This window comes from Mchenga conophoros, linkage group LG11 (genome assembly GCF_057382185.1).
Source record: "Mchenga conophoros isolate Kocher_MC1m ecotype Shallow Benthic linkage group LG11, M_conophoros_male_GT1.1, whole genome shotgun sequence".
Lineage (NCBI taxonomy): Eukaryota > Metazoa > Chordata > Actinopteri > Cichliformes > Cichlidae > Mchenga > Mchenga conophoros.
The window spans coordinates 31,405,151-31,549,329 of NC_140536.1; the positions used below are offsets into that span (position 1 = coordinate 31,405,151).

Here is a 144,179-nt window from a genome sequence, read left to right on the forward strand (position 1 = left end):
GAGTCCCACAAGGCAGGATTCTGGATCATTTTCTTTTTGTCTAATACATGCTGGTGTCATGTATTCAAAACTTGCTTTTGCAATGACCTATTTTCATAAGTGGTTAGAATAATATCACTTGATAATTAATTCAAACAAAACAGAATACAGCTCTGAACCTACTCATGAAAAAAATATGCTAAACATCGCAGAAATTTACAAAAATCTTGGAGAATTCATTTATTTAAACCAAAAGTCATATTTTAAATCTATCAAGAAAGATTAAAATATAAAAGTATATCACCATCAGGCCAAATAATGTAAAAAAAAAATGTGCACTGTGGACTTGCAATCCACTATCAGCAGCTTTTAGCTAGATATCTAACAATGACATGTAACTTTAACAAGAGTAATAACAATAGTAATAACAAGGTAATTCATGTCTATTTTTTTAATTGTCCCACCTTGTTTTGCCATTTAGTATATTTTTGTGTATTTGTAGTGGCTTAATTATGGCTTCATCTACCGCTATCAATAAAATTAGTTCTACAGGCCTAACTCGCCATCAAATTTGATGTTTTCATCTCAGAGTGGCAATCGGAATTACAGAGAACTTCATTTACTTCCAGTATTCAATGAGTTTAGATTAGATTTTAATACTATTGAGTTTAAAAAGGTGTTTTAGTTAGATATTGATGGAAAAATCATTGTCATTGTCCATCTTATAAATGGATTCATGGCCACTCGTAGTTTTTTTAGCACCTGAAGATATCCCTCAGTAATGCAATGGCAAGATAAATTATGGGGAGCAAAATCCACACTCGTGGTTCTACATACAAATTGTCTCTTTTCAGCAACACATCAAGCTCAAGCTAACATGAGACAACAGGAGTCTGACTTAAACAACTCAAACTGGTATCTTAATTTCCTTTGTTTCCTTGCAGTGCTGCAGGAAAGCATAATACATGCTTGTCTGATTTACTTCAAATTGCTGAAACTTCATGTTGTGCTGGATCAATGTTTTGTATTGAGCAAGGACATGCATAAAATAGCCACTACTGATTAGGGAATTAAGGAGCCAATAAAGATTTAAATTTACATAAATACAAGACAAGGTATAGTCCTGTCATTTATTGTTCATAGCTGTGCACCAAAATATCATGTTAGCATCTTAAAGTTTCATTGCCTGCAAAACCTTGGTATGTTTCAAGTTCAAGGTGGCATAAATATATATTTGTCCAGATCACAAACACATGATAGACTGATATGTAATGATATGCATGAATAATCTTGTAATAGCAGTTGTGATAATGGTAGTGCAAGCACTTGTGTTAGCAAGGCCTCTCCATTGAACAATGTGTTATTGTTCATGGAGACATGATTATACGTCTGATTAACTTGTAGCAACATGGACATGTATCACTGGACATCTCAGCTGCACGGGATGCTCCTATATTTAATTCACTGTCTAGATATGTGCTAGACAACAGTATGAGTATAGGAGTCATAAGACACATTCATGTATATACACACATGACTAACAGCAAGAGGAAGTACCACCAAACAGACAGAAATTGGAGCAAATACAAATATGGCAAAGACCTATTTGGATTCTGCCGTGGGAATGTTTTTTTATCAAACTGCCACTCATGATCAAGTTTCACATGCTGTGTTCTTGTATAATTAATCTAAAATCTAAAATAAGCACGTTTGGTTTTTATTCTTCAAGTAGAGAAATTGTTTTCCAGTTACACACAATGAACATAAAAAAATACATATAGTAGCCTTAATAGCCTTTCCACACCAAGTGTCAGAACGTTCTGAGAAAATGTTCTGCTGAGAAAAATTTCAGCATAACAAGAGACAAAAGAAATTGCGCTGGAAGAGTCTCTGGAAATCTTCAGCCGACAGGCCTGAAAAAAAACTTTGCAAATATTTTGACTTATCGTGTTGGTTTGGTTCCAGTGATACTCATAATGACCACACTAAATGCTAAATAAATAATAGCAGTACTAAATTTGCAGTGCAGGAGATGACATGTTTTCTTGTAACAGCCGCTGCTGGTGCCCACCGTCAAATTATTTTTAGTGCAAACTGAGTAACCCAGTTTATTGGCTGACAACTATTACATTGTACACACTTGTACCATACTGTTTTTTTCCATGTGCCTTTTTTGCTGCATCCTTCCTTCCTTCCTTCCTTCCTTTTGGAATAAAAATATCTTTGCTCAATAATTAATCACTCAGAGACCCATCCATTCATCTATGTTAACCTAGCATTATTCTTCTTCTTCATGATTTAGAGTAAACTTGAAAGCAGACTAAAAGGTCACTTTGATTCTTGAACAAAATACAAAGCATGATCATGTATATAAATCAATGTTCTGCTATAAAAGATAATCAGTGTTAGACTTGTAAAGAAAGGCCAAGTTCCAGGTCTTTTTTTTTTCAAAGCACCTTTGTTGTTCTTCAAGCACTAACCCAGACTGCAGCAGTGCCACATCCTCTGTGGAGTTTTCAGACATGTCTCTGTAACCTGACACCTGACATCATCCGGTTTATTCAGTGAAACCAGATGTAATTTCCCTCCATGTTAGAAGAAAACTCCTCCCCAGGCCTGGAGCTCCCATTGTACTTCCTCAAAATTCAGCCGATATAAACTCGCCCACTGACCTACTTCAGCAGCAGAGGAAGACCAAGTCAAACTCGGAAGAATTCCCTGAGCTTTTTGACTTTTGGACTTCAGGTAAGTTTGTTTACTGCTGATCTCCTAACACTCCTAACACACAAAATCTTTTTTGCTCTTTTGTGCGTGTTGTAACTTTATTGTTTTAAACTTTAAATCAGTTTGAAAGAACTGCTGCTTTCTGATATTTTAGTATTTAAGTAAAAACAACTCAGCTGAACTGAACTTAGACATGGCTCTTACTTAATTACATGAACTGATTTTCAAGACCTTGAAAGAGATTTTTCCATAAATGTTGGTTCAAATATATGCATAGCTTTTCTGCAGCTAAGAAAGTAATCAGCCTTAAAAAAGATTACAGAACAATTTTGACCCAACTGCACATTAATAGAGTCATTCTTGGAAGAGGGGGGCAGGGAGACGTAACATTTACTGGCAGCCAGTTTGAGTTCTGGAAAGTTTGACATACCAATGCAAAAAAAAAAAAAAAAAAAACCACATCTGGGAATGTGAAAAAAGTCATGAATGCTAATGTTTTATGCAAAATATAAATTTATTTTCAAAACATAAGCTACCACAGGGAGAAGTCTTGTGACTCATACTCAGCATTGTGCACATATGCTGAATTACTGGCATGTATCATGGGATTGCTCTATTTAAAACATAGATTTTCACCCAAAGGTGAAGCCATGCTGTGTATAATCCATGAGTGTAGGAAGCAGGAATCAAAAAGAAAAAGAAAAGAAAACAAAAGGAAATATTGTTTTCTGCTCTTAGTTAAGAGAAACTCCAAGGTCAGCGACCTTTACTGGAAACAAAGCCCACAAATGCAGATTAGAAGCACAATGTATTAAAATACAAGATGGACTCAGAAAGCCCAAGAAACAAAGGCAGAGAAAAAATTTCACACTGCCTGGACTTAAAAAACCCACAGTTAAAATGTTTGAATCACTGATGAGAGCGAGAGTGAAAACATTTTCTCAGTGGAGTTCAGTTGTGTTTGAGACTTCATCCTGTAGCTGTCATTCACGTTTGCTGTCAAACTATATCCAGCATTGTCCGGTCTGACCCTGAAAACGAAAGTGAAATTCGTTGAAAATCATATAAGAATTATCCTGAGAGTTTCCTGTCTCAAACCAAAACATGGAATAGAGGTTTGTTTCCCAAGAAGTGCAACTTAGCATTTTGTTTTTGTCACTGTGGCATGATTGAGATAATGAAACCAACCACATGAGAGTAAACCCCTGCAGAAACACAATGCTCTCACTGGATTATAGGAAAGCATATATAGATATCGATAGATATATATATTAGCTTTTATCCTTATGACAGTCGAGTGCAGACAGGAAGGTTATAAATGAAGAAGTGACCTGATTCAAACCTAAGCTTCTCCAGCAAGTTCATATGGTAAACTGTTTCTGTTTCTGAATGGGAATTTTGACAGTAACTCCTCTCTTGGACACCCATAAGATAACACTGAGATATTTTATATGCGTACACATACCCTAATTATAATGTTGTGACACTTTTGAAATATGAAAACTCTATTGTAAAAAATAAAACTTTGTTAATAAAAAAAACTTTTGGGTTTGGTATAAATAAAAACATGAAGGTGTTTTTTGTTCTTTTAGGATGTTGCCACTTGTGTGTGTGCTGTTGCTGGCTACCTCTGCGCTGGGCCGTTTTGATGAATACTCTTTGGATGCCCAGTGGGAAGAGTGGAAGAGCACACATAGGAAAGAATACAATGGCTTGGTGAGTGTGTGTTACTATTGTTTTAGAGTTAAAATAATGATAAAATTAAGAGATATAAATAGCACAAAGAAAACTTAAATATAAGGTAGGAAATATAAAGATTTTGTTTTTAAAAAGCAGATGCTTCTTTTTAAATCTGATTTTCCTGAAAGAGGACTTCTACAAATAAAACACTAAACCTGAAAACAAAACTGAGAGCAGTATTGGTGAAGCCTTTGGTGAATTAATTCTAAAATGAAATAATGAAATAAAAAAATATGCACATTATGTGCTTTCCCATCAAATGTGCATATCACAGTTTCAAAACATCATTGGTTTTCCTTATCTGATGCAACTTGCTCCTTGAAAAGGAATAGACATGACTGCACAATGCTATGTTTGACTTAAAAAAAACCTCATCCAGTCTCAGCAACATGTAGTTATTTATAATTTACATGGTTTAATACATTTGCATACACATGTGGCAAAGACTCATATTTTATTTATACACAGCATGTTCCACATCTTAGCCCAAGACAGGCTTCTGTAAGTCTGCAGGCTAAGCTGCCCTTTTTAAGGAAGCTCCACCAGTTTCAGTTATTTTGGCAGAAACGCTAACAGCAGATCAGGTAAAGCCAGAGAGTCACAGAAGGAAGCATCAGCAACATTAACAGGGAACAAATATGCTTCCCCAGTCACATTTTGTTTTATATGATCGAATCAGTTATGTTTAAACTGTTGATAATTTTACCTCCTTACTTGATGGCAGCACTGGTTGATCTTCTTCTTTGTTTTGGCTGAAAATTAAACAGACAGAAGCTTACCTGAAGCAGGACATGCAATTTTCTGTCAGTCCAACTTTCTCATCCATAACCAGTAGATGTTTGGATCCTCCTTTAAACTTTAAATTTTTGTTTTTTTGTTTAGTATAATTCAACACTTTTCAGTTTAAAAGACTAATTCAACAACTATGGGTATTTAAATCATTATTTAATGATATTATGAAACAAGAGGAGAAAAAAATCCTAGCATATTTTGTAATTTAGTTTTATCATTAGCTTTTTATGTGTCATATCACCAGAGCCAGAAATTTCTAACAGAGGAAAGTCCTCCACTCCTCTTTCTCGGTTTCTCTGCGGCAAAAAAATCCCTATACTCTGTTTCTCTTCCTGGCTGTGAAGAAGGGGTTGTTTGCAGTTTGCTCTTAAACCATAGCGGACTGTGATTTACTCCATGAATGCTCACTGAGCATCTGTTATCCCTCTGCTCTTCACCTCAAGCTAGAGGTCAGCACTCCACAGCTGGGGCATGTGTGTGTGTGTTTATGTCTAGTTTTCATGAGTGTGTATAGTTACATGTGCTTTGATTCATGAACTGAATGTGCGTATATAGTTTTTATAACATGTGTTTCTGTAGTGTGCAGAAAAGACATCTCTCTCTCCCCCTCATGGTGATTTTAATCAGTATTTATGCACAGGAGAGCTTTTCAACCTTCTTTGAATTGGCATCACTGATCTAATATAATCAAAGTCCCCTTACCATATTTACATTTTCCATTACTGGAATGAATATCAAGATGGAAATAATGCTTATAGTTATGCTAATCATTGGTGAGATTACCTAGACTACTAAGTAGAGCATATTTGATTTTCTCAATACCAAACACTTGGCTCTATCTCACTTCCATATTATAATATTACTCTTTCGTGGATGACACATAGTGGTGGAATTTGAATAAAGGCAAACTAATGTTTTAACCCACATATGTATAATCTGTAGGGAAGATTGTTGTGTGAATGTGCACTGGTTTAATTGACCTAATTAATGAAATGGGGCTGTAACACAGACAAGCTTTTTTTTAATCTGCTAATTATAATGCAAATTTGTCCTGTTTGCCTAGATTAGTTTCTTTCAGCTGTCAGGTGTTCGTGCATGAGTGTAGAAACAAGGAAAGCAAACTTTAAGACTGGAAAAAGTGTTTCTTTTATTTTTTATAAAGATTTTTTTATAAGAAAACCATTCACACCAGTTCAAAAGTGAGGCTGCATCATCATCCTAGAAAGTAAAAGTCCTCTTGTTGTTCATATTAGGAGGGTCACCGTTGTTTCTAATAATAATGGAAGCAACGAAATGATAATGACTTCTTTATAACATCTGCTATAATATTTATTTGTGATACTTTTAAAGCTTCTAAAAATGTGGATTGTTTTGTAAGTGTAAGCCAGGGAGCTCTTTTTTAACTTAAGTACAGTGACGTGTACTTTTGTTCCCCTCAGGGTGAGGAGGGGATCCGCAGGGCCATTTGGGAGAAGAATATGCGCATGATTGAGGCTCACAACGAGGAGGCCGCGCTGGGCATTCACTCCTTTGAGATGGGGATGAACCATCTGGGAGACATGGTGAGTTCAATCTTGTCAAATACCAGATAAAACTTTTTATTCCATGAAGTGCATCATAATTACCGTATTTCCCGGACTACAGAGCGCACCTGAATATTAGCCGCACAAGCTAAAAGCAGGGGAAAATCCTGTTTTGTACATACATTAGCCGCACCTGACTAAAAGCCGCAGGTGTTTCAATGTTGACTTATCATATGTAAGAGAATATGCACAAATCGAATTGTCAGGAAAGAGATGGCTGTTTGGAGACACACCACTTTTATTAATATTTTGAAAAACAAGTTATGGGTACATATTTGCATAACCTTTTAGGGTATGTGTACAAGTAGTGGTAATTACAAGTACAAAACATGTACTGTGCTTCATAAATGAGTAACAAATGTAGTACATAACAATAACCTACAGCACACCAGAAAAATAGATTCGGACTACCTTTTAGGCTCAGATGCAGTGACACGGCTTTAACAAGAAGAAAAGTCAGTCATTCACCACCATCTTTCTCTTCTTCCTGCGCACTAAAACCACCAAAGTCCTCTCCTCCAGTGTCGGAAACGAACAGGCTCAGGGTGGCTTCATCATCCACTCTCAGCTCCTTTCTTTCGTTGTCACTTTCAAAACCAAAGAAATCCTCATTGTCAGTGTCAGAGTCGAACACCTTCTGAAGAGCCTCCTCTCCATCATCAGTCCAGCCCTTCAAAATCCGTTGGTGATCGTGGATGTTTTCACACTTTCCCACGCTGTCAGAATCCAGTGGTGGAGTTGGGCATAACTTGCTTTTTGCAAGTTTATCGCCGCTCATCATCCACGCCTCCAGCTGAACGCGTAGTGCTACTTTGAAGTTTGTTTTTCGCGCTACTTCGTACGGCACTACGTTGCCTGGCGGATGGACATGTGACTAACATACCACTCTTGAACTCCGATCCTTCCGCCAGGCAACGTAGTGCCGTACAACAGCGGAACAAACAAAACAAATCCGCTCATGGACAATCCATAGAAAAGCCGCACCTGACTAAAAGCCGCAGGGTTCAAAGCTTGTGCAAAAAGTAGCGGCTTATAGCCCGACAATTACGGTAAGGACACTGGTTTAGACTTTGTCTAAAACCTGACAAAAAGAAGAGTCAGTGGACATACCATAGCTCACACTGCTCGTCCCAGAAGCCTGTTTCTGAAAAACCAGACGCTCTTATTGGTTGTGGATCGTCATGCAGTCTGGCACATCTCTGTCCTAATCACGACTCCATGTTCACTTTTTTTACATCTTGTTTTTGACATGTATGTGATCCCAGCACATTACATCTCTATAAGACCATCTGTCCCTATTTTTTATACATGTCACTTGCAGTGTGTAACACACCAACATAGATTTGAATATACTAAAGTACAAAATATTTTGTTTCTTCTGGTACATCTTTCATGTATGACGCTAGACACAATCAAATCCACCTTTTTGAGAAACTGGAACAGCAAATATTTTGCTTGTTTGAGTAAGATCTGGGTAATTTTGACAGTAAAAAATAGCTCCTGCATGTCACATTCATGTTTTCTTCAGCAGTTTTGGCTTTTTGCAGCTGCAGTCGGTTTGTCATCTCTGCTTTTTTTATTCACTAATGCATGCTGCAGCCCCTTGATGTGAAACTGGGTTTGGTGTCCTTAAATCAGCCGGTGTCAGTGACATGCCAGCATGGGTTGTGACTGATGGTGGCTTTTTTTCATCAACACGGAGAGGCTTTAAAAGGCTGCTCCAGAAATGAAGCACAACATGGCAGGGCTCAAGCTCATTTATTAGTGATAGAACAAGTATGCGCATCTGAATTCTTGACAAATGGCCAATTTCATGTTTATGAAATAACAGGTGGTGGGAAATGAAGGATGCTTTTCCATTTTGATTGAAAGCACTTAAATTAAATAAACGAAATTAACAGATGGCCTGTATTTCTTCCATTAATGATCTTTCTACTTTTAGACTCAGCTGTAATAAAAGCCCCAGGGAATCCAGACAATAACAAAGTGGGGATTTTTTTTATTTTATATAGCAAAAAGTTCCATTGTGGCAGCCAGTAAAAAGTACAAATGTATCACAAATTTGAATTCCCTTTGACCTCTTTATATCCCTCTCTCCTTTACTCCTTTGCCTGCAGTTTCTTGAAGTCTGCAGTTTGTCATATGCACATTTGAAAATCTTTTTGTATTCCAGCTCCCCCCGGCACTCTGGTTCTTTTTCAAGAACACTTTCTCTCATTCAATTATTCAAAAATCCCATTGCCTGGATGTTATGACCTATGACCCCGACTACAACTTTGTTCAAATGTTCATTCAGTAACATCCCTACGATGTGAAACACAATTTAAAATACCTTAACTGTGTTTCTGTTCATGCAGACCTCAGAGGAGGTGGTTGAGAAGATGACTGGCCTGCAAATCCCAGTGAACCAGGAGCGCAGTTTCACACTGGCTATGGATGACATGCCCTCCAAAATTCCCAAATCTGTTGACTACCGCAAGAAGGGCATGGTGACTTCAGTTAAGAACCAGGTGAGAACTGAATAATATTTGACTAGTTTCTGTCAGTGTGGATTAATATCATCAGCTGAAATGTTGTTGTTTGGTATCATTAGCTGCATGTGTTGGTTTTCAGAAAGCAGCTCTTTAACTGTCAAAGTGCGGCTTTAACTTCTTTTTTTTTTCACAACCACAATTCACTGACCAAGTGAGCATAAAAAAACATGTGTGGCTGCTGCTTTTAATAAAGAAAGAAATAGGCACTTAACAAAAAAAAAGCATGAATCAGAAATGTGTGAATAAATAGATTCAGTACAAGTGTTTTAGAGATAGCATTCAAATGAAATGTGTCAGTCAACACACAATTGATAGCAGCACAAGGGCACAGCTTGTGTAATGGAAACATTTAACGTGATCAAGTACAGTGTAGCATATCGCAACACGGGGCAGACCAAACAGGACAGAGGACAGAGACAATCTGCTCTGTCACAGTTCTTGGAAATCAAATCTGAAACAGCAGGTTTCTTACTGGAGGAAGTTTTTGTAGATTTTAGCAGAGTAATCTACAGTTAGGATTCCTGTGGGCTCTGGCATATGATTGTTTGTCTAAAAGTTTGTGGAGAACTAAGAAAAAGTTCCTAGGGCTATTTTCAGGAAAAGTTTTAAGAGTGAAACTCAAAACCTCTGTGATTTCTGTGGGGAACTGTTACTGTTGAAGGCAGAGGCAAGAATAATGACATCAACTGGGATTTCAGTTACACATTTTATGTTGTGTTCAGTGGCAATATCTGACATTGTTTTACACAAAGTCAAAGTACATGTTTATGAAACCATCTGAAATCAGAAATGAATAGTTTTAAAAAGTTTTATGTAAGTGTAGGTGAACACCTTTATATTCATCTCTAGTATAAATGAAAACATTCAGCAGCCTGTTGCCTTGAAAAAATTGAATGTAATTCACAATTTGTGAAGATTTTTTTTTTTTTACTGTAACCTCGAAAAAAGAAAAAGGATTCAGAAAAATACTTTGCAGCGTTTATTTAAACATTTAAAGACGTAACCAGTCCCACTTAATGCTCAGATCAACACTAAAAGTAACAGGCTGTTCTCATGGTTAATTGACTTGGTAACAAAGGCCTTCATTATTAGATGTAATTGGTCGTTAAGAGCAAATTAAACAACCATTTATGTAAACAACATTCATCTGGTGGAATTGGTGAATATACTTGTAGGAAATGTTTTACATTGTTCAACAGTTTCTTTATTGTGATAACAAATTATGATAGAAATCATTGTTATATGAGTGTCAAAAATAGGTAACTGTGATAGATAATATAAATTAGTAAAACATAAATTTGAGGGCTTGTGTGTTACGTTGTCTCCCCCTGGCGGATGTATTTGAACACACAGCCATAAACAGGATTTTTTTTTTTTTTTTTTTTTAGCTCTTGCTTTGGTGCTTGTGGTTCATGAATTATGCAGCAGACTGGTTGCAGTCTCTGCATACTAACAGCTCTGCTGCTTCATCCTGAGCTCCTTTTATGATGACTGAATTCTGTTTCTGATGTTTTCTTCATTTCAGGCAAATTTCTGTTATCGCTGAGCTCAAAGCCACAAACAACATTCAGCGATCTGATTTCAGATTTACAACGTTTTTAATTGGGGCATCTCTAAGCAGCAGAGTGAGGTGGAGCATTAGAGGTGTGAAGACTCAGATATTTCAAAATGAAGGCCAAAAAAAGAAAATAATAAGCTATTATTTGTTCGTCTGAATAGGGAATAAGATTGAAATGGGTCCTTCTACTTCTAGACGCACTTTAAAGCCAAATGTATGTGGACATGTAAGCGTTTCAGAGCTGTAAGCATTAACCTAGTGTTATTACATCATGCACTCCTCCAGGGAGGTTGTTCATAACATGCAGGGAAAGGGATCTGTTCCTTTTCAGGCACAGAAGCATTAGTTACACCCAACACATGTTAACAAGAATAACCTTTTCATTTAAATTCAACATAAACGTTCATCTATATTACAGCAAGTCCCTGTTTCCTGGGTGAAAGCCAAACACGATGGCGGTGTCAGTGATTCATTAGCGCTGGATGTGTCAGTCCAGACCTGTAAAAAAGACCATTTCTCACCGTGTGTCATTAACACTGTTTCAACATTACTGAACACCACAAACTGCCCAGCAGCTGATTCTATTTACAACCCAAATTCACAGCAGTTACAGAATTTCGATCAGCAAACAGAAATGGCTTTCTTTCATTGTCAATGTGGTCACAGTCTGCCTCCCGGTGGACAGACAGGAGAAGACACAGCATTTGCTGTGATGTTGATTTAATCTGTTTAAATGATTCTCTTTAATATGATAAATATGGTTTAAATATGCTGTTATTCCTTGATGACTGATTATTTTATAGGAAAAAAACAGGCTCTCTGCAAATGGTTTGCTTAACAAATAATGCCTATCAGAACAGCTGGGTTTATATTTCCTTACAATGTGCACATTTATTCCTGTTTCCTACCAACTCTGGTCTGGTCTGGGTTTCTTACATTTCTGCTGATTATAGCTTCCATGTCGGCTTAGTTTCCTCTTACTGTTGTCAGCAACAGTCCAGTCACAGTGGTATGTACATATCAAACTAAACCTCTTACTCACCAGTCTTTCTTTGACCCCTGACAGGGCTCCTGTGGCTCCTGCTGGGCCTTTAGCTCTGCCGGGGCCCTTGAGGGGCAGTTGGCCAAGCAGACCGGGCAGCTCGTTGACCTCAGTCCTCAGAACCTGGTGGACTGTGTTACAGAGAACGACGGCTGTGGAGGAGGCTACATGACCAATGCCTTCCAGTATGTGAATGAAAATGGAGGTATTGACTCTGAAGCGGCCTACCCATATGTTGGACAGGTGAGCAACCCACTCTGCCAAACACACAACTAAACTTGAAGTAGCTTATTAATCTGAGCCTTTCACTTGAGTTCGTTTCATGTAGTGAGTGCCACATCCTCTATAAACTAAGCACTTATATTTTAATATCACTGGGTGCTTGAACACATAAAAGCAAGATGGTCCAAAGCAGTCAAGCGGGGGTTTTTAAAGTAATAAACAAGTATAATTTAGTTGGTGTTTGTTGTTTTTTAAATGAGTGATTGCCCCACCTCTTCCAGTACTTAAGATAAGCTCGAAGTTGTTCTGGTAAGGCACTCTTACAAAGAAGCTTTGCACAAAAAGTCTTTTAACCTAGTTGTTATAAATAATACCCAGTAATCAGCTGTTAGCTGCAGATGCATAGATGGTGAAGAGGTTCTCACTTGGCTGTGAGGGTGTCACGTTTGTCCCCTTCACACGCTTCACCAACAACATGCAACGAGGAAGAAAATATTTCATTTTGACAGTAAAGTAGCTGCAAACATCTTACCAGAGGGAGGTGATTCAGCAGAAATGATGAAGTGGAAACTCTCCCACAGAGTGAGCATAGTTTCCTCTTTAGTCATTTGGTAATATGAGAAGGAAGTACATCTGCTCGGTAATGATAAAAATCTGCCGTCTCTCTATTGTTTGGCTAGTTGGAATTGCACCAAACACATCATGTGATATAACATGTGACAGAAGAGTCACAAGGTACTAAAACCTTGCATAGCAAGTATTTTGACTATTGATTTTATACAGCAATTATTAACTTTCTTTTATTGTCGGTTAATCAGTAATAACCATTGGATTAAAATTCGATATTCTACCTAAATATGATTATACTGTGAGGTAAGGACATGAAAAGTAGCATCTTAAATATCAAGAATTGACACTTTTAAAATCGGCAACAAACGCTTTTAGCATTTTCTCCTCCTTTGTCTTGCCTGCAGGATCAGACCTGCCGCTACAATGCATCAGGCATGGCAGCCCAGTGCAAAGGCTACAAGGAGATCCCAGTGGGTAATGAGCGCGCGCTGGCTGTTGCACTCTACAAAGTTGGTCCAGTGTCTGTGGGCATCGATGCACAACAGAGCAGCTTCCAGTTCTACAAGCATGGTCAGTGAACTTCTCATATGTCTGGTCAGATGAAATTATTATCTGCACCTACTTCATATAAGGGAAGGAAAGTGTGTGGAATAAAATCCTAGAATTTAAGGGCCTGTTTAGTCAGGATTTCTTCATTAAATATGAATTAAATAAACTAAACATGGAGTTCACACCTAGTAAAACTAGTAAAACAATTAAACATAACACATCAACAGCTTTCTGGTTATATTCAACATTAAAAAGTGTGCGAGGTACATCGTTTATGCACTGTTCACTAATGCAGCTCACTCTTTTTTTCTCTCTCTCTCTCTGTTGTGAACCCAGGTGTTTACTACGATCCCAACTGTAACAAAGATGACGTCAATCATGCCGTACTGGCAGTAGGCTATGGAGTGAACACCAAGGGGAAGAAGTACTGGATTGTCAAGAACAGGTGGGACATGTCACTTGTCTGAATGGCATCAGGTGGCTCAAATGTCCACTAAAATTAAGTGTTGGTTGTTTGTTGATTTGTTTTCATGTCATCTGTCAAAATGATAAGCTGAAATGCTGTTTGACTCCTGGCGATATTTCATTGTCTCCATCGTTCCATCTTAACTCCGTCTTTTGGCTTTTCTTCACAGCTGGGGTGAGGAATGGGGCAACAAGGGATACATCCTGATGGCACGTAACCGTGGCAACCTCTGCGGCATCACCAACCTCGCTAGCTACCCCATCTTGTGAAGAGATTAGGGAAAATGAACGGGCTTTGCTTAGACTACTATAAGACGAATATACACTTGGAAATGTTCAGAGTAAATGTTCATTTCAACACATCCGCAACCACTACAGTACAATATGTTTGTTTACAGTCTTTTCTAACAGGAAATGGAATTTGGAGATAACGAACAGGTTCACTGAAAACAGGCATTAAATGTTTCTGAGTCTTGGATTCCAAAAAACACTTTTAAACCATGAGTTATCTCATGCCTGCAGACCTCTGCTGTGCTCTGGTTAATAAAGAAACACATACAGTTTATTGTAACTTCAGAGCATGCTGTTGAATAAACCTAAGCCAGAACACAGGCTTGTTTTATGCTGAAGTCGCAAGTTAAATCTACATATCTACATGGCACAACATACTTTTTCTTTTTACAGTATTTGACTGGTAGTCAGTGATAGTTTCAGTCCCTACTTTTACTTGCTTTCTGTGTGAAAAAAGACAGGAAACATTGCTGTGCAATGGGAGCTACTCCTTTCCTGCTGGTAGTGTGAGTTCCTATAACTATTTTCTCTTGTGATCACAAGGACTTGTCGTTCTGTTCTGCACTTTTCCAATGATTACATTGTAAACAGATGTTTTCTATGAAATTGAATAAAGGGTTAATTTTGACTTTGAATGCCTCATTTGGAATTTTTTTATGTTTTTGTAAAAAACATTTTATGGAATTTTTACAAAAACACAAACAAATATGGGAATAAGTTATGTAAGGATCAGGATATGCACTCAAAAATACTTTCCAATGGTTCTACTCCATGTGGGCACTTAAGTAAGTCAGATGAAAGGATTTAACTGTACAATAATTCAATGATACACCACAACATCATAAACTATAATCATATGATATGCGCAAACCCTGTGTGTTACATTTACAGATTTTCTAAACAGCCTCACATTCCATAAAACTGTAAATGAGCTGCTGTCAGATCATGTTGGATAATACTGGCAGCTTACACTGAAATCATGTCCTTTGCTTCTATCACCCCAACCGGTTGAAGCAGATGGGCGCCCCTCCCTGAGCCTGGTTCTGCTGGAGGTTTCTTCCTGTTAAAAGGGAGTTTTTTCCTTCCCACTGTCGCAAACATACTTGCTCATAGGGGGTCATGTGATTGTTGGTTTTTTCTCTGTATGTATTATTGTAGGGTCTACCTTACAATATAAAGCACCTTAAGGCGACTGTTGTTGTGATTTGGCGCTAATATTCTAATAAGAAGATCATTTGTAACCTTCAGTAAAGCTGTTTCTGTGCTGTGATGATCTCTGAAACCTGACTGAAACTCTTCAAATAAGCCATTCCTCTGCAGATGATCTGTTAGCTGTTTGACAACTACTCTTTCAAGAATTTTTGATATGAAAGGAAAGTTGGAGATTGGCCTATAATTAGCTAAGACAGCAGCTGGGTCTAGGGATGGCTTTTTAAGTAAAGGTTTAACTACACACTGAAAAAAATATGTTGTTGGATTTACTTAATTCAATGGTGGACATTTGTTGCACACAGATGTTTTGCTTTGGCAGCAACTTAAACAATTGAGTTAAATTAACACAATTTATTCATGTTCAATAAACTTGTGCAATTTGTGTTGATAAAATGTGACTTAAACATGTTTTGATGAAGTAATTTGAGTTCTTGGAATATTTTAATCCTTCACAATTTTCTCACGTTATCCCAACACGATTCAATAACTTTTACCCAATACTACTTGGTCACTTAAATACTACATGTTATCTTCAAATTACATTTTGCTATTATATTCTAGTATCAAATACACAATTTTCAAATGGAGGCCTTATAACAGATTGTATTGTTCTCTTCCAAGATGGTTGCTGGCATCCACCAGTAACCTTTCAAAACAAAATGTCTAATTTCACTGCAGTAGGTAAAGAATTAAACTGACATTACTCCTCTACTGAATCTATATAAATCAACAGTTAAATAATGTCAGTTCTTCCGTGTTCTCTGGAATCAATCACAGCAAAGAAATTGGACTGTTTCTTTTGAAAAATGTTGGGAAAGAACAAATCAAAACATTCTATTTAAGGCCTCTAACGTCAAGATTCAGTTAAACAACAATTATGACTAAACAATTTGAGGTAATGTTAGTTTCCATTAACATTAAATTAGGTTACTGAATTGGCAAACACCTTCCTATTAACACTACCCATTTTACCCCAATAACTAAAGAAATTAGCACTTGCAGGTCAAAACCTTTATTCAAGAGACGCAAAAATAACATTGATACAGTGACTGTCAAAAATTACAGCACTGATCATACTGTGACATCTTGGTTCAAAACAGCACACTTAGAAATATTCAACGTTCTTTACTTCAACTGAATGAAACTGAAAATACCATTTCACACGACCCATATGGGATATTTAGACTGTATAACTGTTCACGCTACATCTCTTCACTAGTAAAAGAAAGAAAAAATACAAAGAGAAATTTAAAAATGCTGCCAAACAGACAAACAGAACTTGTACAGAGCAAAAGGAAAAACAAACAACAACAAAAAACGGCTCGTCCTCATGGCAGTTGCAGAGTATATAAAAATGAACCCTGCGATCCGTTCCTGGAATTGAGCTTCAAAAATGCAGCAGAACAAGTGTGAGATTTAAATGTCTTCTCACCTAGAGCTGGTCACCTCACATGCATAACAGTGAGCTTCGTTGCAGGAGCAGTTTTGTCTTAGTTGTGAGCTTTTCTTGAGAGCTGAGTTGCATCCAACTCCATTACCACCCATTGAATCACCTCAAAAGTGTAGCAGAGTTGTGATGGGTAACTCATGTTGAAGGAATAAAAAAGGTCCAAACAGCATGGCTACTGCAAAGGTCACGTTATCCAGATCTTGAAGAACAACATCAGAAAAGTCATTGCCTGGTGCATCCTCTGGAGACAGATGTTCATTGTGGTTTTCTCAATCTGTGCAGTGGCCTCAGTCAAGTCCTGGTTAAACACAAAACATTTCTTTAAGATTCCTTTTTAAACTCATCTCTTTTGAATCTACCAGTTCTAATGTTAGAGTAATTTAAACCAATGCAAGCAACATAGTAAATAGCTATAGCCAAAGAGTGGCCTGCCATGCTGCCATTCATGGTCTAACAGAGTTTCTAAGAGAGGGTGAAAAACATAATAATTTCAAATGCTTTACATTAGTTTTTGTTAGAAAGACACCGGCCCATCAGAAATCCAGGTTATGTCACTCAGAAGATGTTAGAATTTAGACTTTCAGCCCCACAATTTGGTTAGCTGTTGGTCATTTTTTCAAACAAAAGCTAATATAAATATTGGTGGGATTTTCCTTTGTTCATTAGAATGACAAATTTAAAGTTTTTTCACACTGATGTGACCCCTAATACAGGGGTGGGGATGGGGCCTCAAGGGCCGGCGGCCGAGTTCACTACCAGGCCTCATGTGAACTTCAAATTATTAAAGAGGACTACTGGTCCTAACCAGTCCAATGAGGATCAAGTGGATAACTAAATGCATTTTTAAATGTTGCAAAGCCACAATCTACTCATAAAACACTCACCATGAACTCCTGCACCAAGATGTTGCAATTGTCTTTCACACAGATGCGGAGCACTTTGATGAGGGACTCCGAGCATTAATGTCATCCTTGACTATTATAACAAAGAAAACAGAGATTTGTGAACTTTTCAGTAGCACAGAAGAAAATGATCCCAGACAAAAACTCTTGACTTTTTAAACCAGTCAACATGCAACACCAGCATCTACAAAGCAATATCAAAAGTTCCTGTTTGACATCAACTTTATGGATATATAGTTTCCAGAACATTTATTTTTAAAAAAAGATAATTTTTTCTCAGTGGGCCAGTAAATGCATGACGAAAATTATGGCATCCTTTTAGTGGAATCATTACTCACAGGTAATAGTTGACTGTTTCAATGGATGTAGCATAAAAATCTTTTACTGACCTAATGCAATACATATACACTTTGTAGTTAAAGAATTTTAAAGTTCTTACTGTCATTATGGCAGCTACATCCTTTAGCTTTGTGCCCTGTTCCCCCGATCACTTTGCAAACACTTTCAGCAGACTGTCAGAGAAAAACTCAGCTCCGTCAGAAACCTTGACTGTAAAGGCATGGTTGGGATGCACTGGAATGCTGCATTTTATCTGAAATGACATAAAATTATTTTGAAATAACAGCAGGCACTGTGCTTGGTTAATCAGTAATGTTTTGTTGAATAAAAACTGTGTTTCCAGATCTTATGGGATTAAAAAAAATCCAAAGATGTTTGTTTCTGATTTGCAACCCAACAACCCACAAGTTACAACCTCATTTCAGTTCAAGTGTGCATTAATGCGAGTCCAGTAATCACCTTTCTGGCAATACATACAGGTATAAGTTAAACCTATGGCAGATTTTGTGTAAATAATCATTCTGTACATTCGATAATCTTTAATCCTACAACTGTTTACAACTTGCATAGTTCCCATTTCTGTATAGCTGTATATCCCAGATTCTGTAAAGTTATTTATTTCATATTCTGTATAGTTTTTCATATTTATATCCTGTTCATATCCTGTACATAGCTTGTACTCACTACAGCCTGTACATACTTATAGTTATAGAATATTCACAACATACTTCATACCGTGTACATTATAACATACCATAATAGACCCATTTCTGTAATATACTCACATATCTATATTATTGCTAATATATATTGTAATATATCTATATCACTAAAGCACTTCTGGATGGATGCAAACTGCATTTCGTTGCCCTGTACCTGTGCATGTGCAATGACAATAAAGTTGAATTCTATTCTATTCTATTCTATTTTGGATCTCTCAGTTGTATTAATAGGGTGAGTATGCATGCACCTAATAATTATAAAAACCTATTATAATTAAGTTACAGAAACGAAAATAGAATATACTTTCTTACCATAACACCTTGAACCCACAATCCATCAGCTGACTCCTGGTGAAATGCAGAATAGAGGTCATCTCTCAATGTGCAGCAAAAAAAACAAAAACAAAAACAAAAGGACAGCAGGTGAGGGCAGGAGGGGTAGGGATGTAAGCTAGCATAATGCCGCTGATGATATTAGCTAAAGCTGTTCAATGTCCAAAATCTCACTAACACCACGGTGCAGTAAATACACAATGTAACTGAAGAGTCAGTTGACAAATCTATTCACACAGAAAACCAAATTATGTTATGAGTGCCTCGTAATTAGGTTTAATGTGATATTACGGCTCTTGTGCCAAAGACAAATTCAAATGAAAAAGCGCCAATTCTTTGACAACAGATAAAACAGCAAATAAGCTAACGGCTCTTTTTTAGCATGTTACATGGCGACACTCTAGACGTTTAACTACATTTGGCTGAAATATGGTAAAAATGAATTCAAAAAATCAAGACATACCAAAAACGTAGAGTTGGCTGCTCGACTTGACTGAGATGGATGCCTTTTTTAAACCACGATCCAAAGCCCGCGAGATGAAATCACGCGTGGTTTCACGAGATTTAACGTTGCTATCTTATTGACTTACTTCACCTGAACATGATATGAACAATTTAATACACCCTTTCTGCATATCATGTAGTTTTTACACTATATAGTTACATTTAACTTTAAAACATGAGGCAATTGTGTTAAATGCATGCAAGATGCTTACATAAATCCAAGAGATGGCCAGTCCCTTTTTTTCAGTGCAGCCAGCTTGAAGGCTTGTGGTACATAGCCAATTATTAGAGATAGGTTGATCATATTTAAGATTGAAGCATTAATTAATGGCAGGAATGGGGTCTAAAAGACACGTTGATGGTTTGGAGGAAGTAATTATTGAAGTTAACTCAGAAAGATCGATTGGAGAAAGAGTTGTAATTACAACACCACTAGGCTGAAGCGTTGATAGAAGGCAGATTGAATCCATTATTTCATGTTGTTTAGATCAAATTCTGACCCAACCATCTGAATGCGGCAGCAGAAACTGCACTGTAAAAAAAATTGTAATATAAAAGTATTTCACTGTGTATTTTACAGTTTTGTACTGTTTTCCAAGAATATCATTAAATTTACATAAATAGACTGCGATTTTACATGTCAAATGTAAAATAACATGACATCACTGTAAATGTAATAAAACATAATTTTCTTGTTTTTCAAATATATTTGTCTGTACATATGCATATTTAGATTGTTAAAATACATTCACAAATGTATCATAATTTCACAAATATTTGTCCGTTATTTGAAAGATTGAACTCTTAAATTCAAATGTAATGCTATGGAAAAATATATAAAATGATTCTTATAAACTTTTTTTGCATCAAATAATGTTATTTAGGGCGATCGTGGCTCAAGAGTTGGCAGTTTGTCTTGTAATCAGAAGGTTGCCGGTTCGAGTCCCAGCTCGGACAGTCTCGGTTGTTGTGTCCTTGAGCAAGACACTTCACCTGCACCTACTGGTGATGGCCAGAGGGGCCGATGGTGCGATATGGCAGCCTCCCTTCTGTCAGTATGTCCCAGGGCAGCTGTGGCTACAACTGTATCTTGCCTCCTCCAGTGTGTGAGAGTGAATGGATAGTGAAATTGTAAAGCGCTTTGAGGGTCTCGAAAAGCGCTATATAAATGCAATCCATTATTATTATTATTTAAACCAACTGTTAACAGTATATTTCTGTACATTTACGTATTATGATTCATATTGCCGCATCCATTGACCTTGTTTATAGGTAATTTCATTGTTTGATCACGTTAAAATGTTCCTAATTTATGTTTAAAAGCACTTGAAAAAGGCAAAATCCCATATAAAATTAGGGCAACAAACTGCATTGTCATTAATGAAAATAACCGTATTTTTATGAGAAAGTTATTTTCTGTTATTGTATGGTATTATTTTGGCACCCCAGCTGCTGGAATATCACTGTTTTTTTGGATTTTTTTCTTACAGTGTGAGATCCATCACACCGAACAATATTTTTTGTTTGATGATAGTTTTCTCCTGTTTTTCGTAGTTAGGGAGGCAAGTTGCTGTCATTTGGTTTGATTAGGTAAGTTTGGTGAATACTCGAGATAGGCTCCTTTGGTTTGTTGTTTTGTTTTGTTGTTGTTTAGGTCCACCCCAAAGCTATAATCAGCTCCTCGTTTGTGTCAAATAACCTAACGAATCAATATATTGTAAATAAATCATTATCAAACTTTACCAATTGCGTGATGTGGCTGCTTGGCTCTGATGAAGATGGCTCACCCTTACGTTGTGGTCTGGCCACCCCTAGACAGGCCATAACAGCTGCGTCAAGGTTTGACACGTTGTGCATCCAAAGATTTGGAAGACTTTTCCACACACCTTGGTTATAATTACTGATTTTTTTGAGTTACTTTTCCTTCCTATAATATCAATGGATATTTTCAAATTTTGAACAGCAGGTTATCTTGACCTGTCTATGTGCCTAAATGCAGTGAGTGGCTGCCATGGCACTGGTTGATAATCAGTCATTGTTTTAATGAGTGGTTTAACAGGTATATAAAGTGGCTGTTGTGTTTATATTTATAATTTAATTATTCTACTAAATGTGCAATATTTCTATATTTTTTGAAGTAAGGAACACCATCACCCCAACATTAACCCCCATGACTGTTTTCATGTAGGAAAATGAGTGACGTTTGTATTTTTTCGGCCATAGTTGGCACCACAAGGAGTTTGCATTAATGATTATTATTTATATGGTGCTGAATTACTCTATAAAAGCATGTAGTGCCATGAAACCATTGCTTGAACTTATATGTTCATGACTGAAATGCATGATTTGGTTTGTTCCTCTTTCAGTTTTCTGTGTTCATCCAACAGCAGACAACGTACTGACCTCATGATCTTTCATTTACAGCTGACAGGTCGAATATTTATTTTGACCTTCACTTCTTTCCAGAACCACTTATTCCTGTAACTGCAGAATTAACTTCCAAGATTTTTAATGACCTTCCTGACCTTTCTGATTAGTTTCAATGAATTAAATATAAAATTCTAATAAGTGGATTGCCATAATATCATTTCCATTCTCCAAGTTTCCATTTCCATATTTCTAACCCTCAGAGAAAACTGTCATTTGCACACAGGATAGTCTTATAGTAAGGTTAATATGGGTAGCTACAGCTAAAATTATGATTTTATGCCATTCTGAGGCAATAGAATAGAATAGAATATTAGAATATTAGTCACTGAGATCAAATGAAAACTCAAAGGAAATATTGTTGGAAATAACTTTGTCAGCTTGGTCGAATTTGTAATTTCAAGAAAGGAATTCTGGCATATGAAACATGACTGTGAGATACCTTCTTTGACAAAGCGATGTGCTTCTGTTGTGTTTATTCTGAACTTTAATCTTGCCTCTGCCATACTAATATAAAACAGAAACACAACTCTCAGTCTAATAAGAAGCTAAACTAAAACATAAAATAATAACGAGGAAACCCCAATCTGGAAATAAACCCAACTACACTGAACTAAAGATAAATAACTTAATAAATTAAAACTAAAAAACTTGATTGCTCATAGGGTGTAATGAAAATGCTAAATGTGGGAAGTAAGACACTTTTAATGTGCATAAAATGCTGAGTGTGTACTTGTCATACTTTCCGAAAATGTGCAATTGTGTGGTTCAAGTTTTTGGGAAAACCTCTGAATAAGTGGTTTTTGTTTACCTTCTGTTTCATGTCTTATGCGTTCAACTATTCCTTTCCTGCACTGTGAGGAAAACGGTGTAGCTTTTACTTTCGAAAGAGGAAGAACTGCGAGAGAACATGTGACACTTCGTTCTTAAATAATAGCAACAAGGAAACGCAGTCAGACTGAATTTCCGCGCAGCAAAGATGAGTCCGACTAATCAAGGCAAGTGAAACACTTTCCAGTAATACTTTAACAGCTTTAGTAGAAATATTAATGGCTGGTAAAACAAAAAGGCGGACATCGCCCCATAAAAAGCTTCATAATTTAGTTTACTTTCGTTTTTGTAGCTTTCAAAGACTTTTCTTTGTTCAGGCCGCAGGTGTGTTCAACGATAGAAATACATTGTAACCTTGTTATAATGTCATCACAGTGAAGTAAAGTGTTTCTATAATGTTAAATAAATGCAGAAAAAGAAATTGTCCAAACACACTCGGTGTATTTTTAGTATATCCTTATGTAATTACACCATTGACAGGAAGGCTGTGCTGTACAACTACGCTGTAGCATTTGTTTAGTAAAACAATTTGAAAGTAATATAAAACCGGAATTCTTCGTTTTTGTATTTGTATTTATGAAACTGACAACAAAACGAAGCGGAAAAAAGAGCCAGTCAAAGTGCTTTTGGGGTAAAAGTCCAAGTAAAAATTGAATAGATGGCTTACTTAAATCGCATACATTAGTATGAGAAGCCTGATGAGTTATAAATTCTGGTTAAAAAAATTATATATATCATATTACATTTAGGTTCTACACTGAGGATATTGTGTGTGTTGTTTGAAGAGGGTCCTTTCCCCAGCTGGGAACTGTACCAGGTGGAGCTTCATATTCATGGATGTACTTCTTGCTTGTTCATAAGTTTCACTTCAGGCCTTGTGACTGTGGCGTCATTTTGAAAATTTTGCACAGCCTTAAATATGTGGAAGTTATACTTGAGACTTCTCTTAACACTCAGAGACTAAAGACACAGTGGTCAGTGCAAAAAGCTGTTTTTTAAAAAGTGACTTTTGCTATGTAGATAAGGCCAATGAGCCACCTCAGTATAAAACCCCTGGAGACAACATCAGCACCAATTATAATCTGGTAACATGCTTGAACACTCAGTTCAAACAGAAGTGTTCAGTGGAATCACTTCACTGTCTTTAGTTTTGTATATTTGCTCTTAGTCATTGTAAGAAAACTGAGCAAACACTCTCCCTTTTTGTATTTTGAGGCCTGTTTGTTGATTCTTGTATGCCTTTTTCAGCTTGTTGCCAGCCCTTCTGATAACAAGTGACGTAAACCAATATTTACAATCATGTTTTTCCGCGTTCTGACTGAGAAGCAGATCAAGACAGTGAAATTGTGAAAAAAAGGCCTTTTAATTTGGGAAAAATTACCATGTATGAATCTAGGAAAATAGTTGTGGCTTCTGTTAACCTTTTAGAGTAAATGTTGGATTTTAATAAGAAGAATTAAATATCAGGGGCTCTCATAAACAAGTTCAGTTGTGCTCATATTTCACTAAACGCCTGTTCTTTGTTTTGATTTCCATCTTTTTGTTGTTTTCTTTTTGTCAACATGTAACACAACTCTGAAAATATTTTGGCCTGTGTCGTGCCAGAGTCTCTATGTGTGGTTTTTATGAAACTAAGGTCTGTTTCTGACTGGAAACTTGAGCTCTTTGCCAGGCAGGTTGTTTTCTCAGTGTGTTAGTGAGCATCAGTCTCATCAAAGGTCAGGTGACATCCTGTCTTCTCGTGTCATCGTCTATGTTTGTGTGTTTGCAGGCCTGCTGTTGCTGCTCATCTCCCTGTGTGCCGGGGCAGCAGCCATGTTTGAATCCACACTGGACGCACACTGGGAGCTGTGGAAGAAGACACATGGGAAGAGCTACAAAAATGATGTATGTGACAAAAAGTAGTAATAAATATTTTTTTAAAGTGTTATATTTGTATGGACAAACTCTGCACAAGGCTTATAATTAACTTATATGGCATTTTCACCTCATCTGCTCTTTCTTTATGTGAGGTGGAGAATGCTCACCGCCGGGAGCTGTGGGAGAATAACCTGAAGATGATTACCGTGCACAACCTGGAGGCCTCAATGGGACTTCACACCTATGAACTGGGCATGAATCACATGGGAGACCTGGTGAGACACTCTCTTGCTTCATTAATGTTTTTGACTTATGATATTTTTTATTCAATAATGGTGATTGTATTAATGATGTTGAAAAGGTCAACAGGATCAAAGCTGATCCGTATTGAAGAGTAGCTGGGTGTGTGATGGATGATAGATTACTGGCAGAAAACTGAGGCTACAAGTGGCTCAAAAGTCTTTGTGTTCAGGCCCAACAGAGTTATGTCAAAACACTTGACCATCATTTTCCACATAAAACCTCCACAGTGATGCTGGCTCAAAACCTCATGCCACAGTTATATGATCAGTTTCCACCTGCCCCTCAAAATACTTTTTTTCACTTCCTGCGTTTACATCTACACTTCTGCAGCTCACATTTTTAGCTTCTGTAGAAGCACCCTTTCTTCCCTTGTTGCCTTCTCTCATGTTTAAGCTAATGAATGAGAAACTAGAAGTTTACATCAAGAAATATCTCGAGCTTTATGACCCAAAAATTAAGTCTGGTGAGATGGAGCTCTGGAAAATTATTCTTGAGGTGAAAAGTCTACACTGTTAAAAAAAAAAAAAATCCTAGAAAAACAGTAATATTCCTGCAGCTGGGGCGCCAAAGTAATAACATACAATAACAGAAAATAACTTTCTCATAAAAATACAGTTATTTTCAGTAATGATAATACAGTTTGTTGCCCTAATTTTACATGGGATTTTGCCTTTCTCAAGTGCTTTTAAACATTAAATTAGGAACATTTTAATGTGATCAAACAATGAAATCACCTATAAACAAGGTCAATGAATGTGGCAATATGAATAATAATACTTAAATGTACAGAAACATACTGTTAACAGTTGGTTTAAATAATAAAGGATTGCATACCCTGGGACAGACTGAGAGAGGCGAGGCTGCCATATCGCACCATCTGGCCATCACCAGTAGGTGAAGAGTCTTGACCAAGGACACAATGACCAAGAGTGTCCGAGCCGGGGCTTGAACCAGCAACCTTGTGATTACAAGGCGAACTGCCAACGCTTGAGCCACGATGGCCCTAAGTAGCAATAATAGTAATAATTATTTTATGTAAACAACGTTTATAGGAATCATGTTATATATTTTGCCATAGCATTACATTTGAATTCAACAGTTCAATCCTTCAAATAACGGACAAATATCTGTGCAATCATGATACATTTGTGAATGTATTTTAACAATCATATTTAGATTGTACAGACAAAAAACAAGAAAGTTCTGTTTTATTACATTACAGTGATTTTACGTTAATTTACATTTGAAATGTGAAATCACAGTCTTTTTATGTAAATTTAATGATATTCTAGAAGAACAGAACGAAACTGTAAAATACAAGTAAAATACTTTTATATTAGGACTTGTTCTTACAGTGTAGCTTAAATCAAAAAGACAGCCACCATGGCCTTTTGTTGTCTTGCAACATGTTTGGTCTTCCTGTTGACACATCCTGTTAGTGCTTGGAGCGGCACTTGATGCACCACAATGTTTTTACAGCTCCAGTTGCCTGCAGCTTGGTTAGTAGTTGGATTAGATGCAAAGTTTGATTATGAAATTAAACATTAAAATGGCTCTAATGAAGTCAGGGAGCTTATAACATATAAATATTGCATAGGGGAGATTTATATGAAAAATTAAAGCTTTTAGAAAGTTTATAAAGCACATTGAAGTTGAAAACTTTGATAACTGTCTGCCAGCTGTGACTGGCTTTTGTTTCTTATTTCATCATTGCCATTTTCTTTCTCATAGACAGAAGAAGAGATCATGCAGTTTTTTGCCAGTCTCACTCCTCCCACTGACATCCAGAGGGCGCCGTCTCCCTTTGCAGGGGCATCAGGTTCTGGCATACCAGACACCATGGACTGGAGAGAGAAGGGTTGTGTCACCAAAGTCAAGATGCAGGTAAAAAAAAAAAAAGAAGAGGGCATTTAAATCAATGTATATGTATTAGTGCTGCTGAGAAGAGCAAAAACATTTGATGTCTCATAGCCACACAGGCAGTAGTGTCAACATATCCCCCATTCATCCTGTTCCTTATTCTTTGAAAAGGTTCATCTTTACACAGGATGTCATTACCACAGTTGCTAGTTTAGCAATTATTTGGTCACATCCATTTGTCTTGGTGCAAAGAAGGTGGGTAGCACGGTCTTACAGGGTTTTTTTTAACCTAGATACTTTCAAAACTGTCTCGTTATCTTAGTTTTTGGATGATTAATATACAAAAATTAAGGTGAAATAAGGAAATATATGTCTTAATGTTCTGCCTTTTCTTTCTGTATGTAAATAGTCCATTCCAAAGCTTCACTTTATTTGTCTCTAAACGTTTAGTGCTAAAATATGCATTACTTTAGGGTATTTTAAATCCATATGACTTTTTGTGCTGAAATTGCTTTGCGTGGAGTCTAAGGGGAAAAATCATAAAGATAAAAATAATAATTTTAAAAGAAAGAAACAGATTTTGATGCCCAATTTATTATTAACTTGTGTTGTGCAGATGAATATCATTTAACCAGAGACACACACATATTGATTTTGGCATTGCTTCTGTTCTGTGCAACAGGGTAAATGTAACTGACCAAAAAACATTCTCATTTAATCACTTGAGTTCTTTAACCTCCTACACCCTGCTGGACCCTTGCTTCACCAACACCTCTACAAACGCCTGTTGAGCTGCCAAACACAGAAATGTGTGAAATGATGCACAAGGAATTTATTCTATTTCTGTCTGATGTAGTGACAAGCTACAGGAACATTGTTGAAGGGGGATTTTTCACTCTGTCTTTATTTATTATTATATCAATGAATTGTATATATTAAATCAAAATCAAGATGGATTTCTTTATGGATTTCTAAGAAGTGTGGAAAGAGACCAGAAAGGAAAACTCAAGCAACAGAACTAATATAAAGAACACCTTTGTTGCCAGACCAGTGTGTTTCAGCTTGTTTATTTTGTCACAGCTACAAGTGCAGTCAGATGTGTAATTTGGGGTCAAAGTTTTACAACCATAATTCCAAGGGTGTTGGGATGCTGTGTAAAATACCTTTTGCTAGTCATGAAATTGTAAAGTGTCTCAGTTTCAACATTTATGGGATTTGCAAATCACTGCAGGACTTTTTTTTTTGTAGTTGGTATTGTAAAAAAGTGCATCAGTGCTATTAAGATGGACATTTAGAGGAATACTGAGAATATAAGCATATTTGTATTTTAGATCCTATGGGTTTGTTTTTTTTTATCTTAGGGTGCTTGTGGGTCTTGCTGGGCCTTCAGTGCTGCAGGGGCCCTGGAAGGCCAGTTAGCCAAGAGTACAGGAAAGCTGGTGGATCTCAGTCCTCAAAACCTGGTGGATTGTTCCGGCAAATATGGCAACCACGGCTGCAACGGAGGCTTCATGACCCGAGCTTTCCAGTATGTCATCGACAACCACGGAATCGACTCTGATGCTTCATACCCATATACAGGACGTGTAAGTAAACACACAACCTTTTTGTGGCCCTATAAGCACACTTTTGTGCTAAAAGAACATACCTACGTACTTAACTGATGTTTTCAGCTATAATATTAGTGATAGGTGAATGTTCATAAGGTAAAACCAAAACATCTGACTCCATTATTTACAGTAAAAATTGAGTAGACAGGAGCAAAGCTACTTTATTTTTTATTTAATCTAAGGAATGTTACTATTTTTTAATATGTTTATATAATGTTAGTTTATGTTGTCTTTGTCTAATTTTCAATTTTCAATTTAAATATTGTGTTTAAATGATTTTCAGTCATCATATTCTGTTTTATTTTTGTTGTTCATACAATGTGAACAAAGTTTTGCAAAAAAAATAATAAACACAGGACTCTAACACAAGCTTTACAAAACCCTGTATGAGACACCTAGGTGGGTGTATAAAAACCAGCAAGAAGTTGAGTCTGATCCTTCAGGCTGTAGACAGCAACACTCACACTGTGGTCAGCTGTTAACGTCTCTTTGGAGCAACAATAAATTAATCGGAGCGGACAACATGTTTGTCCTCCAGGCTTTATGTAGTTCGCTGTTGTTTGTGTGGAGGAGGCCAGTTCTGAGACGATTCAGCAGACTGTTCCAGCCTCACGGGGGTGGCGATGTTTTTAATTTTAGAAAAAGATATTTGAAAAAGCAACTTTTTGATGTTAAATATTCTATAAGCATAGTGACCAAAAATATTCAATATGGACATGACAATATGTGTGTATTTTGAAAAAATCTTTAGGTTTAGTTTTGTCCTGAAGTACAAATTATGAAACCACTGACTTTCTCTTTTATGAGTGAGGTGCAGTTCAGTCAAGGGAGAGCCTGTTTTCCAGTGTCTGGTGACTAAAGGGGTGGTTTAAAAAAAAAAACTGCAGCTCATAATCCAAAATAATCCACAACTTTGCCAAAGTATCATTCATATGTAAAATGTCACATTAGAATGGGCAAGTAGAGCAAGCTCAAGGACTGCTCTGATGGTTGGTGTCACTTCTAGTAGTATGAGGTCCCATCTCCCAGTTTGTTCAGTTCTGTCTAAGGCCTGCCTTGTATGTTTTTAATAAACAAGAATAATTTAAGATTTTTATTTTTTAATTTTTTTTCCTGACTGCATCAGATCCTTTAACATTTTGTCCTTTAACTTCAGGATGATCAGTGCCACTACAACCCAGCAACCCGTGCTGCCAACTGCTCCAGTTACCAGTTTCTGCCTGAAGGGGACGAGAACGCTCTGAAGCAGGGTCTTGCTACCATTGGACCCATTTCAGTGGCAATTGATGCTAGGCGGCCCAGATTTAGTTTCTATAGAAGTGGTAAGATACACTTCGTCAGGTGTCAAGTGTACTCTTGTTTATTAATATGGAAAAATAGTTTTGAGAAGTTTGGAGGAATGAAGATGTTTCGAGAAAAGCTTGAATTAATAAAACTTTCTTGGAAATTATTGTTTTTAGCTTTTTGGAATGTTACAATGAGATTGGTAATTCTTCTTATCATTTCAGGAGTGTATAATGACCCATCATGCACACAAGAGGTGAATCACGGTGTGTTGGCAGTGGGCTACGGCACTCTGAATGGACAAGACTACTGGCTCGTAAAGAACAGGTGAGACATTTTCACTCCACTGATTTCTTTGGAATCTGGGTTATATATACAAAGTGATTTTATAGACAGGGCTTCTATTGTCTTCCACTATCTGTTCACTTATGTGGTGCATTCTGGGAGGACTCTACAAGACAAACAGGAAATGAAAGAGAGAAGTCAGCGCTTTTTAGGAAAGTACATATCATTAACATGCAAAGACTGATTGTTACATTCTGTTCAGACTTTCAGTTTTTGCTGACAGGACTAAAGTGGATTTCTTTAAATTATATATATTTTTAAACTTAAGCAATAACTCTCCAGACTGTTGGGCTGCGATATACCAGTTGGCCTCCATCATTAAATTAAAGTTTAATCAAACATTAGTTATTCCATGGAAACATCAAGACTTCAAAAGAATACAGCCAATCAAAAGTTTGAACATACCCATGTATATAAGTTTCCTATCCGTATTAATAATTAACCATGCACTGCACCTAGTTAAATGTAAAGAAGAAGAAGAAGAAGAAGAAAGACAGCTTTGTTAATGTTTATTCATAGATTAAAACAAAGCAACCAGCTGCTGAATGACATGTGGAGTTTTAAAAACAGTTCAATTTCACCGATGAGCTATTATTTCATAATGATTTTTTTTTTTTTTTTTTTTACTCTCCAGCTGGGGAACAACCTTCGGAGATCAGGGATACATCCGGATGGCACGCAACACAGGCAACCAGTGTGGCATCGCTTTGTATCCCTGCTACCCCGTCATGTAACTACAGTGTGCACTGAAATTAAATTCTTGCAAAAAAAAAATAAAAAATTCATATATGATGACCCTTTTTTATATGATCACCTCGAAGCTGTAGTTTTTTTTAATCTTCAAAAACTACAGCTTCAAACTAATGCCTTTTGGTACTTCTCTTGAGAAATGATATCTTGAGGAGGAAGCATTATATTTTCTTTGGCTTGTGACATTGTGGAAATGCTAATGTTTCTATCTCTGTGTGTGAGTGCTTGTTTAAGAGTCTTTTTTGTATGTTTTTTTTCTTCTGACCCTCTTCTCAAAGCTCAAGCTGCTTTCCGAAAAAGTCTCCTTAAAAGTCAAGATTCAGCAATTTCATTAAAAGATTTCATTTTTATAAGTTAGGGAGAAATATTTATCCCCAATGTTTACTGTGGTTATCCAGTGTTGGGAAGGTTACTTTTAAAATGTATTCCACTACGAATTACAGAATACATGAAAATGTATTTTGTAACGTATTCTTTTACGTTACTCAATGAGAGTAACGTATTTTGAATACTTTGGATTACTTAATATATTATCATGCTTTTTACAACTACATGAATGTACTATTGCTAGTGATTTATTACTATTACTGAAGGTTATTCACCATACCAAAACCAACAGGATTTTTACATTTTAATATAAAATGAGTATCAGTAGGATGGACATGTATGTCGTATAGAAAACAATTCTGCGCGTATATAAAACAGCTCTGTGGCTCCGAACCGTAAAAAAGGGTCCTCTGGCTAATACGGTGGGTTCCGTGTCGGCTCATAGCTGAAAACTAGCTTTACTTTGTTGTCTGGGTCAACTTTGCTAGCGAGAGACAGAGAGAGGCGTTGAAAGACTGCTCCAATGGAACTTACTGTTTCGGAGGAAAACACAAACACAGTGTACAGTCGAGTCTTAATAGCGTACTTACAAATGGGCTCCTCAGGCATTCTTTTTGGCTGCAATGGTTATTATTATATTTAGATGCTTCCAGCTCCCGTTTCTGGTCGGTGAATCTCGTACTTTTCACCTCTTTTTCTCCCTCCTCGCGCTCACAGACACATTCCACCAGCGTGGAATTCCCAAAAATAGAGATGGCATAGCCTAACATATGAAACAGAAAAATACCGCAGTGTAATCCATTCATTTCAACAAAGTAACTGTATTCTGAATACTACCTTTTTAAATGGTAATTGTAACGGAATACAGTTACTCGTATTTTGTATTTTAAATACGTAACGGCGGTACATGTATTCCATTACACTCCAACACTGTGGCTATTATTAACTACTAAATCAGGGGTAACCAGAAGTACAGACGTCTGTCCAAGGCTACAAGGTTTCATTAAAAATATGTTTATATCTATTGTAAAAAGCTGTGACTTTACCGGATGTTTAGCGCCTGACAATTGTATATTTTTTGACTGCTGCTTTGTTGTTGATACTGATATTATGTAACCTGACTCAATATAAAAATAAAACATTGTCCGAAAATCTGGTTCCTTATTCACAAAATAATGGACACGGAATTATAATATGTAAATTTATAGATGTTATGGTGATAGGTCTGTTACTGAGCATTTATGTTTTTGGACTTCTGGCCTTGTTTTCTTACGATGGTAGCGATTTATGTTTCTTAGTCCTTTTCTGGTATTATTTAGTTTCCCGGTTTAATCATTTAGATTTCTGGTTCTTAATTACTTTGAGTTAGTTCCCTTTTGTTCCCTCTCGTTTGCCTTTGTGTATCTTTATTATGTGAGTCTCCCTTTGTCCCTCGTCAGATCCTTGTCATGTTCATCATCCGTCATGTTTCAGGTCTCAGGTTTCCTTGTTCCAGGTACCTTGTGTTTAGTTTTCGTTGGTTTAATCTTAGTCTCCCTTTTGCTTTGGTTGTATTTTGTGCAGTCAAAAATAAAAAGCTCACTTTCATTTTTGACTGCAGTCCAGTACCGTGTCTTTAGTCTGCATTTGGGTCCACACTCTGTCCACTCTCCACACAGTCTGCCATCACAGACCTGACAAAGGGGGTGATATGTATTTATGTAAATATGCCTGGGAGGTTGAGGGTTTTAACTGATCAGGTACTGAATTGTGCATGTTATACAGCATTTTTGTTAAACAAAAAGGACGTTTAAAAAGAAGAGTTGGTTTCGTGAGGGTGTTTTCTTGTTTTTTGATCAAATAAAAAATAAATCAGATTTCAGAGCAGCTACTGGTGCTGGAGTTGGTCCTTAAAACCCACATATCTTTCCTGCTAACACCTTGAACAAGGTCAGAATAAAGTCAACAGACTGCAGTGTTGGGTTACAAATGAGTCATTTTTAATTTTTTTAGTGCAACATCACAACAAACAATTTTCACATGAGGTATTCAAAGGGATTTTCTTTAGTTGTTGATACAAAATGTCCCATCATGATTGACGTTTAAAGTTTTGTATATCTTTTTTTAAAGCCTTTGGTTGGTTAGCCACATTCATTAGCAAGGCAAGTTTATTTATATAGCACAATTCAACCACAAGGTGATTCAAAGTGGTTTACAGAGACATTAAAAAACAAAAACGAATAAAAAGCATGATTTAAAATTGATTTAAAAAAAACAGTAGATAAAATCAGAACAGCAGATGAAATCAGTAGTTAAAATGTAAGCTTTGAAATTTAAGCTTAAAAGTGTGGATTTGGTGTTTTACTCAAATGCAGCTGAGAATAGGTGAGTCTTCAACCTGGATTTAAGTAAACTAAGCAAATTTCAGCTGATCTGAGGCTTTCTGGGAGTTTGTTCCACATATATGGAGCATAAAAGCTGAATGCAGCTTCTCCGTGGCTGGTTCTGACTCTGGGAACTGATAAAAAAAACAACGATCCAGATGACCTGAGGGATCCGGAAGGTTCATAGTGGGTCAGGAGGTCACTGATGTATTTTGGTACTAAACCATTCAGAGCTTTATAGACCAGCATCAGAACTTTAAAGTCTATCCTCTGACGGACAGGCAGGCAGTGTAAAGACCTCAGAGCTGGACTGTAGTAAGTCTAACACATGGACAAGAATGGCACAATAAAGCATGGTGGGTCGAGTCAAGCTGGGGAAAGTTAGACTCAGTCAGATATTTCCCACAGCCTTTCCAGTTTAAAGCTTTTTGTATGGATCTTATTAATTTCTACTTACAACAGTGGGATTGAACAGTATTTCAGCTACACTAAACATTTTGAAAAGAACAGGTGGGAGGGACACAACAGTTCCCCTGTTTGTCACGGTGCTGGGTCGGTGACCCAGTGTTTTGAGTTTCTCGTGTCTCTAAATTTTTGTATTTTTATCTTACTTCTCTTTGTTGCCCCAGTTTATTCTTTAGTCTAGTGTCTTAGTTTGGCTTTCTTGTATTCTCTTTAGTTTTCTAAGTATTTAGTAGCTGCCCTCCATGTCTCCTTGTTGTTGTTTTCTGTGTTTCTTAGTGCTGTCTCCCCTAGTCAAGTCTGTGTCTGTTACATTTCCTGTTTTACTTTGAAGGTCTGTGTCCTACGTGAATGTACTGAGTTTCGCTTCCTTTGGGTCTGGTTATGTCCAATTTCTCTCAGCTGTGCTCCCCTTCTGTGTCTCATTCCCCTCGTTATTTCCCAGTGTATTTAAGCCCTGTGTTTCTCTGTGTTAGTGTTGAGATCTCTCATATGCTGTGTGTGGTTCTCCTTGTGTTTCCTGGTGTACCTTACATTTAGATTTTCCCAGTTTAATATTGTATTATTTGTGATCTGTTTTCCAGCAATAAAGCTGTGCTTTTTGAGTTTATTCCCCGTGTGCCCGTGAGCAGGGGCGGATCTAGAGAAATTTTCTTAGGGTGGCAAAGAAATCAACCCCCCACATATGCAGGTGGTTACATATGGTTAAAATGATTCAAATGCACTAAGTATACACGTTTTTCATATAAATATAGTCTATAACTTAATTATTGTCTGTAGCCCACATAATTACACACTTTAGTTACATAAAACATGTGAGTTTTGATGTTATGTACTGTATAGCCTGTATATTAAATAATATGTAGCCCAATCCAGAAAGCTACACAACATGGGGCGGTTCATTTACAAACACAAGTCTAATTTAAGTTTCACACTGTTTTTTGTTAGAAAACAATCACATTGTTAGATGCTTAAATTACACAAAATGTCAGAAATGCACTGTCATGAACAAAAATTTAAACCTAATTTTTCATCATTTGTTGGATTAACCCACTGAGGCCTGAAATACAACCGGCCATTTTTGACTCCTTTTGAGTTTACGTTTGTTTCATTTTATTTTTTTCCCCTTGCCTTGTTTGGTATCATTCTTTTCAGCTCAACTGAATTTTGTTGTTTTTTTCACTGACATACTGCATTTGTACTACAATTACTATTAATAGTACTATTACTGATCTGAAATCACACAAAGAACTTAAAATCCTAGTAGTATTTTTTACTGTAAAAAAAAACCAGACATTTTGAGTAAATTTTTATAACTTGAAATGCAAATATAAAATGTACATTTTCTAAACATATACAACTATTTATCTAAAAATGCAGACAATACACCTGCTGTTTGTTTTGTTTTTTCATTTTCTACAACCATTTAAAAATATTACTAAAACTAAAATGAGAGAACAATCAGGTTTCGCAATAAGATGCCCCACAAATGATGTGTGCCAGTAAAAAAAAAGTTTGTCCACCAAAAGACAGAGGAGAACGGCACAGGGATAAACCTGCAGGCCTGACAACAGGAGGTGTATCACTCCGCTGGTTTTCTACTTAGTGACAGTGTTTACCTTTCAAATGTGCCTTTGTGACATTCATTAGTGCCCTCACTGACACACAAAACAAAACGACTACACAACAGAACAGCTACACAAGTCAACACAACACACTAAGTATACACTCCACACGTCACAAATCTCCCACATCTAAAAACTCTCTCTCTCGCTCTCTCTCTCACTCGCTCTGTCTCGCTGCCATTACTGTCACTGTCACTCCCAAAACTTTTCCCTCTTCCTAAACAACCAAATCCCACATGTTGACTTTTTTTTTAATTCGTCCACATGGTACATTTTTCTACCGATAGGAAAGAGGTGGCTTTTTTTCCTTTCTTTACTGTTTTCACGCTGTCCTTAGAAAACGCTTAAAACACACACACAAAAACGTGACGACAGTATTTAGAAAAAGCATGGCTTATATATATTATCAAAACTCAGGATTTACTGGCCTGTAATTAAAATTTAAAAACTTTGAAGTCCGAACTTTCAGTGTGGGCTGAAATAGAGACTCAGCGTGGCTGCAGCTTTTTGCTATGTCAGCTTAAAATTGTCATGGAGGTGGAGGTGCAGCGTGTCCGTGGACCACATGGTTAATAACACTCACCTTCCTTCCATTTCCAGAGTGTAACATCCAACCACCTGTGTAAAATTGAAAAGACTGACTTCACAATTTGTGAAGATTTTTTTTTTTTTTTTACTGTAAACTCAAAAAAAAGATTCAGAAAAACTTGGAAAAAAGCTTGAATCTTTGCAGCATTTATTTAAACATTTAAAGACGTAACCAGTCCCACTTAATGCTCAGATCAACACTAAAAGTAACAGGCTGTTCTCATGGTTAATTGACTTGGTAACAAAGGCCTTCATTATTAGATGTAATTGGTTGTTAAGAGCAAATTAAAAAAAACATTTATGTAAACAACATTCATCTGGTGGAATTGGTGACTATATTTGTATGAATGTATTTCAACAGTTTGGATGACTGAATGTGTAAAGCGCTTTAGGGTCCTTAGGAACTAGTAAAGCGCTATACAAATACAGGCCATTCACAGGCCAGATAATATAAATTAGTAAAACATACATTCTTTGAGGGCTTGTGTGTTACGTTGTCTCCCCCTGGCGGATGTATTTGAACACACAGCCATAAACAGGATTTTTTTTTTTTTTTTTAGCTCTTGCTTTGGTTCCTTTGGTTCATGAATTATGCAGCAGACTGGTTGCAGTCTCTGCATAGTAACAGCTCTGCTGCTTCATCCTGAGCTCCTTTTATGATGACTGAATTCTGTTTCTGATGTTTTCTTCAGTTCAGGCAAATTTCTGTTATCGCAGAGCTCAAAGCCACAAACAACATTCAGCGATCTGATTTAAGATTTACAAAGTTTTTAATTGGGGCATCTGCATCTCTAAGCAGCAGAGTGAGGTGGAGCATTAGAGGTGTGAAGACTCAGATATTTCAAAATGAAGGCCAAAAAAAGAAAATAATAAGCTAATAAATGTTCGTCTGATTAGGGAATGAGACGCACTTTAAAACCAAATGTATGTTTACATGTAAGTGTTTCAGAGCTATAAGCATTAATCTAGTTTATTACATCATGCACTCCTCCAGGGAGGTTGTTCATAACATACAGGGAAGGGATCTGCACCTTTTCAGGCACAGAAGCATTAGTTACACCCAACACATGTTAACAAGAATAACCTTTTCATTTAAATTCAACATAAACGTTCATCTATATTACAGCAAGTCCCTATTTCCTGGGTGAAAGCCAAACACGATGGCGGTGTCAGTGATTCATTAGCGCTGGATGTGTCAGTCCAGACCTGTAAAAAAGCCCATTTCTCACTGTGTGTCATGAACACTGTTTCGACATTACTGAACACCACAAACTGCCCAGCAGCTGATTCTATTTACAACCCAAATTCACAGCAGTTACAGAATTTCGATCAGCAAACAGAAATGGCTTTCTTTCATTGTCAATGTGGTCACAGTCTGCCTCCCGGTGGACAGACAGGAGAAGACACAGCATTTGCTGTGATGTTGATTTAATCTGTTTAACTTGATTCTCTTTAATATGATAAATCTTGATGAAAAAAACAGGCTCTCTGCAAATGGTTTGCTTAAACAATAATGCCTATCAGAACAGCTGGGTATTTATTTCCTTACAATGTGCACATTTATTCCTGTTTCCTACCAACTCTGGTCTGGGTTTCTTACATTTCTGCTGATTATAGCTTCCATGTCGGCTTAGTTTCCTCTTACTGTTGTCAGCAACAGTCCAGTCATAGTGGTATGTACATATCAAACTAAACCTCTTACTCACCAGTCTTTCTTTGACCCCTGACAGGGCTCCTGTGGCTCCTGCTGGGCCTTTAGCTCTGCCGGGGCCCTTGAGGGGCAGTTGGCCAAGCAGACCGGGCAGCTCGTTGACCTCAGTCCTCAGAACCTGGTGGACTGTGTTACAGAGAACGACGGCTGTGGAGGAGGCTACATGACCAATGCCTTCCAGTATGTGAAGGAAAATGGAGGTATTGACTCTGAAGTGGCCTACCCATATGTTGGACAGGTGAGCAACCCACTCTGCCAAACACACAACTAAACTTGAAGTAGCTTATTAATCTGAGCCTTTCACTTCAGTTCATTTCATGTCGTGAGTGCCACATTCTCTATAAACTAAGCACTTATATTTTAATATCACTGGGTGCTTGGACACATAAAGGCAAGATGGACCAAAACAGTCAGGCAAGTTTTTTTTTCCAAGTAATAAATAAGTATAATTTAGTTGGTGTTTGTTCTTTTTTAAATTATCTTCCAGTACTTCCAGTACTTAAGATAAGCTAGAAGTGTGTTCTGTGAAGGCACTCTTACAAAGAAGCTTTGCAGACTTTTCACAAAAACCTAGTTGTTATAAATAATACCCAGTAATCAGTGGTACCTTGTGAATCTTGTGACAGAAGAGTCACAAGGTACCAAAACTTGCATAGCAAGTATTTTGATTATTAATTTATACTACAATTATTAATTTGTTTTTATTGTTAATCAGTAATAACCATTGGATTAAAATCAGTGTCGGGCAAGTTACTTTGAAAAAGTAATTAATTATAGTTACTAGTTACTTCTTCAAAAGAGTAACTGAGTTAGTAACTGAGTTACAAGATTCTAAAAGTAATTAATTACTTGAAAAATAACTATTGCGTTACTTTAAAAAAAAATGTTTAACCCTCTGGGCTCCAGTGTATAATTGGCCTTTTTTAACCACTTTTGATTTTACCTCTACATTTAACCTTTAAAAACTATGTACTTTGCCTTGTTTGGTATCATTCTTTTCAGCACAACCTCACGTTTCTGAATTTACAGTTATGCTTTCATTTTGACATAAAAATGATCTAAATCAGACAAAAAACATAAAATCCGAGTAGAAAAAGTTATATTTTTTAACAATCGCAAACATGTTTATTGAATCATATTTCATAACTTTAAATGCAAATATAAATTGTCAATTTTAATGTTATATGCACAAATCTTTTCAAACAACAAAGTTATTTGCAGCTATTTACATTTTACCCTCTTTTTTTATAACAATTTCAAACTATTTATATAACAATCAGGTGTTCTGCATTCAATATGTATGTACTCACTCTCTCTGTTTTTCTGCTGTCTCTCCCTCTCTCCCCCCCCCCCTCCCCCCCCCCTCTCCCTCTCTCAAAACTTCTCCTAAACAACCAAATGTCATGTTGCCATATCATTTTTTGATTGGTCGACATGGCACATTTTTCCACCAACACAAAAGGGCGTTTTTGTTTTTGTTTTGTTTTTTGTTTTGTTTTTAAATTTTTTGCTCAAAAGCATGTCCCGGCTTCCTCCGGTCAGATGCGTGGAGGCAAGCCAGTTGACAGAGCTGTTACTGGAGGTTCGTATTGGCAAACACTTGCTTTCCCGTTCTAATGCATTATTTTAACAACCACTATAACTTTATGTGACTTAGACACCGACTACTGTGAGCAAGAGCCGCATAGTGTTGTCATACACCGAACAGAACGGAATTGGTGAGTTTGAACTTTGGACTGTTGTGGTGCTAGCAGCTGACGCTAATTGGATTGTTTTGAGTTGACTAATATTTGTTGGATAACAAATGTTTTGAAGCTATACAATCTGTATATAGCAGTTGAACTATTTTTTGTTAAATTCTTATTGATAAAATATACTGTTTATTTAATTATTTATCTATCTATAAATTGTGTACACAGGAACAAGAATAACTTAATGTATTTAGCTCAACTGGCTGATATTTTCATATTCTTGTGATTTCTTATTGGCCATGTTTATTTGATGCAGGCCAGGTGACCCTTTTTGGGTTTAAAAAAGGATGAAAAAAAAAAAAAAGGATGGCCAGCCAATGAACGGCAAGGAGCAGAAGTCGTTCTGCATTGAAGCTTCCACTTCCACTGGTCTGGTAGGAAGTTATCAAAGATTATCCAATCACACTGATTTCCACATTCATACACACCATTCCCCCGTTTATGGACAATAGTGCTTGGATATCTCTAATGCACACTGCATAAATAAAATTCATAGATAAAATCCATGGACTTTCTCCCTTTCAGAGTGGATCAGTGTTTTTGATGTTGATGTGTGTTATTTATAGGGGAACATTTTTTGTTGATTTGAGAATCTATATTGCTTGATAAAAGGTATAGGATTATTTAATTGTCTTTATACACCCCAATTGGGTATGTTTGATTAATTGCACCGCTGCAGCTGGAGTGCTTATTGAAGTTTTCCCTTTTCTTTCCTTGTTATTTTCCTTTGGTTTTGGTTAAATACATGGTACCTGCAAAAGCATTTTGTGTTGTGTGTGTGTGTATTTATTAGTTACTGCCCATGAGCTCCAGTAGCAATTCCTAAATCTTTTGACTAATAATAACCCAATATTTCACTTAATACCTAGCATGTATTCATTCATTAGCGCCACTGTGTGTCAGTGTACTGACACACAGTAGAAATTGAAAATCTTTAATATCAAGAATTGACACTTTTAAAATCGGCAACAAACGGTTTTAGCAGCTCGTTGACCTCAGTCCTCAGAACCTGGTGGACTGTGTTACAGAGAACGACGGCTGTGGAGGAGGCTACATGACCAATGCCTTCCAGTATGTGAATGAAAATGGAGGTATTGACTCTGAAGCGGCCTACCCATATGTTGGACAGGTGAGCAACCCACTCTGCCAAACACACAACTAAACTTGAAGTAGCTTATTAATCTGAGCCTTTCACTTCAGTTCGTTTCATGTAGTGAGTGCCACATCCTCTATAAACTAAGCACTTATATTTTAATATCACTGGGTGCTTGAACACATAAAAGCAAGATGGTCCAAAGCAGTCAAGCGGGGGTTTTTAAAGTAATAAACAAGTATAATTTAGTTGGTGTTTGTTGTTTTTTAAATGAGTGATTGCCCCACCTCTTCCAGTACTTAAGATAAGCTCGAAGTTGTTCTGGTAACGCACTCTTACAAAGAAGCTTTGCACAAAAAGTCTTTTAACCTAGTTGTTATAAATAATACCCAGTAATCAGCTGTTAGCTGCAGATGCATAGATGGTGAAGAGGTTCTCACTTGGCTGTGAGGGTGTCACGTTTGTCCCCTTCACACGCTTCACCAACAACATGCAACGAGGAAGAAAATATTTCATTTTGACAGTAAAGTAGCTGCAAACATCTTACCAGAGGGAGGTGATTCAGCAGAAATGATGAAGTGGAAACTCTCCCACAGAGTGAGCATAGTTTCCTCTTTAGTCATTTGGTAATATGAGAAGGAAGTACATCTGCTCGGTAATGATAAAAATCTGCCGTCTCTCTATTGTTTGGCTAGTTGGAATTGCACCAAACACATCATGTGATATAACATGTGACAGAAGAGTCACAAGGTACTAAAACCTTGCATAGCAAGTATTTTGACTATTGATTTTATACAGCAATTATTAACTTTCTTTTATTGTCGGTTAATCAGTAATAACCATTGGATTAAAATTCGATATTCTACCTAAATATGATTATACTGTGAGGTAAGGACATGAAAAGTAGCATCTTAAATATCAAGAATTGACACTTTTAAAATCGGCAACAAACGGTTTTAGCATTTTCTCCTCCTTTGTCTTGCCTGCAGGATCAGACCTGCCGCTACAATGCATCAGGCATGGCAGCCCAGTGCAAAGGCTACAAGGAGATCCCAGTGGGTAATGAGCGCGCACTGGCTGTTGCACTCTACAAAGTTGGTCCAGTGTCTGTGGGCATCGATGCACAACAGAGCAGCTTCCAGTTCTACAAGCATGGTATATGAACATATGAACTTCTCATATGTCTGGTCAAATGAAATTGTTACCTGCACCTACTTCATATAAGGGAAGGAAAGTGTGTGGAATAAAATCCTAGAATTTAAGGGCCTGTTTAGTCAGGGTTTCTTCATTAAATATGAATTAAATAAACTAAACATGGAGTTCACACCTTCATTTTGAGCAATAAACTTTAAATTAGGCAGCAGTAAAATTTAGTTATAATGGTCTGTATAAGCTAGTAAAACAATTAAACATAATAACACATCAACAACTTTCTGGTTATATTCAACATTAAAAAGTGTGCGAGGTACATCGTTTATGCACTGTTCACTAATGCAGCTCACTCTTTTTTTCTCTCTCTCTCTGTTGTGAACCTAGGTGTTTACTACGATCCCAACTGTAACAAAGATGACGTCAATCATGCCGTACTGGCAGTAGGCTATGGAGTGAACACCAAGGGGAAGAAGTACTGGATTGTAAAGAACAGGTGGGACATGTCACTTGTCTGAATGGCATCAGGTGGCTCAAATGTCCACTAAAATTAAGTGTTGGTTGGTTGTTGTTTTCATGTCATCTGTCAAAATGATAAGCTGAAATGCTGTTTGACTCCTGGTGATATTTCATTTTCTCCGTCATTTCCAAGTCCATCTTTTGTCTTTTCTTCACAGCTGGGGTGAGGAATGGGGCAACAAGGGATACATCTTGATGGCACATAACCGTGGCAATGTCTGCGGCATCACCAACCTCGCTAGCTACCCCATCGTGTGAACAGACTAGGGAATGGGCTTTGCTTAGACTACTATAAGACGAATATACACTTAAGCATTTACTCTGAACACCCCACCCCTAGACCGGCCATAACAGCTGCTTGACATGTTGTGCATTCAAAGATTTGGAATACTTTTCTACACACCTTGGTTATAATTACTGATTTTTTTGAGTTACTGTTTCCTTCCTATAATATCAATGGATATTTTCACATTTTGAACTTCAGCAGGTTGTTTTGACCTGTCTATGTGCCTAAATGTAATGAGTGGCTGCCATTGGATTGGCTGATAATCAGTCATTGTTTTAATGAGTGGTTTAACAGGTATATAAAGTGGCTGTTGTGTTTATATTTATAATTTAATTATTCTACTAAGTGTGCAATATTTCTATATTTTTTGAAGTAAGGAACACCATCACTCCAACACTAACTCCATGACTATTTTCATGTAGGAAAATGAGTGACGTTTGTATTTTTTCAGCCATAGTTGGCACCACAAGGAGTTTGCATTAATGATTATTATTTATATGGTGCTGAATTACTCTATAAAAGCATGTAGTGCCATGAAACCATTGCTTGAACTTATATGTTCATGACTGAAATGCATGATTTGGTTTGTTCCTCTTTCAGTGTTCTGTGTTCATCCAACAGCAGACAATGTACTGACCTCATGATCTTTCATTTACAGCTGACAGGTCAAATATTTATTTTGACCTTCACTTCTTTCCAGAACCACTTATTCCTGTAACTGCAGAATTAACTTCCAAGATTTTTAATGACCTTCCTGACCTTTCTGATTAGTTTCAATGAATTAAATATAAAATTCTAATAAGTAAATTGCCATAATATAATTTTCCATTCTCCAAGTTTTCCATTTCCATATTTCTAACCCTCAGAGAAAACTGTCATTTGCACACATGATAGTCTCATAGTTAATATGGGTAGCTACAGCTAAAATTATGATTTTATGCCATTCTGTACAAAACTCACAAGATCAAATGAAAACTCAAAGGAAATATTGTTGGAAATAACTTTGTCAGCTTGGTCGAATTTGTAATTTCAAGAAAGGAATTCTGGCATATGAAACATGACTGTGAGATACCTTCTTTGACAAAACGATGTGCTTCTGTTGTGTTTATTCTGAACTTTAATCTTGCCTCTGCCATACTAATATAAAACAGAAACACAACTCTCAGTCTAATAAGAAGCTAAACTAAAACATAAAATAATAACGAGGAAACCCCAATCTGGAAATAAACCCAACTACACTGAACTAAAGATAAATAAATTAATAAATTAAAACTAAAAAAAACTTGATTGCTCATAAAGTGTAATGAAAATGCTAAATGTGGGAAGTAAGACACTTTTAATGTGCATAAAATGCTGAGTGTGTGTACTTGTCATACTTTCCGAAAGTGTGCAATTGTGTGGTTCAATTTTTGAGAAAACCTCTGAATAAGTGTTTTTTGTTTACCTTCTGTTTCATATCTTATGCGTTCAACTATTCCTTTCCTGCACTGTGAGGAAAACGGTGTAGCTTTTACTTTCGAAAGAGGAAGAACTGCGAGAGAACATGTGACACTTCGTTCTTAAATAATAGCAACAAGGAAACGCAGTCAGACTGAATTTCCGCGCAGCAAAGATGAGTCCGACTAATCAAGGCAAGTGAAACACTTTCCAGTAATACTTTAACAGCTTTAGTAGAAATATTAATGGCTGGTAAAACAAAAAGGCGGACATCGCCCCATAAAAAGCTTCATAATTTAGTTTACTTTCGTTTTTGTAGCTTTCAAAGACTTTTCTTTGTTCAGGCTGCAGGTGTGTTCAACGATAGAAATACATTGTAACCTTGTTATAATGTCATGACAGTGAAGTAAAGTGTTTCTATAATGTTTAATAATTGTAAAAATAAAAAAGAAAGAAAGAAAGAAATTGTCCAAACACACTCGGTGTATGTTTAGTATATTCTTATGTAATTACACCATAGAAATGAAGGCTGTGTTGTACAACTACGCTGTAGCATTTGTTTAGTAAAACAATTTAAAAGTAATATAAAACCGGAATTCTTCGTTTTTGTATTTGTATTTATGAAACTGACAACAAAGCGAAGCGGAAAAAAGAGCCAGTCAAAGTGCTTTTGGGTAAAACTCCAAGTACAAACGGAGTAGATGGCTTACTTAAATTGCTTTAAATCGCATACATTAGTATGAGAAGCCTGATGAGTTATAAATTCTCGTTAAAAAATATTATATATATCATATTAAATTAAGGTTATACACTGAGGGTATTGTATGTACCGGTATTGTTTGAAGAGGGTCCTCTTCCCAGTTGAGAACTGTACCAGGTATAAGAGGTGGAGCTTCATATTGGACCCAGTCCCTCTCAGGCTGGGTCTAATAAATACCAGGTCGGTGGTCAACAAGACCTTCATATTGAAGGATTTTTTTCTCTCTCGTGTTCTGGATTTACTCTTCTTGACTGAAACCTGGATATCTCCCGGTGAGTTAAGCGCTTTCATTGAACTAGTACCCGCTGACTGTACCTTTTTTAATGTTCCGAGAGCTTCTGGTCGCGGAGGAGGGCTTGCTGTTGTTTTTAAGGCTCACTTGGACTTGAAGCAGCTTTTCCCTTCGTCTCGCTACACCAGCTTTGAACTCTGTTTATGTAAACTGGGCCACTCGCCTTCGTTGTTATGTGCGATTGTTTATCGCCCGCCGAAATATAACAAGGTGTTCTTATCAGAGTTCTCCGAGTTTCTTGCAGATTGTGCATCACGATATGACCAGATCCTCCTGCTTGGTGATTTTAATATTCACGTTTGCTGTCCGGGGAAGCCCCTGGCCAAGGACTTTCTGGACTTAGTGAACTCTTTTAATTTTGTCCAATTTGTTAGTGGTGCCACTCAAGAACGTGGTCACACACTGGACTTAGTTTTATCTCATGGTTTATCTGTTTGCAATGTACGGGTTGAAGATGCAGTATTTTCTGATCATATGCCTATCTTATTTGATATTGCTCCTTCTAACGCTTTTGCAAATCAGACTGCACCTGCTCGATGTTATCGTGCCTTTGGCTCTGATTCTGCCGAACGGTTTTCTATACTGTTTGACAAATTAATGTCTTATGCCCCTGAGTTGCCCACTGCAGATGACCTACTTTTGTATTTTGATTTTGCTTGTAAATCTGTGCTTGATGTTGTTGCCCCTTTGAGAGTAAGAAAATGTAAATCAAAGACTAATCCTTGGTTAACAGATCATACCCGAGCTATTAGAAGACAATGTAGGAAATGTGAAAGACAGTGGAAAAAAGACAGATTGCATGTCTCCCTGGAAGCCCTAAAGATTAGTTGGAAAACTTATCAGAGAGCAGTTAAGGCCGATAAACACTCCTACTTTTCTCAACTTATTTCGGCCAACTCTCATAACCCTCGTGTTTTATACAATACGATTAATTCTGTACTTAACTTGGAGGGTTACAACCTTTTGCCGTCCTCTGAGGCTATGTGCAATAAGTTTATCACCTTTTTTGTGGACAAAATTGCTAGCCTGAGGCCTCTGATTCCACCTATTGTTGATCCGGCCATGCATTCTCCTTGCTCAAGCTTATTCCCTGCTTTTGCACCGATTTCTCTGCGTGACTTAGAGGAGTTGGTGCTACATGCTAAGCCCTGTGGCTCCCCAAATGATGTTGTTACTCCCCGCTTTCTCCAAAAAGTATTTCCCATCCTTGGACCTTATATCCTGAAAATTATCAATACTAGTCTGTTAACCGGTCAAGTTCCTAGTGGGTTTAAACATGCAGTCATACACCCCTTACTTAAGAAACCTGGCCTTGATAGTTCTACTATGTCAAATTTTAGACCTATCTCCAAACTTCCCTTTTTAAGCAAGATCTTGGAGAGGATTGTACATACCCAACTGTTGGATTATTTGAGCGACTCGCAATTGTCTGAAATTTTCCAATCTGGTTTTAAGCCCTTTCACAGTACGGAGACAGCTCTTGTTAAAGTTATGAATGACATTCTTGTTGCTACTGATCGTGGTAAATATGCTGTGCTTGTCTTATTGGATATGACAGCTGCATTTGACACAGTGGACCACGACCTGCTGATCTCCCGCTTACATCACTGTGTGGGAATTTCTGATCTGGCATTGTCATGGATAAAATCATATCTTTCCGAAAGGAGTTTTTGTGTCAAGCTGGGGTTGGCCGCTTCCTCTGTGGCCCCTCTGCTTTGGGGTGTGCCCCAGGGATCTATCCTTGGGCCATTACTTTTCTCGCTGTATTTACTCCCCCTTGGTGCGATTTTTCGTAAACACGGAGTGTCATTTCATTTGTATGCCGATGACTGTCAGCTTTACTTACCTTTTAGTCATTTGGATACTTCCCCATGTCAATCACTGCTTGACTGTCTTAGCGATATTAAATTATGGATGGCAAATAATTTTTTGAATTTTAATGGTCGCAAAACGGAAGCAATTTTATATGGCCCGCATCGTTCTACTGATTCTCCAGATGTTGATTTTGGTGATTTGACCTCTCATCTGAAAAGTTCAGTCACTAATCTTGGTGTTAAACTTGATTCTGCGCTTACTTTTGAAGGTCATGTAAGTGGGGTGGTAAAATCAGCTTTTTATCACCTCAGACGCCTGTCGAAGGTTAAGCCTTTCCTTTCCAAACCCAATTTGGAAACTCTTATTCATGCTTTTATCACCTCACGTCTGGACTATTGTAATTCCCTTTTAATAGGGGTCGGGTCGGGCACCTTGTCACGCCTGCAGTTAGTGCAAAACGCGGCGGCGCGATTTTTAACCGGTAGTAGGAAATTCGATCACATCACTCCGGTTCTGGCTTCCTTGCATTGGCTTCCCATTGATTTTAGGGTTCGTTTTAAGGTCCTTTTATTGGTTTTTAAATCATTAAATGGTCTGGCTCCTGTGTACTTAACTGACTTGCTGAAGTCACATGTTCCTCCTCGCTCGCTCCGTTCAGCTGAGCAGCTGCTGCTGTCGGTCCCTAAGTCGCGGCTGAAATGCAGAGGAGACCGTGCCTTTTCAATTGCGGCTCCGATGCTCTGGAATAACCTTCCCCTCCAAATTAGACAAGCGTCATCAGTGCAGGTCTTTAAGTCCAGATTGAAAACCTATTTTTATTCCCTGGCTTTTAACTCTGTAGGAAACTGACACCTTCTTATTTATTTTATTGTTTGTAATGATTTTATGGTATTTTTAATTTGGTTGTTGTTTTGATCTGTGTTGTTCAGCACTTTGGTCTGCCTGGTGTGTTCTTAAAGTGCTATACAAATAAACGATGATGATGATGATGATGATGATATTCATCGCTGTACTTTTTGCGTTTTCATAAGTTTCACTTCAGGTCTTGTGACTGTGGAGTCATTTTGAAAACTTGCACAGCCTTAAATATGTGGATGTGATACTTGAGACTCATCTTAACACAGTGACCCTAAAGACACAGTGATCTGTGCAAAAAGTTGTTTTTTTTAAAAGTGACTTTTGCTATTAGTGATGAGAATTCCGGCTCTTTTTAGAGAACCGGATCTTTCGGCTCGCCTCACTAAAAAAAAAAAAAACCCGGCTCTTTCAGCTCCCAACCGGCTCTTCAGGTTGTTTTGTTGCTTTAATTCATTTATTATCAACAACAATATAAAATCATGCACAAAAGAAATTAGTAATTAAAAAAACAACAACGTTGTTTTATTTATTTATATATTTACATATAAATATAAATGGTGGTCCTTGGAGACAAAGCTTGTACAAACTCAAAAAAGCATGTAAAAACTCTGAAGCATTTACAAACTCCAAAACACATTTCTAGCGTTAACTGAACTTCCAAAACAGAGATATCTAGATCACTTAAATTACACAATTGAAAGCATATGTGTATTGTTTGTGTATTTATACACAAGCACTCATATATAGTCAAATAATTTAAAAAAAATGTTCATTTACCTGTTGCACACCAAATCCAGTCGTTGGTACTTCTTGGCATGTGTAGGTAACAAAAGCTCAACACTGTGCCTAGCATCCTGGAGCACTTCTGTTGTGTTTTGAGTTTGCACGTGTTTTGGGGCCACCGTAAATATACTTTTGTTTATTCACTCCACATAAAATGTAATCAATAAATCATATAATACAAAAGAACAACTATTTACATTTCAACTTTTAACTATTTAAACTTTCAGCTTTAAAGTGAAACAACACAAAACACCGCAAACCACAACACAATTAAATCTAGATTAAAATATGCAAAACAAAAAGATCCACATTCTCTGTCATATAGGTCTGCATGAATAAACTTTCTGAATCCTTTATCATCCACAACTGAAAATTGTGGATGGTTACTATACCTTTCCAGTGTTGGGCAAGTTACTTTGAAAAAGTAATTGATTATAGTTACTAGTTACTTCTTCAAAAAAGTAACTGAGTTAGTAACTGAGTTACAATATTCTCAAAGTAATTAAATACTTGAAAAGTAACTATTGCATTACTTAAAAAAAACAAAAAAACAAAAAAAAAACATATAACCCTCTGGGGTCCAGGGTATAATTGGCCATTTTTTAACTACTTTTGATTTTCCCTCCACATTTCACCTTTAAAAACGATTTACTTTACCTTGTTTGGTATCATCCTTTTCAGCACAACCTCATGTGTCTGAATTTACAGTTATGTTTTCATTTTGACATACTGTATTAACACAATTGATCTAAAATCAGACAAAGAACATAAAATCAGAGAAGAAAAAGTTATATTTTTTAACAATCGCAAACATGTTTAATGAATCATATTTCATAACTTTAAATGGAAATATAAATTGTCAATTTTAAAATCCTATGCACAAGTTTTGCAAACAACAAAGTTATTTGCATCCATTTACCTTTTACATTGATTTTTTTAAATAACCATTTCAAACTATTTACAGAACAATCAGCTGTTCTGCATTCAATAAGATGCCACACAAATTATTTGTGCCATTCCAAAAAAAAAAACAGTCGCCTCATTGTTCTGACACACAACACAAAACTATCCACAACACTACACACTAACTACACCAGACAACACATTAACTACACACCCCAAACACGCTAAACGTCACTAATCTCTCACATCTCAAAACTCCCTCTCTCTCTCTCTCTCTATCTATCTCTCTCTCTCCGCGTCACTCCTAAAACTTCCCCTATTTTTTGTTTTGTTTTTTTATTTTTTGCTCATAAGCAGAGCGTGCTTGCTAGCGCTGTCCTTAGACAGTAAACGTGACGAAACTATTGAGGAAAAAACACACGTATATATTGTTTATCATGACTCTGGTTTTACATGGCCTATCAACACAATTTAAAAACTGGTATATATCACCTTGTTGCTTTGTCTTTAAGTGGCCGTGTGATTGGCTTACCACGACTACTTTATTCTTCCTCAGTCAAACAGCAGCACTCATGCCATTGTTTTGCCCCCTTAGCTCCAGGCGTTGTGCTAGACAGTGATCATGATTACCGTCCGCGGGAGCGCGCGCAGCTGCTTAAAGCTGTATCGCCCAGATTACTTACAGCTGCTTCCGTGCAACTGATATAAGATGCGTTAAGCTGAACACAGCTTCAACCGTCTGTTTGTTGAAAAATAGTAACGGACCGCATTTTCTTGTTAGTAACTGTAACGGCGTTGTAACGATAGGAACAGTAATTAGTTAGATTACTCGTTACTGAAAAAAGTAACGCCGTTACTTGTAGCGCCGTTATTCCCATCACTGTACCTTTCTGATGTGACGTTGTTGTCCTTGGCTCTCTTGCCCTCCCGCTCTGTTCCTGTGCTACTGCGAGTTTAACTACCGCCCCTCCCCCCTCTGCTCAGCGCAAGCACAAGGCTCGCATGCGGAGTGAAGCGGAAAAACAGTGCGAGAGAAAGGGTGAGAGAAAGAAAAGAAAAACACGCCTTGCCTCGTTCACTTCAAAGAGTCGGCTCAAAGAGCAATTTCGTTCGCGAATGACACATCACTATTTGCTATGTAGATGAGGCCAATGAGCCACCTTGGTATAAAACCCCTGAAGACAACATCAGCACCAATTACAGCCTGGTAACATGCTTGAACTCTGAGTTCAAACAGCAGTTTTCAGTGGAATCACTTTAATGTCTACAGTTTTGTATATTTCATCTTAGTCATTGTAAGAAAACTTTCCAAACACTCTCCCTTTTTGTATTTTGAGACCTTTTTGTTGATTCTAGTACATGCTGATATGTTTATGCCCTGTTTCTGAGACGCAGAGGTGACCTAGATCAGTTTGGTTTAGATTTATTGCCAGCAATCTGATAACAAGTGACATAAACCAATATTTACAAGTGTGTTTTGTCCCCATTCTGAGAATTAGTAAAATTGTGAAAAAAATGCCTTTTCATTTGGGAAAAATAACCATGGATGTATCTAGAAAAATAATTGTGGCCTCTTTTGACCCTTTAGAGTTACTAAACGCCTATCTCCATCTTTTTGTTGTTTTCTTTTTGTTAGTATGTAAAACAGCACTGAAAATATTTTGGCCTGTGTCGTGCCAGAGTCTCTATGTGTGGTTTTTATGAAACTAAGGTCTGTTTCTGACTGGAAACCTGAACTTTCTGCCAGGCAGGTTGTTTTCTCAGTGTGTTAGTGAGCATCAGTCTCATCAAAGGTCAGGTGACATCCTGTCTTCTCGTGTCATCGTCTATGTTTGTGTGTTTGCAGGCCTGCTGTTGCTGCTCATCTCCCTGTGTGCCGGGGCAGCAGCCATGTTTGAATCCACACTGGACGCACACTGGGAGCTGTGGAAGAAGACACATGGGAAGAGCTACAAAAAAGATGTATGTGACAAAAAGTAGTAGTAATAAATATTTTTTTGTGTTATATATGTACAAACTCTGCACAAGGCTTATAATTAACTTATATGGCATTTTCACCTCATCTGCTCTTTCTTTATGTGAGGTGGAGGATGCTCACCGCCGCAAGCTGTGGGAGAATAACCTGAAGATGATTACCGTGCACAACTTGGAGGCCTCAATGGGACTTCACACCTATGAACTGGGCATGAATCACATGGGAGACCTGGTGAGACACTCTCTTGCTTCATTAATGTTTTTGACTTATGATATTTTTTATTCATTAATGGTGATTGTATTAATGATGTTGAAAAGGTCAACAGAATTAAAGCTGATCTGTCTTAAAGAGTAGCTATGAATAGATAACAGATTACTGGCACTTCATGTTTCTGGTTTCCCTATTTTTGTTTTCTGAGTTCCCCTTTCTCTGTCTTTATGTTCCGTGTCAGTTTTCATGTTTCAGTGTCTTCATATTTTGTATTTAGTGTCTTTTGGGTGCTTTATCAATTAATGCAGGCTAGATACCTCTAACAAAAACAAATACAAGTCAAGCAGGCTAATATTAAACATATGTTGGGGCACACATGTATAGTTTCACATTGCTAATTTTATCTCAGGTCTCTTAATTTATTCAGTTAGCATTCATAACATTTCAATATGCTGTGGTAACACTTAAACTGAGTTTAAAAAAAAACTATCAAATATTCAAAAAATAAATTATGGTACCTTTGCTTTGACTTTCTGCAGAATGTAAATTAGCAACATTAACTGGTAAAGCACCAAGCTTTACCTTTAACCCTTTGGCTCTTCTAACCTTTCTTTCCTGATTAGCTGCAGAGTTTTGGTTCTGGCCTTTGAGACTTGACTGGAGTAATGAGGTGATTTCTCCTCTTAGCTCAAATAATCATCAGGCTGACTAGGATCTATTCTCCAGTCAAGACCCTACAGTATATTCCTGAGCTAACTTAATGAATAACCAAAGCACTCAGACTGCATACTGGAATCTCAACCGTTGTCTGGTCAGTGACCTGCTTCACCTTAGTCTTTGTTGGAGAATATTTTTGAGCATTCAGACAGAACTGAGTCCATTCTGTTTATTTATTGACTTCATCTATACCAAAAGAAACAAATGTGATTCCTGAGAGGAATCAGATTTGAAAAGGACAGACACAGATTACTGTATATAAAGTGGACAGTGAAACATGTTTACCTTTTTTAACACATTGGTTTTATTTTGCATACTGTCAAGAGTGTTATCAGGGCATTTTTTTAATATGTGCTCATGAAAATCTGAAATGGTAGTTATTTGTTTACATATGATCTCGTGCAACAGCAGGAGCAGCAAACTGAAACTGTTCTCTTTTTTGACTGCTCTCTCCATTCAATCAATATTAAAAAGGCTCTTATTGTCCTGGAGAGGTTATCCGCAATCAACAAATAATTCGTTTGAGGGAAAAAAATATTTTAAAATGTTCCCAGTCTTTGGGAACATATAAAATGATTGTAGCAAAAATCAACAAAAACTTAAATAATAATATAGCATTTTCATGAATTAAAAATGTCAAGTGTTTTTTATTATTTAATTGAAAGCGACATCAAAAAACTGTCAAAATAATCCTACATCCATTAAATGAACTGGAATTTCCGCATTCAGACAGAAAAGGCTGATTGTAACAGATATTTGTGTCTCATTCCATAATTTGTGTTCTTCCTCATAGACAGAAGAAGAGATCCTGCAGTCTTTTGCAACTCTCAAACCTCCCACTGGCATCCAGAGGGCGCCATCTCCCTTTGCAGGGGCATCAGGTTCTGGCATACCAGACACTGTGGACTGGAGAGAGAAGGGTTATGTCACCAGTGTCAAGATGCAGGTAAAAAAAAAGAGGTCATTTATATCAGGGTTTGTGTATTAGTGCTGCTGAGAAGAATCAGTTCATGTTTGCACGAGAAGAATTTCACCATATCCACTTTTACTACTACGAAGAAGATGACTGCCTCTCGTTTACTGAACCCTGAAAGTTCTCTGGGGTTTTTTTGTTTGTTATTTTTTTTATGTTTTTTCATAGTTTTACATCCCAAAAAAGGTGTAACACTGTTGAAAAAAAACAAAAACAGAATGCAATAATTTGCAAATCTCATAAACCTGTACTGTATTCACACTAGAACATAGCAATCATCACTGTTTTAAAGCAGTGCATATTTATTTATTTATATTTTTGCATTTTTTATATGATATGATAAGATTATAAAATAAATCATGTATGTTAGAAAACAGGATATTGAGATGTTCAAAGTCTTTACAATTTTATGTTGAGGAACATTCTTCTAAAAATATTTCACAGTTCATATAAGCAGTTTTTGGTGAAAAAAATTGGTGAACCCCTGACAGTCTTTACTTCTGACAAACTCTGCCTCTCTAAGATGTTTTTAATGCCCAATCATGTTACTGACCTGTTGCCAGTAACCTTATTATTTGAAAAGTATTCTTCCAGCTGTTTCTTTGTAGCCTTCCCAGCCTTTGGTTGTCAGTGGCCTAAATTTTTTGAGACAACGTTTTCTAACATGAAATGTAGAATGAGCTAATATCTGACATGAAATAGTATGAAATAGTTTTTATGTTCTACTATAAATGAAATATTGGATTTGAAAATCATTGCATTCTGTTTGTATTTACATTTTACACAGCGGTCCAATATTTTTGGAATTGGAGTTATAAAAAGTGCTTCTATGCTCTTAAAGTGGACATTTAGAGGAAGACTTAAGAATATGAGCATGACATTTAATTTTTTTTTTATTCAGGGTGCTTGTGGAGCTTGCTGGGCCTTCAGTGTTGCAGGGGCCCTGGAAGGTCAGTTAGCCAAGACAACAGGAAAGCTGGTGGATCTCAGTCCCCAAAACCTGGTGGATTGTTCTGGCAAATATGGTAACGAAGGCTGCAACGGAGGCTACATAGACCGAGCTTTCCAATATGTCATCGACAACCACGGAATTGACTCTGATGCTTCATACCCATATACAGGACATGTAAGTAAACATACATGCATGTGTGACCTCATGTGCACACTTCTGTGCTAAAAGAACATTCAGCACTTATTTAAGTGATAATTCCAAGGCAAAAACAAAATCTCAGTTAAAATAGTAATTCATCACAATCCCTGTCACACTCCTTTCATTAATCAGCCATCTCCAGGTTAGTAGGGACAAATATAATTAATACAAATATTAAACATATGAGAAGCAAGTACCCCTAAGAAAGGTACTTTCCTCAGCATCTCTACACACCGCTCCCCGGACACTGTATTGGTGGTTGCTTCACTGAGTGAATGATTAAATGCAGTGGACTAATTTCCAATGGGATTAATAAAGTGTATCTCCTTCTTCGTTAACAGAAGGTCAAATATCAAAATTCATTATTTACAACAAAAATGGAGTAGACAGTAGCAAAGTTATTTTTTGCTCATAAAGATAAACATAAACTAGGATTATATTATGATTATATAAAGAAAAACATGTCTTAGTTTAAAATGTGTGTAGAAATAAAAACAATTTGTAACTTTTAATTAAGAAATGTTATGTTTTTAATAAAATCCTAATATAATCCTAGTTTATACCGTCTTTATATTATATTCAATTAATAACAGAGTTTAAATAATTTGAAATCAGTATATTCTGTTCCAGCAAGCCAACTTTTACAAAACTTTTACAAAAATTTAAACATAGGACTCTAACACAAGCTTTACAAAACCCTGTATGAGACACCTAGGTGGGTGTATAAACACCAGCAAGAAGTTGAGTCCGATCCTTCAGGCTGTAGACAGCAACACTCACACTTGTCTGTGGTCAGCTGTTAACGTCTCTTTGGAGCAACAATAAATTAATCGGAGCGGACAACATGTTTGTCCTCCAGGCTTTATGTAGTTCGCTGTTGTTTGTGTGGAGGAGGCCAGTTCTGAGACGATTCAACAGACTGTTCCAGCCTCGCGGGGGTGGCAATGTTTTTAATTTAGCCAAAAGAAAATTAAAAAAAAAAACGAAAAAACAAAAACAAAACAAGAACTTTGTAATGTGAAATACTCAGTGACTATCCTTACCAAAAATATCAAGCATGGAAATTATGACAATATCTATGTAGTTTGCAACAGTCTTTAGGTTTATTTTTGTCCTGAAGTGCAAATTATGACACCACTGACTTATTCCTTTGAGAAGTGAGATGCAGTCCAATCAATGGAGAGCCTACAAGACTAAAGGAGTGATTTTAACTGAGTTCAAAAACCTAGTTAATGAATATATTTTCAATTTGTTGGTGTCCCTCCCAATTCTGCCTTAGGGCAGCCCTGTATGTTGTAAAACAAGAATATTTTTAGATTTTTTTAATGTGTATGAAGTTCTTTCCTGACTGCATCAGATCCTTTAACATTTTTTTCTTTAACTTCAGGATGATCAGTGCCACTACAACCCAGCAACCCGTGCTGCCAACTGCTCCAGTTACCAGTGTCTGCCTGAAGGGGACGAGAACGCTCTGAAGCAGGGTCTTGCTACCATTGGACCCATTTCAGTGGGAATTGATGCTAGGCGGCCCACGTTTATTTTATATAGGAGTGGTAAGATACACCTCATCAGATGCAAAGTAAATGGAAAAACAGTTTTAAAATGTTTGGCGGATGAAGGAGGGGTTTTTTTTGTTTTTTAGAAGACAAATTTGAGTTCAGTTTTCCTGGAAATTATTATTTATGGCTGCTTAGAAATTTTTAATCAGATTGATCATTTCTTCTTATAATTTCAGGAGTGTATAATGACCCATCATGCACTCAGAATGTGAATCACGCTGTGTTAGCTGTGGGCTACGGCACTCTGAATGGACAAGACTACTGGCTCATAAAGAACAGGTGAGACATTTTCACTGATTTCTCTTGAATCTGGCTTTTATATACAAAGTGATTTCATGGACAGGGCCTTTATTGTCTTCCACCATCTGTTCACTAATGTGGTGCATACTGGAGGACTCTAGAAGACAAATAAGAAGTGAAAGAGAGAAGTCAGGCTTTTTAAAAAAGTACATATCATCAACACGCAAAAACTGACCTGGCCTGGGAATACCAAGGTTTTCCCAGGCCAGCCGAGAGATATAATCTCTCCAGAGTGTCCTGGGTCTGCCCCAGGGCCTCCTCCCAGTGGGACATGCCCCGAACACCTCACCCAGGGGGGCACCCAGGTAGCGTCCTTGTCAGATGCCCGAACCACCTCGACTGGCTCCTTTTGTTGTGGAGGAGCAGCGGCTCTACTCTGAGCCCCTCCCGGATGGCTGAACTTCTCATCCTATAAGAGGGAGGCTAGCCACCCTTCGGAGGAAGCCCATTTCTGCCTCTTTTATCTCGTTCTTTCGGTCACTGCCCACATCTAGTGACCATAGGTGAGGGTAGGGACGTAGACTGACCAGCAAATTGAGAGCTTTGCTTTTACACTCAGCTCTCTCTTTACCACAACAGACCGATACAGCGTCCGCATCACTCAGCCGCAGCACCAATCCATCTGTCGATCTCCCACTCCCTTTTCCCATCAGTCGTGAACAAGTACTTGAACTCCTCCACTTGGGGCAAGAACTTGTCCCTGACCCGGAGTGGGCACTCCACCCTTTTCCTGGCTGAGGACCATTGCCTCAGATTTGGAGGTGCTGATTCTCGTTCCCAAAGCTTCACACTCAGCTGCGAACCATTCCAAGGCGAGCTGGAGGCCATCACCCGATGAAGCCAACAGAACCACATCATCTGCGAAAAGCAGAGATGACATTCTGAGACCACCCAAGTGAAAGCCCTCTGCCACTTGGGTACGCCTAGGAATTCTGTCCATAAAAATTATGAAAAGAATAGGTGACTAAGGGCTGCCCTGGCAAAGCCCATCACCCACCAGGAACAAGTCCAACTTATTGGACTTTGCAGACCAAGAGCTGGTCAAGTGTTCCACGACCAGGACAAAAAAATGCATTGTTCCTCCTGTATCTGAGGTTCGACTAATGGACACATCCATTCATATGACATCCCTGTCCTTTGTTAATACTTAAACATAAACTATACTGAGTTAGATGTAAAAGTAGGAAGAAAGACAGTTTTGTTAATGTTTATTCAAAGATGAAAAAACAAATGTACCAGCTGCTGAAGTCATTTCATTTTTAGAATTCATATGAACAAGCATTTAATCATCCACTGGACCTGGTTTTATCTTCTTTTGTTTTCTTTTTTAATAAAAACGTCAAAAAAAACAAGATAAGAATGATTTAATACATCAATAACAAAATGTGAAGTTTTAAAACATTTAATTACATTTATCTGATAATTCATTATTTTGTACTCTCCAGCTGGGGAACTTCCTTCGGAGATCAGGGATACATCCGGATGGCACGCAACCAGAATGATCAGTGTGGCATTGCTCTGGATGCCTGCTACCCCGTCATGTAACTGCAGAGGGAACTGAAATGAATCTCTTGCAAAATGAATATAAATGAATATATCATTTATGACTTTTTTTATTAAGTCTTCAAAAACTACAGCTTCAAACTAACACTTTTTGGTGCTTCTCTTGAAAAATTATATCTTGAGGAGGAGTCATTATCACTGACTTTATTTGGCGTGTGACATTGTGGAAATGCTAATGTGTGTATCTCTGTGTGTGAGTACACACATTTTTGGTATACCCGCTTATCAAAGTTCAAACTACTTTTCTCCTTGAAAGGTAAGGTTCAGCAATTGCTTTAAAAGATTTGATTTTTCACAAGTTAAAGAAAAATATTTATCCCCCAATGTTTACTTTGGTTAGCATTAACTACTAAATCAGGGGGTTACCAGAAGTATAGACATTTGTTCAAGGTTACAAGGTTTAATTAAAAATCTTTCTATATCTGTGGTAAAAAGTTGTGAATGTACTGGATGTTTAGCGCTGGACTACTGTATATTTTATGACATGAGTGAGATTAAGATTAAATTCACAACACAACATGTACTGCTGCTTTGTTGTTGACACTTATATTATGTAATCAGACTCAATGTAAAAATAAAACATTTTCCAAAAATCTGGTTCCTTATTCACAAAATAATGAACACAGAATTATAACTTTAAGGGTGTCATGGTGCTGTGTCTGTTACTGCGTTTATGTCTTTGGACTTTTGGCCTTGTTTTCTTACGATGGTAGCGGTTTATGTTTCTTAGCCCTTTTCTGGTATTACTTAGTTTCCTGGTTTAATCATTTAGATTTCTGGTTCTTAATTACTTTTAGTTAGTTCTGTTTCGTTCCCTCTCTTTTGCCTTTGTGTATCTTTATTGTGTGAGTTTGTCCCTTTGTCCCTCGTCAGATCCTCGTCATGTTCATCATCCGTCATGTTTCAAGTCTCAGGTTTTCTTGTTCCAGGTACCTTGTGTTTAGTTTTTGTTGATTTAATCTTAGTCTCCCTTTTGCTTTGGTTGTATTTTGTGCAGTCAAAAATAAAAAGCTCACTTTCATTTTTGACTGCAGTCCTCCTTACTCTGCAATTGGGTCCACACTCCCCACACAGTCTGCCATCACAGACCTGACAAAAGGGGGATATGTATTTATGTAAACATGCCTGGGATGTTGAGGGTTTTAACTGGTTGAGTACTAAAATGTGCATGTTATACAGCATTTTCGTTAAACAAAAAGGACGTTTAAAAGGAAGCCTTGGTTTCGTAAGTGTGTTTTCTTGTTTTTGGACAAAATAAAAAATAAATCAGATTTCAGAGCAGCTATTGGTGTTGGCCTTTAAAACCCACATATCTTTCCTGCTAACATCTTGAACAAGGTCAGAATAAAGTCAACAGACTGCAGTGTTGGGTTACAAATGAGTCATTTTTATTTTTTTTAGTGCAACATCACAACAAACAATTTTCACATGAGGTATTCAAAGGGATTTTCTTTAGTTGTTGATACAAAATGTCCCACCATGATTGACGTTTAAAGTTTTGTATATCTTTTTTTAAAGCCTTTGGTTGGTTAGCCACATTCATTAGTAAGTCTAACACATGGACAAGAATGGCACAATAAAGCATGGTGGGTCGAGTCCAAGCTGGGGAAAGTCAGACTCAGTCAGATATTTCCCTCAGCTCTTTCCCGTTTAAAGCTTTTTGTATGGATCTTATTAATTCCTACTTACAACAGTGGGATTGAACAGTATTTCAACTACACTAAACATTTTGAAAAAAAAACAGGTGGGAGGGGTGGCTTACAAATGTGGAAAAATAGCTTCTGTCTCCTCTGATCTTTTTTTTATGTTAGGATGAGTGCTTGATTTGGGGGTTTTTTTTTTTCTATTACAGCAATTCGCATAATTCTAGCTTTTGGAAAACAAGGAACAGGCAACGTTGATTACAGCAAGATCCTCCTTGCTTGGATTGTCACCTCCTTCTTTTTTGGTCTTGAGAATGATTTTATTTATATACAGAACATGGATCAATGGGACACTAGCATACTCGACTTGAGCTTTGGCTGGACAGGGGGTTCCTTCAGCCCCTTCACAGATTGATTCCAGCACATTTGGTTTGAAGAAGTAAAAGGCATGAAGAAGAAGAGACGGATGAACAGACAAGATAGATAGATAGATAGACAGACACCCTGACAGAATGGATTCTTTGGTTAAGGAACATTTTTGCCACACAACATCTCACACAGTTGAGGTAGATGGGTAAAGTCTTCATGTACGCACACGGGAGAAGACAGGGACAGAGGGGGAGACACTGGGGTCAAAAGACTTTCATCTGAAGACACTGCTTCATGTCAGTTTCTCAGTTCCAGCTCAACATAATACTGATTTATGCAACATAAATAACCAGCACACGGAACCCCACTGGTGCTTTTTTGAATCCTCTGAGTGCTACGGTAGCTCTGATGAGGAACTGCTAAAACTACCTACATTACATAATGATTCAGCAGTTACTCATTGATCTTTGGTTGTTTTTTCGTTCAAACGTTATCAAAAACAGTACTTTTTTGGTCTTTTTAAATTTTTTATTCTGAAAGTATATGTCAGCTTTCAGTTCTGCTATTTCATTATTAACGCGCTCCTAAGAATTGCTCTGCAATGGCCTCGGCTGCCAGGCTTGTCTCAGGGTCAAGTTTCTAGAAAAGTCACTAGGGGGTGCCGCAGGCTAAAATGGCAATGCGGATCACCTGCAGCAGCCAACTGGATTCACTCCTCCCTCCCGCCTACCCTCTGTACAGAAAGGGAAGAGCTTCCCTGCTTGACACGGAGCAGAGGGTGGCTCAATACAAAAAGCACTGTCTCCATTTTAGACTCGCAGTCAGAGAGACAAAGAAAAACCTGAAAGGTGTCACCTCAGCTTTGATACAATGACAGCAGTGGGCAGAGATCAGCAGAAGAGCCTTCAAGCTCTTTTATTTTTAATTTTTTCACCGCTGTACAGACACAGCCACACAACCCCACTGCCACCCCCCGTAGCTCTCAGCATGCTTACAATTGTTGCTCATTAAAGTTTAATTCAGCTCTATGCCCCACTACTCCAACACCTCCTGTTCCTCAAACAACCCCCCCTCCTACTTCTCCGCACACACTGCTACCACCATCCTCATTCTGGACGATTCAGCCTCCTCTCTGATCTCCCCCCACCCCTTTTTGAATGCCCCCTAAAGCCCACAGGTCTGGCCAAGAGCAGACCCCAGACCAGATACCCAGAGAGGAGACGGGATGAAAAAAGCCTCCCCTTTGAAGTCCACGAAAAAGTCGATGGCCTCTTTCATGACCACCCGTCTTTCAAGTGCACGCTGTGAAGGGGGCCCCGGCAATCCGCCTCTTACAACGTTAAAGACAGAGAAAGGGAGAGAAAATGAGACAGGGAAAGAGTCGATGTTGAAAACGGCAAATCTAGCTTTGCCACACTTGGGCAGCATTTAGTCGAGAGTGAGAAAATTAAATCTTAGGTGACTTCTCCTGATTTCAGCACCCACTACTCAGAATGGAAAATCCAGGTAAGGAAGGAGGACCTAGAACAAATGCCAAAACTCCAAATGATTTGGAAAGATCCATGAAGCTCTTACAGGGTCAGGGACAAGCCCCACAAGCCTTACAACAAAATCTAAGACTTCTCAAACACTGAACTTTGGATGGCAGAGGGCATAGGTCATAAAACTAAAGAATCTTACAAAAGAAATTAAAGATTCCCAGAAAACGAGAATGGGAAAAACCTTCAAAAGACCTTAAAAACCACGGGTACATAAATCCAATTCCCCGGAAGATGAGGAACACCCTTTAAGAATCACATTGGACAGCAAACAAACCCAGAAAAAAACTCCAGTATCTCAATTCAAGTTGAGGAAAACACGGGAGGAGTCAGGAGTGAACCCTACTAAACGTCTTGGAACTGAGACAACTAGCAGAAGCCTTTGCGTGTGGTGGACGGTGAGATCACACTGAGAAGGACATAGACAGTAGTGTCTGCACTGCACTGGGGAAGGGGTTAGGTGAGGGAGATTGGGCGGGGTGGGGGGTCATAACCATGCATTTCCCCAGGCAGATGCACAGTACGCATGTTTGCGCGTGACCCCGAAGGACTTACGCAACATTAGACAGTGCTTTAAGTGGGTCCCCAGACACATTACGCACTCTGCCAGATGGCATTGGTCTGAACACAACTTTACAAGCAACTTGTGAGCCTATGGGATGCCACATCATCTTTGTTATTATTGTTATTGTCATTATTGGTAGTATTATTAATTATAAATATTATCACAACATTCAAACAAGCTTTGGCCTTGGCGTTAAGAGCTGACAGCAGAGACATTTGCAAGAGTAAAGAATTCCCCATAATTCTACAACAAAACAAAGAAAACAAAAAGGGCCAGGCCTTAAAGATAGAGAGATACTTAACATCACTGGGTGGGTCGGGCTGGATCCGGGTGGATCGGGTACTGGGTTTAGGGATTCAGGCCGTACATTCAGGGAGGCAATGTTAATCTTTGGTATTACGATGGGATTCTACAGCTAAAAGTGCCCATCACAAAAAGTTTTCAGTTTCACACAGACATACAGAGCATTGTTAAATAAATACTTACAGTATATAGATAGCATAAATAAATAAATAACCAAATAAATAAAGGAAAGAAAAAGGGAAACCAATAAATACACAAATGCAGTAATAAATATGTTGATCAGATCATTAATTGCATTTGAAAAGTTCTTGGTTTGATTCATCTATTGGCTATAAGGAGGCATGGTTAAAGCCATTCCTTTGTGGACCAAAAAAATGACCTTGTACGTCAGCAGGGCTGAAACAAACTGCCCCACACTTCCAACGTGTTACTATAAATAGAGCGATGTGCTTGAAATCTGTACAAAAACATTGGAAAGAATCACATTCCTCCATTTTCTAGACATCTGTAAAAAAAAGATTTTGTAATGGAGGAGTATACAGTTGTTTGGAAATGAGTGGAAAAAATACTACAATGTCACTATACATTGTGTCAGGTGTACCTCTTCTCCAGAGAGCCTTTGTGTTCAAATTGTTTTTGTTTTCGTTTTTTTTGTGTGTGTGTTTTGGTTTTTTTCTTTTTGATTTGGAGTCCAAAAAAATGGCTGTGGAGCTTTAATTTGGAAGCTCAGTGAGAGTCTTAAAGCTAGACGGTTGCACCAACAAGTCTGTTTCTGTGTCCTACTTGTGTTTATCGATTCTGTCCTGGCATACGGTGAGATGTGCCACGATTCCCCCTTGAAAACTCTGATTCATTCGAGGTGGGACCGTCTTGACACAATACAGAAGAGGCTCCTGTTGATGGGAAATGATTGACAATTGGGAGTCACAGGCGCTACAGAACCCTCCTGATTATTCCAGGCTCCAAGCTTGGAACAACGCCATACAGTCCTGGGAACCATTACCATGGAAACACATGCTAAGAAAAGGGCATTCAGTTCTCCAAGAAAAAAAAAAAGAGGACTTAAAAAAAATGCCTCTTCTTCCTCTTTCACCTTGATTCTGGAGGAATAAAGGGACTACAATAACATCGGGGAAGGATTAATGTCTTCGGATGATGGCGATCACTTGATTAGGAAGTTACACAATGAAGCTCTCCAGATGTGAGCAAACGACACCTCTTGATTCTTCACGTTTGGAGAGATGAGGAAAGATTTGAAGGTACACCAAAATATGCTTACTCCTGATTTGCAATACCCTCATTATCTCTAATCTACATAATCAAAATAATGCAATGAGATGGTGTCTATGTAAGGGTGTGACTCTTCTTTGAGTCAAATCATCTTTGCACCCTTGACTATACAGGCAAGACCTCACATCTTGCAATCATATCACTAAGCATTGCCCCTTCCTTTTCAAGGGAGCAATTAACTTTGGTTTGGGAAAAATGCTTCATCTTCATAAACTCATCTATAATAGCTGGCTCCATCTCTCCTTCTGATAACGAGGAGGACATTTATTACGGCTGATCTCTGCCTAGACCAGTCTATGTGCCCCCTTGCTCCCTCAGCGCCCTCCTCACCGCACCTCCGCGACGGTCTAGCATCACGCCGTGCTGCAGGACACTGCGGAGGAGGAAATGCTGGAGCCCGAGGAACCGGTGGAAGAAGGACGGCCCTCGTCTGCCCACTTGTTGAGGTTGCGTCGGCGGGCATTCATGAAGAAATTGCTGACAGTTGAGAGCTCCAGGCCCAGCTGCTGGGCAATGGTGACCTGGAGCTCTTTGGTTGGGCGGTGGTTCTCCCTGAAGATGGCCAGAAGCGTACGCCGCTGCAGGTCTGTGAACACCAGCCTGGTGCGCTTCGGGCCCTGGTTGCGCTCCAGCTTGTTCTGCTCCTGTTCCTTACGCTTGCAGGCTGCAGGCAGATGGATAAAAGATAAATTAAAAAAAGGAAAGGGGAAGCAGGTTAGCTAACAGACTGGCTGGCTAACTAGGACAAATGGATTAAGCTGTGGGAAAGTGGATTTGTTGAAAGAAAACAGATTAGCTAAGCAACTTTGATTAGTTAAAAGAGATGAATCAGCAACTTGTTTCACTGTGCAGTAAAGGAATCAAGATGTTCAACCTATCACATCTTATTACCAGTGAGCTGCTCTAAGCTGCTAGGGAGAAAAAAACATATAACTACATCCAGACCAAAGTCCTGAAGTCTTCCATGATGTTTTTCATTATTCCCTTTAATTACATTTTGGAAAATGGTCTAATTTTTTACATAGATATGGCCTGGAGACAAACTAAATCTGGTGTTGCACTGATAATGGCAATATCTTCCAAACAAAAATTGAATTCAAACACAAAAACAGATGTATATCAAATTTCTCCCCTTAAAAATTTGAAATATAACCTTTCATCACATCAAATGTCACGTTTTGTCCCTCTTAGACTCTCCCTTATTTAACATCCGTATATTTCTGCATCTTTAGTCCTCAGAAGATAAAAAGCTTTAGCAGCATTTGTCCAGTATCAAAGTTATCCAAATCCAATCTACAGTAACAGTTAAGTCTTCTGGTGATTCTTTTTTAAATCTAAGTCTTGCGTACAACAACCACAAAATAAAATCCCGGGGTCTGGGTTAAACACCACTCTAGCTGCGGCAGCCCGCCCAATTATATAATCGATATTTTCTCGCGAAAAAGTCTGAAATTTATTTTGAAGGGAAAAAAAAAGAGTGCAAAGAACAGTTTTGTTTAGTGAGAGAGAAAAATAGCCTGATGCGTGTGGGCTGAGCTCAGATCCATTTTGAGAATCAGACGAGCATTTTGAATTCAGGCTGCATGTTCCTCTGCATATCCATCGCTGAACCTTTCACCTCTAACACGCTGTAATTCTGTATTTACAGGAAACACAACACCAACCTCTGCCTTTGTGTACCGAGCCAACTTCTCCTCCCTTCCCTCCCACCCTCCATCCCGCTCTTTTTCTCTAACCATCTCCCTCCACTTCCACTCTTTCCTTTCCCTTAGTGGACACTTCAACATCATTAGTTTCTCATAAAAGTCATTTACATGTGGCGGCAGTGAGTGAGTAATAATCACTTTAGGGGGAACTAATTTATTTTCTATTAAAGGCAGGTTACGTCAGGGGTGAGTGAAACAAGCAGAGTCGGCATTGCCCAGGGCATTTAGAAGCCTTAAGTGGGCTAAAACATATTTGGGAGAGTCGTGCAATTACCTAAATGCACACTTTTAAGAGGTTTCAATCAGCACTGTGCGGTTGCTGGGCGACTATTTTGCTGATGGTATCAAATGCATTTCTAAGTGTAAGCACACTGGTGTACGTGCACAAAAAACACAAAGACACAAATACACACACACAAATGAGCAAGGACAGATGGATTAGTGCCTATATAGAGAGTGGGTTTTTTTTCAGGGGGGGTATAAAATATGAATTCTTCTAATAGGTATGATATTAGATATGCATGTTATTTGGCATGTTGCGTCAGAAGCTTTCTCGATCTCAGAAAGATAAGATGCTGGGGTTACACATGCTCTTTGGGCTTTTTGAGCATTTAGCCAACCAAAACAGCCCTCAGTGTAACAAACGTGTCATTTTTATTGCAAGAAAAGAGAAACTCTTTCTTTCTTTTCGAGATTTAACACACACCATTTTTCAAGCAAGAGAGGAATAAGCTGTATTCGTGTTGAAGCTGGTTGAAATAATCCTGCTGCACAGGCAGATTTTTTTTTAACTTATATTAAGAAAACACAGAGAAATATGTATGGAGTTCTATTATTGACAAATAAAATATGTGATTATATGGAGATTTCAGCTCGCAATAACCTTGAGATCCAATATTTCAAACCCTAACACACGGAGAAACACAACCCAACTCACGCTGCAAACATACATTATATAAAACACAGATGCTGCCTTTTGCTCTCACAACAGCACTGACGCGTCCAATTGATTGGCTCACAGTTTCCCATTGAGAAACATCTCACATACTGAGGGGTGCTGCTGATGTTAACTGTATGACTGTCTTTTCACTCTTCAAACGCACAGTGGCAAATTTCTCTCATTAGCAGAGCGTTTTAGGAAAAAGTGTGACCTCACCGCCATCTTTTTTTTCACAGAGTGCAATCACAACAGCAGAATTAGACGCAGGTCTAAAGGGTGTGTGTGTGTGTGTGTGTGTGTACTTCGCACCGTCTGGCTTTGATTGCTCTAACATCCAGCTGAGTTTCTGAAACTTAAGTACTCAACTGGACATGAATAAATCTCCCCATGAATTCCCTGTGAACATTCTCCTCTAAAATCATTATCTGAAGGAAGTGTTTTGACTCGGGGATGCACTCTTGTCAACTTGAGATTACAGGGGCCTGTTAGCTTTTAGGCATCCAGAGCTCGTTTGCATTTCTGAGAGTTATCGAACCACGTCTCATTAAAATCTGAACAGGCCGAGATGTCAGCAACATGTCAATATCACCACAAGTGAAATTATATATATATATATATTTATATATATATATATATATATATATATATATATATATATATATATATATATATATATATATATATATATATATATATATATATATATATAGTATTTGTGCTGCATTCTTCATATGAGTTATACCATCACCACGGTCAATATTTCAGGGTTGGGGGTGTTGGGATGTGAGCTGCAGCTATGGAATGTATATACAGTGGTGCACTCTGAGCTCATGTAGTAATGAAAGGAATGACATGATAGTGCTGGCTAGCTCGCTTGTAGCGTGGATTTATGGCTCGTTGGAGGAGCTGCCGTGTCCTGCCGCTCTCCTCCTCCTCGCCGCCATCCTATCCTCAGCTCTCTCCCTTACTGACGATCATAACGCCGACCATTAAGTAAATGCTTCCTTATGCTGTAATCATGTGTAAAAGGCTCACAATTACCATGCTATAAATCCCCAGCACCGGGGCTACTCTTGGAGACATAAATATTCCCCTATAGGGTTCTTATGATCGTGGGAACAGCCCCTAATCATGATGTATGCCCCTGTCTCGTGTTGCTGAAACGTGATCGAAAGCCCTTTCCCTACCCCCTGGCGTCTCAGCCCCCCCCCCACAACCACCACCACTCCCCTCCCTGTCCTCTCCCTCCACACCCCCTCCACCCCCCACCCAGCCCCAGCCCACCCCCCTGCTGATTTCTTGGGCCAGGGGCTGATAGAAATTATTGATTAAATCTGTGCAGCTCAGACTCCTCGACCCACAGAGGCTGGTTAACCCCTTCAGCGCCAGAGTGGGGGGAGCTGCAAGAGTCAGATAAAAAAAAAAAAAAACAACACAACAAAAACAACAACCCTGTTTGTTTGATGTTGCACAGCTAAGGTCACGCCGGCCTGTTTGCAATTCCTGATATGCAAATGGCATTGGGTTTGACCTTTGAGCCTCGCTAGCAAAACGTGAACTGTACGCAGCGAGCGGTGGACAAGGCTTTGTGGCTTTCATTACTGTGGGGGTGGTGCGGGCACTGGAGCTGACACGTAAACCGCATTGACCTTTCTTATTCATTTAGACCTTTAGTCAAGGGCTTCGGCCATCATCTTTAAAGTTATAGTCTCTGATCCCCCCTCCTTGACTTTAAGTGTCAGAGCAAGGCTGTGTGGTCTTTATCCTGCCTTCTTCTCTGACTAAATCCTGATTGCCTCCTCCACAGCCTGAGGTTGGGCTGGAGATGCATCTCATATATAGTGCAGTAATCCATACAGCACACACACAAGATACTGCAGATAAATCCCAGGGATCACAGCATTTTTACCAAAAGGTTTCTGCAAAAAAGACATATGAAAATACAAAATGGCAGCAACTAAATTCCACAATTACGGTGCGTCAAGCTTTGGAGAGAGCTCTGCAGCCCTCTATAGAAGAGACATTATGGAAATAACAGTGCTTCTGGCTGACACTAAAGGGCCTTCTATGTATTTAAGCAAGTGCTGCATTAAGGAGGATCATCTTAAAACTTGAGGCGTGAAGCAGAGAGCACTTGAGCTATCTTCAGACTGGGGAGCACAGGGCACCGCGCATTCTAATTCCAGTCTCGATTTGCCGATGCGGCCGAGGTGTGTGTGGGCAAAGCGTGCTGCTCTTTCCCATGGAAATCAATAGAGGCTTGTAATTAAACAAAAGGGGGTTGGCCAGGGGGGGGAAAACACAACAACCCCCTTCGGAAAGTAGGTTATGTAGAAAAGTGCCGAGCTGTCCAAATTGTGGCTTTGCCAAGAACTAAATATGCAATTTCAGAGAGTGTGAGAGCAGAGAGAGAGAGAGAGTAGGAGCATTGTCAAACATTAGTACGCTTCTCTGTGTAGGGACTTTAATTTTTTATGAGTCTGATTGATCGGCTGCTCGGACTTGGCGGTCTGACTCGTTAAAAATAATGTTTGTGTTTGTGACAATGAAGAAACAAGGATGCTGCACATAAAGAAAGAACGATGATTAAATCTGCTCCAAAGAACAAAGGGCTGATTTATCATGATGAAGATTTGCCTTTTCGTGGGGGAGATAATAGGTGTTTTGCGTACAAAGCATTCACACATCACGGGATGGGATTAATCAAACGGCGTTTGGGTCAAATTACAGAGCAAAACCCAAGATAACTAATCTTTAGAAAAGAGGTTTGGTTGTGATTGCGCTAACGTTTTGCTGAATGGAGGATGTACACATGTGCTCTCAGAGTTGAACAATCAAAGATCAATAATTGTGAAGGGATTGCAAGAGCGCACAATCATTACCTATGAACCCTATTGTGTTGCTCGGCTTAATCAGTCGAGCTGCCAACAGAAACGAAAGAAGCGGTGATCAAGTGGGGAGGCTCACACACACGTACAGCTCACAGACCCCCGCAGTGAGCCGACCACTTGCAGATACACACTCGTCTATGCTCATCTCATATTACCGCGTTCACTTGGATCTCTTTCTGTGCTGCGTGTATCAGATGGGTCTTAGGTCCCTGTGGAGGGACTACACTGTAACACGGCACTGTACGGCGTGCTGTCACGTCTTGAATCCACATCCCCAAAGAATATTAAATGGCAAGCAGCACACTGTAATGTGCCTTTAAAAAATAATACTAGTAATAATTAAAATTTGCCATGAAATCTGTATAAAAAGCAAGAAATAATTACAATGAAATATTATTATTATGATATTTATTTAACTGAAAAGATGTAGCAAATCATAGCAAAAGAAGAAAGCTGGTGTTCTACATTGGAAAAAACTTTCTTTTTTTTTTTTTACTTTGTAACTAAATTCTATTAACTTTCAAAACTGTTGTCAAATTTTCCATATGACTGAGTGATTCTGCACTAATGACTACATGCACCTCACTTAAGCAGCAACATCTTCTTTTCCACATGTGAGAAACCTGGAAGGAGCTGCCTTAGAGCTGAACAACATCCGTATTTAGCCCCGCAGTAATTGCCTCAGTGACAACGTTGATAAAAGGTGTCTGGCAAAAGCTCAAGTCTAATTTGCATCAGTTACCTTGCCAACTCAACTTGAGTCAGGCGCTGAGCAGATATAAATCACTGCTGAAATTAATCAATCGCTTCAGAATGGCATATCTGCGCAAATTATTTTGTGGGCTCAAAAGCGATTAAATTGCCAATCGCTGCTCACACTGATCTTCATGGTTCATTTAAGAGGAGGGCAAATGTCTGTGGGTTTTTTTTTATTGTAGCTACTGTACAAATCAATAGGAACTGTTTGGGAGCAAAGTAAACAAAGGAACGGCACATATGGCCTGTTCTTGATCAAACTGACCTTAATGTGCTGCTAAGTTCTTATTACCCAGGCTGATGAGACAACAGACACAGCGGTTGTACATTCACAGCAGTGGGAAGGAGGGAAACATCAGTATGATGCTTTTGCTTTTACTCATGTACCAACCTGAGCTGCATACTGATTGCTGGAGAGGAGATTTTTTTTGGAAGACACGGAGAAGGGAGGCGTTTGGGGAAAACAAGGAGAGTGAGCGTGTCTGTTGTTGTGGTTTCTGTTTGAGCCTCTGTGTGTGTGTGTGTGTGTGTGTGTGTGTGTGTGTGTGTGTGTGTGTGTGTGTGTGTGTGTGTGTGTGTGTGTGTGTGTGTGTGTGTGTGTGTGTGTGGAAAAAATACAGAGTAAAGCCAGATCTTACCCTCCAGCCTGAGCGAGGCCATTCTTTGAAACTCCGGTTCCTGGAGCCAGCGGGACATCCTTTTAAAGGTCTCACGGCCAGACTTGAGCTTGCCCCAGGGCTTAGGGTTCCTCAGGAGGTCAGACAGTGTGCCCTGTGACCTACACAAAACCCTCTCAGCAAAGATGGCCTGGGGGATGCTGTACCTCTTCAGCTCAGTGATGATCCTTTGGGCCACATCCCTGGTGTTGATCTCCTCTCCAGTGCTGCCTCCACTGCCCTGTGAGCCCAGCAGCATGCCCTCGCTGGGTGAGGATGAAGCAGACGATGAAGAGTGCAGGTGGTCACCCATCTTGGTGGCCTGCTGGCTCGGGTGATGGTGTGGCTGGTAGTGCTGGCTATAGATGTGTGGGTGATGGCCTGGGGCATGCTGGTGAGTCTCCATTTTATTTAGCTGATGCCCCACTGAAACATCACCTCCTCCTAGGCCTGGCGGTGACATCTCTCGGCCAAAATCCGATGTTCGGCAGAAAAGGCTCCCTCCATGTACATCATAACCACCAGGGAGCATCTGACTGCCGTTACCATTAGGGCTGTTTCCCAGACTTCCGTAGCCATGCATGGAGGAACCCAGGCCTGATCCTGTGGATGGAGGCGACAGGCTTTGGGACATGGCCAGTTCCTTGCCATAAGGGTTGTAGAAGTTGGTGCTGAGGCCTCGATCCTCACGCATAAGGGTAAAGCTACCAATAACATTGCTGACAGGGAGACAGGGGTGATGGTGATGGTGGTGGTGGAACTTGTCGTCAAAGGGCTGCAGGGGGGTCAGGGTAGTGTATGTGCTGCCAGAGCTGGATGGGGAGTCGCCGCTGTAGCCCAGTGCTGACATGGAGTGATCGAAGCCTGGTGGACGGGGCTCAGGTTCCAGAGACATGGAGGAGCCCCCAAGGGAAGGCCTGGGGAAAGCAGCTGAAAGGTCCCGGGAGTGCAGCATAGCCCTGCCATCCTGGCTGTGAGCCAGATCAGAGTGGCTGTGGAGGGACATCTCCCCTAGACTCCCATCCATCGTTAATTTCAACAAATAAAGTTGTATTTCTTGCCGTGATGTGTGGCTGGTCTCCTCTTGTTATTGTTGTTGGACAACTGGGCCAACAGTCTGTAAGGTCTCTTGTTACACCAGACTATAGATTTATTGATTTGTGAATTAATTGATTTCCGGGCTTATAGGGTGTCTAATTAATTATCTGATAACGTTAAGTACTTCCTCAAACTCCCGGAAAACGAGATTGCAACAACATTAGGAGCTCTAACTGAGATTTTATTCTCGCTTGTGCATCAGCGCTCTGCTTGTCTCTTTGGTGCTCAGCTGGGTTCCTCGGCAAAAGCCTCGCTTTTGTGCCTGCGTGAGACAAGACAGGCGCTGTTATTCGCTTTATTTAAACTTCAGTCGTTACAGAGAAAAAATAAAGCAGCCCAGTGAGAGAAAATAAAATGTAGCCCAAACAACAACAAGAGCAACAAATAATTTAAAAAAATTAATTAAAAAGCACTTTTGTTTTTCTGCCACACACACTCCTCGGAAAGCGCCAGAAAACACAGATATCACTTTTCACTCCAACCTAATATTCTCTTGGAATGTAATATTTTTGCTCTTTTTGAATCTTATGCAAAGTTATGATACAGAAGCAGCCCACAGCGCGCATGCGAAGCGCTGTAAATGACCAGTTCCTTTGCATTTTCGCTCCACATGTAGGACACGTAAACTAACTATCACACATGGTGGCGATTCAGAAAATATATCACCACCACGTATTGGTTTTACAAAAACGTGCAAAATCCTACCTTTATTATCCACTTCTCAGAGCGCGTCCGCGACTCTTGTCCGTCCTGTGCATCTCTCCGACTCTGTCAGCGAGCAGCCTGCAGATTCACACAATTGGTCCGCTGCGCCCCGGGGTGTAACATTCACTAAAACCAGACACCACAAACCATCTGCGGTCACAAACGAGCCTCTCTCGGTCTTTCCGTCCTTGTTTTTCTCCCAGTCTTTGGTTTTCACTCCAAAAAATGTCCCGTTCTAGCCTCGTTTGTTGCTCTACACTAGCAGCTCTCTTCTTGTTCTTTCATTATCTCGTGAGATTTTCCTCCTCCTCCTCCTCTTCCCTCTGCCTGCCACTTCATCGATCTCACCACCAACTCTTTCTCCTTCTCCTCCTCCTCCTCCTCCCCCTTGCTCACATTGACTCTCTGCTTTCAGTGCGTCACGGCCTTAAAAATCTGACAGATGTGCGATGAAATTCCTACTCCAATTAACCCTTTCTCTCCGGGGGGAGGAGGGGAGAGGGTGTGGGTGTGACGAGGCGGGGGAAGCGTTGAGGTGGAGATGCTCTCTTTCTCATAACCCCACAGGTTAAGCCTTCTTCAGCTGATTGCAAGCACAACTTATGAATTATGTGCGCACAGCCTGGTCATTCTGCTGCGCTCGCCTGTTTATCGCGTCTGATCAATTGATTTCACTGGCTGCAGCTAATGTCATTCTGTCCTTTTTATGTAACAAGTAATGCTGTTGCTCCTTTTGTCAGTATGAAATAATATATCACGAAGACGGAAAGAGACCACGCTAGCTAACACGCGAGCCTTTTGTTTTTGAAATTATTATTAATGCTATTTTCATTTATTAATGTCATGATTTTGTCAAAGGTTGTGCTTCCCCCCTAATATAATTTCAAGTATATGTGCAGAACAGGAGGCCCTTTTAGTGAATATGTAGTTATATGAGTCACTTCACTAACTGAGGGGAAAAATAGAAATAAATATAAAAAAATAGAAATAAATAAATAATATAAACATATCTCATTTAGCAGTGTGTTGTGTATAAAATTCAACCCATGCCACAATTTATTTGTTTTTATTATTTTCTTTATAAACTATTAATAGAAAATGATTTGTGCTTTTGGTCTTAATATCTTGTGTTGGTTTAATGTAAATCCTACCTCTCAGGAAAACAATGGTGTCAAGTGGCGCTCGTGTTTTGCTCAGCTCTTAATCAGCACTCAGCACGCGCCTCCATTCACTCACACTGCCAACACTTCAATCTGGAAAGTCCCTAAAGAAGATCAATGCGACCCTTTTTTCCAGAAGCCCCACGACCTGCTGCTGTCGCAGCACCACGTAGACACATATAATGCAGGCCCGGAATACGGAGAGCGCGTGCGTGTGTAAATTTAGCATCTTACAATACCTGGTTTTCTGTTTGTTTTTTGTTTTGTTTGTTTTTTAGTTTATTCTCGTTTTGTGTGTGGGAGCGCGCTAATGCGCGCCTGCATACATGGCTCTGTGCACTTATGGTGTGGCTTGTGCAACTTGTGTGTTTACATGAGAGTGCCTGCATGCGCATACAATATGCGCAAATTACATCTGGTCTGTGTGGCGGCGAGACCTGAGCGTGCATGTTTGCGCGCGAATCGGCCTCAGAGAGAAACAGGGAGACAGACAGAAGCAGGGAGGCAGAGCGCATACTAATCATATCTGTCTGTCAGTTTAATTTTCAGAGATGAGCAGTTCTGGCGTTTGGAAACAGCGAAGCGGTGCGCGGTGTGGGACCGCGGGCTTCCTGGAGCAGATGCTGCCCTATCGATCCGCCCCGCGCACAGCAAGCACGAAGGGATGCGTGTATGGATGGCAAGTAGCTGGAGGTAAAAATGGTCAACGGCTACAGAACGAAAATAAAAGGTCCTCTCGGAGGTCGGGGTGAAAGTTCACCTGCTGTGGCTGGAAAACCCGAGAAAGCAGGCCGACACCCGAGCTGCAAAACGCCCCAACTTTTACGCAGCGGGCCTAGAGGGGAAACTGACACACAGCAGGATGTTCAGGGTGTGGGTTTGTCAACACTGGGTTTTGAAGTTAGCCACATACAGTCATAACAATGCTGAAAAAGCCTCATATTTCTGTCTTATGCCTAATGAGTTCTGATGAAAAAAATGCATTTCTATCCACCTGATTTATCTGATTTATTCAAGCTTCAAATCTTTTGATCACAGATAATAAGCGTATTTCCATTTTAGGCATTTAGCTGATGCTCTGAGAGTCACTTTCCTCACAATGAGAGCGGCAGCAGGATCAGCAACACTGCAGCCAAAACATTTACATTTCAGCCATTTAGCTGATGCCCTCAGAAGGACTTGGGAAAAGAAACGGTGGATGCCCAACTTCCCCATTACAATACAGGCAATAAATATACCGAAGGATGCTCTGTTTGAGTATTAACTGCAGCTCTTATCAAAGGAAGGCCTGCTTTATAGATACGGTGGGTGGGGAAAGACTTTTTAATCTAAATCCAATGCTGAGCCTTTTTAGATTGCAACCGTTTAGCTGAAGTTTCATTAAAGACACATATGACTGCAGTCCTCCATCACCAATAAAACAAACATGCAATAGCAGGAAGGTCAGGGGGTCAAAGGACATTGTCCTGACCTTAAAATGACCATGCATGCAGCAGAAAATAAACAGAATCAGTCAAAGGAACAGAAGCGGCTGATTTTCTGTTGCACTGATTAAGGACGGTGTGAGAGAGAGAGACAGCTTCTCCCGAGCAGATGAATTTCCAGCATCTGGCTTGTCAAGATTCATAAATTCATATTTTATTAGGAAAAAAAATGTCTGCAGATATGGACGTGCTATGAATGCTGGACACGACGGCCTGCAAACATCCACCACACTGATCTGTAGGAGAAAAATACAGCAACGTTTTTGTTTTCATCCTGCAACTTACACTCCCTTCTCAAATCTTCTGGTTAATCACCGAGTAAACGTGATCACTTATGGGTAAATCATAATGGATGAAGCGCACGCGCAGGGTTGCAGTTTTGAATGAGATATTGACGCTCTCTTTGCAGCCGTGAAAAAGAAAAAAATAAGCACCCAAATTGACGATTTTATGCAGCCTGTTTCAGGGAAAAGGAATTTATTCTGAAGAATTAAACGACAAAAAGCAGCATCCTTCTCATTCTGGTGACTTAAGTCATGAGATTTTGCCTGTTCAGTTGCAAACATAGACATTAATATATATTTCATATATTCATGCATCCTTAAAAATCTCTTGTTGATGATGAGGTGGAAGATTCAAGGTTTCATTCTCATATTAGATTAGTTTGTTTTCATCTCATCTACACACCCATGCGTCATATAATCACGCAAGCGCACATACACGCGCGCGCGCGATAATGGCTGGTATATGTGGCATCTACAATCTTGAGTGTTGCGTGGGTGTGTAAACACTTCAGCTCGCAGCACGCATACGCTACACAATGAACACAAAACACAAGTTGATTTTCAAGTTATTTATTGTCATATGTAAGAAAACTTACAGAACAGTTAATATTCCCCCATGTCTTATTTTGAAAGAAAAATATACAGTGGACAAGTTTTCATCTTTTTTGTGACAAAAAACAACTTCATAAACACGCGTACTGGAAACAAAGTTCATCAGGGATATTACAGGTGTGAAAAGCTCAGTTTTCATACCTGAAGTTTCCATCAGTAATGTTGGTTTTGTTCATCACATTCACACATATACATTCATCAAGTCTAACTTTCTCACTCATTTCACCGCCCCCCGTTACCTGTCACTTCTATTTTGCTTGACAATGACAATGTGCCATGAAGGGTTTGCTATAAACGTCGCACATTTATTTACAACTAGTTTATATATGATCCAAACTAAAACCATGTGAGACAAATATGTGGGAGTGGGGGATTTTCTATGTGATGGAAATCATTAGAAAAGGGCGACCGTGAAAAAACAAATATCACCTGTTCCTCTGCAAGACACGCAAATATGGCTTTCACGAGACGATTAAAAAAATCACAACTACAGTTGTTAATAAAGTAATAAATTCCTTATGCTGCCAAAGATGGTTTTTATTATTAGATACCTGGCATTATTTACCAGCGGAAATATTTAAAAAGAAAAATAATAATAATAATGGTTTTTCCATATGTAGACAAAAAACTATCTATTAAATTGACTTCAGAAATTTTGGTAGCACTGTTATTTGATTTTTTTGTGTCAGATAGAAGTTTTAAAGCAGACATTTAAAACTTATTAATCAAACTTTGACGTTTTTGTGCCGACTGAGACTTAGTTTTAATGCTCTTGTCATGCACATCTTTAGACTGACTTTGTAAAGAGTTAACAAATGTAATTAAAGCAACAACTTTCCTTATATTATTTTCTAAAAATGTTTATTATTTAACCGGTTTTTACTAAGGTGCCTGACAATGTTTGTATTTTTTAAAGCACATAATAACTAAGTTATAACTTGAAAACTAGAAAAGACAAAGGGAAAAAATTAATAAATAAAATGTAACAATTTGCGTCTGCAAAATAAACAAACAAAAACATTTAATTTTGACATCACACGAGCTCAGTGAAATTTACCCTGTTATAATTTACAAATAAAACTTTCACTAGTGAATAATAATATTTTATCACTTTGACAGTGCGCTGTTTTTCTCTTCCTTTGCCCCTGTTGTTGCCTTTTCTCCCCTTTCCCATCCCTAACTGATCGATAGAATCAATTATTACCACGAGACCTGGCGTTACACAGATCACAATGTGAATAATCAATAACTAAATAAGTATGGCTAGATGAGACCTGAATGGGAAGAAAATGAACAAAATATACCTGATGATAATAATGGTAGAAATGAGCACAGATGTAACCACCATATTGACTCAACACATTTAGCTGGTTATCAGACAAGCTGAATGAATGACGCACTCATTAACCTGCAAGACTGATTCTGAGCAACATACATGTGGCTCATTATGAAGTTAAAAATGATTTCAGCATTTGATCTGTTCACCAATATGAGAAAATGTGATCAATATGATGCTGGGTGATCCTTTTATGGCCTTTTCACATACGCTGTTTTAAGGGGGGTTGAAACAAACAAGAATAAGCTGCAGGCAAATATGTTTTCATGATGCAGGCCTACAATTTATCAGTGTATGGCCTGATAAAAAAAAACACACACACACACACAAACACACACACTGTTAACTGAATATGAACACTCGATTTCACACTAAATATTACAGCAAAATGAATAAAGCCTAATATTATACTATATTATTTATAATAGATATTTATTCTCACACCATATTCAGCGGTGGTTAAGTTAGCCTACAGCTCAAAACAGATGCCTCACGCTATAGAAATATGTTTAACAAAAAAAAAACCCCTAAATAAATAAATAAAAATCTATTTTTTCGACACAGAGTGGAGTCCACCTGGCCCCATCCTCCATCAGGTCGAAAATGTAAAATAGCCTACTGGAGCTGCTGCTGGAAAGTTTGAGCAAGTGAATGAATGATAATCACATTATTTTCGTCTATTATTTGCAGGTTTAGTTGCAGTAATGATCGTGTACGCCGTGATGTGCAACTTGACTTCGCAGCGTGAATAATGTTATTATCGATCATATCTGGATTAATGCAAATTCACTCGTTTAATTCACTGAGTTCGCCTCCTGTGCTCACGAGCCAATAATGCACTACAGAAAAGAAAAAAATCTACAAAACTTGCAAAAAGCAAAGAAAACATGAGGAGAAATTAAATGATTTCATTTGTTATATTTTCCCTTCGAACAGCATATCAAGGTGTTTAAAACATCTCTCGGACTTTTTATAATTTTTTTTTATTTATGGGAAGATAAAAGCTTTTATTTTGTGAAGTTGTAAGGGATAAAGTGTAGGTGTGTGCGTGTGTTTGTGTGTGTGTGTGAGCGCACATCAGTTAATATCGATCCGTGCATTTTAAACAGCCTCCTATTTGCCCTACAACTATTTTTCATATAAAATGCAAATATGTCCCTCTGTAATTGGCTCTGCATTCTTTATGTAAATGAAATTATCTGCTGGCCCCCGTCCGCGAGGGGAGAAAAGAAAAAGTGTTTATGCAAAATGGAGCTCAAGGGGGTGCAAAGGTCGATAAGTTGCAACTTGTCTGAGTTTATTCCCCCCCCCCCCCCCCCCTCTCTGTGCATGTGTCTATTTCTGAGTCAGTGCTCATTACAAGTTCGTAAAAGTTAAACAATTAGCGCTTTCCAATGTTAGTCGGGGAGCAGTGGAAGTAAACGAAGCCCTGCACTCAGACGTTTTCACCAAGTTTTGAAAAATGATTTAAATTTGGTGCTTTAACTGTGCAGGTCGGTCAGAAATTATGTTTTCATGTTCATCACCTTATACTGAGACAAATATGTTAAATTGTAACTGTGTTTTACATCTACAATTTTTTTTTGTCTAAGCTTTAATTGCATATAGGTGTTGTTGCTGAAAGTGCAGGGGTTTAGTAATAATTAATCCAATTTATTTTTCTGGGGCTTGAGTGTTAAGTGGAGGCCAATAAGATGTCACATGAATGTACATGAATATCATTGGCAAAATTAATCAAAACCCACTCACACTTCCCCCCCCCCCCCCCAAAAAAAAGGAAAAAAGAAGAAAAAAATAACATTTGTAGGGGGAAAGGACTGTGAAGGTCATTTTCAACCCTTTTCCCTTCCAATAAAAAATAAAATAATATACTTTAGTAATTAGGCAACCAAATAATGTTTAAAAAAAGAGTTTGGTCTCAGTCAGTGGATTTGTTTTGTTGTCATTTTCCACTTGTTTTCTGATTGGAGATCAGATTAATGCCAGGGCCGAGAGACACATACTTTGAGTGAATTTTAAAAAGATTCCACACAAAGATCACGCATGCTAAAGAAAAACAAGACGCAAGAACAACACATGGCCTAATGTATAATACACACATGCATTTCTGGGCCTGGATTGTTAGCACTGCAAGCTGCAGGTATACATTCACAGCAACACTGCACAAAATACACATTACCGAAAATGTCACCATATTACTGTATGCGGCAAACAGCCTGAGCTATTTTTCTAAATGAGACAACATGTCCATTTCTAATGAGAGTCGGCTCCCTGGTGAAACACTGAAACCCACGTTCTTCTCTTACATGCAAAATTACTGAGAAACAAGCAGACACACCAACTCAAATGCCTCCACACAAACATACACATAAACAAGTTTGCATCCTGTTTTTCATCCCTCCCTCTCTTCCTCCATCTTGCCCTTCACACCTTCTGGTCCCTATCGGAATAAAACACGCCCTTTCTCAGGCAACCTTGGTGTGCATCTTAAGAAATCCCTTGTTGCATGCTGCTTAACATGGTCACTAACAGATAAAAATACCTTTTAAAAAGCATCTACATATTGATCACATAAAAACTCGCAGCTATTTTCGGCTGCGGTAATGCATGCGTTTGCCAAGGCCTGTCAGTCTCTAAGGGTGTGTGAGTGTGTGTCTACGCTAGCTTTCAGGTGTGTGTGTATAAGCTTGTGAGAGTGTGTGTGGGTGTAAAAGTGTGTGTCTACCAGCTGAAAACTGTGTGTCAGCCTATCCAGCCAGTGTAACTTGGTGGGGGATCAAAGGCAGCAGGGTTTCTCTCTTTTTCCTGGTTTTTCCAGTCAGGTTCCCCCCCACCACCACCACCCCCCTCCCTTTTACTTCCACCCCCTCACCACTGCCACCACCTCCTCCTCTTCCTCACCCTCCTCCTCTTCTCTTGCATCCGCTCCTCGCTTCCCTCTCTCCTCCTCTTCCCAATTATTCCCTGATTTTCCTTCCCTGCTCGGCTGTTAAATCCACTCTGCATCCTTTTCTTTTCCCCGGCATCGGCTGCTGCTTCCTCTCCGTCCATCCGAGCTGAGGGAAGGAGTGCGTGTGTGTGTGCAGCCTCATCTGCCTCTCTTTCACTCCCTCTCCCTCTCTCTCTCTCTTCTCTCTTTAATCAGCATGTTAATAAGAAAGGTAACTAATCAATACATTCAATGGCCTGGCTTGGCGATTGATACGATCTCCATCCACCTCCCCCTCGCTCTGTGCTGCTAAACACACACGCACACATACGGATCAACACGCACACACGGACACACAACTGCAGGACTCTCTTGGGTGCAGAGGCCCTTAATGGTAATTTATTCAAGTCATTTTATTTAGAAGGCACATTAATAAACAGCAAAGCCTGACCTAAAATTATGTCAAAACTCTTCTCATGTGTGAGTAATCAGATGTTGGGACGTACACTGATAGTGATTCGAGTGCAGCTGACAAAGAAGTTAAAGAAATGCTCAAATACCTTTGATGCAGGACTTTTTTTTGTAGAATCATTTGGTTGTTAAGAGTGAGGCCTTTTGCTAGTCTCAGAGTCACATTAGTGATTGTGACAGATAAATTCAGGTTAGAGGGTCAGCTCAAAGCAGTGACTTTTAGAGTCATAGCCCTTTTGCCTGATCCTTAAACAAACTAACTCAGACAGTAAAGTTGAGCTGCACTGCTATAAACACACATAACATGCACTCAGCCGCACCCCAAGCCCCACACTCGGTGCTATCAAACACTATTCTTCCACCTGTAAATTAACTCTTCAGACATATGCTTTTGGAGCGTACAGAGTGATGGTGGATGAGAAAATGGTCATGCATATCATAATTTTTTTAAAGGCTGGTTATACATGCACCAAGCAAAGTTGTTCTTTTAATAAGAAAAAGCCCTGATCACGTATCAGCAATTTGGAGGTAAAGTCAAAAGACCTGTTATGTCAATCAATTCTGAAAGAGCAGCTGTTCTGATTTTTCACCATGAAACCTGGCATGAACTCCCAAATACACGCCATACAAACAAGCATCGTCATTTTAAAATCAGTACAAGCATTCTGATCAAGTTGACTAAACTGAAAGCAATTCAATCGTTACATTAAAGTTACAGTGATCTACATGACAAAACACGAGAGTGTGTAACTTTCTCCTGATGAAAGGGGAAAAAAATGCTTTGGAAAACATTCACAGCTGTAGGCAGGTGGACTGAACTGTAGGACTGAATGCTTCTCAAAGACGAGATTGGAATAGAAAAAAAAGGTTTTAGGCAGATAATTTAAAACATTTAGCTTGTATTGAACTTTTCATGCTTTTCACTTATTACAGTTTTTGAGTTTTGAAGCTTTAAGGTACCAATCTCTCCTAATAAATGGCTTCCTTTATATCCAGCACTGTACTTTTGCTCTGTTCTATTTGTTCTCATCTTTAACTCTGTCTCCAGCCACCAAGCCCTAAATTCTCCCATTTAAAAAAAAGTCAGTTGCCAGTTGCTGTTAAAGGTATGTGGATATTTGGCCAGGGAGGTCCATGCATCCCTTTAGGGCACAAGATAGTTTGAAATCACAAGGGAAGGGAATATTTAAGAGCTGAATACTCACACAGCTTAGGGCTGCAAACAGAGAAACATCTCGCCTTATACCAAAGCAAACATCCACTTCTATCTCCCTGTCTCTCTCCCCAATATTATTAATAGATAGCAGGAAGGAAAATACACAAGCGCGCACACAAAGACACATAAGTCCTCCCTCCTCAGGATATGGAACTCCAACAGACATGAAAAAACTCAGGCTCCTTCTGAGGAGGACATTAGAGGCATGGCACAGGATGAAGGGAAATCCTTCATACAGGAACAACACAGGCAACTGCAAGAATGCAAGGTGGCCTTTCAGGGCTGACTGAATGGGTTTCTCCCCATGACCCTCACCCCGACACACACACAAGTACACACACAAACCTCCCACCCCCTTCTGTGCTGCTTTTTTGCCTTCTGGTAACTTCTGTCTCAGTGCAAAGCTTACAGTGTGAGGTAGATCCTTTTACATTTGTCTCCCAGTTTATCCCCCCACCCCTCCACCCCCCGTGCTTCTTCTTTTCCTCCTCCTCCTACTTCTGCTTCTTCTTCTTCTCTTTTACCTCCATATCATTTTTCACTCGCGCAGTGGAACAATCGATATGTAGAAAAGCGTTACGGTATCATGTATCATTGTGGAATATGTGATATAGATTATGGTCAGTTCATGTTTACAGTATTTTTCTTTTGTACTGTTTGCCATTTGTGTGTAGCCTGCATTTGACGAAGATTTATAATGCTTTTAAATTGAAGCTTTCGCTGACTGATTATTTAAAACAGAAGACTATATAAGTAAAAACACATGTTCATGTAAGATGTCTTATCATAAACCACAGTTGGAATAAAAAGCTGTAAAACATTCTACTTGCACGCCTATAATCAGTCTGCAGAAAGGAAAAGCACTTTATATTATAAACTGCATTTAAGCCTACAACGACAATGGATAAAAAATTTCACTCCGGACAAAAGGAACTCTGTGCTGCATATTTATATTGGCAGAACCATGACAATAAATTTCTCGACCTCTTCTGCTTGTAAATTGTACATTTCAGTAAATTGCTTTGGCTCTGTAATGAGAACTGTGGTGTACCTTTACTGTGACTGCAAGAAGACAATAACCTCCATTTTCAAATTTAGGCAATATGTTTTAGACAATGACTATCTGAATAGCCCTTTGTTTTCCAAATCAATATTTTCATATATGGTCAACGGCCGTTTTGAAATCACACGGGTGCCATAAATATTTTTCAGGGAATCTATTTTTGCAGAAGATGCTGTGACGTGAAACCTGAAACCTCATAAAAAACTGATCTAACAGCTGCTTTCCAATTGTACTCTGTTTTAATGTATGTCATAAACGTACATATGGCAACGTGCGTGCAATGATACAGTACATGTTGACCGAGCATCGATCACAGCCGAGCACAACAAATATGCCACACAACAACACTGTGCTCTGATATTGTTTTTCTATATTTCTGCTTTGCCCGAGTTTCGCTGCAAGCTGAGGTCCAATTTCATTGCATTATCTGCATGTCCGGAGTGTCCCAGAGGGGCTGCAGAATGACCAGTGGCCCCACTGACCCTCAGAGCTGCTGTCACCCTTCATCACCCTGCTCTCCATCTTGGATGGTGTGGTCACCTAGCAACCGGGGCCAGAGTTCGCTGCTCATGGACCAGAGGCTATTGGGAAATCAATCGATACGCCTCAGCCCAACCTAGAGAGCTGCCTGCCTGCCTGGCTGGCTGGCTGTCCCCCCTCCTCCCCATACCTTCCCTCCTCACAATCTTCCTCCCTCTCTCCCTTGTTATGGCCAAATGAAGACGATGCAGTTCTCACTTTTCCACACCTCAGTGTACGTGGATATCCTGTTACAGGATAAGAAATGCCTCTGCTTGCCAGGGGCTTGCAGGTCCCGAGGCTGATGTATCTGTCCTGTCAACTGGCCTCCATTTCCACCAATGTTTGGATTGAGAGGCGGAGAGACAGCAATTAATCAAATTTCAGAGGAGCATTTCTCTCCTTTCATGGTATTGGCCGTGAAGAAGTGCTGACCAAAGATTACATTGGTGCACAGTTGCAGCTCACCCCACTCCGCCACCACATTTATGAATTTCTTTCAGCACATTGTGGCACTTTGGTGTTTCTGAGAGCAATAACTCCACCACTCCAATACTCCCTTGGCTCATCTTTTGGATCATTTCCACATGGGTCTATGTGAATCTAATTAGAAGCCTATCAGACATGAACACAAAGATCACTTTCATTAGCAGAACAATGATAAATGTTAAAGGGATTACAAGGTCCCCACTAAAATCAAAAAATGTGATTTTTTTAAGCTCATAAAAACATCTAGAAGGTCAGATCTGTTTAGCAGGACTTCTATTTATGATGGAGTTTCCTCACTGAAATCTTTACAATCAGACTGGGGTCAGCAACCTTTGATCCCCTCTGACCACGTTGGGAGGATGGGGAAAATTCGATCACCTTAAACAGTTCGAAGACAGAGGGCTCTGGGAGAAGGAGAAGACGATGAAAAGATGGGGGAGGACAGAGCTTGGAAGCAGAAGACAGAAGGGGTGGAGACAAAGAAGGAGGGGTCAGGTTAGAAATGACAAGAAACCGGTGCTCATCTGCTGCTCTCTGATCAGAGTCATCAAACTGAGCAGCTTAGCTAAAAGAGAATCCGGTGGTCCATCTGGGGTCCTGTGTGACACCTCCCGTTTCTCAAAGATATCTGAACTATAGTTATCTTTACTAATTTTGACAATGTAAACTCATGAATGTCGCATCAAATGAAAGAATAATTAATTTCAAAACGTAGAATGGTTGGAGCTATTTTGATGCGAAGTTTTGCTGCTTTTTGTTCGTTTCTATTGGGATGAAAAACAAAATTTTTGGAAACTATTTGCTAGACAATGCAAGTTATTTGTGGTGTCTGGAAATGTGTGATACTGATATAACTCATATCTGAAATTCCTTTGTTAAGAAAATCAGAAAAATATATTGAAAAACAAGTAACACTTCAAGCAGTAAATAATCTATTTGCATTTATTCGCAAAGACTAAAGTTCTTGGAAGTGCAAACATTCAACCCTATTGCATTAAAAAGTAGTTCTGCACACTTAATACTAAACAACAACAGGCAGCTGCAGTGCTCCCTCCCACCTCACTCCGGATTAGGCTGACAGATTTCTTGACTTTTGTTGTTGTCCATCTCTGCAACTAAGAAGATGATTCTACCTCTGTTGTGGGGTTTGCCAGATCCCCAGATGGTCATCCAGCACGTGGCTGGAGGTGGACTGTGAAATGACCCCCCCAGCTGGACACTGTGGCCAGGTCACTGATCTCTTAGCTGCCCCTGACCCCCCTCCTCTTCCTTTTTTTTGGGGCCAGCTGCCATCGCCACAGTCCTAGCCTAATGGTGTTGGATCACCTCCCCTCTGAAAACCCCCCACATCACCGGCTAGCCAGGCCACAGGGAGTGTCCAGATGCCCTCTTACCCTCCCCTCCCTGAATACACTGGACACAGGAGAGTCAGGGGGGTGGGGAAGAGTGTAAAAGGGTGGGCTGGTCTGAGCCTCCCCCCTCAGTAAAAGACAGCAAAAAGGGGAGATGAGAGCAATAGCCACAAGGATGATGACCACATAGGCATGACATTGACACGGACGAAAGAAAAGAACCTTTTAACCATAAAAGTGGAATAGTCGCCTCTGGAAATTGGAGGCGACAGTAAATGCATTTGTGAGTGCCAGGGTGTCTCACTCATTGTCCCTATTACATGTCTCATGGAGGGCAGAGGAGAAGAGGGGGGACAGGCTGAAACTAGACTGGGAAAGGGAGGGGTGATGCTTAAAAGCATTCTCAGTGACATACGCACACATGCAGTCAGACTAGAATACTGTTCAGTTGTTTGCAACTAATGCGCTGCTGCTTCCAGATACTGGTACAGTTGGATGACTTGGCACGGGCTCACCCGGCGCAGAGGGAGGTACGCCTCTGCTGGGTTGGAGTCTGGCTGCCTACTGAGAGAGGGGGCTTCTGGGTTTGCTTGCCTGGAGTAATGTCGATAAATCAATAGGACACACGTCACTGCAAGCCCAGAGAAGCCACATGAAACTGTCATTGATCGGCATAAGGTGGAGTGTGTGGGGGAAGAGGGGTAAGGCAAGGGGGAGGGATGGATAGTGTTGGGATGGGAGGGGTGAAGCTGTGGGGGAAGGAGGATCCAAACATTTGGAGCCCAAGGGTCATCTATTTCCCCTTTACTCCCACTTCCTCTACCCCTAACAATGAAGGCTAGCGCATGGATGGGGTGTCAAAGGTCAGCTCAGTAGCCAGTGGTCCCTGAACAACAGTGTTGAGCCACGTGCCTGTCAATAGTTCGCTGTCACAGCTCACAAAACACAGAATGCCTCTGGTGCTAGAGGACAACCGCTGTGTTGTCCACAGCAGTGCTGCCTTCTACACACCAGCATGCTGTGCTCACGCTCGAGTTTCTCTATGCTGTCATTCAAGCAAATCCGCAGCAGTTTGTGATTTGTCATTCATGACTTCTCCCTCAATGAAAATACCAGAATACACTTGTAAAACAGGGCAGTCTTCAAAGAAATGCACGAGCCGTATGCATTTCATACAACACTCTCAGGAACCACCATCTCCTCCTATGCAGCAATGTCAGCAACCGCAACAGCCAGAAACAGGAGCACTGAGCGTAGCAAGAAGCCACAGCTGATTGCCTTCCCTCCCACTCTGTCTCTTGCTCTCTCCTTCTCAATCCTGCATTTTCAGCAGTAGTTGCAATTGGCGATCAATACAGTATATGATCGACACGGGCCCTAGATCATGATATCTATTCCCTTCTCTAAGGGCTAACCCATCTGAGCGCCATAGCTCTGGAGCCTGTGGTTCAATCGGGGTTAGAAGTTCAGTGCCTGCGATGGTCAGAAAGACAGAGACTCAGTGATCGCCTGGGTGTCAAGTTCTCCTGACAGTCTGTCTGGCTCAGCCTGCTGGGTTTTGATCTGAAGAAAGCTCGGGCTAACCTTGGCCACAGCACCACTCCCACCCTCCTGCCTGTCTTCACTTCTCAGTCCTTTTCAGTATCTACCACGCCATAATTCTCTGCTGTTGCGTCTACAGTTGCTCATGGCGAGCTAATGACCACCACATTGATCATGCCTGCTCGACCTCCAAATTGGGGTCAACAACAAAAGAGGCCAAGTCTCCAGTGTCAGGAAACAATTGCCATTTTCAAACTGTCATTTGTACGTCTTCTTCTGAAAATAACACAGAACAAGGAACCTGGATTTGTACCCAACATGCCGCAACCTACTTTGCCTTCGAGCGTCCTTCAACCCCCATAAGGAGGGTCATCTAAATCTCCACAGAACCACTATCCTCACTGCCATTTTTCACCACTGATTTCCAGCAAGCTTTTAACCTTTATGTAATTTTTTTAATTGTGAAAGTTGACACCAGACAGGAGCCCCTCGTCACCTTTGCATTCGTTTTTCTGACATTTTCATTATCACGATAGGTATAGGAAATAGACAGGTGCAAAATGCATGGCAACCCTCTGTCCTTGCTCGACCGGTTGCCATGGAAACGGCTGATAGAGTAGGTTATCGATCGCTGTGTCCAGTCCCCCTACGTTCCCCCACCCCCTGTACCGACTTTTTTTCTGCAGTGATGGGCGTGGATCAATAGCCTGTATATTGTATGGTTTTCTCACCATTCGCCCTCCATAATAGCAAAACCCCCCCAAAAAAACAGCATAGAGAGAGAGAGAGAGGCAGAATTGTAAAAATGTAAGCGATCATATTTAATAGGAAAGATGAGTTGAAAAAAAAATCAAATCAAGAGAAAAATGCCTGGAGTCTGATGAAATGTAAATACTGTGGAGCTGTATTTGTATTAAGGAAACTGAAAATTCCTACCAAAACAAATAAGCAAGCAAACAAGAAAGACAGAAAGTTGTAGAAAACCTCAACATTCCTCCTGTCCTTCTGTCACAGTCACTTCAAATTCTACCTTTTACTTCTCTCTGGCAGACTATTTTCACATACGTGTCATGCTGCATTTACCCGCATGTTTTTTATTTCAATTTACTGAAATCTTTTTTCATTTAAATTAAGTTTTACTATCAACCATCAGAGAGGTCCAATTCATGTCTTTAAAAACGTGACGATGAATAGAGGAGCCTCTGCAGACCTGGGGGAGCTCGTTTAAATCTCGCCTGAGGGATCCCTCAAGCGAGGGGTCATGGTTGAAGTCATGGAGCAGTAAATTTAAAGGTGGGCACTCCTCAAGGTGTCTCTGTCGCCCCGAGGCACGGTCATCACAATTCCAAGAAAGGTGGAAATAAAAGTGCACTGAGAACACAAAGGCTTTTGGCACTTCTGGAGAAATTAGCCGGTCAGCTCACTGATGGTCAACCACCTTGGCTTAGCTACAAACAGCCCACACCCCCCCTTGGCCCATCCTTCTAAATGACATGATCCCATACATCACTCATCATTCAACTCACCATTTCTCAGTACAGTATTGATATTACACTGACAAATGAATGTGAAACAGGCAGTTTAGATGTAATGAGTTTAGGAAGAAATCTGAAAAGCAGGAGAGCAAAAGTGTAAAGGACATTGCATATATTTTTACTCCACCAGTCAAGTTCTCCTTTCATGCACCACTTCACCTCTCAAAGTTTCACATTTTATAGCCATATTTACAAAAAAAATTGAAGACTTAATACATGTGGATGAGGTTGAGCCTATATGGAGGGTCATATTGTCCATTTTTCTCCTTTCGAACCAAGTTGCACTTATATACAGTCTCTCCCCCTACACACATATGTCAATATGTTTGGTCTTCAGTGGTAGGAATGTGCCCTGAGGCTCCCATATAAAATTAGCAGACCATTCCCATGTTGGCTTCCTTTCATGCCCCCACTTGCAAAGCGGCCGACGCCACTGTATCAATAATTCAGCCACAATTTAGTTGTAGTTGGGCCACATGTTACGGGTCAGTTGTAATGGGTGCTATTGCTACCGGATGCCTGCTCCATCTGATGGGTTTTGCAGGAGGTTTGTGGCCAAATGGCCTGGGTGTCCTATCACTTTTTGACTAATATAGATCTCCATGTAAGTCTGCTGAATTTTGCCAAAAGCATTTCAGAATAATGTGCAATTGCAGGTCATGGTAATACTGTCAAATAAATAAGGTCTATTTTGTTCTTAAGGGTGCAGGGTAAGTTCAATAAACAAAAAAAAAGTATATTAAAATTACTACCTTTGTGTGCATTTATTGAAAACTTTTACCATTCTTTTACGCATGTTTTGTTTCCTGATCTGGTTTGCTACAGTTCATCTGGCACAATTAGAAACATATCAGAAAATATGTTAAATTTTGTTTAAAAAAAAAAGAGCGCCTACAGCACCATTGTGCCTATACAACAATAAGGCGGCATGCATGATCATGTTATATGGATCAATTCATTACCTCAATAATTAAAAACAAAAATCACGCAGCTTTATTGGTTTTTGTAGTAAAGAAAACAAAAAAAGCCCACAGATCAAATAGCTTTCTTCAACATAACATATCTTTAAATGTCTTTTCCCCACGCAGTGGAGAGTTAGCTATATGTGAGGTCATCAAGTTGACAACAAATTGACACTTCAGAACACAGCTCAGCCTAAACAACCACATGAGTGTTTTGAGGATTCATCCATCGAATCCACAGTGGCCTCAAACAAGTCTTGTGGGATCTGCTCCCCCGCATGCATCCCACCAACACTGCTGGATGTCTGCCCTCCAGTCTTAAGCCAGCCTTGGGGTGGTGGAGCTGCTAATCTCACACTATAGCTGAATTGGAAATCCGCATGTGTACGTCCATGTTGGACGGGAGGGAAGGGGCTGGGAGTGGAGAGAAGTGGCTGCCCTTGCACCTTGGTGAGATGAAAAGCTCTCAAAGCCTGGAGAGCAGGAAAACACTGGCAGGGCAAAAGTCAAACTCCTAAGGCCACAGAGAGAGAGAAGAAACAATCCCAAACTTTTTCTTGTATCCTCTGGCAGATTGTGTGTGGTCAAACTGAGGGCTTAGTGTTAAAACTGAGTTATTGTATATGAAATGTGCATTCAGTGCCACAGAAAACTTCTGAGCAACTTGTGAAAAGCTGCCTGACAGCAGTGACCTGGTTTTGCATTTGGTATTTCACTGTACAGTGAGTTTGACAAGTACAATTTCAGAAATTTTTAGCACAATTTTATTTTATGTTTTTTGCACAAGGTATTGCATCATGTAGTACATTTTTTATTTAATTTTGATAAAAGTTATTGTGAAATGTACCAGAACAAACCTGCAATTATAATTAGGGCTTGAAATGAGATTATTCTTACTCAAACACATGACATTTGAGCACTACACAATATGTATGTGATGCAAGAAAGAGCAACATTTACCTCTTAAAATGCTTGACAAATACATATGTTGTTCTGAATAATGTGTGACACACAAAAGATTCTATTCTCATTGAAATAGCAGCTGTTTTGTTGGGTTTTTTGTTTTATTTATGTATTTTTTGTTTTGCTCCACTTGCTGATTTTAAGTGAACGGGTCTATTTTTCTGAAAAAGGTGAGCTCAGGTAAGGATACAAAATATAACCATATACAATACTATCTTTATGTTGCAAATGTGACACAGTGTGCTAACAAACAAAATTTATGCGACATTAACAAAGCATTTACAAGTCAGTGTTACCATAAAGTACATGAAGTTTCCTTATCTGTTTAACTAGTAATGAAAAAGGTTTTCTGTCCATCATTTTTTGTTTTCTTCTTTGTTTTTTAAACAAACATATTGACATATTGATAGACTACGAGAGACTATTGTTGATTGATTGCTTCTAGAATTTTTATTGAAAGAATATTTTAGATTCTGTTTTAATGTAGAGCATCCTCGCCTAAAATTGACATCTGCTTTTTTTGTCCTTATAGCTTGTTAACAGGTTAAAATGCTGACAGACTTACTTCAGAATTGTGTCTGGCTGATCTTTTAATCTAATTCAAAATTAAGATAAATTCATCAGATGCGGGGGAGATGCAAATAAGAATGCCCAAAGGAACTTTTAGTTTTTTACTTTAGTTCCTGTGAACATCTGGTGATCAGAGACCACACTGCTATCACTCCAGCTCTAAAAAAAAAATGAACTCAATGTTCTATAGTGTTTTTATTCTGTGCTCATTTCACAAATGACTTCTACATTAATTAACTTGCTTAAAAATGTAAAATTCATGCCCCCAGCTGTGGCAATGTTGACCATAATAATTTCTTTGTCTGTTTTCTGAGTTTTTTCAGAAACTACAGTAAATTCAACCATTTAGAACGATCAATACAGACTCAGAGAAAAAAAAATCCACTGCAGATGCCTGAACAGCCGATGCTAGAGGTTAAGTGTTCCTGAGTACACATCGGGGTATGTGTGCTAAAAAATAAATAAATAATTATATATATATATATATATACATATATATGAGAGAAAAGCGTAAAGCGCAGAAGTGATCTATGTCCTTAAGCACCTTGGTGTGCTTTGCTGGCTCTCCTGATGAGCTGTCGCTGTAAGTGGGTAGAAAAACACCTCTAAGTGATGAGGGCCTTTAGTCACCTGACCATCACGAATGCCACTGTGGGCCCCTAGCTGGTCCAAGTCTGCATGGCACGGCAACATATTGCGTAGGTATAAGGCAGTCAGTAGTTATTCATCATCCATAATGTTAACGATTACAGCATGTCGATAACAAACCCAGGAGTTAAATGAGTTTGTGCACTCAGCTACGCCTGTGCCTCGGCAGTTCAAGGTCACTCCCTCCCGTCTCTGACAGGAGGGATGATTCCCGGGCCAAGCTGCAACCACACACATCTTGCCTCAAGGTCAAGTGTGCCACTATTTAGAACAAATAGATACATAAAACACTCAATCTTGTGTGTGTATAAGGTATGGGCCAGGACCTTGGGCCGGGATAAAGTTGGCCAGCAGCTCGTATATTTTGTCCTGTACTTGTATTTCAGCTTGACACTTTGTCACCCCACACCCCCTCCACTCACTTTAACGTTTTGAAGTCCCTCTTGTGTGACTGAACGCAAAAAGTTAGCATTGATTCTTGCTATGTTAGAGCTCACCAGAGTGCAATGTGGATGGATCTCGAGCATCTCGGGGTGACAAACTGTGTTTATCATTCAGTCCGTTGGCCAGCTGAATTTAGACTCTGCAGCCTCCTTTAAGCTGCTCGTTCAGACATACCATGACCAAAGCAGCTATTCACCTATGGATGGCTGAAAAAATAAAAACACAGAGGGCCTTTGTGTTTGAGCAGAAGCAGGACACGGCTAGGGCACGTGGTGAGAGGATACACTTGATTTGGAGTCAGTTACCAGCTCACGCCTATCATAATGGACAATGGGGCAAGGGCAAGTGTCTCCCTCTCCTAAGCTTTCCTCTCTCCCTCACCCTGTCTCTTGGCGTGCTTCCCCCAGGAGACACGAGCCGGGGGCTGGGCGCTCTGATGGCCAAGCGTGACATTTAAACCCCTGCCCTGCGGTAGCTTTAGGGGGGCTTTATGGAGTAGATGGGGGGCCACAGAGAGGTCCATCTGAGCACAGTGAAAGAAAAAAGGGGATACGGGCAGAGGCTCACCCTACAAACCCCCTATTACTCAATGCACACAAACTACTCACCCCCCACCTCTATGCTTCACCCTGCAGAAATCCTCAGTATGTCAGTACGGTGGGGGCTCCATTGTGCACGGGTCTTCCACTGAAGAAAAGGACCCTTTGGTGATAAACAATTCAGCTGTCCACTCTGATCACAATGGGGGCACATCCCATTGCTTTGAGCATCTGTTTCGAGTAGGTACTGGTCCCCTCGCTGCTCAGCAGCGTTGACCATACAAACACGGTGTGCAACTAAATCCCTGAATCTGCTGGCCCACTACCACCTGCTCTCATCCTCCCCTCCTTTTATTATTCCTTATTTGGATCAATACTGTTGACTCCACTGCAGTATCTCTCAAAAGACAAGTTGAATAGCCTTGTGCTGGCTGTTCAGTAGGATCGCATGCTTTTTAAATTGTCTACAGTGTGGCAGCAAAACTGCATGAGCTGATTAAGGCGTGCATGAGAGAGAAGATGCTTTTCTGCTCAGACACAGGGCACAGAGTTATCTATGTAGGCCTCATACGTACAGCAGAGTCCATGGCTACTTATCACCCCCTTGTGGACATTCAGCATACATCATTCCTGCTTTTAAATTTGTCCACTCTTTTTATGGTGAGACTGTTGGTCTATATGGTTACCTGGTTATATGTATGTAAACTTTTTCAATGTTGTTACATACTATCATTTATCAGATTAAATTATTATTGGATGATCCTTTCCACCGCACTGTACCTGTAATGTTTATCTTATTTATGGCAGAAGGGCAGTGTTTACCCAGCAACGCTGCCCTTCTGCCACACATAAGGAAAACAGGAAAAGGACATCTCGTCCTTTTACTGAATTACTTCAGACTGTGGGAGAATGAACATGAGATTCATGTAAACATGTGCAACACTAATACATTTTTAAATTAAGGCTGTTGGTTTTTTTTTTTTTACATCTTGTAAAGTTGTTTTGAGTATTTGCTTATTTATATCTATTTGTAACACTTTAAAATCAAAGTGATCTGCATTTTTAATTGTTTCAGTTTCTTTAATTTGTTTTAATGTCATTTTATCTTACATTTTATAAAATTGCTTTGCTTTAGCAGAATGCACGTGAGTTTCTACTTATTATGCAGAAGGAATTATTTCAATAATATATATTAAGATACATTTTTAATCATATTAACCAATAAAACTGTCTGGAAAGTCCTGTTTGCAACTCTCTTTCAAATTCGGAAATTCAAAGTTCAAAATTTTCAAGGAGAATCGGTGAAAGGCAGTAAAATAAGGCAAAGAAAAAATACTGCGAAGCAATAGTAATAGTATTAATAGTAACATTAATTATAGTGATCAAGAATACATTGAGATATGGTTCACTGTTTTATGTGGCTTTCCAGAAGATACGTGAATGACATGTTTTCTGGATTTCATCCAATATCTCTGCCAACTATCTGATTCCAAGGGGTTAACTGTGAGCAGGGCACTCTGCTGGGGAAGCGCTAATCAGCTCGGAAACATTTGCTGCCCTTCTGGCAAGGTCAAAAGGGTCACGGTCCCTGGGCTGGATGTCCACTCCATCCTGTGCTCCTCCCCCATTGCTGTAAAGCCCAGCCTCCCCTTGGGGCCTATAGGCCCTGCAGGCACAATCACTGCAACGCCACTATAGGCCCACAGAAGCTGGCTTTAATCTATATGGAGCCCTGGGATGGACTGCGGCTGTCTGTCCATCAGCCTGTCAGTGTGTCTTGCCTTGACCGTACATAAGCAGCCATGGACCAGAGCTATCGACTTAGACAATCCGAACCCACATTTGTGATTGGTTTGCAGAGCCATCCGGTGGGCCCCTCCTGCTGTTTGACCAGGTGATTGATCTGTTAACACTGGCCACTGGACGTGTGTCTCTGAATTTAATTTCAGAATTCATTTCTGTGGGACGTGTGTGTACAGAAATGATGTAGAGTCCCAGGATCAAATGAAGGATTGATGGTTTCATCTGATATCTAAGTAAAAATGCAATTTAGATTTCTTTTCCACCCTTTATCATTAGATATTTGGAACGTGCCTAACAGGAACACTGACCAACCCTTAAAGCATGGCCTTATATCATTCTTACAATTTTAACAAAAATGTGAACAGTGTCTGCGTCTCTAAGCATTAAAGTCTTGAATCACCAGAGGTTAACCCCTTTGAGTGAAGATAATTTCTCAATATTTTTATTTGTCAGGCCATTATATTTTCCAGGCCTTGAGGCATTTTTTCTTTGTAACAATATCTCTACTATAACTGAGATACTGTTTATCAACAATACATGAAAACACCTGTAAAGAAGCCTTTGTTGTCAAGGCATTTCATCACTTATCAACAGCAAGAGAATCTCCTGCTGTTAAAATAATAAAAATGCTGAAAAGGGCACTAAAGTCAGGCTGAGAGGTTAGGTAACCCTGATTCATTTCACAGCTCATAAAGAGCACCAACGCATCGGTGAGTGGGTATTGTCCACCATGGATTTCCCAGTCCATTCTGCTTTATGCTTCTCTGTTTTCAGAAATGCCCATAAAACACAAAGACTATGAAATAAATGTGACGACCAAGACAATGCCTGAGTTAGGAAGTGAGGGCTGATTTGATGGAGTCTCTCTTTCTCCACTCTGGCCTGCTGCAGACGTGGGGAGAGGGGGCAGGCTGCTTGGATATGCATCACAAAGGCTTCCTGCAGTATTGATCTGCAGTGGGTTAAGGCAGTCTATCAGCAAATGTCCCTCTCTCTGGGAAAAACAATAGATTAAAAACACACAGCTTGCAGGGCGGGAGGCTGCTGATGGGCCCTTATCTGGGCCCAAAGGTCACTGTGTACAGATATAATCCACTTTCACTTAACAGCTTCATTTAAGGCACCTCGCATGCAAATGGTGGCATTTCAGGGTCTATTCAAAGACTGAGGTTTTGTTTTTCCAAGAGGCAGGCAGGGTTTTTTTAAACATTCTTTCAGAGATGGGTTGAAAGTGTTCAGTGCTTAAGCTTTAGTGGTTGAGTACATCATCTTTTCCCAAATCAAGAAATGACCACAGTGTTTTTATGACACCTAATAATGAAAAATGTATCATCTGAAAAAATTTAAATGCCCTATTTTATTCATAAGATATTGACACAGCAGGTAGTGCTGCATATTTCATTAAACTGGAGCTCTGTCACTCCAGTGGAAAATGTATAAACCCTTACACTATGGAGCAAATAAATGCACAAACTTAGAAATACAGCAAAAATATCTATGTGTAAAAACTCATTTTTATAATTTACAGCCAAATTTGTAGTACCTTGTCCCCCTTTCCACTAACAAGTTGAAAACACAGGTTATACTTTGATGCCCTCTTTCTATTTAATTAAAGTTTGCAAACTGATTTATACATAGGGCATATATAATGGTTACAATAAAACAAACAACCATTAAAAAGTAACAAACACTGTTTTGGGCATAGGTATTCCAACATTACTGATGAACATCATTTAACAATGTATTTCAGATCACTATGTCATTCAAACAACAAACCTAACCATCGGACAGTAATGGCACAACCTCAAAATGTTTCTGAAACATCGCCAAAAAAAGTCAGTAACACGTTCTAAAAATCAAACTGTGGAACTTGTGATCAAAATCGAAATTCAAAAAAGAAAAAACATCACTGCTGGATTAACAGTAGGCTGTGATGTCAGTAGCGTTCTTTAGGCTCGCTAAACTTACGTTTCTTCGTAGGCAAGTCGGTGGACGGCGTTTCCTGACTGGTGGGAAACTGAGAAGCCTGAAAACAGCAGAAGAAACATGCATTTGACATTTAGTAAAGCACGGCTTTATGTGTCTACTGACAGGCACCATCCCACTCTGAGAAACCAAAGCGACCAGTGTTGACTCATCTGTGGAACAAACGGTTCCTACGCATTTTCCACTTATTAATCCTAAATCTGCAGAACACATCTTGGTTATGCACGAATACTGCAGTATTATCAAACAAATCAAATCGTGTTTTTACGAACCGAGTGATAGGTCATGTGAGGACATGTTTCCACCCACATTTACATTTCTTTTGACAACAGGTAGTAGTTTTGGATAAACTACCAAATTATTTTCATTTATTTAACTACAGTCTGTTTGTTGCCCATGCATGCTTAGGTTTGTCTCCTGCTGACAAACGTAGAGAAACACACTTTACTTTTCCAACCTTGCAAAATCTACAAAAGTCTGTATAATAAAAAGAGTTTTCATTATTACAGAATTACAGAAGATGTTAGCAATGCTACTTAAGCAGCTACATGACCATTTTCATGCCTGATTTTGTGCTTACTTTTTGTGCTTGAAGACCATTACATCCTAAATGAGCAGAGATGACCTTATTGGGCCCATATCTATTATATATTTCAAAGATGTGCCTGATTAAGACATCAGGTTTACATGATAATATAGTAATTGCTGCCTTAAAAAAGGCAACTAGTCTTCCACTGTTCAAAATGTTACAAACTCTAGAGAGTTTCATAAGTACAATTTCAATTTCTGCACAGTTACAAAGTGTTTTAGTGTGGAGGGGGTTGTCAAGCTGTAATAGAGTGAGGCGAGGACCTGTAGCTAATAGGTTTTAAATGTTAGACTGACCATAGTTGGCTTGATGATCCTTCCACTCCTGGTCCTTTTCGTCCCCACCTCCATATAAGAAGTCTTCTTCACCAGAGTGTCCATCTGACAGAGGAGAGATGATCCTTAAAGCCAGTGATTATTAAGTACACTTGAGGCACTCGGCTGCCGTCAGCATTTTTGCGTTTTGAACAGATTAGAGGTCCTTAACTTTTTAGTATTAGCATTTATAGCGCTCTTGAAGGCAAAGTTAACCCCCCACATTTCTGGATAATAACACTGTTTTTTTGTAAATAGTGCAGACTTTCAGCTTTAACTCAAGGATTCACAAAAATAATGCATTAACTGTTTCATTCCTTTTATTGAGTCTCATAAATGGTTTCCTTAACTTGTATCTCTTTGGACCTCATAGTAAGAGTTTCGATGAACAGCTACAAGATCAACATTTGGAATCAAATCCAGATCTTTATTTTTATTTTTTCTATCTGTCATGGAAACATTAGGGGATAAGCCTCACCTCGCCATAAACCTCCACATCAGTTAACCAGTCAATTTTACAAAACAGTTCTTGAAACACTTTTTTAGTTTCAGCTCCCAAAAAACGCTAGAATATCAATATTCAGAATGCTCAGATACAAAATATTATAATTTCTCCTATAACTTCTCAAAAGAAGTTTTTCTTTGGTTTGGCTTTTATATTTTGAGTCGATGCAACAAACAACAACAAAGCTACAAACCACAGGCATATGTAACAGATATAGTGCATTTTAACGGCCAAGTCGTCATATATTTTTAAATGTCACCTGTTCACAATGTGTTGAGCATCATCAGTGAGTCACACATACCTCTGTGACTTCCTCACAAGTATTGATCTCCTCATGACAGCTCACCTGCACCTCTAGAATTCATAAAACACAAATACCTTAAGATTGTTTTAGTTCAGCTTGAGTTATTATTATCATATTTAGTCAAGACTACTAACAGAGTCTAGCAATAATATTTATTCTACATCTTTCAGTTTAAGATTTTTCAGTTTATTAACTGAGACATCCTGAAAATAAGTTTAACAAAATAAGATGGGAGACTTTCAGTTATTGCTTTGTTTTAGACTGTTTTATGTTTACAGATTTTTACCAGTGTTCTCCAGGATTGTGTTCTCCTTTTGAGCCTCCTCCACACATTTAGGGTCTTCACTCTATGGGGTTACAACAGCTTTACTGAACATCATGACTGGAAAATGTCAAAACTTACCACAATGACAAAATGCTGACACTGACTCACCGGTTTTTGCATCATTTAGGTACTTCCCACTTTGTATGTTAGTAGTGAAGCTACTACTTCAGTGCATTGGACAATGATCTCAAGAACATACTTCATTCTAACATAAAATGAATATGTAGAGCACATTTTCGAGGAAAAAAAGCAGGAAAATTTGTAAAATCTGCTATAAAAATGACAACGAGTTATACACATCATGTTGATTTACCAGGGTTATGTAAATAAAACACATTTAGCAATGCTTTTTTGGCCATTGTAAAGACTATTGTGTCTAAAATGATAATGTGCTATTACGCAGGATAAATAATACTGTAAACAACATAAATCACTTAATGGGCTAAAAAAACCAAGTATTTGTCCACTGACCTGGGTGATGGCATCTTCTTCATCTATCTTCAAGACCCACTTTTCCTCCACCTGAATAATTAAAGAATATGCCTTATTGAGCTCTCAGAAGGGCTAATATGAAAAAGCTGCACATTTAACATAAACCTCATGAAAAAGAAAGACAAAAACCTTTATATGCATTTTAATGTCTTTTATCACTTTCTATCCCTTTATCTTACAGTTCTCTCAATTAACCTGCTCTAGCCTGTGTCTTTCTGTTGCCATGTCAAACTTTAAGGTATGGTAGGGGCTGACCACCTCCCCCATGGTCAGTTTGACAGGTTCCTGTTCAAACTCCATAGTGTCACAGTCAGCCTCCCTAAAGCCGGGTGGTTGGTATGCCTGAGGAGTAACTGGAAAATAAAAAAGCAAACACAGAGTGAAGCAACAGTGAAAGGGAAAATCAGCAGCTTTTTCAAATACGCAGACCAGCCTGTTTTGAACCAATGACCATGCCACATTCAAAGTCAGGGCAGGCAGTTCTTCCAAGTCACATTGTTATTGCCCATATGAGTGTTACAGTCTCTCTGCGAAACAATGAAGTTTCTGGATGGAGCACTCTCCAGCACCCCATCCAGTGACTCCAAGAGGGCTGGGTACTCTCAACTGCTGTCTGGCGCATGGGCTGGGTTTCTCACTATGTTATTGTGTGATTAGATACTTGCATTAGCTGAATAGATATATAATGTGTGAGTATGTGTAGAAACTTAGTGGCAGTAAAAAAAACAAAAAAGTTAATGAACTGTTGTTAATATGTTAATATTCACTTGGACACCATTTGAGGAAAATATGCAAATCGTAACAACACACTGAAAAATTTTCTGTTTTTCCTGCGTATGAATCATCTAAACCCAGACCTTCATCTCTTTTTGTCTACTTTTCAAAAAACAGAAAAGCACATCACCATTGTTGAATAACTGCCAAAAAAGATCAAAGCTGGGGCACATATGAGACATCAAGCAGCACCACCTAAAACACTGGATTTAAGAGTCTTTATTGTGATTGGTATAATGAATTAATAAAAAAATAATAATAAAAATGTTCAAAGCCTTAAAAAAATGTGGGTTCTATATAATTAATGCTAATCATTAATTTTGATGTGAGTGTTACCATCGTCATAGTAAGCCAGCTTCATGTTGAGGTAGACATTTTCTGGCAGAGGGCCCAGGTACTGCATCACAGTGTAGAGCTTCCTCACCAGCAGGATGATGGCTTTCCTGGTGTTTCCACATGACATTGATGAGACTTTGATGTTGTTATTGCTGATCAAGAAAGTCAAGCAAGAAGAAAAATGAGCATAAAAGGGCCCGCTACTTCAGCTGCTCTGCCAGACAATCATTACACTGGCAGGTAAAGGGTATATAGTTTCTTGGGGTGGTCTAACATAAGCCAGTCACTCTGAAGTCACATTTCAAAGATGATGCAGTTGGAGAGATGTTAAGAGCTCCACCCTTAAATTCAGTTGTAGCCCAGTGCTGATACAATGATATAGTAATCATTCTTTCAAGGCTTCGATTTATTGACACAATAACAGACATATCACCTTGGGTTTAAGTTTTACTCATACATAAAACTCTTTAAGCTCCTCACTTCTTTTCTCCAACTTTCAAGCAACTTCTGGCCCGAAGAAAGACAGGCAAATTCAAAGATTGACTAGGTAACAATTAAAACAGAAACTCAAGTTAATTTCTCATACGTGAGTGTAATCTGTAAGCATAAACACACCCCACCTTTCAAAATCCATGTGTGCCCCTGCTGCAGAGTACTGGATCCTAAAGTGGTAAAACTCGGTCACTTTCTGAAAAAGACGACATGCCAGATGTTATAGGTAATCACTATGGAGACAGTAAACGGAAAATGGACCACTTCTTATATATCACTTTTCTACTCTACTCAAAGTGCCTCATTCACCCAATAATACAAGAACTTTTTTCTACAACCAGTTTCTTTCCATCTAACGGTCACACACATTCATACCCCAATGAACACATGGGACAGCAACCTTGGGTTCAGTATCTTGCCCATAGATACTTAGGCATGCAGACTGTAGACTGGAGCAGCCTTCAAATTGTTAAACAGTGAATATTGCAAAAAGATAACCTGATATTTACCTGTGGGTTCTCTGGGTCGGTATAAATCTAAAAAATAAGGCCAAATGGACAAACATCAGTACCGCATAGAATATAAGACTAAATTATCTAAAACATTACAGCTCTTCCAACATTTAGTTGCTCATGTGTTAGATACACTCGCTTTTCCAGGCTGACCCTAACTGGTTTTAATACAAAGAGTCATTATTCAAGAACACACATTCAAGTATTAGCAAAATACTCACAGATATAATGACTGTCCGAAGCTGGTGAGGAAGAAAAAACAACATTTTGACTGCATTAGTTGCTCTGATACAAAAAAAAGTGGAAATTACAATTTATTTTTTTAAATCTCCCCTAACGTATGTGTACATTACAAATCTTCTGACTGATAAAGGTCAAATGTGACTTACGTATTTCTTTTCGATGGCATCAAAACATCCTTGCATCCTGGTGGAAATTAAAAACAATTATGATCCATAGAAAAAATAATAATTAAAATTAAGCACAAAAAATGAAACAAGAACAAGGAGCCACTGAAATTATTTCTTGATTAACAAACTGGCATTAATTTAATTGTAATGTAAATTTAAAAGAAATTAAAAAAAAACTAATTTCTTCAACAACCTGTCCCTTATTTACACTGTTACACACTTGAAACTGTTGCGTGTAACATAACAATATACTTCTCATCTCATTTTCCATGACCCTAAGAGCTAGAACGTTTTATTTATGAAGCATAATTGTCTGTTGCACTAATTAGATTATATTTGTTCACTGCATGTAAATATCTTCTTGATGAAAACAGATCAAGAATATCATTTCAACTTCACCAAGTTCAATCAAGTTCAATTTTTGACCAACCACAAAAGATATGATGGTCTTATTTTTACCTTGTAGGTCTGTTTGTCTACCTATGGTAAAACATAGTTCTGGTGACACCTACTAAAACGAGAACTATCATAAAGTACCTCTGTAGGGGTTTGTCTATGAACAGATTTTGTCAAAGGGATAACACTGGAAGACAAAATCAAAACTGGTACATCACAATGGAGCAGTTGATATGACTCCACAAGATGGTGTCTATTTGGCTTTAGTGACCCTAATAAACAGCTCTTGCTAGCAAATGTCAAGCTGCTGTAATTTACCACTGAAGAATCTGAGTGGCACCAGGACAGCTGTGCTCCTCTCTGAGGATCATCACTTGCTGATCTAAAAAGAAAAAATAGAACGCGTGAATGTTCTATGGAACTTTTTCCAGGTAAGTGAACTTGAAAGCTAATAGGATGTACAGTCAAATTAGGTTCATATGTAATCTAACCTTCCACATATTTTTTCCCATAGGCTTTCCCCGGGAAAATGCCCCTGAGGTATGTGATGCCAGATACTGCAATGGCCAGAAGCTTCTTCATAACAACCAATGACTGCTGCTCCGAGGCAATCTGATTAGGAAACAGCTGAGTGCTCTGTATGAGTGAAACAAATTAATCAGACTCAGCACTGCTTAGTCATGACAGGTAACACAATTATTAGAAATCCTGCCCTCCAACAGCTGCGTTTCAGCTATAGCACCTTATTTAATACATACACAAACAGAATTTTTCTAATCTTTGTGGACCTCAATATTAGTGCCACAATTTGTTTCTGTGTAAGTCTGTTGATATTTGGAAAAAAAAGCACTGATGTTATTTCACCCATGATGCAACTTAAATAATTACTTATGAAACATGCATGACAAACAATACTTTTATCACAAACCAAGTGACTCTACTGTTAGTATATCTCATATCTCAGCATAGTGTGCCGTGTGTTCTTACAATGAAATCTTAGAAAACTGGAAAAGTGATGGACAAAGGTGGCAAGCCTTAAAAACTATCTACAGCAGTTTTATTGGCTTTCAGTATCTGTACCATGTCCTTCAAAAGTCTTAAGTCTCATTATAAATAGTCTCACTAGAATAGTGGCTTTTAAGAAGCCATTCTTACGGACTGAAATAGCAAGAAAAGGCTGAGGTATGCCACATTACAAAAGAATTGGACTGAAGATTATTGACAACAGTTCAAATGAAATAATTAATCCAAATATGAAAATGTTGTTGCAAATCAACATTAATATGTACAGAGGTCAGGAGAGAGGTACAGCACTGAGTGTCTACAGCCATCTGTAAAACACAGTGGAGGCTCTGTTATGGATTGGGGTCAGTGATACTGGATAGCTTGTCAAAAGTGTAATTATGAATGCAAAAAAGTAACATTAGATTTGATCCACCATGCAGTAGCAGCTGGAAAGCATCTGATTGACAACAGCTTCATTTTTCTGAGAATCCTCAGAAAAATGGACCTGAAGAAGGAGCTGCTGACCGTCTTCTACTGCTGCTCCATTGAAAGTGTGCTGACATATTGCATCGTTGTATGGTTCTCCAGCTACACCACAGCACACAGACTCAAGGACAGCTTTTACAAGAGGGCAATAGCCCTAATCAATGCAAATAGCTGACCTGATTGGCTACCTCCCTGGACTTTTTTGGGGGGGAGGTAACAACGGTAAAAACAATAACAATAACAATAATAATATTTATATTTATAACAAGTTGCAATAATAACAGTGTGCAGTACACATACACTTCTTCTTCTTCTTCTTTTTTATTACTAAGTTAATATACTGTGTTGTGTTTCTGTTGCGTTGTGATGTGTCATATCGTGTTGTGTTGTGTTATATGTAGTGCCGACGTAGGACAGTTTTCCAATTTCATTGTACTACTGTACTATGTATGACTGTGCAATGACAATAACGAGTTATCTTATCTTATCTTTCAGCATAACAATAATCCCAAACACACTGCTACTGCAGTAAAACCATACATGAATGAATCACTTCTTGAAGGACATTCAAAGCTCTGCTTTGGATGTTGGCTTCCTTTTGTTCCATTCCCACTAAAGGTGATTCCACATTATTTCAATAATGTTGACGCCTTGGCTCTTGCACTAATAGTGATCCATTGTTAATACAAAAACTACTTTTTACAAAACTAAAAACTGCCGTTGGAAAAAAAGGAAACTGCCTGCTAGCTAAGCAACTTAGTGTTTGCAGGATTACATCACAATAAAATCATATGAGTAATGTATTTTACCTGTGATGTTCTCACTTGCTGTGCACACGCCATACCTTTGGTGAAAAATAACAACAAAATTTAAAATAAAAAAAAAAGCAAAGCAAAGAGAGAAAATTTGAGGACAGATAGGAGTCTACTCAGAAAACTGTACTTACTGTAAATCGCAACTAGCTAGCTGACCTTCTAGTTTCTAGCTGATGTAGCCCTCTACTTGTCTCTAGCACACTACTTTGACCTACCGTGAAGTTATTCTATAGATTATGCTCTTGTAATTACACGGGAACAATAACCAGAAACACACGGTACAGTCGTTCTGGGGAACTAGGAAATAAAAGCTAACCTTTTGGTGTTAGCTATTATAAAGGTTCCCGCTAAATGTTTAACGGGCAGCAACCTGTAGAAATCAATGGCAGCAACAGGTTCACCACCAGGGAGCCAATCACAGAGTAGGGAGATAAAAACTAAAAACAAAGAGGGCTTCAGAGCCTTTTGTCTACCGCTTTTTGTTTTGTTTTTTTATTGTTATAATTTTGATTTGATATGTCAAACGTTAACTGAAAACTAACGTTTTACCCCAAATATGTTTTTTGTGGTGATTTGTGTTGATGCAGCGCGGCCCCCGCATCGCCTCCGTCTTCACTTTGTAATTTCATTGGCCAACCGGTTGTCAATCACAGCCGGGACACATTCAACGTAATCTTATTGGCTTCGTGTGGGATATTACTCCACTTCTATTGGTTACTGTATTTGTTAGTTACAAGGGAAACGCCGGCCCTAACGGTGATGTCATATGTCGTTACGCCATTTTTGTTGGAGAGCAGTCGTGTTCAGAAAAGCAGGATTAGATCCAGTACAGGTACACAAAACGGTACCTTGAATAATCATCTCTTTGAGTTGGTCCAGCAACCGACGAGACACCTGCGTGTCCTCCACACTCACAAAATGTCGTCAGAAAACCTGGACTCGGATACTCAGGTGGACTACGAGGACGAAAAACAGGTGGGTTTCTGCCTGCTATCTTGATGTTGTTAGCTAACCTCAGAGCATGCTAACTAAGCAGTGGCTAGCATCAGTTAGCATAAGTGTTTGCAGTAAGCTTAGCGCTGCACCAATGCACCGGGGAAGACCTGGAAGATGCGTACAGCCGATATGAGCTGCTCTGTATAATGGAAGTGGTTTAGTTGTAGCTGCCATAGCATAGAAGCACCTTGCTTGTGTGTCACTTTGTTTTGTCCCTTGCTTGGTGTCATTGGCTGGCGAGTCCACAGCAGCTCAGGCCTCATTGGTCTGTACCCGAGGGGGGGTTTACACACTAAATGTGTGGCCTGCGGTCTCCAGATAAAGGCATGACTGGGTAATTTCACTCAGTGCACACTGAGTAAGTAAAGATAACTGCGCTAAAGTCGAATAGAAAACTGTCTTTCCTGAATGGCTAGCAGTTTCTGGATTCCTGGTGGTCTTGCACTGACTGTGACAACCAGCTGCAGTGCTTCCGCATTTCCATACTATGCCATAAGCACAGCAGCGATGCCATGTAGTCCATTATTAGGATCGAGGGTTTGCCAAACATTCTTATGTCAGTATCTGTTAGATTAGTGTTGACACTCGTTAAGTTTATTTACACTGTACCAACAGTGGGGCAGAAATAACAAGATAAACACCCGTGGTGGATGCTAACATTAATGTCAGTATCTATTATCTTTACAAGAAAGATGTTCAGTCCTAACACTATAAAGCAAAGGTTATAATGTAAAGTCTAGTTTTCTCATTTTAAGTACTTTTAACTTTGTTTTTATTATTCACATATCTAAATTGCGTTACTCAATACGAGAAAACTAATGAAAAGTGGAAACTAAACGTTGCCCAGCCTTTACAAGGTAGGAAGTTAAAAATTCAGACTTTGCTTGGCAAACTTGTTGATTTCTGTTTATAACCGTGCATTACTGTTCATGCCCTACTAATCATAAAGTTGAAGGGAATAGAAATTGTTTGTATTGCAGTGACAGATGTTGCTTTATGACTGTTGATATTGTCATAACTCAATTTGAATCATGAGTTTTTGTTACTGAGATTCTGTGTGAATTAAGCTGATGCCACAAAAGGAAATATTATTTTAATATTTCATCTCTTCGTATGGCGACACAGCCTGTGCATTTAAGCTTTTCCAGTAGTTTAAGCAAACCTTATAAACAGGACTTTTAACCCTGTCTGTTGCTTTAAGTGAACAAAAAAAGACAGTCCTTCCTGAGGGGAATATTTAGTTATACTGTAACTAAATATTCCCCAGTTCCACTGTGTACACAAAGACTGTGTTGGAATCTGCAGTTTCCCTGCATCAAAACCAAATATAGTACCTCATAAATTTCTCTTCATGGACCCAAGTGAATCAGCACACTCTGTGCAACACCTCCTCCACCCCCACCCCCCCAAGGGAATCTGTTCATCGGCTTCTGTGTCCTGGGTCACATTTTATCCCTGCCCCAGCAAGCTTTATAGGCTGAGTGCCCTATCTTGTCTCTATAGTGGAAGTAGGTCTATGCTGTGCAGCTCACTTGAGGTGTGTTTATAAGGAATGTCTAAATGCCCTTTGGAGTTTGTCCATTATAGTCTTGCACTAGCCTGTTTTCTGAAATAGTTTTAACATGGAGTCAAGCGCTTGACTCCTGCTGTGTGCACAGGGTGGTGCCCCAGATTAGTAGCTTCAGTATCTACCTGTCGGGTACTTGAATGGCAATGTCTGACTAGTTTTACTAGTATTCGGCAGAGGCATCAGCACAAGCCCTTCCATTGTTTCAGAATTCCCACTGTAGGCTTCAGCAATCTAAGCCTAGCATTGTTTGGACAGCCCGGTCATGTTGTTATTTCTTGACCCAAATTTTCAGATTTTCTCTAAATGTATGACTACATAACATAGTAGTTACTATTACCAGAAACACAGTTGAGCACAAGATCACAATAGGATTTAGCAATTAATAGCATAGATTTTGTGTCTTGTTTAAAAAATGGAAAGTTGCAGAATTCAGCGTTTAGTTTTATAGTAATTTTGAGATTTCAGCTTTATACATTCTAGTTTTATTTTTAATATATGCATAAACAATATTTTGGTCACAAGATCTTTAGCAACACAACTTTCCAATAGAGCTTTAGTTGTTTGTTACTATCATAAGCTTCTAAAATCATTCAGCATTCATTCTTAAGGTCCCTGGTCGTACCAAGTTTCCTCTCAGGCATTATGGTGTTATGAGAGACTGTAAGAGGAGGACAGTCATGCTGTGACTCATGCTATCATGGAGTATATGAAGTTTCCGCTAGTCACTGTCATGCTTTTGAATCCCTTTCACAGCATTACTTTTAGGTGTTTTTAATGTACTGGTCCTGTGCTCCACAGTAAACTTGTAGTCTTTGTGGAAAAAGTTGTAGAATTGCAGGGTGGCCAGAAGTGAGTGGCTATCACATGACCAGCTGTTCTAGTTGTGAACTTTTCTGAAGCTGCATCCACCGACATTTTAAAGGATCCCTGTTTTTCTGCAAAACAAGAGGGTTAAACCTTTTTTTTGTCTCTACAGGACTCTCAAGAGAAAAATGCAAACCCAGTTAAAGCAGAAGAGGCGAAGCTGAAGGCCAAATATCCTGGTCTGGGCCAGAGACCCGGTGGGTCAGACTTCCTGATGAAGAGACTACAAAAAGGAGTGAGTTACTATAGTTTGCCTATGATGCGATCAGAGACAGCAGCAGCCGCAACAGCAGTGGAAAAACAGGACTGTGCGTTAATGAGAGCTTCTCAGAAAACAAGTCATTAAACACCTGCACCCCACGTAAAATTGAAAAAGGATAGCTGTTGTTTTGGTATGGTCAAGCTGCTGTTACTATTATTGAACAACGAACAATTTGAATGTAATTGCAGTGAACATATCTTTAATTTTTAATAAAGATATCAGCGATCTAAAAACCCAACTGATAAAGTTTATGCTCACCTTAGAAACCAAAGAATCAAGGCTCTACCTAGAACCACCATTGAGTTGTTGATTCATCAGTGCTACAAGGGTAAATTAATTGAAACGAAGAGAAAAATAATTTCTCCATCCTCAATAGACTGGAATACAAAGCTGCTAGATTGATGGCACGTGCAGTACAGCTTGTGTGACAGAGTAACTTTAATTTGTATTTTGAACTGCAGAACAGAGCACCCAAAGGAAACTTTAACTCCAATCTCACTTTTCCCGAATTTAAAATTGTATGTCTCTCTCCACCTACACATGCTCTATATGCTTCCACCTCTAGAGGTTGTTGAAAGTCATTCTGGGAAACATGGGTAGGAGTAGGAGTAGCCAAGACATTCAGAGGGAAAAGCGTTTTATCATAAGATAATAAACACTATCAGAGACTGAGGAGGTAGGTAATCTCATACTTAAATTTTTTAAATGTTGAAACATAAGCATATGATTTGATTAAAGAGAATAGCATTACCACTGTGGTATCTTCTCTGATGTGTGAGCACTATCGACATATTTGTTATTGTGCTGGTTCTAGTTCTCTTTAGCTGTTAAACTGAACACTGTTAAATTTATAGTAAGGAACAATATTAAAGAAGGAAATGCAAAGCATGCTTTATAATGATTACAGCTTATATGGTGACTGTATCCTCATTTTATAAAAGGCAATTTGGAAGGAGGTAGAAGATGATGCGGCTGGGTCTTAAAGCTACATTCAGTTAGCATTGTTTCAAATTTTATTAGGCACACACAAAACCGGTTTTTAAAGCTGTTCTGGTTTATGGGTATGATTGTGGTGTTCAGCATTAAAAAAATATGGTAGTTAAACTCAGGCTGCTAAAGATGAGTATGAATTTTCCTCCATCTGTTACACAGGAATACATTTGGAAAGTTTTCTATAGCACTAGTGCAATCAGCAATAACCCTTTGTACAAATATGTAAGCACTGTTCTCAGTATTTAGCATGTCGCTAAACTTTGTAGCACCTCTGCTCTCTCTTTTCACGCAGCAAAAGTACTTTGATTCGGGTGACTACAACATGGCCAAGGCCAAGATGAAGAACAAACAGCTTCCTGTGGCAGGGCCTGACAAGAATCTGGTAACTGGTGACCACATTCCCACGCCACAAGATCTACCCCAGAGGAAGTCCTCCTTGGTGACCAGCAAGCTAGCTGGCTAGCCTTTGTCATTCAAGAAGCACCCTCCCCCCCTTCCCCCCCGGGATTCCCAGCAAGCATCCCTCCTCCACTTCACCTGTGTCCCCAATATGTCCATCCACTCCCCTCTCTTCCTTTTACATCCCCATGCACCACTGGCTTTAACATATCGGGCAGAGTTGTATAAGTTAAAACTCCATTTGCTTATATGTGGGTGGGGCGGGATGGGAGGGACGGAGGTTTAGGCGGCCCACAAGGTCACAGCCTTCTCTGCCTTCCCACAACGCACAGCTCTGCCCCCTCTGTGCACTCTGCGCTACCGCCTCCCTTATATCTTGGTTTTCAGTGTTCCAAGATGCATTACAGTAGGTGTGTGTGTCATCGGGCAGGGGTAGGATGGGATGAGTTAATGCACTTTGTATTCTGTATAGTATTTTTTTTTTTTTTTTCATTTTTGCATCCTGAATGACACCAAAATAATGTGTGTACGGGAGTTAGGAACCATGATCACAATGTGTTCTTTGAGCTTCATCTTCCCTTTCTATGCTGGTAGCTAGCTTCAGCAGGAGGGTTTGGAAGATATATGTGAATAATTGCTTGCTTACCAAATCTGTGAGGGGCAGCTTAAGGGATACTTGGCATTCACTAACACCCTATTGGGAAATGAGTGGAAGTTTCCTTGCATCTCACCCCTTCAGTCACTTCAGTCAAATATAATCTGACGACAACTGCTGCAGTTCATCCAGGCAGGGATTTGAAACACTTTTTTCTCTGTCTGTGTGCTTCTGTTGCTTTTATTTCCTACACCTTTTGCTCCTGTTTCTCTCATTTAAAAAAAAACATGGCTGCATGTTTGTAATATGTAACAAAAAAAAAAAAAAAAAATTAACATGCTTTTGTAACAGGAGTGGAGCAGCTGCTTAGTAAGTGATCAAAACAACCACCTAAAGTCCTGAAATGTCCACAGTCACACTTCTTTACTTGCTTTGCTTTATGCTATTCTGACAATCCATGTACACACGCTCCTGTTTGCTGCCCAGGGTGGGAGCCAGTTGAGTATATCCTGGTATTATTTTTAAAGGCTGGGAACCCTGCCAGCCTATGAGCTCAGCCTTTGTGTGGTTGCTGTTGAGATGCATCAAGATATGTGCTAACTATGAGCCTAAAAGATTTGTTGGGGGGGAAGCACCCTGCATAGTGTATATGCTTCTGTAAATAATACTCAAACAAGCACGTAACTCGTGATAAGCTTAGCGCTTTAAGGACTAAACCGGCTAGCATGCCTGAGAGAAATGGTAGTGCTAAATCAACTCAGTTGGGATTACACCCTAGGATTTCTGGCTTGGATATTCTTTGCTTTAACAACTGAGCCGAATTCCATATTGCAAGCCCAGAGGCTGTGGATACACTTGTCTTTTCAATGTGACTGTTACTATCCAATCATCCTGCTTACATTGCAATGTGATGAGGCAGCTTTGAGCCCACACTGATCTGGCTAGAGATGTAAGGAGTGATGTGGCTTCCACATATCTTTCTGGCTATTTTTGAAGCACTGATGCAAGCACTTCTAAAGGTTTTGTATCCAGCCACAAAAGTCTCATTGAGATGACAAAAAGTACCCAGAGTCGTTGCAGTCATACTTGTGTCTTTCAAGGCCATATGTAAAGTAAATTTTTTTTAGTATTTAAGGGTTGACTATGAAAAAAAACCTAATTCTGACAGTGATTTCTAATTTCATGTAAGAGAATGTTTTAATACTTAAGAATGAACAGTATGTCATAGTGGTTCCCTTAACAGCTGACCTCCTTTCACTGCAGTTCACATAATGAAACACTAACCTTAGTTTAAAAAAAGTTCAACTACTTCACTAAAATCTCAGCTGGAGTATTGCCCTACATTACTACCAGCACGTCGTAGAAGTTTATTCTCTCCAAAACTCACACTACTCATATGGATGTTTGATCTCAGGGGTGTTAGAGGGTAAACGACAGGCAACCTGATAAGTGCAGCTCTATAACGCATCATCACGGGCTTAAAGTGGAACAGGGCATATCTGCAGGAGCGCCAACACTTGCGAAGCAGAGAGAGATTTTATAACACATGGTGAGGGGGTAATCCCACCTGTTATCGTGATTCAGCTTCTGAAACAGGTCAATGGAACGATCGCTAAATCTCTATACTTTGAATGTGCGCCCTTCGCACAGTCAAGAATCTGAACTGGATGCCGGCACTCACTGAGAATCAGTGTAAATTACTGCTTCAGGGAACCTTCACAAACGCACACTCCACCACGTAGGCTAGGTAACAGGGTGCATGCACCATCACGTTCTCGACCTCACTTATTTTTCAATGAGACTTTAAAATGTGTCAAAGTTGCAGTGGGTGAAAGAGGACTGACTTGTGCATATATGCTTGTTGTTGTGGTGGTGTATGAATGCACTGCTTTTCTCTGTTCCAGCTGTTGTAAATAGACTTAAACAGGAAATTATTTTTGTTGTTTCCCACTTGCGTTCCACTCTTTCATAGCCCAAGCTATTTCTGATTCAATGGTTCCTCTCTCCTTTCTGTTTAACACTACTTCTGCTGTATCTTATTGTATCGCAGAGGCTATGTGAATCTGTATCAAATGGAAATATGTGTAAATGCTGCTGATTCAGTCAATGACAAATCTAAGAGAGCATACCCTGTAAAGAACATCTGTCCTCTTGATTCTGCCAGTCTGACTCTTTAAGCATCTCACTTCAAGAGTCATAAAGCTCCTGTGGCAAAAACTGGTTACATGTTAACTATGTTAAACTTCAACTTAAGTGCAGATTCCAAAAAATGTATGTATAAATGCATCGTTGGTTTGGAACAAATGTGTGGTCTAGCCAGATCTTAAAATTCTGAGCTGCTTTGTCACTTTGATAAGAACAGACTATTGTGTTGTGTTTAAAAAGCCTACATTATTTCTGCTTCAAGAAGTAAGCCCAGGTTAAATAAAGAAAAGGTTAATATGCTGTGATGTTATGAAACAACAGTGGAGAGATGTTCTTGAATGCTACCTGATGTTTGGCTTTGCAAGGAGCAGTGCAACAAGAGGAAATAGCTGGGTATGTTTCATACCCAACACACAGGGTGTCTCTTGTTCAGCTATGATAAATATGTGCCAGAATGTATAAAATAATTAACAGGCTGTGTGCTCTGAAGTACTTTTGTGCTGCTTTTACCTTATCTGTTTTCTTGTTTTGCAAGTAATATTTTTTTTTCTTGTGTTCTCTTAATGCATAATTAGTATATTTCATCCTGGCCCAAGACTGCAGGGAAATCAGATGCACCCTTGCTTCCAAGAAAAAAAAGGGTTTACATGATAAACAGGATGACTGGAGAATACAGGAATGATTTTAAGACTTCAGAAGTACAAGGGTACTTGGAATGTTTAAGTTGTGTGGAAGTAGGTGAGAGGATTTTTGTCAGTATTTGAAATAAACTTTTACATTAATAAGGTGCTTTTGTGGGGTTTTGTTTTATGAGTTCAGTTGTTCATCCTTGTTACATGTTAAACAGATGAATTAGCTGCTGATTAAATCCTAAGATTTCTTGCATGGTCAACAGAAGAAATCTTGGGATGAGGCGCAAAACCCGGAATGTTCTGGGTTTAAAAAAAACAGAAGAAGGAAGAAGCATTCTCAGACACACAAACGCATAGGAGGCGCAAGCTTTCATTTAACACTAGGGGGAGGCATAATCATGCAGGTGTGAGAGACGAGCCAGGATGGAAAATTCTAGGTGTTTCTGTTATACCAGCATATAACATGAAAGGTGATGAAAGCTACTAATTAGGATATATTTTGACATTGGCAAAGCAAAGACAGTTCTTTAACTTAAGGAAATGTGTCAACATTGGCATTCTGTCATAGATCAAATGCACTTCTGCTTATGTGAGGATAGGGTTGTTGTAAATCAATGGCACGTTATGGAGCTCGGAGATTTAAGATGATGGTTTCCTATACTCCTTTATTGGTAGATTAGTGTTGGAGTGATATCAAAGGAGTGTAATGGTGTCACTTCCTACCTAGGTGAATGTCCCTCTACAGTGCAACACATCTGTCAGAAGATAATCCAATACACTATAATTTTAACATTATATTTTAACCATAAAGTCTTAAACTACTTTATTATTATTAGTTAAATTAAATTGTGTTTTGCTTTGAGTTTAAAATATTTTACTTTGCTTTATCATTATTATTATTTTTGTTGTTATGTTGCCAAGCGTAGGAAAATAATTAATAATGAGGACATAACAACAGAGTTTTAATTATAACCTCTGTGCGTGTTTTCAGTTGTATTGTTATTATAAATTTTTAGAATTAATTTTGGGAGTGTTTATGACAATGCCTAACACGGTTTAAAGTGGAAATTTTTCCACGCCTACGTCGTGCGTCAGTGAGGACTATAAAAGGCGGACTCAACCGTTTTCAGTGCGTTGCTTCCGCTCGAGAGAAAATGCCAGAGATGAAGCGTTAGGCAAGAAGCTAGCTTTTTGTCAAATATAGCCTAACGCCGATTTTCTTGTCGAAGTATTTTTCGTGTAACAGTTTGGTGTTCGTTTGAAGTTAACAAGATGGCCAACTATATGATGTTGAAAAGGAACCAGTGCACCTTAATGGAATATCTTATTCCTCAAAATGGAGTCTTGGAGGGACCAATGCACTACGGATCGGGAAATTCCTCTCCGCAGAACGCCACAGGCTCCTCTAAAGACTCTAGCAATGGGATTGTGTCCAATGGTACCCCCAAACGGCCGGACAACCTCGAGGTAACCTCAACAAACGGGTATAAAACAAAAGCTATCCGGGACCGGGAGGAAGACGGTTCGTTGCCGAGCACCCCGGAGTTTCATTCGGACAGTGAATCCGACGAGCAGCTGGAGAGAGAAACGAAACTCCTTATTCACAGTTTTTTGGGTGACTTTATTGGACTTTCTCAGCCTCAACGAAAAGAAACCAAAGCACTAAAGACGATGAAAAGAGTTGTTGCGGACGTATTAGAAAAGCACAGATACGCTTACAACGGTAAGTTGAAACCAGTCTGTGCGGATTTTGCACAAAGACCTTTCAGAGCGTTTGTCTGCTTCACTCACAGGCTGCCTTTTAACTGCTTCAAGTCACCACAAGCTTGCAATTTTTAAACCGAGACCAAACTGCTAATATACTAAAATAGAATTTACACATTTCACTAAACTTCGACTTAAAATAAGTGACTTCGATTTTCTGATCTAGTCTAATTTTCTTTTCGCAGGAATGATTAATAAATTGTCATTGGATGAAAGAGACGAGGATATGTCATTTGTCGGTGCTGTAGCGAAGAGCCTCTTTGGAGACCACACGACCAACTGGGGTCGTATTGTCAGCTTTATGGCCTTCGGGGCAGTGGTCTCTCAGCACCTGAAGGAAAAGGGCAGGGACAACTACGTGGCGCTAGTGAGCCAAGAGATTTCTGCATACCTGCTGTCTGAACAGCGAGACTGGATTGTAAAAAACAATGCATGGGTGAGTAGTGACATGATTGGGGGAAAATAACTGCATAACTTCCTTTTATTGTCCCAGAAAGTATTTTGTGCCCAGTGAACATAATCTGCCTCTTTCTTACCCCATCTTTCTTTTTCCTTTCCAGGATGGCTTTGTGGAGTTCTTTCGAGTAGCAGACCCTGAGTCGATAGTCAGGCACACACTCATGGCCTTTGCTGGATTTGCTGGTATTGGGGCAACACTGGCCCTGTTGATCAGGTGAATTTGGTGGACACTGAGCAGCAACCTTTTTTTTTCCTTTTCTTTTTTTCTTTTTTTTTCCTTCCCCATTGGACACCTTTTCAAACCGCTTTCGGGAGGTGGAATGGACAAAAGGAAAAAAATGTTTCAGAAATACATTATTTAATTCAGAAGTCTATTTTTGCTAAAAGATGTCATAATAAAAAGGAAAAAGACATTTTTTTTCCTTTTTTGCTAGTCTTTTTTAAATGATTGTTTACTCACTATATTTTGTTGTATAATGCTTTGGTGGCAGTGGTTTGTAAGAATGACCCAGATCAAAACTAGGAAGCGAAACCTGCATGATTCCAGTTTCCAAAATCCATTCAGATCTTCTACAATCTTTTGAGGATATCTGAAGTCAAGAGAGTGCTGGAGGAGGTGGATTTGCATGAGTGTGGCAGTACTTCCTGATTATGAAAATGCTGGAACTGCACTAGGAGACAAGACCAACAACATGGACTTTTGACTGTAAAAGGATTCTGGAAATTTTGAATCTGTTGAAAAGCTGAACAAGGACTAAGAACAGTTGGGGGGGGGTGGGGGGAGGCTGAGGCTATGTGCTTGAACAGAAAGCAGTCTATGATCCAGCTGTAAGCTACAACCCTGTACAGATCAATTAAAGATATTTAATTTACATAGTTTGGCCTTTTCACACTCTTTGCTTAAAAAGGAAATTCGCAAAAGCAGGAAGTTGGTTAAATCTATGCTCGTTAGTTCTAATGCTGCTTATTTAGGCCTGTGCAGTAAAGTTGACACCTACACATTTGTTAGCCTTTATACAGTCACACCACAACCCAAATGCAGCACAATGGCTGCCATTTCCTAGAAATTTTAGGCTGCAGCAGCACCTTCCTCACACTAAGTGCTCAGCTGCATCCACACTTCTAGGTGCATCTGTAGCAAATTATCTGCAAAGAGCTGGTGCACAATAACTGAATTCAACAAGCAGATTGTGAAACTAGGCTAAAGGAGTTCATAACATCCTGAAATTACATAACATTGTCTACTTCCTGTGTTTTTAGCTACCTAGAGACTAGTGACTTATCACATATGGCACATTTGATTGGGTCTTTGCATTTTTAATGTCTGGGTATATTTTCATGCGTTGATGCAGTTTATTCTAGTTTGTCTTTTAACTGCACACATCTTTAAAGTCTTTGCCATCCAGGAGGTTTCTAAAGTACACTTGACTTCTACGGTGTTCTGCTGCTGTTTTGTTGAAAGCAATCCTGATGCGTGGCTTCACCCATGTTTGTTCAGATCCTCCTGTTGTCTCGGGTTACAGAACAAACACTCACTCAGGTCTCAGGAAGAAATGGAGTGTGTCTCGCCATGGTGATGATCCACAGCAGGCCTACCCTAGTCTTCCCCTGTGGCTAATGTTATCTACCACCCAGGTTACCCCTGTAGTTAACTGTGAAGAACAGACTGGTAGACAATAGGGAATTAAGGCTGAGGTAATTTCATAGAGAAGTTTGCGCAATACCCGAATGGACTGGGTATGCAGAAAAGAAAGCTCTGCAGTGTGAAGCACACAATCTTTAAACAACCTTGAGACTGGTAACTAGGAAGTGTGTGTGTGTGTGTGTATTTCTCCTTCTGAAGGACTAAAGCTGTTTTCCAGCGGTAAGAAGTGGAAGATCTGATATAAAAGAGCAAAAGTGGTGTGCACAAAAAGAGGGAAGCACACTGTCACTACATATTGGCAAACCAATTCTGAAAATGCCAGTAATTTAGACAAATGTAAAAACAAAGATTTTGTATTGAACTGAAAATGAAACAGTTGCTGAAATGGGTGTTGCGCTTGCAAATTTCAAAGTCATTGTGGTTTATACACTGGGATAGGTGGTCAGTAGCAGCAAAGGGAAGCTGTAAGATGAATTCTGTGATAGTCTCACAATATACCTTTTTCTGTTTTTTTTCTTAAACTTTTTAATTTTCCAGCTGCATTAGTTACGTTCAGATACAATAGTGAAGCTGTAAACTGAAAAAGCTCACTCCAACACATCAGCTTGAATTCCTTTCGTGGGATAGTTTGAGGAGTGGTTTAGAAACCTTTGTCTGCACATACCATCACAGAAACTACCCACGCAGAGAGATAAAATGGTTGGGCCTAATCTGTCTTTACTCAGACTGCAGAACTCTTCTGGATATCAGTCAATATACCCCCCTTTGACATTTAAAACTAGTGATTTTGGTCTGCAGCTCATTAGGTTTTTGTTTTATAGTGCCTCTGATAAGGCAGTCTGCCTTAACTCCCATCAGAGATATTCAAAAGTAAACTTCAGAAAACAGTTTTGGTTTCAAGTCAAACCCATTTCAGTTGCTCAAGTGTTTCTTTTGCAATTTTGAAACATGAGCCTGAGGACCTGGCAAAGATGGTATTGGTTAAGTTGCTCTACTTCCTCATAGCAACAGCCCGCCCCTTGATTTTAAAATAAGCAGTGTTTCTGAGAAGTCAGCTGACGCAGAAGTTAATCTTTAACGACGCTGCACACTGTAGAATTCTGAGAACTCTGACCCTGAGATACAAAGATAGGCCCAGTTTTCGCAGTTTGCTTTAACACTGCGTAAAAGGGGAGCAAAATTTGTTAGATTAAAAAGTTAAGTGCTTGCATGCCCTACTAGCCACAAAGAGACAAAACAAGAGTTCAGAGCTGCTTCACTGGTGCAGAATTAGAGGCTTGCACTGTTTACTTTAAGGTTTGAGAGGAAACTTTAATTAAACCTTTGACTAAGTCTGTGCTTGACTTGAAGAGAACCTGTTTAAATAACTGTGCAAAGTATCAGCTGATGGCTCTCCTTTAATGGCAGGAGTTCCTTTGAGCTAAACAAGTTTAAATAAAATGTAAATGGCCTGTATTGAGTGCTAGATCAAATCCTAGTTTCTACACTACATTTTGCAGACATTAAAGCTAAACATTCACTCTGTTACTTTTGGTGGCTGGGGCCCGTTCACAGCCTTTATCTCTGCTGACACTAGTGTCCCACGCTTCTTTGGAATCTGTACCTATAACTGGTTTGCCCAGAAGAGAAACGCCTGTTGAATGTCATTTATGCAAAAAGCAGACATGTGCATGCACATTCTCTCTGATAAAAGCAGCTACAAACCTGTCCTTGTTATAACTCAAACAAGCCTTTCATTCATGCTCAGTTACTTATAAATGGATGTCAACAGTCTGTAAAAAAATAAATGAAACAAACAAGCAAAGAGTACATATGATCTGTTATGTGCTCGTTGTGCAAGAAACCTGCCATGAAAATATTGAAACCACTTTGTGTCATATAGTCCACATTGCAACTCAGTGCTACTTAGATGACATTGCAAAACTTTAAGGACAAATTACAGTTCTATAGATTTACAGACAAATTTAACAAATTTATGAACAACTTTATTCATATGACTGTTCATTAGCGATTGTTTTGCACCACAATGGTTCCATGATACTGGACTTCACTACATCACACTATCTTTTTTTTTTTTTTTCTTCTTCTTTTTATGATAAGATGGTTGACTTCAGTTCACCTTACACCCAGTGGATACCTGCCACCTCGAGTGTCAGAAAGTAGAAACGTGGCTGCAGTCCTTTTTTTTTAATGTGGTATTGTTAGAGGAGATACTATACAACAGTTGCAACAACAACAAAAAGAACTTGAAGGATGTATCAGAATCTGTGAAAGCCCCTGCCTGTGGCTAATATCTCAGTCTTCCTAGGTATTCCTGAATGCACCATTGTAAAGCTCAGCTTAAGTAATTAGCTGATTCGGTGTACCTGGTCTGGAAACAGAATAAAGCCACTCCAGTTCAGAAGTAAGTCCCACTCATTCTGACTTCCCATTTGGCATTTCTCCGTCCATTGTTGCTTTTTGTTAATTAAGCATTCAAATATAAATGAGCCATCTACTGCTGTGTCAGATTGCCATATTGTTTGTCTTTGGGTTTTCAGCTTTAAAATTCTATTTTTCTCCTGTCTAATCATACTTGTGTGTTCTGTGGTAGGAACTGTTCATAGATATGAGTGTCTTGCTCCCATGCATTTCCAAAGCCTTTTTAGCATTGTTGTTGGAAGCGGCTATTTCGGGATGTAGATAAAGGAAACAATGTCTTTAAATAGAAGTGTGTTTGTTTTTAAATAATAATTGCAGACCAGAGGTTGTGTGGTTTGCATTCGTCAATGGCTCAGCCTGAACCTTTGAACATCAATCTCTTCTTGGTGAGGTGATACTTATCTCAGATCAAATTGGATCCACTGGGTGACGTGTCATGTTCCTTCCTGAGTGGAGTCATCTCTCCTCCTGAAACTTTATTCTTTGACTTGACTGATGACCATAGTGCAGTATTATCGGCTTATCCGTGTTGGCAGTTATGACATACAGGCTGGACTCTTGTCAGTTTCTACTGCAGTCCTCAGTTTTCTTTTGACACCCTGTACGTTTAAACTGTGTTCATACCTTTTTCTTTAAAAAAACAAACAAAAAACACTTATTATAGTAGTCTTATTAATGACATTTATTTAAATTAGTAAATTTTATATTGTTTGGCAGACTAGATCACTTCAGGATCAGTTTTAGTTCTCTGCCTAGGTTCTCTGTAATTTTGATATAGGCGTCTAGTTTGTGATGTTATAAATAGCTAAGGCCTACCACTGTCTAGTACGCAAAGATATGCAAACTACAGGAAAATGATGCATTTGTTTCCAAATTAAGTTGCCAAGCAAGTTTAGGATTCTCCATAGAAATAAATGCACTCTTCTCTTTTAGTGAGTGTTTGCTTTAAGATAGCTTATTGTAGGCTGTTCACACAAAGTCTTATAATAATTATTATTTTTATTAGTTTTTCTTGGTTTCATTTGTAAGCAATAAGCATCATAACATTGTGAAAAATGTCCACGATGGCTGCTGTGGAGAAGCTGGAAGACTGCTTAACATTTGGAGTCACTTCTACAGTAATGTGCAAAAGTCTTATCCATCCTTCATTTCTTCATACACTACTCAGAAAAATTAGACATGTGACATGTAGTGTAGCAAAAGTCGGAGAAAGGGTCGGTAAAAATTTTTAATCTGAATTACTGTGGTTTGTTTAATATATGCACATTTTAAAAACAAAAGTCCAATCATGGAGATGAGCATTTCCCATCGTGTTGCATCACTTCTTCTTTTGACAAAAGTCATTTGTGAACTGACCATTTCTTGTATTTCTTTTCCCATTCTTGCTTTATATTGGATGTCACTTGCACAACAGTAATATTTTGTGTCACCTACTTTGGTCATATGTTTCCAGTGCGTGAGAAGTTTGGACTACAGGCAGGCCGGTTTAGCAACCACACGGTATTACCTTATGGAGCAAAGCTGTTGTAACATGTAGATGTAGAACATCTTGCTGAAATAAGTAAGGCCTTCCTTGAACAAGATGTAAGGAAGATGGCAGTATGCATTCCTCTTAAATCCTGTATGTGCTACTCAGCATTAAGATGTTTAAGTTGCTTGTGCAATGTGTACTAGTGCCCCATCATTATGGATGCTATTATTTGATGTTAGCTTCTAAACAGAACACATTGTCCCTTGTCTCTCTGCTCGTTAAGATGCTGTTAACAAAACTGAGATAGTCAAAGGAGCTTGCAAAGAAAAGTGTCTGGACTTCTTTAAGTTGCTTGAAGACGTTTCACCTCTCATCCGAGAAGCTTCTTCAGTTCTGATCAAGATCAAAAAACTGAGATAGTTTTCCACTTCATTAACGCCATCTTAAATGAGTTCAGGCCCAGAGAAGGCACCAGTGATCCTAGATCTTGTTTATACACAATACTGTGCACATGTTTTGTGCCAGCCCTCTTTATATTTTGCTAGGGAAATGGGGTGTGATTGACTGAAATTTACATGGAAATGCAGTATATAAGCCTAAAACAGAATTTGTACAACTCTAACAAACTTGAAAGTCAACATCTGACCATCTTCATTCTTCAGCACAGCCTCAACTCTAATACTGTAATCAAGCTTTCTTATAATTTCTTCAGCAATAGTTTGGCTGCCATTTCTGTGTAATTTTACACTGAAGTGCTACTGACGATTGACTATCCAATACCCAATCACATTGCAAACCTATTGTCAATTAACCTGATTAGTTGTCTGATTTTCCAGAATGTAACAAAAGCATTTGGTATTACCCAACTTCACTATTTGCTAGCAATAAGATTTGCATCGACTTTTCAAATTGTAACAGCTCTTAGTGTCAGTTTTCTTTGTTAGTAATATTAAGTAGCATTTAAATTAAACATCTTACAACTTGCTTTGGGAACAGCACTGAACATCTAACTTTATCGGCTCATACAGGTTTCTTTCAGGGTTCGTACGGGTGCTTGAAATCCTTGAAAATGTTGTTGTTAATGTTGTCTTTTCAAGGTATGAAAAGTGCTTGAATTTCAGATGTGGTGCTTAAAAGTGCTTGAAAGTGTAGCTGTATTTCATTCACCACAAACAACTATCTGATTTAATAGTTTTCCTATCAGATATAGGGGTGGGTTTTTATAATCGATTCATCGATTAAAATCGATTCTGGCTTGGATAACGTAAAATCGATTCATTAAAATCCTGAATCGATTTTTTTAATATAAATTTATTTTGCCCGAAATGCCAGAATCTCTGGTGACATCTCACAAAATTTCAAGAACCACCAAACAGTTAAGACAGTAAATGAGAGCAGGTACACGGATTCTGCACATAGACTTAAACACACAGCGCGACCCGCGGATCAGAATCAGTGAGATGTCGCCTTTCTCACGGTCGGGGCTGAAAGCCGACAGCTCGCTGATTCTGATCTGTCGGCGGGTCCGCGCTTTGTGTTCACGCCCTTTATGAGCCGATTCTAAAGCTGTTAGTTTGATCTCTCTCCAAACAATATTGACCGAACCAGCAGCAGAAGAAGATCCAAACGCTTCACATAAACATCGTCATGAATTCACTCTGACTTTTACTGTTTTGCTTCCACCGCTCTCTCTCTCCCTCCCTCTCTCTCTCTGTACTTCAAGAACAGTTTCCCTTTCTTCATTATTCGCTTGCTTGTTACACAAGTCTACTGTTGTTTACAGGCTGTCAGCCGCTGTTTTTTTCCCTTTTACATTCTTCCGAAAAGAAAACCTCATTTCTGCTGTTCAATACTGAATAAATTTAAACTTTTTAAAATTATTCAAAATGCAAAACGCTTAACCGTGTCTCTAATAAAACCGCTGTAACTTCAGAGGTGATGTTCATATGTTGATTAATGGTTTTCTTTCGTTTTTGATGTACTGCAGAATATTTTTATAAAATCCCAGGCCAGGAAAACCACCTTCATGTTTTTCTGTGTTTTATCTTCAGCTACTTTGACACAAAAGCATCTGCTGTGATGCTCACACCTTTGATAAAGTCTTGCGAGTGTCAGCTTCCTTTTTATAGATACAAAAATATGTAAATGTACTGATCTGAATTATAATATTTCTGACTGTCAAAATTTCCCAGATTTAAATCGAATCGAATCGAATTAAATCGAATCGTGGATCGAATCGATTCGGGACCTTGTGAATCGGAATTGAATCGATTCTAGAAATCAGTGACGATACCCAGCCCTAATCAGATAGATATAAAATGAGTCGCAAAATGTAAAAGGAAATTTTCCCCGCCTGGCTGCCTTGTGTCTGTTTCAACGTGTGACCCCGCCCCTCCCTCGGCCAGTCGGGGATGAGTGCGCTAACATAGCTGTAGGTTGCTGTTGTGATGTCAGAAAACGATAATGGCGGAGTTTGCGCTCTCCAGTCGCATGATAGGTGAGTGCTAGTAAATAATTTTCCAGTACGCGTACGTTACACACGCTATATATTTTTTTTAAATTATGATTATTATTTTGCTATCAAACTCGCTGTAGAAATGATTGAAATACACTTAGTGTGATGCAGTATGGCAGCGCTGTTATGGAATACGCTGTGAATTTAGCTAACATTACTTAGCAGTGATATGAGTTAATTTACTCAAGTGAAAGCTTTAAACATTAGCCCGATACATAACTGGCCAACTTAGGCTTTCTAATTAACCCTCTGGGGTCGACGGACCCAGAGTCTCCATTTCAACTTGGGTTGAAAGTGCGAACTTCAAACTGTATACCAGTTGTTAAATTGTGTTCATAGGCCACGTAAAACCGGTGTTTGGTTTTTTCTGAATAAAACAGTGGCGTTTACTCCGGGAAGAAACGGTAAAAACATATTTTCTAAGGAGAGCGCTAGCAAACACGTTTTGCCTGTGAGTGAAAAAAGAAAAAACACTCCATCCTGATTGATGTCGACCAATCAAAAAATGATATGGCAACATGTGGCATCTGGTTGTTTGGGAAGAGGGGGAAGTTTTAGGAGTGACCAGCGAGAGAGGGTGAGTGAGCGAAAGAGAGAGAGAGAGTTTTGATATGTGATTTTGTGAGGTTTGCCGTGTTTGGAGTCTCAAGTTAGTGTGTTGTCTTGTGTAGTTAGTGTGTAGTGTAGTCGTGTTTTGTTTTTTTGTGTCAGTTCTACTAGTGAACGTCACAGTTGCTGCAAAAAAGCCACCAAAAGCAGATTGCAGTGTAAACGCTGAGTGACACACCTGCTGTCAGACCTGCAGGTTTATCCCTGTGCTGTTCTCATCTGTATTATAGTGAACACAAACTATTTTTTTGGAGTTGCATAAATAATTTTTGTGCCTTCTTATCTGATGCAGAACAGCTGCTTCTTTTGTAAAGTAGTTTTAAGTAGTTGTAAAAAACTGAGCCTTGGCTGCATTTTTAGGTAAATAGTACCATATAACTTTGTTGTTTGCAAAACTGACAATTTATTTAAAAATGTACAATTTCTATTTGCATTTGAATTTATGAAAATGATGTGTTAAACATGCTTGTGGTTTTTACAGTCAAAAATATCACTTTCTACTCGTATTTTAAATTGTCTGAATTTAGATAAATTGTGCTGATACAGTATGTCGAAATGAGAAAATAACAGATTAAAAACTCTATCTTGCCAAAGATGAAATATAGTCAAAAACAGCCAATTATACCCTGGACCCCAGAGGGTTAAAGGCTAAAAGCAAAGTTGTCACCAAGTACTGTTTATATTTGTGTGTATTGCTGCAGCTTTTTTGAGTATTAACTTGGTGCCTTTGGGTGAAATAATGGTAATATGAGGGACCGATCCATATGGTCACAAAGAATAGCCACTTGTTTCTGTGCTACCAAAGTTCCCCGGCTTTCATTCAAAATGTGTTTCTGGCCAGCACCTACACATTAAACTACTTAAACATTATGAATGTCTTCAAGCTCACACTGAAGCCTGTGGGGCACAATCAGCCCCACATTTATGTGTATTTGTATATGAATATTTCATACTTTAAAGCTGCCTGTTTATTTAAGGGAGATGAACAAAATACATTGGAATTGTACGTGATAATATGACGGATGATAAATTCAATAGATTTTAAGTAGATACTTGTAAATTTTCTTAAAGTCTTATATGTTGAATTGAACGATGTGATCTATTCAAAGCCTCTCCCAGTCAGTGCTGTTCTCCATGCCTGTCTGACTGTACATGATGTTATTAGCACAAACACTTTAAAGGTGATCATTTAGGACTTCAGCAATAATACAGACAGCAATGTAGTTAGCAATAAAACGGTTTAATTGGGAATTAACTTAAAAAACAAACATCTCCTATTTCTTGTCACACAGGAAAGAAGCATCAATGTGCTGGAAAAGCTTGCAAAGGGACCTTGAAAGTGCTTAAGAAGTGCTTGAATTTGACCCTGAAAAAGGTGTATGAAGCCTGTTCTTTGTTTTTGGAACTGTGTAGAAGTTTCTAGCTTAACTTCAACTACTTCCAAGGTGTCTGAATTAGTTCAAATCACCAGCTATTGGCCTTCATCAGGGACCTTGATGCAAACACACGTGTGATAACTGTCAATGGAATAACCTCTTAAGACTTTATTCTTTATTCTGCCTGAAGGAAATCCTGTGAGCACAGATAATGCGTCTTTAAAGATAAATAGTCCTTTAAGAAAAAGAAAAAACCAACAACAACGTGCTATTGGCTGGTTGTGGCATATTTTCGTTTATTTCCTCAAGCTGAAGCTTAACTCTAGGCTTTTTCTCAGCACATTTTGTACTCTACAGCCAGTCTTTGACCCTGAGTGAAGTCATTGGAAGCTTGTTGTGTTTTGTTCTATTCCAAGGATAGAACAGTTTGGTAACAAGAGTCACATTCTGTCTGGAAGGGTGGGATGTTCCCAGCAATGTTCCCAGCATGTTACCAACAGGAAGGAAATTGCAGCGCATTGAGGAATAAATAGCAAGCCACAGAAGCCTGTGCTTGTCAATCAGTAACTATTTATTAAGCCTTGAGATGGCAGTGTCTTTTCTTATACTTCTTATATTTTTTTTAACAACAAAAACTTTACTCTGAATTTACTTTGCATGGGCTTAAAGGAGCACAAAGGCAGAAAAATAACTTTCTGACTGCTTTTTTGAAGTTACAGTTTGTCTTCTGCTGTGATATAGTCTGGTAGCCCAATGTACAAATATGCTGTTGAGACATGGGTTACCGTTGGAGTTCTATAGTAACATGATTTCGTAAGTTTGACACAATAAAGTGACCTGAGAAATGGAAGTGGTTAGATTAACCCATCAGTGTGGCCCAAGGTCAAAATTTCCAACTATGTCCTTACTGACTCCCAACTCTGTGCAGTCATCTGAGTTTAGAACTGTAAGTACAATACTGGAATTATGTCAACATTTATCTCCATATATGGTAATTTCACAAAAAACAACTTTATTTTTTAACATGTACCATTTGAGCATAGCTATTCAGCTGGATATTGACACAGAGCCAGCCTGCCTATAAGATACACACACAAACCTAACACATGATGCAGGAACTATCTTAGTCAATAAAGAATATTTAAAGTTGTAAATTGACAGAAAAAACATGCAGTTAGTCTAGAAAAAAAGTAATTCGTGGAAGCTTTTGGGGGCTCCATGTAAGTTGGTGATATTGTCTGGTTGGGAACCTGGTCTAGGAAGAATGTACAATGATCTATATTCTTACAATGACATTTTGCAAAGAGAACGAGAAAATGCAATCCCGTCCAGCTCTGCATTCATGCAAAATATTCAAGTTCAAAGTCAGAATGAAAATGAAAGCAAAACTAAATTACGTTATAATCATAATAAACAGAAGATTTATCGTAAGAGTTTGGACAGTGAGGGGATATAATAAATCTAAAGACTCTTAAGTGCAGATTGGTGTCACCTGATAAAATCTGGTTTTGGATTTAGTTTTTATAAGGAGCCTGGAAAGAAAAGTGTGTGGACTTAAAGATGTTTCTCCTCTCATCCAAGAAGCTTCTTCAGTTCTAAGAGCAATTGGTGGATTGTCCCAGATTTTAAGCCCTATGGAAGTGTCCCCAAGAGGGTCATGGATCCCCTGTTGAGCCTCTACCTAATCACACGAGCCAAGGTGTGAAAACGGGTTTGGGTCACAATCAGCCAAGGTTTCACTTGAACCCATTGTGAAGCCTAGTCTCACCCTATCATGTGATTTACTCAGTAAATTAGAGGATCAATATCAATAAGGGGTCTATGACCCTCTTGGGGACACTCCCATAGGGCTTAAAATCTGGGATTCTCCACCAATTGCTCTTAGAACTGAATAAACTTCTCGGATGAGAGGTGAAACGTCTTCAAGGAAACTTAAAGCAGACCAGCGCTTTTCTTTCCAAGCTCCTTAAATTACGATGACCTGGATGACTGAGAACCTTCATACATGCAGTTTTTATGTTATCGGTTACTTTCATGATGTTTTCTGTGTTTGTGTTGATGATACAGTTGTAAGGGAAAAATAACAGGGGGTGACAGCCACCTGAGAATTGCATCATGTTTCCTTCTTAGTCACTGAACTCTTATGACCTGTGGCAGAAGTAGATTTTGCCCTGCATTCTGTTTTCAGAAGCATCGTGACTTGGCTGCAAGGCGTCTCTTTCCATTGACTTCTGGTATTTTGGGGTCAAACTGTGACATGTCTGAACTTGTTTAACCTGAATGTTCCAAGGTGTGATGATGATATCACTGGTGGGTGGAGGTCAGGTGGTCAGTGTTGGTTACAGGTTGTTGGCGCCCCCACCCTGCCTTCACCTTTTTTTGGGAAACTGCATGTTTGCCGCTGGTTGTTTATTGAGATCTGCAGCTTTTAACATTCCTCACAACAATCTCTGGAGCTCAATGTTTAAAAGCCACTGATCCCAGATGAATGGAGGTTATTGTGTTTATTAAAAAAAAACACAGTATGCTCCTGATAGTTATCCATTTATGTGGTCATTTTCGAGAACCTCTGTGCTGAACATAATTCATATGACTTACTACCATTTCACCACTGAAAATATGGGATCATGCGTCTTTGTATCACATGAATTTTTTTTCCATGATTCTTCTTGCTGAAAGGATGAGTGCTTTGAAACACGTGTCTCTTTTGTCAGCAGGATTTATACATCCACTTTTCTTGTTTCAGCACTTGGTCAGCAAAAAGATTCAACACAGACCCTTTGCAAATGAATCTCCGGTGTCTGAGATTTAAATTTACTTCTCAAGCAAACCCACAGATTTTCAGTTGGACTAGCAAATATTACTGCTGCATAGGAGACAAAAATGAGTCATACTTTAATGTCATGAGCTAAGCTTGACTGACGCATCATTCATTCATTAGTGGTCCCAGTCATATGGCACAATAGGGCAGTCTGGGCAGAAGGCTTAGCACAAGAGCTACATGTAAGCTTCCTGGTAGATTTCTAGTACCATATTTGTGTAGTTTACTTAGAATTTTAAGTATGGAAGGTATTTCTCACTTCTATAATGTTTTATAAAGTCCCTTGTCTCAATAGTATCAGCTGGCCTATGACTGTGGCAGTCTGGATTGTTCCGTTTTTCACTAGTAGGCATACTCATAGATACTACTTTTTTTTTTTTTTTTTTTTTTTTTTTGGCCAATTGTTAAGAAGGAAATCCATAGATTCTTTGTCATCTATTTGTTTTTGGTGTGGTGGTGTGGGAGCTAGCCTTTTCAGTCGATAATTCTAGAATGTGAAGAGTTTTCTGCCTCTCTGTGTTAACCCTGCTGAAGACTGTCGGCCTGTCAGGACTGTGATCTGCCTTTTGCCCAATGGTAACTGTGAAGTTGGTTAATGGGTTCTAACTGATAATGAAATCATGGTGTTCAAAATGAAGTGTATTTAGCTAGGCTATAACGAATAACATTACTTTTATATATTTTCTTAACCTTTTCCTAGAAGATTTGGAGACTCCCAAATTCAGTGTTGCCTATTTTTTTTTTTTTTTTTTTAAATCTGCTGTGTAACTTCTCATAGAAACAAAAAGAAATTGTAGATGTTGTCCAATATTCTGTACTAGAGACAGTAAATTTTCTCATTATGCGGTTTCTTTTGCATATCTGTAGCAGGAATTAATTCACTGCAATGTCCTCCAGAGATCTGAGTTGTGCATTACCTAACAGTAACGTTTTTTTATTTGGACGCACCCATGGGGAAAGGTTGAAATATATGATGCTAGAGTATCAAGTAGTCTATTGTATGTGCTAAATTACCACTGGTTGTGACTACAGTTCTAGCTAAGTCACTATATGTTGGTAGCCCAATGCCTCTCTTAACACCACAGCATCTTAAACTAGCCCTATTGCAACAGGACAGGTTTAAAAACAGAAGTGTTATGCCTTCATTCCTTTGCAACATTAGATATGTTTACTAGTAAGAGTACTGTAATATGATTCCACACATTTTTCTGAAACCTTATATTGTCCACTTATATTACCCACTATATAACTTATCCTTGAAGACTAACAACTAAGATAATTCTGAGGTTAGGGTGTGTTAGATTGCTTAGAGTGACTGTTTTTAAGCAAAGATAAAGTGTAAGTAATAGAAGTTTCCTTACCAAAGAGTCTTTCATTTTCTCAGTTCACCTGTAATTTAACTTAAAGACAAGAGGGTATGTTTGAAGTTTCAGTGAAAAGATGCATGCAACTTGTGTACTGGAATAAGCTGAACTTTGCAGCTAAAATATGGGGCAATCAAAGTCAAGATAAGCAGAAATCATTAAAATGACTTTGTGTTGGTACTATTAGTTTCACTTCATTAGCTCCCTGTTAAATCCACTTTTTGAATGATCACGCATACATAGTATCATATTATCCCATCAGAACACTTTGCTCCCAGATTGCAGGCTTACTTGCGGTTTCTGGAGTTTACAAAAGTAGAATCGGAGGCAGAGCCTTCAGCTATCAGGTGCTTCTGCTCTTGAACCAACCCCCAATTTGTATTCAGGAGTTGGACACCCTCTCTACTTTTAACCTTAAAGTTGTGGAGGTTTTATTTGTTTTTGTTTTTTTAAAATAAAGTTTATAGTATACAGAACAACATGGGGTTTAAATAACTTAGTTGTAGCATATAAAATAGTTAGAGTCCAAGTTCTGTTAAATGTTTTACTAAGAGAATTAAATTACTGTTTTCAGTGCATAGTTCCCCAGTTACATGCCTCAGAGAATACCTACGCACTTACAAAAACGATAATTAGGGGCTTTTGCTGTAGGCTTTGCCATTGTTATGTCTCAAGGACTTTCTGTGAATTTGGGTCAGGTCTAAAGTCTTTCATCCTCCCCCATACATGACGATACGAGGGATTACTTCACAGACAAAATACAAGCTCAGCTGATAACCAAAGACAAAAAGAGAGGTCTGCTAGCTCGAGCCTGTCGCCTTCACATTACCAGAAAAAAGCTGCTTGGTAAAGTGTTGATCCCTGTGTTGGTAGGCTGTCATTTCATAAAGACAAAGAAAAGATTGGTCATTGTGTTGTGGAAAACACAATTTAAAAACATAATCCACTTAATTCTGCCATGAATGCTTATCAAATTGATTTAAGAATTTTTATATATACATGCGCATTCCTCCAATGCCTTAATCCAGTTTTACTATACAAATCCTACGAATTCAATCAAAGTCCAAACCAGAAAAGCGGTTTAGCTGAAGATCAAATGTGTTCATAAACAACAACGTGAACTGTATGAAGTTTCTTCTAATCAGAACTGAGTTGGGGATATTTTCCCAATTATTACAAAATTCCATAAGAAGAGTACAACCAGCAGTAACCTGACCAAACTGATGCATATCATCTCATTCTTTGCAACAGATTCTCATCAATGTTCCAAACTTTTAATTCATCAGACGTCCACAATGTTATAATAGGTGACGCACAAACACTTAGTGTAGTTTACTTTGACTCATGAAACATGTAATAATCCACAGCTGAAGATAGTCCCCAGCAAATCTATTGTTTACTGCAGTCTGAAAGCTTATTAAGCCAAGTGTGGCTACACTGTTGCTAAGTCTTTTTTGACATCACCCGTGGTCTTGTTTGTCTGTGAACATTGGCGGTCAGTTGAGACCACTCATGGAGGCATTGCTTACGTACCTTGGTAGCAGACTTGAGGACACTTGATCTGTGTCCATCCAGCTCCTTACCACCGTTGGTCATGAATGTCAACTTTAGCTAGACTGTACAAGACTGGTTTAGGCTAAGCTCCTGTACTGCACACAACAGCAGAGTGTGGCCAGCTACATTGTGTGCACAAACATATGAACATATGGTTGATGCTTTACTGCATCATTGCAGAGCTGAAAATGTTAAGGCCAGCTCAACTTTAATTTGCTGCATGTCACGCTTGCAATACAGTGGCCAGTGCCAGGCATCAGGTTGCTTGTACTGGTTTTGCAGTTCAAAATTACTTTATCACTCGCCTCTGTCCAAGCAACGAGAATACAGTGTTATATTTGCTACACTTCATTTGAATGGCCAAATGTAGCTGGGAAGGTGTTTGCTTAAATCTTTCTTAAAAATGCTTTGCTAAATAAGGTAGAAACTTATCAAGATAGAAATCTGATAGATTGGGTAAGCGTGGCATCAAACGGAAATTACTGCGTGGGTGGTGTGATTATAATACTAAGCAAATGTAAGCCAATAACAGTGGAACAATATGTCAATACCACCACTGACTTGCTGCTAAAGATTGGTCTTTACTTTATTATACACTTTCACCAAAAAAGAGGAGATATTTTTTTTTTAGAAAAACACATTTTTCAAAAAGTACTGTGAATAATTTCTTTATCGGGAAGTTGTGGTAATTCATGTGTTACCACAAGCAAACCTTAAGATTGCAATGAAGGTCTAAAGTCTGAATATAAAGCAAGTTGATTATGTTTACCAGGTTAACATTTAAGCTTTTCTGTCTTTAAAAAGCACTTCATAAAACCAAGGACACAGGACCTGGCCTGACCATGATTGATTTCATTGCGTATCTAATGAACAGTAATGGAGAAAGAAAAGCATTGAAAACTCAGGCGATATCAGGTATACACCAGCGCGAAATGTGCATATACACATGCCACTTGTTTGCCATGGGCTATATTATATGTCATCTGATCGTGGTGTTTGTGCAGACGCTGTTTGCAGTTCTATATTTGTTTGCTTCAACAATGAGCTCAGCCTTGAATGAAAAGGTTCACATTTAGGAAATGTGCCTCTTTAATGAGAAGGGCAACATTTTCACGTGTGATATTTAACCCACCACAATCTACAATCTTGAAAACGGCACCCTGGAATATACAGAAGAACTTTGGTTAGACTAATAAGGCAGAATGTTCATAGCAAAAATAATATTAACTATAGGTTTGAAAGGAAAGTTCTAATCCATGTTTGGTAGATGGTTGACATACACAACATTCACCTTGTCCAAGAGATGCTGCTGCCACAATAAAATGTAAGAGACACTTCACTTGGTTACACCATGTTTGTTTATCCAGGTTGGAGTTCTTGTTGTCTTTAGTACTGCGTTCTTCGTGGCATAGATTTAACAAAGTGCTTGAAACATTCCTCAGATCTTTTCCCATATTTACACGATAACTTCACGTCATTGCTGCAGATCTGTCGGCTGCACATCTGTGTTACAAATCTTCCATTCCACCACATTCCACAGATACTCTGTCTGAAATCTGATCAGTGTGGAGGCCATTTGAGTACAATAACCTCATTTAAGGAGCAAGTCTTGTATAATTTGAGCTTTGTGACCTGGTACATCACAATGCTGAAATTAGCCATCAGAAGATGGCTGCTTTGACTGTGGTCATAAAGTCATAGACATGGTCAGAGGTAGCCGATGGTGTGTAAATTATGTAGTTTTGTGCCAAGAAAATATCTTCTGTGGTCTAATTTTGGTGAACTGTGAAAATTCTTGCTATTCTCCTCTCACATCAGCTAAAGAAGACAAAGCTAACCAGGTTCTAATGCCAGCTCAATGCAATTCAGTTTTATTCATATAGCACCAAATCACAGTAACAGTCAGCTCAAGTTCAGTATTCATTGTACAAGCACATGTTTTTAAAAATGATCAGGCCCCATCTTATCTTAAAGACCGCATTGTTCCCCAATAGAGCACGATGCTCTCAGACTGTGGGCTTACTTGTGGTTCCTAAGATATTTAAAAGTAGAATGGAAGGCAAATGCTTCAGCTTTCAGCTTCCAGTTTGAATTTGGACAAACTGGAAGCTGGCTGGACATGCACTCTCTCTGCACTTTTAAGCTGAAGCTTAAAACTTTCCTTTTTGATGAAACACATAGTCGGGGCTGGATCAGGTGATCCTGAATCATCTGATCATTTGTTATACTGCATTAGGCCTAGGGTTTTGCGTGCTTCCCATGATGCACCAAGCGTTCCTTCTTCACGTCCTACTTATTTTCTCTCTCCCGTGTGTGTTTATATCCCACTCTGCATTTAATTGGTTATTATAATCTCTGCCTCTTTTACATAGTTATCTTTTGTTCTGTTTCCCTCCAGTTATCCGGCAGATGGTTGCCACTCTCTGAACTTGGTGCTGCCTGAAGTTTCTTCCTGTTAAAAGGGCGTTTTTCCTTCCCACTCAAATCACCAAGTGCTTGCTCATAGGGGGGTGTCGTCTGATAGTTGCAGTTTTCTCTATTTTGTTGAAGGTTATTTACCTTACAATATAAAGTGCCTTGAGGTAACTGTTGTTGTGATGTGGTGCTATATAAATAAAATTTAAATTGATTAATAAAAGGGAGTTCAAAAGCCTGGAGCGTCTTATGCAGAATATAAACTTGTTCACAACAGTGACAGAGGAAACCAAATAGATTTACTTGAAAGCACTTGTCGGAAATAGGTTGTAAACAACATCCTCCTACTCATCTCTGTATGTGAGCAGAGATGACAGACCCTATTCATCACTCCTCCGTCACCACCTTCAATATACAGTGATGAACCTCCTTCATTCACCTTTTTTACCCCATTTGTTTCTTAATCAGAAATGGACAGGTTACAACCTGAACAAACATTTTCATTAGACATGTCACAAAACTGTGCAGTTATCCCATACCTGCTGACTGGAAGCAGATCGCTCTGATAAATCTGGGGTAAACTGTATAACCTCTGTGTGTGACCTCTGCTGCGTGACTTCTGTAAGAACAGTATGCTTCTGAGTGCATTTGATCTCAAATGTGCTGTGTGCAGACTTTTGTGTTTCTATGAATGTATTCCACACTTGCTCTGTCAGGATTTGTGACCATTATAGCTGACATGGATCGTGTGAGAAAATGCCTTTTTTTTTTTTTATTTATTTATTTTTTTAGATAAAATAATTCTCGTGAGAACACTGTACCCACATAGTATCAACATAACTATAAAATCTCAACGTGATGTAATGTGTTTTCATTTCGTAACATTTCCCAAACAATCCTACAACTATTATCGTTGAAAAGGGCCGTTCCCTTTAGTGACGTTAGCTCTTTCTGTAGTAGTAGCAACACCAGCTGAGTGTGGGAACTGTTTACACCAGGACAACTGAATGTGTTTTCAGTAAGCTTTTTGTTGTTGATTATTGACTGGAAGGAAAAGGAGAATATTTTCTTTTTCTCTTTCATGGGATTAAACAGGTGAGAAAGTCCCAGAGCATCCAAGAAAAACATTCAGGTTAGGCTTACTGTAGGACTTGGGGAAAATAGGTGTTAGCTGACACTGCATCAGATTCTGGCAATGAAACCTGATAGGCGTGAGACAAGGAAGAAGTGCACAGTCTCATGGGAAGACATGGTGCAACGAGCAATGATTAACACAAATGGTGTTCCCAAGCTCAATGACGGCACGTGGAGAGGACATGTACGTAAGGTCAAGGAGAAACACGCTTGATGTTTGTCCTCACGTCCAGTTACATGAGAAAAATACACAAACTTTATTAAACATACATCATGCATACACGTAATATTTGATATGCTAACGTGAACAGATTATGTCTCTTATCAACTTTGTGATCCTTCATCTTGTAGTGCCTACATGTGCATTTTGTTTGTGGTCTAGTTAACATGTCTCCAGACGCATGTTAACCTCAAATGCAGATTTGGGCCAGGTCAAAATTTCATTTTTCCTCCAGTACTTTTGACTATAATCGATTACCTATACAACTAATAGCTTTTTTTTTGCTTTTTTTTTTTTTTTGCTAGTATCAGTGTTAGTGCTAAATGGTTAAATGAAGATTATCAAAGAGTATCAACCATTAGTACGGTAGTTATGTCAAAAGGAGTTTGCTATCCTGACATAATGCTGTAGCACCATGCTAGTTTGTTCCATCGACTTTTTTCACCTTTGATTGTGATGTAGCTTGTAAGTCTCTGCATTAAGTTTATTTGGCATACTATGATGAATAATCACAGGTCTGTGTGCCCTGGAATTAGACCCCGAGAAGCTAATGTAGTCATATGCAGACTGCATGAAGTGCACATGAGTTGCGTTGCTTTAGTTTAGTGATCCAAGGCATTTTCCAGTTTCAGTATGAGCACCCAGACATTCCCTTTTTAGTCCAGAAAAACAAGAGCTTAGTCCAAAGGAATTCAAAGAGCCCTTCAGTGAACCTCGAACAGGCTCCTCAGTTTACAGAAAGAGAGGAACAGTTATGTTTTCCTGTGTAAGGTTTGCACCCCGCCTTGTCTGGAAGAATCTGGTTCACAGCTATTTGATAGTCTGTTGTGCAGTAAAAGGAACAGAAACACAGCTAGTCTCTTAATAAAATCACAGAACATACCTAAATGTAGACTAAATGGCTTTAATCTGCTAAAACACCAGGAAATCTGTTACTAAAATTATAGAAAGCATTTGTTTTTTCACCGTTAACCAACATAGGTGCAGAAATCTCATCTTTGTTGTCTGGAGGAACATTTCTTTCCTCCAGCCTTGGCTGTTCTTTTTATTTTTATTTTTTGTGGCTTTATGGGAAGCACACTTCAAAAATCCATCCTTAGCCTCAAGCATATGGCATGCACCTCAGGCTGATGGTGTGCAATGCACCCAATTTAAGACCTTTCTATACTTGCCTGCCTGAACAGATTTGGTCTCCATGTGCTATGTTTTCATAAGACTTGGTTATGGTTTCATGTCATATCCCAAAAGACATGTTTTTCTGTGCTTTATCAGCCCACGCAGAAAAATTCTTCTGCCACCTAAAAAATAAAAAATTATCTGACACCTTCGGTGTTTTGAGTGAAATACTGGCAGACTTTTACATCCCACTCACATATCTGACATAATTAAAGGTCCTGACACAGGAGTCTGTGGACTGGGGAAGTACATGTCTGTTTACCAAATGTGAGGTAGCTTTGGCACACTCTCCACATTCTTGAGCTGCACGCCCACGCTCAAAGACTGATTCAGTTTCACAGTGCAGCTGTATAAAGTGAGTCTCCTACACAAGTTTCAGTCTTTTGCCTTTGGTGATAAGGGCAGCTGTTAACAAGAGATTCTACACAAATCCACAACAAATCAATTGCTTTTAATACTGGAGACGGTGGAAAATAAGGAAACTTTAGTTTTAGTTTCGTCACAGAAGTTTGTGTGATCATAGCTTCCCGCAGCAGTCACAAGATTTGTGAAACTTGGTTTAGGAATTCTAGTCACATGTCAGTAGATCCAAGAAAGTTTGTGCAAACATTATGCATATTACATATAAAAATAGCATAGATTCTCTGTACAGCAGTAAAAAAAAAAACTAGTAGTGACCTTGTGGGATATGTGTAATGCACAATCGAGGCCACGTGAAAGTAACGTAAACATTCAGTATACTGGTGGATGGTGGCTGGCACGTGTCCTACAAACCTCTACACCAAACCACCTTATAGCAGTTAAGATATTTTTGGCAATTAGAATATGTCAGATATGTGAAACTCAGGTCACTCGTAGAAACTAATTCCTGACAAAAGTCAGTCAGAAGGCAGCCAGTGAGTAAGCTGCCTCAAACTGGTTTTGCTGGAGTTTTCTTCCTACTGTTGCCAAATACTTGCTCAAAGTTGGTTGCTTGTTTGCTGTGTTTTCTCTGTATTATCGTACGGTCTCTACCTTGAAGCGTCTGCTGTTGTGATTTGGCGCTATAAAATTTAATTGAACTGAAGGGCTGAAGAGCAAGAAGTGATTTCTATAAGAATTACAAAATGGTTCACAGTTGATTATGTGAACTTGACATCATTTGTCTTGCCAGTTTTCTTAGCTGAATAATGAAGAGTTAGAACTTGCCCTTCTTTTGAGTTTTAGACTGTAAGAACATGAAAATGAATTGAAAATCATTTTAACTGAATTTGGATCTGAGCATAGTCCCTGTTCTAACTGAAACCACAGCCATCTTTAAGAGGATTATGAATAGTATGTTTTGTCTTTGTCTTAACTGATTTTGAATGAGTCAGGTGGTTCATTTGAACTGCGCCCAACCTTCTTCTGGTTAATTTACCTGGGTTAGTTTAATGCCAGTGTCCATGAACTTTGCCCAGAATTTCTTTCCTTTCTGTGCAATGTGAACTCATCCACATCAGCCATTCAGATCCAGTCTACACAGGAAACAGATGAGCTCATTTCTCAGTTATAATGGTCGCAAACGCCACATTTCTGCTTTTTCTGAGGCTTTGCGTCTTTAGTTTCTGTTTTCCTAACCACGGACTACGCAAACTGGAATTTAACTTATCTCACAGATGGTCTTCCTTGTTCCACTTCACTTTGTCCTCATTGGACTCTGAAACAAATGAATGGAACTTCCTGTTATTGTTAATTGTTAATATTACTGTGGAATTACTTGCTTCCTGTTCAGCTGACTGATCAGCTGACTTTCTAAGTGCTTGGTACTGTAAACTTTGAACCCAGTTTAAGTGCTGACATCATTATTCCACGTTCTCTTTTATGTCATCTATAAACGGTTAAAACCAGCATGTCATGTACAGTATGCAAGTCTTTAACGAGGCTGTCTTCCAAAGTGGCTATTTAGTCTAGCTCTGAGGGTTTTTTCTTTTGTTTGCTTCCTCCTAAAGCAAATTTACTCACTGGAAAGCCAACTCACAAGAACAGGCTTGTCTTTGGCAAAGACCTATATCTGTAAATGCCTTTCAAGTCACCCTTTCATTCTTTCTCTTTCATCTTTTTACTGTACAGTTTTATTGCTCCGTGTCCCTTCGTTGTTGTATTTTAACATTTCCTGAACACTAAATCTGCTGCGAAGTTTGTTGCTGTTTGTGGGATAAGTGTGAGGAATGAAAGGAATGACGATCAGCCCATATCGTGGCGTTACTCCAGAGTAAGAGGGATACAAATTTCTGGGAACATGGTGTACTAATACAACCTGTGTGCATGAGGGTGTGTAACATGGAACTAGTGATGACTGAATTTCCAGGTGCTAGTTTGAAGGTTATTTGAACTGTGGATGGTTAAACAGGAATATCAAGAGCTTTTATTTTTGCCACGACTCACTAAAGCTTTTGAGGGCTGGCCTTTGTCTCTGCTTTGAATAGCAAGGTAGACTTTAAAGCACTGCCCTGAAAAAAGAAAAATGAAAGCGGCTCATAACACAGCTGCTAGTCCAATTGCAGTTGCTGTCTCTCAAGTCAAGAACCAACCTGCTGTCCTGATTCAGTTTTTCCAGTTTTCCTTTTGTTTTGGGTACACAGGACAGTGTGGGTGTGTGTGTCGGTAACAGATGGTTTACTTCAGGGCTATAGTTAATAGTATTCCCACGCAGTTCCCTGGTTCAGGAAACTTATAGGCAAGAAGCAAGTCATCACTTTTGGTATAAACAATCTCAGCTGACTGAAGGCAAACAGCAGCTTGGAGATGGCAAACACCCAGTGCAAATAAAACACCACAGTGTTTCAGGCAGTATGTCTATGTCTAGCTTCTATTTTGACAGTTAAGAAGGGCTGTTCCTTGTTTATGAGGAAAAATGCAGTGGGCTTCTATAATAAAATGATTTATTATAGAAACAGGGACGGGGATAGTGCCATGTTGAAATGAGCTTTGATCTATTTCACTCTATTTTGGGGCAATCTGGGTGCAACCGACTCATATTGTGACCCATGACACATTTCTTTTGTGTTAATATAAAAAAGGTTAGGCATAAAACAATAGACTTGATCAGTGTTATGTCATCCATTACTTTGTAGACTATGCCTTGAGTACAGCTGTTAAGCTGGTAATTTCTATGCAAACATCACAAAGGATGAGTGGATTTAGCAACCCTAGGCACTGCATTCTCATTAGTTAGCTGGTTGCTACAATCTTATCAGTTTTACTAAGGCCTTTACACACCATCCATCCATCCATTCTCTTCCACTTATCCTTGTCAGGGTCACGAGGGAGCTGGAGCCTATCTAGGCTACCATAGAGCGAGAGGCAGGGTACATCCCGGACAGGTCACCAGGCTGTTACAGGGCTAACACATAAGCAACTATTCGCACTCACATTCACAACTATGAGCAATTTAGAATTACCAAATAACCTAACCCCACTAACTGTGGAAGGAAGCCAGAGTACCTGAAGAGAACCTACACAGAAAGATCCTGGCCAGGACCTTCTTGGTGTGAGGCAACAGTGCTAACCACTGTTCAGATTTTTTTTGTATGTGAATAACAATTCTGACCAATCAGACCTGCACATTTCACAACAAGCACGCTTGTAGCTCAAATCGTGCAACTCTAATTATAAACCATAACATAGATAAAATAATACTAATTTACCTCAGACACACAGGTAGATGTTGCTCCAGGTCAGTCGGATCTCAGATGTGGTCCCAACTCTGCCAAAAAGAGTTCAAACTGTCCCTCTAACATCCTGAAGTGCATATGAAGCACTTTTCTTTTTTTAGCAATGCACTTGTTGTGTAAAGACCTTTAATGTGATCATAATTTACAAAATGAACAGCATGCTGTATTCAGCAAGACTTTAAACGAGTAACTGAAATCGTAACATTATTAGAAAAAGACACACAGAGGTCATATGGCAGTTGAAAAGAAGATTATGAGAATTTTAATCTTGTATAGAAATGATTTTTGTGAGGAGTCACCCCCCTGTTGGTTCAGGTTTAACCCTTGTATGGTGTTCGGGTCTGTGAGACCCGTGTTCAGTTTTTTTCAAAAGAAAAATTAAACAATTAATTATTTTTTCACGTGTAAATGTGTTGTGTCTTTCCACTCACTCCACTTGATTATAACTGATTTATTTATAACATTTTATATAAAAGAAAAACGAGAAGCACATTAATTCATAAATGTGATCTAACAAAGGTAAAGGGAAAAAATTAACCATGTTTGCTGTTCATATGTCTTGTAATTGGGATGAAGTAAACATCTGTTGAGTAATTTAACATAAAATTGTTTGATAGTGTTAATTTGGAAAGCCAAAACTCTAGCGGGTCCACCAGACCCATGAACACTGGCTGAGTAACAAAAATACGAACACCACACAAGGGTTAAAGCTCTTACCTTACACATTTGTTACACTTTTCAGTTCCAGAGGACATGTCTATCATGTATTGAATATACAGGCCGTGGTTAGTGTGGGAGATTTGTCATTTCTCGTTAGCTGGCCAGTATTTACTGTATTTAGGTGTATTTTGCTTTTTAGCAACCTCAAAGGAAATATGTTTGTTCTCTATAAATGTTCCTCTGTAGTGATCTGCTTTTTTTAGATGAATAGCGTGTGTGAAATTTCGAGCTTTTGCGTTAAATGGCAGCCTCCACCCTGTTGAGGTTAAAATCTAACTGTCGGTGATGTGTACCAATCTCAACCTAATTTGACAGCTGAACACTGACATGAAAGGTGTCAGACTAGGAGGGTTGTTCGCCTACACTCTAACTTAGCTGGGGACAACATTTACATCACTGCTGACGTGGCTGTGTGCTACTCTTAATAACTGCTTTTGGGAAACTGCATCTTCAGTCTTGACTTCAGCCTATACCAGTGGGTGTAACTTAACACTCTGACATGCCACATAATTACTTATTTGCTATTTGTTGTCTAACTGTGCCCAGGAGAGAAACCTTTCATTTCATAATGTTCCCTGTTGATCAACATTTAAGGCAGGTTTGGTCATACAGCAAAATGGGTGAAAGGATGTAAGGCATCAATTACTTATTTTATCCACGAAGAAAGTAGTTTGTTACACTATTAAGTACTTTTACTTTTCTAGGGTAGATAAAGTGATTAGACTCTTGAAAAATGTTAAAAGCTGTCTATAAATCTGAAGGTTAATCAGTTTGTTAATCCCTGACTCAAAGTGTGCTTGGAGGTTGAGCAAGATACTGAACCCCAAATTTCCCCCAGTGTATCAATCAGATTGTGAGTGTGTGTGGCTTGTAGTAAAAAGTGCTTTAAGTGCTCAGTTGCAGTTTTGCTGAAGGCCACAGTTCACTGAAGTTAACAGAGTAACATCAGCAAAAAGAACCGATGCAACTCTTAGTTCACGATAATGGCTCCGGCTGAGCAGAGATTCTTGTCAAATAAAAAAAGTAAAATCAAACCCGGTGACAAGGGTAACCCTGCCTGAGGCCCACACCAACTGAGAATTTGCGTAACTGCCTGATTTGAATGTGGACGCATGGGGTTATGGAGGGAGCTCATGTGAACACTCATGCATGACACCTTCATCCATCATTAACTCATACAAAAAAGACCCAACAGGACCCAGTTAATATCTTTCTAAACCAGGGGTGGGGAACTCCAAGCCTCAAGGGCCGGTATCCTGCAGGTTTTAGATGTCACCCTGGGTCAACACACCTGAATCAAATGATTAGTTCATTACCAGCCCTCTGGAGAACTTCAAGACATGTTGAGGAAGTAATTTAGCCATTTAAATCAGCTGTGTTGGATCAAGGATACATCTAAAATCTGCAGGACACCAGCACTCGAGGCCTGGAGTTGGCTACCCCTGTTCTAAACCTTCCATTACCGCTAATTTTGTGTTGCAGTGAACATGAGCAGACAACTTGTCACAAGAAGGTTGTTCAGCATTACAACCTTTAAAAGAAAAATTGGCAAATTACAAAAAATGGTGCACTTTTGAAGAAAACAAACAAATCTTCATGCTCACTCTTGACAAGCTAATGGTTACAGTATGAAACGATTGTCTTTATTTGAGGCTAGTGAACTATTAAAGATGTTTCTGCACAAAACGCTTGGGTGGAGCACATCGCTGGTTAGCGGCCCGGATCAGCTGTTTGTTGTTTTTTTTTTTTGTTGTTTTTTTGGTGAAGAGGAAAGTACCTAAATGCTTGCGTCAGTTAGAGAAACCTGTGAAGAGAAAACTGCAACTAGTGCAAAATGGTTGACATATTCTGCTCTTGTTTCACTGTTAAATTTGACTGAATGCAACTGAGAATGCTGCAGCTGTGGCCTCAAAGCTTTAGGTGTGTCAGGGCTTGTTATTATAAGAGGTGTGTCTCTTCCTGTAACTCAATATAAATTGAATAAAGAGAGGAAAAGGGTGCTTAGAAAAGTTCAGATTATAGTTATGAAAGGCTTTAAAAAGCATCATTGTTTTCATGTGTTTTGTCTCCATCACTACTGCCCTGTACTCATTGCTGTGGAGACGCCAAAGCAGACTTCTCAAAAGATCTTAGAACAAGTCATGCAATACTTCCTCGAACTTACTTACTGGCAGTGAAGTCTGGAAAAAAATTTGTCTCACACAACTGATTTCTTCCTGTGTATCACTAAATTTACCCCCTTTATTAACAAGCCCCCCAATCATACTTATTCACTAGAGTCCCAAACCCGCTTACGGTTTCCTACACTTTCTTAATCTATGAAAATGTAAATTTAGAACTAGTTTATTAACAAAATTTACTTGAATAAAGTAAAAGGATGTAAAATTTTGATAAAGGAAGCTTTGAGCTTCAAACAAATATTACTAATATTCAGTCAATCAAATGGTGAGGATGTCCTGTTTTAGTTTTTAGCATTTTGTCTTAATACTGTAATTTAACGTGGCACATCATCACAAAACATTACGACATCTGTAAATGAAATGTAATCTGAGTTTCTTTTTTTGGTAACTTGTATTTTCACGTAAAACGATTACATCTTCTTTTAAGGACACGTACACATAAGCCTTGTCAACATGAATAATCATGAGTCCTCCAGTCCTAACTCATGATTAATATTTAGCTTTGTTGCAGGCTCTCTTTAAACTGTGTGTCAGTGCAGCTGTTTCCACAGAAGAGCCCAACAGCTGAGAGAGGATCAAGGCTCCAAAAAGCTGGATGACATCATGCACTTTAAATAAAAGGCTCACATCATTTGTAATTAGGATTGCACAACAAGTTAAAGACCACTTTAGTGAATTATTGCCTGTGGCCTCATAGCCCTTTAAACTATATTTAAGGGTTTTGCTGAGTATATCTTTTTTTGGCTTACACTTTGTGCACACAGCAAATACAGTCTGGTTTTAGAGACACGTCACATGTATGTTGCTCTGGGGAACTTGAGTAGAAGCTGGCGCACATTAGAAACGGGGAATGTCAGATGAACTAAATTAGGGTAATAGCTTAGTATAAATCACGTTCGTCATATCTGAAGTGCATTTATGTAGCACAGGCTACCCTAGCGTCTCGGTTTAACTGTACTGGGGATTATTTTAAGTATCACGTCCACATCAGTGTGCTCACAATTACAGTAACATTTAGAGTCCCATTGAATATTTTTATCAGCAGATAATAGGTATTAGCCAGTCTGCATCATCATTTATAATGGCCAAAGTATAAAAATTGAAAAGTAACACAAATGGAAAAAACACCCTTCAACCATGTCATTAGTCCTTATGTTGCATAGTTTGTCTGCTGTAAGCCACTCCGCAATTGCCTGTTTCGTTTGTCTGAAAGAAACAAAAATGTTGCCCAGTGCACATACAAAACCGTAAATGTGAACTTTATGGTATCATCAGTGAAATAAATCACTGGTTCCCCAAGAATGAGAGATGTCTTGAAGTGTGTTAGATACTAGGTCCATTGTAGACCACTAGAACGCCATAATCAATGGTTATGTTGGTTTATGGTTGCTCAAAATCTGTCATGTTTCTCTTATTAAGCTGTCAGGTTTCTTGTATCATGTCGCGGTTTTGAGTGAAACTTGCATGATGTAGTTACAGCATTTTAAAACTATGAAATCATCTGTAGATATTATATTTTCGTATTTCTGAAATCAGTGTGACCTCTTGTACTTTGACAGCCAACCTTACCTCATGCATGTTTACAGAGCAGCGGTGACCCATACAGCCTACTAGCGCTCGTAACATACGAAGCCCGTATTGGTGATTAACAGGTTGACTTACGTCAGCCATCACCCAGTCACTCAATCTGTTTCTTGCCAAAACACAGTGTCACTTGGACACTTTGTGGGATGAGTTTGTTTTTAATGACAAAGATCAGGGAATGCAAAACGTGATGCACTGTACATACATCATACAGCCACTGTACACTTTTTTTTTTAAAGACAGGCAACTACCTACTGTCCTTCATGTAGTTTTATGTGTGCTGTTTTTAATTTACTGTCGAATCATCTGTTTGCATTTGTGCTTAGAAATGTCCAATCCAGCTGTTTATCCATGACTTAATTCTTTGTACATCAGTTTTATTAGGCATGTTGTTTGGATCAATACTTACCATAATGCTGCACTTGTACCATAGTCCCATTACGGGAAGATGATTTAAAACATGATCACGCTGTGTATAATTTGGCTGCCATACAATCGACTTGGCTGTGCAGACAAGAAGTGATTAAA

General features: G+C 38.9%; 8 protein-coding genes and 1 long non-coding RNA gene across 12 annotated transcripts; 6 read left to right on the forward strand and 3 right to left on the reverse strand.

Annotated features, from left to right (window-relative positions):
- Positions 1–2,589: 2,589 nt before the first annotated feature.
- On the forward strand, positions 2,590–14,677 carry LOC146564597 (cathepsin K-like). The gene is made up of 8 exons (XM_085292499.1): positions 2,590–2,724; positions 4,296–4,419; positions 6,675–6,797; positions 9,176–9,328; positions 11,977–12,195; positions 13,149–13,314; positions 13,630–13,738; positions 13,929–14,677. Exons 2-8 carry the CDS (start codon positions 4,297–4,299, stop codon positions 14,026–14,028), a joined length of 993 nt encoding a protein of 330 aa, XP_085148625.1. The 5' UTR covers positions 2,590–2,724; position 4,296; the 3' UTR covers positions 14,029–14,677.
- A 1,020-nt stretch (positions 14,678–15,697) lies between these two features.
- Positions 15,698–19,753, reverse strand: LOC146564598 (uncharacterized). The gene is made up of 4 exons (XR_014894439.1): positions 18,987–19,753; positions 18,053–18,205; positions 17,596–17,686; positions 15,698–17,009 (listed from the first exon to the last, which is right to left on the reverse strand). It is a non-coding gene; the product is annotated as an uncharacterized LOC146564598 (long non-coding RNA).
- A 3,047-nt stretch (positions 19,754–22,800) lies between these two features.
- LOC146564599 (cathepsin S-like) lies at positions 22,801–32,260 on the forward strand. The gene is made up of 8 exons (XM_085292502.1): positions 22,801–22,936; positions 24,541–24,656; positions 24,782–24,904; positions 26,664–26,816; positions 28,154–28,378; positions 29,559–29,724; positions 29,911–30,013; positions 30,666–32,260. The coding sequence occupies exons 1-8, from the start codon at positions 22,918–22,920 to the stop codon at positions 30,763–30,765; spliced, it is 1,005 nt and encodes a 334-aa protein (XP_085148628.1). The 5' UTR covers positions 22,801–22,917; the 3' UTR covers positions 30,766–32,260.
- A 5,046-nt stretch (positions 32,261–37,306) lies between these two features.
- LOC146564600 (cathepsin K-like) lies at positions 37,307–42,642 on the forward strand. Its single transcript, XM_085290215.1, has 6 exons — positions 37,307–37,318; positions 37,877–38,095; positions 40,591–40,737; positions 41,691–41,856; positions 42,238–42,346; positions 42,528–42,642. The coding sequence occupies exons 1-6, from the start codon at positions 37,307–37,309 to the stop codon at positions 42,625–42,627; spliced, it is 753 nt and encodes a 250-aa protein (XP_085146341.1). The 3' UTR covers positions 42,628–42,642.
- A 1,492-nt stretch (positions 42,643–44,134) lies between these two features.
- Positions 44,135–58,971, forward strand: LOC146564601 (cathepsin S-like). The gene is made up of 8 exons (XM_085292501.1): positions 44,135–44,286; positions 51,350–51,465; positions 51,587–51,709; positions 53,199–53,351; positions 54,280–54,504; positions 55,916–56,081; positions 56,264–56,366; positions 57,833–58,971. The coding sequence occupies exons 1-8, from the start codon at positions 44,268–44,270 to the stop codon at positions 57,930–57,932; spliced, it is 1,005 nt and encodes a 334-aa protein (XP_085148627.1). The 5' UTR covers positions 44,135–44,267; the 3' UTR covers positions 57,933–58,971.
- Positions 58,972–61,130: 2,159 nt separating this feature from the next.
- onecutl (one cut domain, family member, like) lies at positions 61,131–71,635 on the reverse strand. Its single transcript, XM_085292503.1, has 2 exons — positions 70,590–71,635; positions 61,131–64,322 (listed from the first exon to the last, which is right to left on the reverse strand). The coding sequence occupies exons 1-2, from the start codon at positions 71,632–71,634 to the stop codon at positions 64,012–64,014; spliced, it is 1,356 nt and encodes a 451-aa protein (XP_085148629.1). The 5' UTR covers position 71,635; the 3' UTR covers positions 61,131–64,011.
- A 193-nt stretch (positions 71,636–71,828) lies between these two features.
- Positions 71,829–104,705, reverse strand: hormad1 (HORMA domain containing 1). 4 transcript variants are annotated; one of them, XM_085292504.1, is made up of 17 exons: positions 104,622–104,705; positions 104,067–104,101; positions 102,258–102,402; positions 102,085–102,148; positions 101,350–101,386; positions 101,182–101,202; positions 100,958–100,984; positions 100,577–100,644; positions 99,957–100,108; positions 99,042–99,199; positions 98,826–98,876; positions 98,316–98,376; positions 98,027–98,079; positions 97,203–97,286; positions 96,300–96,357; positions 72,411–72,536; positions 71,829–71,967 (listed from the first exon to the last, which is right to left on the reverse strand). In XM_085292504.1, exons 1-16 carry the CDS (start codon positions 104,671–104,673, stop codon positions 72,427–72,429), a joined length of 1,176 nt encoding a protein of 391 aa, XP_085148630.1. In that variant the 5' UTR covers positions 104,674–104,705; the 3' UTR covers positions 71,829–71,967; positions 72,411–72,426. The 4 variants fall into 4 exon arrangements, with proteins under 4 accessions (XP_085148630.1, XP_085148633.1, XP_085148632.1 ...); XM_085292507.1 differs by lacking the exons at positions 71,829–71,967; positions 72,411–72,536 and adding an exon at positions 89,373–89,878 and having other exon boundaries at positions 104,622–104,703; XM_085292506.1 differs by lacking the exons at positions 71,829–71,967; positions 72,411–72,536 and adding an exon at positions 95,279–95,325 and having other exon boundaries at positions 104,622–104,704.
- ensab (endosulfine alpha b) lies at positions 104,675–112,681 on the forward strand. The gene is made up of 3 exons (XM_085292509.1): positions 104,675–105,047; positions 107,615–107,737; positions 109,050–112,681. Exons 1-3 carry the CDS (start codon positions 104,832–104,834, stop codon positions 109,218–109,220), a joined length of 510 nt encoding a protein of 169 aa, XP_085148635.1. The 5' UTR covers positions 104,675–104,831; the 3' UTR covers positions 109,221–112,681.
- A 967-nt stretch (positions 112,682–113,648) lies between these two features.
- mcl1b (MCL1 apoptosis regulator, BCL2 family member b) lies at positions 113,649–115,627 on the forward strand. Its single transcript, XM_085292508.1, has 3 exons — positions 113,649–114,251; positions 114,478–114,728; positions 114,853–115,627. Exons 1-3 carry the CDS (start codon positions 113,801–113,803, stop codon positions 114,967–114,969), a joined length of 819 nt encoding a protein of 272 aa, XP_085148634.1. The 5' UTR covers positions 113,649–113,800; the 3' UTR covers positions 114,970–115,627.
- The last annotated feature ends 28,552 nt before the right edge of the window (positions 115,628–144,179 follow it).

Bases quoted from the DNA above. Each gene is read 5' to 3' on its own strand.
- LOC146564601 (XM_085292501.1), top strand. The intron at 53,352-54,279 runs GTAAAAAAAAAG...TTTTTTATTCAG, and splicing joins TCACCAGTGTCAAGATGCAG to GGTGCTTGTGGAGCTTGCTG. The intron at 56,367-57,832 runs GTGAGACATTTT...TGTACTCTCCAG, and splicing joins TACTGGCTCATAAAGAACAG to CTGGGGAACTTCCTTCGGAG.
- hormad1 (XM_085292504.1), bottom strand. From the start codon at position 104,673: ATGCGGGGGCCGCGCTGCATCAACACAAATCACCACAAAAAACATATT. The intron at 100,985-101,181 runs GTGAGTATTTTG...CTTATTTTTTAG, and splicing joins TTCGGACAGTCATTATATCT to ATTTATACCGACCCAGAGAA. The intron at 99,200-99,956 runs GTAACACTCACA...TTTATTTTCCAG, and splicing joins GCTGGCTTACTATGACGATG to TTACTCCTCAGGCATACCAA.
- onecutl (XM_085292503.1), bottom strand. From the start codon at position 71,634: ATGGATGGGAGTCTAGGGGAGATGTCCCTCCACAGCCACTCTGATCTG. The intron at 64,323-70,589 runs GTAAGATCTGGC...ATCTGCCTGCAG, and splicing joins GGCCTCGCTCAGGCTGGAGG to CCTGCAAGCGTAAGGAACAG.
- mcl1b (XM_085292508.1), top strand. From the start codon at position 113,801: ATGGCCAACTATATGATGTTGAAAAGGAACCAGTGCACCTTAATGGAA. The intron at 114,252-114,477 runs GTAAGTTGAAAC...TTCTTTTCGCAG, and splicing joins GCACAGATACGCTTACAACG to GAATGATTAATAAATTGTCA. The intron at 114,729-114,852 runs GTGAGTAGTGAC...TTTCCTTTCCAG, and splicing joins TTGTAAAAAACAATGCATGG to GATGGCTTTGTGGAGTTCTT.
- LOC146564600 (XM_085290215.1), top strand. The intron at 38,096-40,590 runs GTGAGCAACCCA...AAACGGTTTTAG, and splicing joins CCTACCCATATGTTGGACAG to CAGCTCGTTGACCTCAGTCC. The intron at 42,347-42,527 runs GTGGGACATGTC...TTTTCTTCACAG, and splicing joins TACTGGATTGTAAAGAACAG to CTGGGGTGAGGAATGGGGCA.
- LOC146564599 (XM_085292502.1), top strand. The intron at 28,379-29,558 runs GTAAGTAAACAC...CTTTAACTTCAG, and splicing joins CATACCCATATACAGGACGT to GATGATCAGTGCCACTACAA. The intron at 30,014-30,665 runs GTGAGACATTTT...TTTACTCTCCAG, and splicing joins TACTGGCTCGTAAAGAACAG to CTGGGGAACAACCTTCGGAG.
- LOC146564597 (XM_085292499.1), top strand. From the start codon at position 4,297: ATGTTGCCACTTGTGTGTGTGCTGTTGCTGGCTACCTCTGCGCTGGGC. The intron at 9,329-11,976 runs GTGAGAACTGAA...GACCCCTGACAG, and splicing joins TGACTTCAGTTAAGAACCAG to GGCTCCTGTGGCTCCTGCTG. The intron at 13,739-13,928 runs GTGGGACATGTC...TTTTCTTCACAG, and splicing joins TACTGGATTGTCAAGAACAG to CTGGGGTGAGGAATGGGGCA.
- ensab (XM_085292509.1), top strand. From the start codon at position 104,832: ATGTCATATGTCGTTACGCCATTTTTGTTGGAGAGCAGTCGTGTTCAG. The intron at 105,048-107,614 runs GTGGGTTTCTGC...TTGTCTCTACAG, and splicing joins ACTACGAGGACGAAAAACAG to GACTCTCAAGAGAAAAATGC. The intron at 107,738-109,049 runs GTGAGTTACTAT...CTTTTCACGCAG, and splicing joins TGAAGAGACTACAAAAAGGA to CAAAAGTACTTTGATTCGGG.